General features: G+C 42.6%; 3 protein-coding genes across 14 annotated transcripts; all 3 read right to left on the bottom strand.

The window, feature by feature from the left end:
• Window positions 1-458: 458 nt before the first annotated feature.
• On the bottom strand, window positions 459-37,340 carry STON1 (stonin 1). 5 transcript variants are annotated; one of them, XM_030499198.1, is made up of 4 exons: window positions 37,258-37,340; window positions 14,101-16,088; window positions 5,096-5,298; window positions 459-4,718 (listed from the first exon to the last, which is right to left on the bottom strand). In XM_030499198.1, the coding sequence occupies exons 2-4, from the start codon at window positions 16,037-16,039 to the stop codon at window positions 4,644-4,646; spliced, it is 2,217 nt and encodes a 738-aa protein (XP_030355058.1). In that variant the 5' UTR covers window positions 16,040-16,088; window positions 37,258-37,340; the 3' UTR covers window positions 459-4,643. The 5 variants fall into 5 exon arrangements, with proteins under 5 accessions (XP_030355058.1, XP_030355057.1, XP_030355056.1 ...); XM_030499197.1 differs by lacking the exon at window positions 37,258-37,340 and adding an exon at window positions 28,522-28,585; XM_030499196.1 differs by lacking the exon at window positions 37,258-37,340 and adding an exon at window positions 28,359-28,532.
• Window positions 31,016-66,781, bottom strand: PPP1R21 (protein phosphatase 1 regulatory subunit 21). Of its 6 annotated transcripts, XM_030499192.1 has the most exons (23): window positions 66,626-66,781; window positions 63,647-63,715; window positions 63,052-63,198; window positions 61,215-61,316; window positions 60,349-60,513; window positions 60,190-60,248; window positions 57,408-57,502; window positions 54,997-55,049; window positions 52,706-52,855; window positions 49,560-49,661; window positions 49,396-49,484; window positions 48,377-48,513; window positions 47,266-47,358; window positions 46,001-46,128; window positions 45,481-45,633; window positions 44,623-44,715; window positions 43,257-43,490; window positions 41,741-41,776; window positions 40,419-40,535; window positions 39,393-39,491; window positions 37,258-37,386; window positions 33,435-33,439; window positions 31,016-31,040 (listed from the first exon to the last, which is right to left on the bottom strand). In XM_030499192.1, the coding sequence occupies exons 1-23, from the start codon at window positions 66,683-66,685 to the stop codon at window positions 31,031-31,033; spliced, it is 2,325 nt and encodes a 774-aa protein (XP_030355052.1). In that variant the 5' UTR covers window positions 66,686-66,781; the 3' UTR covers window positions 31,016-31,030. The 6 variants fall into 6 exon arrangements, with proteins under 6 accessions (XP_030355052.1, XP_030355051.1, XP_030355054.1 ...); XM_030499191.1 differs by lacking the exons at window positions 31,016-31,040; window positions 33,435-33,439 and adding an exon at window positions 34,217-35,454; XM_030499190.1 differs by lacking the exons at window positions 31,016-31,040; window positions 33,435-33,439 and adding an exon at window positions 36,589-36,784 and having other exon boundaries at window positions 37,119-37,386.
• Window positions 66,782-75,820: 9,039 nt separating this feature from the next.
• FOXN2 (forkhead box N2) lies at window positions 75,821-108,374 on the bottom strand. Of its 3 annotated transcripts, none has more exons than XM_030499541.1 (6): window positions 108,284-108,374; window positions 96,876-97,426; window positions 90,130-90,254; window positions 85,819-85,883; window positions 81,386-81,454; window positions 75,821-80,604 (listed from the first exon to the last, which is right to left on the bottom strand). In XM_030499541.1, the coding sequence occupies exons 2-6, from the start codon at window positions 97,410-97,412 to the stop codon at window positions 80,087-80,089; spliced, it is 1,314 nt and encodes a 437-aa protein (XP_030355401.1). In that variant the 5' UTR covers window positions 97,413-97,426; window positions 108,284-108,374; the 3' UTR covers window positions 75,821-80,086. The 3 variants fall into 3 exon arrangements, with proteins under 3 accessions (XP_030355401.1, XP_030355404.1, XP_030355403.1); XM_030499544.2 differs by having other exon boundaries at window positions 75,901-80,604; window positions 85,819-85,880; XM_030499543.1 differs by lacking the exon at window positions 108,284-108,374 and adding an exon at window positions 106,245-106,412 and having other exon boundaries at window positions 75,901-80,604.
• Between the last annotated feature and the right edge of the window lie 35,805 nt (window positions 108,375-144,179).

Consider the following 144,179-nt stretch of genomic DNA (forward strand, 5'->3'; position numbering starts at 1 on the left):
AACCCATTCTTCCAATGCTGCCCACAAACCTCTGCCTTATTCCCCTTCTTCCCCACCGATGCTTCACTATTTCCCTAGTAACAGCTCATTTCAAGAACAGACTTTGAAAATTGTGAGTCTTAAAACAGTTGTTGCTGTATTATACTCAAATATCCCAGAAAGATCAGAGGAAGTACACAATACGAAAAAAACCCAGGGTATTCTTTGAGTTACTATTGTTATGCAAGTAAGGCAGGAAAAGGGCCTGCCACTAATGATCATTAATGGAATATAGCGCAGAACGTTGTCCAGCTTTCTGCAACTAGCTTTACTTAAGATGAGGAGTGGTATCTCCCACTCACACGCAGACAAGAACCACTCTTTAATAAATTGCAATACTTTATGACATGAGACAACCAGTTAATTATAGGAAATATAAAACAAGCTTGATAGATTTCTAGTGAGGAGCAAGAAACTGCTAGTTTGAAACATAACTTTATTTGTTTAATCAATATGCAATCTACAGAACGTTATTACAAGATTATCAACATGACCTGTTTATACTTATACTGACAAAAGACCCAAATAAAATTATATTTTCCATTAAGAATAACAGCACTGCTTCAGAGTTATCAAGATTATATCTAAGGACTACTAACTGCAGCAGTTAGTTACTCTAGTCAATAAAAAGAGAAATGAATGTAAAATAGAGGTCTGGGCACCAGTAAGAAGCCCGTCAAGTAAAATAAATGCAACTAAAAGCAACACATGAAAACACATTTTCAGGTGTAAAGTACGTTTGGATAACTAATATGGAATCTGGAGACGAGAAAAGAAAGCAAGGAGCATAAGCATGAGAGCAGCTTGGCATCATGTTCAATGGAGTGCACCATCATCCTCACTCCTCTAGAGCTGCTACACAGGGGCAGCTGGACCGTCGTTACCAGTCACTGCAAAGCTTCAGCTTTGATACCAAGTAACATCTCTTATTTGCTCTCTTCTGGTTGGAATAAACAAGCACTGCAGGTTGCTCACTTACTAGCATCAAGAATCTTCTGTGGGTTTTTTTTTCACATTACCACTACTTCTTTCTTCCTTTTCTTTTGCCTCTCCTTTATTCTGAGGGACTTTGATGCAGATTCCATTTTGTCAGTTAAAAGACTTCCATTGACTTCAATGGGTGTTTGAATCCAAAATTACATCAAGTACCATTTACCTACAGTAGTAACACAATCATACGAGAAAGATGAATGCAAAGATAAAGGCTGTCATATTTAGCAAATAGGACACTTGTAAATAAGGCAAACACACTATAAAAATAGGTGTTCTCATTGATTTCTGTTTAAAATAGAAAATATCCCAAACCCTACTGGTCCTTTGTGAAGCAAACACAGATAATATCTACATACTGCCCTGTAGAAAATGTGAAAGAAGTGTCAGCATCTTAAGTGACCCAAGCAGTTGGAAGCATTTCAGTGACTGCAGGGGGTAGCTGTGGGGTAGCTGTGGGAAGCAGAGATCAGATATGTGTGAAACCTGGTGCCTTGCATGATGCCAATGTACGTCATGGGTTATTTAAAGCTCTGATCCTTCTGCTAGCTGGACACTGAGCATCACAACAGCTTGTAGCAACTGTTCCTCATCTCCATTTCCCTCCCAAAATTAGTTAGGCCACTTATATCCCTGATTTCTAAAGAATCAAAGCCAGTACATTTACTGTCACCTGTTCTAGTGTTCACAGAAAATGTTAGCAAATGAGTCTTAAACATTGAGAATATTTGTCCAGTAGGTTATACTCCAGGGCATCAGACAATGCAGAAAGAAGGGGAAGCTAGGGTATTTCTTCTTTGGCATGTTGCAATAGCATAGGAAGTCAGAACTTGGTGGGGGATGGAGGGAGATGTCAGACAACCCTAACTTTCTTTCATGAAACTGCAGCCTATTTTTAAATATTCTGACAGCAACGCATACAAACATCAGCTTGAGACTGAGCAGAGTAATTACTCAGCCTCGGGCTGCACTAATTGTCAGGTTTAAACTGAAAGCCATATATTAAACAGAGCAACTTTCCTTCAGTGTGGCAGTATTTCTGTGGAATTACTTCCCTGGGATCCTGATCCAATTCCAATTAAATGGTGAGTCTTGCAGGCCTCAAATAGAAATCCTAGAGTCTGCAATAGAGATGAAGCTGTAGCTTGACCTTTTATGTCAAAAAGGCTGAATGATAATTTGCACTATACCAAATATAATACACACTCACTAGCAGGAAAGATGACTCTTAATGTGGCTGTTCATCACTTAGGCCATTCAAAACAATAGCTTGTATCTTAAGGGGTCAATGCTGTCTGGGCTTCCAAACACTAAATGATCTAGTGGAAGGTGTCCCTGCCCATGGCAGGGGGTTGGAACTAGATGAGCTTTAAGGTCCCCTCCAGCCCAAACCATTCTATGGTACAGCAGACACCTGACAGAAGAAAAGTAGCTGTTGATTCTGCAAGATCCATAACACCACCAGGTACTAAATGCCCAGAGAATGAATGCTGCAGATGGTGATTCCAAGGTGAAAACATCCCAGACTAGCCTGCATGTCCCTCTTTTTTAAAAACAGGAAAATAGGGGCCAGCTGGGCAAGACAGGCTTTGGACAACAACCACTGGTAGCAGATTTACTCAATTAATACCAATCAAAACAAGCCAACCTCAGACTAAGGTTAGTGCAGGTGTCAGCAACATGTATTTTGCTTCCTCTACCTTATCAAGCGAAGAGGTTAACAGATATTGTAGCTCTAGTATAACCATGAACTACAGTGATCTGCAGAGTTCTGCTGTGATGTTATGAACAAATGCTTTGCCCTGGCAACCACTGTGCCCCTCAGTTCAGCTGAGAAGTATATAAACCAAAAATTAAACATGAATAAAAGAAACCAAACATGACTTGAATGTGCTAATGGCTTCTCAAGTCAAAACGCAATGGAGGATGTGACAGCTGAGACATACTCGGATCACTATTACACTCCAATGCTTGCTTAGATTTATAATAATATAATCTGCTAATAAAAAGGGATATATAGAGAAGTCAAAATACTGTAATAGTCTATTTGGGGCTTTGCCAGTGCAATACCCATAAAAAACCTGCCCTCAGGTGTACTATAGAATTTATTAGCCATTTCATTCCCAGCTTCCAAATAGGGGGGAAAAGTTTATTGTGATGAACTAGGTTCATATTATGGCCTTCTGTTTCCTCAGACTGGTAATTTTCCTCAGTGCATATCCCACATATTTCTACTTTTGGGGAATCACAGTGATCTGTATTTTTACACAGTGTTCATATGAACAGTTACAAGCTGTATAACATATAAAGGAAGATTTAGTGCATTACTATGTTTTTCTTCTCCACTAATTTCAGTTTGAAGGAAGGATAATTTTAGGAAAAATACAGGAAAAAAAGAGGTATCAGGGGCATTTTTAGAATGTATCAGATTTTTTCCAACCTGGAATTACAGCCTGCAGAAAATGACACAGGGCAGAATGGCCACAGGGCAGAATGGCTGAGGGGAAGCATTAAAATCTTTCCCTCAATGCCAGTAGTTTGTTGAAAACACAGTTAACACATTGATATGGGATTAGTAGCTCAAGCTGCCTGCTGAAGTGTCACAGCAGGGAAAAGACTGTCTTAAAAGTTACTCAAAGCAACAGCTCTGGCAGTTTCCAAACCAGCCTCTGGAACCTGCATCCTAAAGGAGACCCAGAGCAAACAGCAGCAACCAGCCATTGCGTCAGTTTGTAGGAAAACCCTCCCCTGGAGTAAATTCTCAAAGCTTCATCAAATGAATACTCAAAGCTTCATCAAATGAAATGGGCCTGGACTGATGCACGCTTGCTGGGGATCCACCCCTTGTCTCACTTGCTGCAGTAGTGAAAAAGATTTGTTTAATGCCTGAACACAAATTTCAATCACATCTGCCATAAGTTTTTTTGCCCAAGAGATTACTTTGAGTGAAGCCATGAAGTGCTGAGGAGGAAACAATCACAACCACAGAAAAATGAAGAATATTATTGCAGAAGAACTTTTCCCATTTTTACCAATGAAATCACCCAGTTTCCAACTCATTATTTGAGTATTATTTCCAACTCATGTCGAGAGTAATATTACAACTTGTTCTGTTCACATATATTGAGAGGAGCAGAAACTTGGGGGACTTCAATATTCAGACACCACTAAAAAATGTAATTGGTCCTGCTGGACCTTACACAGATGCTGGTCTGCACATAAGCACTCTGGCAGGTTTTACTGCTGAATATTATTTGTCCAAGTGACATGTACTCTTTGAGTAGTGCCATTAGGTTTCAATATAGAGTATGAGATCATTCGCAAGTCATAGGTACCAAACAGGAAAATAATATATTAGAATCAGTCAGTTAAGTGCTCACATCCTGCAACTCCTTAAAGAGAGACCTTACTCATACCAGTATTCCCATGACAGGAAGTCTACTTGAACACAGACCAGTCAAACGAGTACTGATTTGCAGAATCAAACCCAAAAGCAGAAAGAAAAAAATGACCATGTTTATCCTAAACTAGGTCACTGCGCTTGCTCTAACAATAGGACTTCCTATGTAAATTGATGCCTGCTAACATCCTATGTCGGTGCCTCCTGTCCTCTTCTACTGCATGAGGCAGTTGCCAGCCTTATCTGGATCTTCTCCATCAAGCCTAATCCACTTCTTTTCAATTTCAACCTGTAGTTAAAAAACAAAAACAACACCCACATAAAATTAGCAAGTAATTGGGCACTGGAAGTGTGAACTGCAGCAATAGCATGAAGAAAAGCTTTGACACAGAATCAAAACATTTCCAGACCAAACACATTTCAAAACCACTATTCCTAAAAATAGCTCAGCTGAGGAAAAACCACGCTGTTTGCAGTTCTGTTTTTTAACATCATCTTTGATCAGACAATGAATTAGTTTTTAATGATTCTTTTGCTCAAAGTCATTATCAAAAGTACATACAAGGTTTGTTTAAAATGCAAAGCACACTCACTTTGCAAATACTGTATGGGGAAGTGGGGAGGAAGAAGAGGAGGAAAGCACTGAAAACATAGCCCTGAAAATACCTGGCAATTGTAGAAAGCTTTCTGAACCACGTGTTTCTGGGGCTGCAGATCGCTCTCTATGCCCAGTGACTTGACTTCTGTTCCTGAGGCACAGGCATCATGAACAACGAACTGGACAGTAGCAAATGGATACCAGTCAGACGGTATTTCCTGGTCTGATCCCAGTTCCAATTTGTAAGACAGGCTGTGTGGATGATCTGAACCTTGGGAAAGAAAAAAAAAACAAACCATCAGTTAATTATCTTTTCTTTGCTTACAGTGCAAGATTAATCTCCTAGCAAGAGAGCACAGCTCTATCTTTTATTAATGCAGAGCTGTCGTTATGATACAAGATTATTCTGTCTATAATCTTTTGCTACTTGGGCATAAGGTGGCCCCTTCCTCATTGTTTGTCTGCTTCAGCACACTTTTCACAATCATTGCTGTTTTACAAATTAAATGATACAAGATTTACCAGACCCTTCCAGTTTTGGATTGAAAGAATAGAATTATAAACCTTAGGGACTGGTTGCTAAATTAGGGAGGAATCTCAGTTTTCCCTTAAAAATACACGTCTTTCTTACTCTCATAGAAAAATAAAACCTGGAAGGCCCCAGCTTAGCCAGGCTGTGTCCAACAACCACGCTTTCCAGAGCTCTCTGCTATAGGAATTGTACTGGAGTGTTTATTTAAAGAACTACAGCTGTCTTTTGTAACATCGTTTATTACAGTATGTCTGTGGCAGGCAGATAAAGGTGCTGCTCAAAGTGCTGCTCAAACAAGACAGATCCCAAGCCAGGATAAGGGCTACCTGGACTCCTTTTCTAGCTTGGGAAAAGAACATACCCCATTTCTTCCAAAGAAAAGTATTACTAAAGTAACTGCCATATTATAATGCAGAGTCATGGAGGATTGCCCATGTATATTCTAAATTACTTTAATCCAGCCTTAGATCCTGGGGATCACTTGCTGTAGCGTTTCTTCTATGTGGCAATGGTTAAGGGAAAGCATTTCTCCTGGCACACAGGAACACCAGGGGGAAAAACCTGCTTTCCAAAGAAGCTGAGGTCAGTGGGCTAGCTGTGTGCATGAAAGCAGTACACTACAATATAATGAAAAGAATCCTTTGTACTGCAGCTGCCTCTCCGAATTCTTCAGGGCAAAACGTAGTAATTCTGCATTTCTCCTCCTCTCCAGGATTTTAAGCATCAGCATAGACAACTGACTACCATTTGGCTGCAGGCAGGAAAAAAACAAGCAGAGAAAGGATTGGCTGTATTTTGTCAAAGGCAAGCCTGGCAGTGTAGATTTGGTTTTCATCCATTACGCTGAGTGGCATCTCAAAGTTCCATTCTTTATGTGCTGGCTTTCTCCAGTGACAGGAATCAATTTCATATCAGAATGAATACTGGAGTTATCAGACACTGATCTATATCCATCCCATGGGAAAAATCGCTGTGACACTCCACATCCACAGGCTCATGTGGCATTTCGTAAGGCAAAACTAAATTTAGAAAGCTACCTCTCCATTGCTCCTGGAAGTCTTAGGCTGGGTCTGTGCAGGTTGTCCCTGCAACCTGCCTCACAGCCTGCCCAAACCACTTCTGATTTTAGGAAATCACTGACATTTGAGTGGTTTGGTGGGCACAGTTCTGTCACACGTGTCTCCGATTCACCAGGACAAAGTCTAATTCAATGAACCATCCTCCAGATTTCAATCCAAGTCCGACATAAAGTCAATGGGTCCCCAAAAATCAAGGCTTAAAGAGCACAAAATTATTCTTAATCTTAGTCATACTCACTAAAACATTTAACATTTTGGTTTCCTTTTGACTAAGTATATAATTAGTATAATTAATAATTCCCTCTCTCTTCCTTGCTGTTATACTCAACAGCACAGTTAACACTTGACTGCCTGGAAGAAAAGGTGAGGGATGGAGAGAAAGGAATAGGATTTGTCCTTTGGATTATCAGCCCTTAGACTTCAGATGGGGAGGTCTCCAATTCTTTTTCTCCCCCTTCTTTCTTCCATGTTTAATAACAACAATAATCAGTAGCTTGAAAAGCTGTCTGCTGACTGCAAGTGTTCCTGTCTCTGCTCAGTTTGACCCCAAAGGCATACACACAGAAACACAGCAGCATTTACAGCCACCACTTCAGACAAGGGGCATGTCACTGGGCAAGTGCAGTCCTTCACCAGCTGGACTCTGTATGAGGCTGATTTACAAGCATCTCCCAAAGGCTTGCTTCCAGCAGTACATCACATTCAATCCTTATACTAAATGCTGCTTCTTTGCATAACTACTTGTAATATTCATAGAAAACCTGGACTGGAGTTCAGAAAATAACTACACACACCAGCTAGAATCCTGCACCATGAAGAACACTGGCCATAAGTCTCCTAAAGAAACATATATCACAATGAGGCCAAGCAATCACTCCCCACGTGGGACTAGCTGCTTCTCTCTACCAAAGCACGGCTCTAATACATGCTAATAAGGAACTGGTTACAGAAATTGAAGGAAGAGGTACTACAACTTGCATTCATAAATGCAAGGGCAGATCTATAAAAGGTGTAGGTCCTGAGTTTTGAGAATGAGTTCTTCACTATGAGGCTGGTGAGGCACTGGCACAGGTTGCCCAGAGAAGCTGTGGCTGCCCCATCCCTGGCAGTGTTCAAGGCCAGGTTGGACAGGACTTGGAGCAACCTGGTCTAGTGGAAGGTGTCCCTGCCCATGGCAGGGGGTTGGAACTGGATGAGCTTTAAGGGCCTTCCAACCCAAACCAGTCTGGGATTCTATGACTCTATGACTAAATATGTCCAGTACAACTTTAAGGTGAGTGGGGAGAAGTAGATGCCCAGCAATGGCCATCACCAAACCCAGACAGACAGGCTGGAGAGATGGGAAGAACTTCACCCCTCCTTGCTGACTGTGCATCCCACCGGCCGCACCAGTCAAGGCATAATGCTTTACGACCCTCATACACTTGAAAACTGACAACCACCACCCAAAACATGGCCCATGACCAAAAGCAGCAGCACTGTCACCTCCTTTTCATGTAATAGCCTACTGCTCAGTTCAGTTGTGCATGAGGCTCCGAGTCCCCCACGCAGCTAGACAACAAGGCTGGTGTGGAGGTGGAGCAGGAGGTACTGACAGTGATATGTGCTAAATGAGCGCTCCCAGCATGTGCAAGACATTACTCACATCTTTGAGCACACTGCAGGGTCCTTCAACACACTAATGCACAAGTTTGCAAGTCTATAAAGGTCTTAGACAAAGGAGTGCAATGCCAGGGGCACACAGCATGTGCCTGAAGTCTCAGGACAATAAGACAATACACAAAGACGGGTAAAACTATAACATTAGGGACTTTATTATTGAAACAGAGGAGGGAATAAAGAAACAAGTGTTACAACCACTTGCCAACCCCTTGAGAATGAAGCTGGAGCACTAAACGAGTGTGAGAAGGAGATGGCACTTCATCACTCATGAACACAGTGACAGGCAGCTCTGTATACCGCTGTGATGTGATCCTTGTCCACAATCTGCTGCTGGTTGTCTCTTCCTGTGTCCAAGCCCATTTCTCCTGCACTAACACTCTCTTAGTCTACAGTCCCTCTTCCAGACTGCCTGGACATGATGGAACGAGCCTCTGTTGAGGTGGGCCTCTCCATCCTTGAATCTGTCATCATCCCAGCGGCAGCTGTGGTGAAGCTGTGAAGGAGGCCATAAGAAGCACCACGTTCCAGAGCCAAACTGTGAGATCTCATCCCATCTGTGGCACCACAGCCTGCCTGAGCTGTGCTCCTCTTGGCTCCCAGGACCTGCTCCACTCACCCGTGGTGGTGCCAGGATGCAGCATGGCAACACACATACTTGACCTGGTCTTTGTTCTGTTTGCTAGGTTGGGATGGGCGGACTGCACAACATCAGCCACAAGTGAAACATCCTGCAGAAAATAGCAGGGGTTACAACCTTAGGTGGCACATCATTCCTTGGCCAGTAAAGTGGCACACTCTGCCTCTGGAGTGATAGTTGAACAAGGATCTGAGGAGAAAGGGTTTGTCGAAGAGCAGCAATATCTTGTTTGGAGTCCATTCATGGTAGAAGGAAAATGGTGTATATCTAAGGGCTTTTGGAGATAAAATTCAGCATCTTCCTGTTGTGAGACGGAAGCCTATGAAGAAACTAGTAGCAATGGGAATCGTCTGAAAATTGTCTTCTCAGAAAGGGAAACCAGAAATAACCACTGCTTGGAATTTTCTGGTAAATGTTGGATGACAGATGTCCACTTGAGCCCAGGCATAAATGGGCTATTCCTCTCGGTCTGCTGCTAAGGGTTCCTCTGTGAGACATGGCACAGTTGTGATTCAGTACCATACAGCCCTTAAAAAATATCTGGGCTTATATTCCAGCTAACCGACACCCATGAAGTGGTCTCAGTGGTGGGATCTGATGAATTCTGAGGTCCTTCCTTTCCCCTAGGTGGTAACCTGCAAAAGCAGAGACGATAGTTTTGGGGTCTGGGTAAGGCTACTGCCCTAGGTCCTCTGGAGTGGCCTCCACTGGACCTTTTTGCCTACTCCCAGAACACGGGGTTTCCCCCAGCCCATCCATCTCCCGTACCAATGTCAGTGTCAGAAGGAGGTACTCACCACTTCGCTGCAGAGAAGTTCTGCCCACCACTGGGCCATGGAGCATGGAGCAACTTCTTCCCATCAGCTGTCAGCCAACAAAGTGATTAACCAACACATTGGAAGACTGTGAGCGTTGCCTTAGTTTTCACCTGAAGCTGACCAGTCCTTGTCATCTTTGCTCCATGAACTATTGCTTCCCAGGCCTATTACGCTGGAGTTAGAAGAAGAAAGAGAAGCTGCATGTACAAGATCCGTTTGCAAAAGAAATTGTCATGCTGAAAAAGCAAAATGTTGGCCAGAAACAGAGAGAAGGTAGTGGTGTGGGAAGACAAGCGCATTGGAGAAGGCACAGTGTAAGTCTGTACACTGAGCTAAGATGACACATTCAGATGCAATGCCCCATTAGGCATCACGGAGACATGACCACCTGGACTGATGAAATTAAAATCACTCCTAAAAGGCAACCAGATAATTTGGGAAGAGCTGAGCTTTTACTAGCTAACTTAGGAGACAGAAGCCCTGTGGTTTAGGTGTCTTGTGAATTGACAGGCCCAAGTCAATTTACATTGACTGGTTTACATCTGAAAACCTGGCTCATTTTGGAATTCATTTTGGAAAAACATTCCTAAAAATGTTGCAAATTCTTGCTCTCATCCTCTGAAGAATACCAACAAGAAAGCCAAAACAAACAAAAGATCAGTAAAACTATGAAACTAGATTCAAATTGTCATTCAGCATTCATATAGCACTTCACAAACCATTAATAATCTAACTTCAACTGCATCTATTCGCACTATTTATCCCTTGCTTCCCCTTTTTGAGGAGCATTCAAGTAACCTTGATCTGAGAAAGGGTCATAAAGCCAAGCAGTTTAGTCCAAAAAAAACGTGTTGGATATTTTAGTTAAGTAGTAATTCTATTTTTGCCAAAATAGGTCCAGTTCTAAAAGTCTTATTTTGAACATGAGAACATCAACAATGACCAGGAACAGATTTACATGAGCATTGTTAGGAGTAAACAACTCCTGCAGCTATTTATAAATGGGTGCATTTATCCAACCTGCTGGGAGAAATGCATAGGAAATAGGGGAGGAGGAAGGTACCACGACCAAGGAGCAGTTTGCAATGGTGCTGGTACCAGAGGTGGCTGGGCAGGGATGGAGCCCATCTGGCAAAGTCATGGCTTGGTGTTTCCACCTAGGCAGTTAAGAAACTAAGGAAAGCAGCAGCTGAAGGTTGGTGGGACCCACATCACCCCACACACTGGAGTCCATGCTCAGATGCCAAAAGGCAGTAGCAGGGCTGCCCGCAGCCACAAGCTCCCCTGGCTCCATTTCTGTGTTGCTTAATCACTGCTTCCTCAGTGTGGCTCCATGATGCAGAAGAAGAGGAGAAATAACCATCTGAGGAACTGTTGCTTTACACAGTGGCCCAAGGATGGAGGTGTCCTAGCAGGAAACACCACTGAGCACAAATTTACACAGCAAGAGATTAAAACACAGCATTCCCAAGTCTAGTTTCTCCCCAGCTCCCTGGGCAACTCGGGTGCATACAGCTTCTCCAGTGCAAAGACTCTGCTGAAATCGTAACATGATCTACATTTCCTTATACGATGCCCCGATTTCACAAACATAGACTCAATTTGCAAATACTTCATTGGCTCAACCCTTCAAAGTCTATGACTTTTTAATTTTTTATTTAATAATGTTAACACTCTGGCTCCAAATTCTCCTTTTAAATACCTGAATAAGCACAGGCAGCTCTTAAAAACCCAGGTTATCTCACAGCTCACATGAACTTCGCTTGCCCACCACCCTTCCGAAGAAGCACTTGAGTAGAATCAAGTGGATACTAACATATTTTGATGGCTATAAATGGAGTCACAGTATAACTGTAGGCTTTTCCCTTCTTTTTTTAAGCAGCCTTGGACAAAGGCTTTTTGAAAGCAAAAGCCTTGGCATATTTTTCTCCCTGCAGTAAACGCATGATGAAAGTTTACATATTTCTATTAGTTTGAGTGCCTCCAGATTTTTGGCATGCCCTGGGCCAACTCTATTTTTAAACTCTTAACTGCATACAGAAAACTTGATAGAGAGGTTTAAAATGCGACTGGGCAGTATTACTACCAAAATGTTTTTTCAAAGGCATGAACATTTCAAGGATACAAATGATTTTGCAGAGCTCAGCCAGAGGAATTCTTCAAATGTCAAAAGCTTAAGCTACTGCTAGAAAATAACGTAAAGCTGTAAAATGCCACAAAAAGCAGTTCTTACTTTCAAATAATATATAAATCTGAAGTTAATTGTGCACATCAAATCTTAAGGTGAATGAACTGCAGGGAATTAAAGTCTTTGGAAGACTTATAATCTTCTTTAAAATTGCCTGACTAAATTGCTGACTTGATTTTGCAGAAGCAAACCTACATTAAATAGCAAAGAATATTAAAAGCTACCCAGTCAGTCCCATAAGCCTTGGGAAAACACATAGATCACAGCAGCATGGTGCAAATCCTTGAGCCTTGAGTGCAAGACACCCATATCTACAGATTTTGAATACCTGAAGAATCTTCTTCCCCCCACCATTAGTTGTGGCTGGGCTCCTTGCCTTGTGGTAGCCCATTTGCCGATGCCGCATCTCTCCTGCTCTCCTGCTGCCCATTACCTGGCAGCCACCAGCATCCTCTCTGAGCGGAGCATGAGATATCTGGGGAACAAGCTGCATGTAGAAGGGAGGGCTCAGCCAATTTGGGAGGAACTATATGGCATTAGCCACAGGTCCAAGCTGACCACAGATTCTTCCAAAGCAAAAGAGGAGGAAAAATAGAGATGGCATTAACACAACATCATTTCTGAATCTGACCACGGTGGTATTTGTGCTGTTCCTCATCCATGGAAATCTAAAGGCACAAGTGCTCAAGGCTCAAGAGACTTCATTGCCAAAGCACAACATAGTCTGCACACAAAAGGGACCAGCTATGCAACATCATCAGCAGAAATACTAGCTCGCCGGCCAGTAGCCATGCAATAACTCATACTCTCACAACTGCCGCATTAGCATGTTGCTATAGGATGCTTTCAAATGCTGTTTTAACACCAAAATCAATTTATTTAGTTTATATATAGGCTCAGGCTAATCCCCTCTTCATTTGCTTCTGCCTCAGTTTTTCTGTCAATCTGCTACTTCTGTCACTGAAATACCGATCCGAATTCAAACATCAAACTGTAAAAATATAAAATCTCAATTACCTACACAACAGGTCAGATTAAGTGTAAGTTACAGTTAGTTCAAAATCAGGAAACAAAATATCCTTGGGAGGAGTTTTTTGCCTTTAGTATTTTTATTAAAATAGCTTTGAATGTTAACTCTCACCAACACACATCTAGCTGTCAGAACCTGGGAGTGCATATGTCAGCTCACTACTAGCAGCCCTGAAACCAGGATTTAAGAAGGCAGAATCTTTTCTAGACATTTTAAAGAGGTAGTTAGTCCAGGCCAACCCATTTATTAATACTACACACTTACCCTCTTCTTAAAAGTACAGATTTTACCAATATTTTAGGCAAAATGCTTCAATAGATGCCCTTGCCTTACCCAAAGCCTCAAATACGTGTAATGCCTATCTAAGCAGAGGATCAAATTCACTTTACAGCACTAGAAGCAGAATACTGTATTCCTCAAGAATTTGTGTGCTAGAAGAGTACTATATAGGGCTGTTAATCTGGTAACGTGATTAAAAACTGGTATTTTAAAACCATGTAAATATTTTTTTAAACCATGTAAATATTTTTCTTTTCCATAAAGTTTTTTAGTGAGCTGCCACCACCAGAGAGAAAGAGGAACGAAGTGGGAGGCATTTTTTGTCAGTGCGGTTATTGCCATGAACATACAGTCTCAAGATCCAAGCCCGTAAAAGAGGTAATAGACACCTTTTTTGCCTTTGCAAAAACACAGTCAACTTCCTACAGCAAGTCTGGCCACCCTGCCTTCTAGTTATGCATCATACCTACCGTTTCTTAAGTGATGCTAGAAAGCCAAGACCCAACAGTTACAATACCACCTTCTCTATTAACTGTGTGATACTCGGTAGGCAGATCATTTTGCTATTGCATAAATCTTTCCCTCTTTCTTACTACAGACTTGAGGCTGGCTCAGAATGATCAGATCCACTTCCTTGATACTGCAGTTATGATTACTGACAATAATACAACTGCTTCCATCAAATAAGTTAGGAAAAAATAAATAAGGTTATATTTTCTTTGTCCTAAAAAATTACTCTTCTTCTGACAATACCACCACACAGATAACAACCAACCTACACTACGGAGGCTGATGGAAGACAAAGAGGTGCACCCAAACCCATCATTTTATAGCCCCAAATTATTTACTTGAGTTTTTATCTGGAAGCCTGTCTATCTTCCACACAACTGCCCTGTAGGCACTCTCATATTTTGCTGTTCCAACCGAGACTTGTATTACAGGATCAGATTCAACCTCATGTAAAGCACCAAGGCACGCTCTCCTATTCATTTTCGCTTTTAGGGACTTCTGCCTTTGGAGGTTCATGGTCCAAAGTGCTTTGACCCACTGCGTGGGAACAGGAAAGCGTATCATAACGTTTTCACAGTATTTCACAGCAGGTAAACGTGTTGGGAGCAGAGCAGTTGAAGACATGTTTATAAAAGCCTGAAGTTCAATGTATGCCCCCTGCACCACTACTGCAGCCTTCACAGAAAAGGGAAGGTCTTGCCCATTATACTGTGTCCTGAAACGCATCAGTTCCAGCCTACAGGCATCCAGGGGGGCAAACTTAATAATTCGTGATTGCTCAAATTCCTGCACTTTAACACAGTTATGGAAATGGCAATCAAGAATATCAATCCATTTCTTCTCCTTCTCAAAGTAACGCTCGTCCCTCTTCTGGAGCTCCAGGTCATTCAGGGTTAGGAAGCAGTCAGCACTTCCGTTTACAAAACACAAGCAGTAAATGTGCGTGATGACGGCACTTTCTATGAGTTTTCCTTCTGCCTTAGTGACTTTCCCCCAGAAGTTATCCACTATTTCCAGAGTCATTTCTTGTTCTTCGTAATTCCTCTTTTGCCTGGAAATGGTAGGAAGTTTCATAAGCTCTTCCTCCACCGTCACGAGGAAATCAGTGAAGTCGTTATAATCTGTGGTGCCCAGCTTCAACATCTGCTCAACCTCTGGCTCATGGATCACCTCTACTTTGGGATGATACCTCCTCTTCTCTGTGTAAGACACGCACTCGATCTTCACCGTATGGATTTTTCCCGAGACGTTATAGCTCTCTAATTTGGGTTCAGACAGCTTACAGTGTGGCTGCAGCTGGAATTCCTTAAAAGGTTTCTCCAGGCCCTTTTCATAATACATCTGTAGTATACCTCCAGGTAGGACGCTAAGGTAGATAGGGCCCCATTGTCGAGACGACATCATGTTCTTCTTTTCAGGAATCCTCAGCATGAATGGCCACCCATCTGCTTTCCGGCTCCTGAAGAGGCTGCGTGGGATGGAGGGGGAATGCTTGTGCCATGCCTGAGTGCTGGAGATGGGCAGGTTTCCTGCAGCGTCACAGCTATCAGCTTGCAGGTGTTCGAGCCTCTCACAGATGTAGCTGAAGGAGCCCTGGTTAAGGCTTTTCTGGTCATGGCAAATTTCCTTGTCTTTAGGCTGACAGATGCTCCTATCAAGTGCTTTGTCCTTCCTGTGCGTGCTAACATTAGCTGGTGATGTGCTGAGCAAGCATCCTTCCTTCCAAAAAGGACTGGAAAAAGCACAGTCGCTCTGGAAGTACGGGAAGTGCTCCGGTGCCGATGACAACTCCCCTAACTCCTCACAGCTTCCTGGCAGCTTCGGGCTTCCTTCATCTGTTGTACTGGAGACCGAAGACTTCACTGGATGGTCGTTAGGTGAGGCGTTCAAAGGAAGGCTGCTCGGTTTCTGTGAGGTTAGGGATGAGCAAATCCTGGGTGATGGAGGAAGGTTAACGTTTGATGGCCATTCAGGGATGGGATAAAGGATGTGAATCCCAGACTTTGGGATGCATGAACTCCCTGGGTATTCTCTGGTAGGTGTAGTAAGTGGGGAGTTGCTGGGGGGTCCAGGACTTAGGTAGAAGTCAACTACAGGAGACGAGAGTGGTGTGCTGCTTGTAGAAGATGACCTACTTGAAGACTCATGCACACTAGACAGATTGAGTTTAAGGCCATTTGGTTTACAACTACTTTGATTATCCACCGATTTCTGAGGCGACTGGAAGAGTGGCTCGTCATCGAAGGTGACCCAATTTGCTGGATTTGTGGAACACATCTTGTAGGAGAAACTTGAGGCACTTGCACACGTATCACCCGCAAACCATCTACAAAGAAACCAACAGACATGAGCACAAATAAATTCATAGAATTCTCTTGAAAGACAAAACAAACCCAACCCTTATAAAATTCAAGCCTCACAAAGCTCAACACTTACATGCAATTCACAAGTCCAGTGTACTTTGTGTTTTACGTGCATAGTCTGAGATAGCTAAGCTATCGAACGCTCTGATGTTTGAGCATCAGTTGATGAGCAAGGCTTAGTTATTCCAGCAAAACCTACCCAGACTTTCTCTTTCACTCCCACTTAATTTTTTATTCTCTCATGCTTTAGTTATAAGTATCCAGGGTGGATAGAGGAGAGGGAAATGAGTGCTCAAAAATGTCAGTTGTAAGTATTCGCACTGAACAAAGAAAGGGCGCTAAAATATTTGGACTTGTAATCTTGGAGTGCAACCAATACTCTGATTTTACTCTTACCCCTTGACAAGCTGTGCCCACTAATTTTCCACTCCTTGAATATGACATTAAAATAATACAGTTGTGATTTCAGCGTACTTTCTTTGTACTGTTTATATTCCAGACATCACTTTCTTCTCCCTGGTCTTAGTTTCCTTTCAGAGTTTTGAAGCCTTTTTTTAAGATGGAGTCCTTCAGGCAGTGAGAAGACCAGACTTTTTGAATACTGGTGAGCTAAAACCAAGTCCTCGTCCTCCTTCAAGATCAAACCCAAATATTGGTCAGGCTTCCCCTTTTCCTTTTGTAATACCAGCAGAATGATCTCCTTTTCCTCAGGAGGTCAAGCTGATGCCTACATATTGAGGTGCTGGAGCAGGACCAGAGAAGGGCAATGAAGTTGGTGAAGGGCTGGAGCACAAGTCTGATGAAGAACGGCTGAGGGAACTGGGGTGTTTAGTGTGGCTCAGGGGGTCTTATTCTCTAAAACTACCTGAGAGGAGGATGGAGCCAGGAGGTGGCTGGTCTCCCAAGTAACAAAGCAATAGGACAAGAGGAAATGGCCTCAAGCTGAGCCAGGAGAGGTTTAGATTGGATACTAGGAAACATTTATTCACAGAGAGGGTGACCAAGCATTGGAACAGGCTGCCCAGGGCAGTGATGGAATCACCATCCCTGGAAGTGTTCGCAAATCGTGTAGACGAGGCCCCCAGTGACATGGCTTAGTGGTGGCCTTGGCAGTGCTGGGGAACAGTTGGACTTGATGATCTTAAAGGTCTTTTCCAGCCTGGCTGATTCTATGATTCTATAAAATAGAGAAACTGCCTGTAAATCTCCACTGTTCTCCCAGGTTGAAGGGAGATCTAAGCTTTATGGGCTGTTCAGAGCATCTGATGTGTGCAGCCTCTAGGTCAGAGAGAGCAGAAGGTCCTGCAGCAGAACAGGACTGCTTCAGTAACACTTTCTGCTATATAGCTTATGTATAACTTGGAATAAGGACAGAGATTTTCCACACCAGGCATCTGCTTCAGGTGAGGTTTCCTCTCTTTCCCCCCATTAAACAAAACAGCATTTTGTTAAGATGCAGTTTGATACATCTCTGTTGAAGGGCAGACTACAAGCATCCACTGGAGATAAAACGCTGGTGAAACACAAGTCAAGGCCAAGTAACAACACACAAATCTACTCAGCACTGCATTAGCTGGTGGCCTGGAAAAAGTACCGATGTTTAAAGCAATTAATAAACTACACTTCATCAAATAAAGTATCTTTGGTAAAGGGCTTGGCTGGATGTCCTCGGAGCAGGACTGCAAACGGTAATAATTAAACTTGCCTTTGTGGTTTTAAATCATGCTCACTGTGTCCTTGTGCAGGGTATGTTGTCCCCAAAGATTTTCCTCCCTGCTGCTCCTGACTGATGAAGGAGCGAGCAATACATTTCTAATGCCTGAGGAGGAATCGAGTACAATGAAGGACCACAGGGCACATATAAACATCGTTCATTTGATAAAAATCTATTCTTGTTAAGTCAGAACAGATTCATGTTTGCCTGAAGGCACAAGGAAGGCAGAGTTCAGATAGACAAAACCACCTGCACATACGTTACTCTGTTAATTAAGGTTAGGTAATGATGACTTAAAGCTATTCCCCTTTGTGTAGAGCTATTATTAATTGCACAGTGCTACAGCACATAACCACAAAAGCCATGACAAGGGCCTGTAGTGACAGGACAAGGGGGAATGGCTTTAACCTGACAGAGGGGAGATTGAGATTAGACATCAAGAAGAAGTTAATCCCTGTGAGGGTGCTGAGGCGCTGGCACAGGGTGCCCAGAGAAGCTGTGGCTGCCCCATCCCTGGCAGTGTTCAAGGCCAGGTTGGACACAGGGGCTTGGAGCAACCTGCTCGAGTGGAAGGTGGAAGGAAGGAAGTCCCTGCTCGTGGGAGGGGGTTGGAATTGGATGAGCTTAAAGTCCCTTCTGACCCAAACCAGTCTGGGATTCTCTTTATCTATAGCACTTAGAGAACAGTTTGCTTCTAGAGACGCCAAAGTTCACCCCAGTGAAATCTTAAGCTACAAGTCATTATTTTTACCTTTTCCCCATGTGTCTTGGCCAGTTTATAGCCGTTAAGAAAGCACCATAAACTGTGACACAACCTGCTCGCTCTGCAGCCGAGCAAACAAGACCTTGCAATGGAGAAGGACTCTGGTCCTTCATTATTTTTTGAACTCTCGACCTTTTTGTTCAGTAAAACTATTTGCACTATGCTAGTTATGTTACAAGCACTCTCCCCTCCGCTTACACAGAGAGAAAAGGAGCAAACAAGTTACAAATGACTGTCATAGCTCAGACACACAACTACCAGTGTATCCTTCACCCACACAGTCACTGCATCAAAATAATGTGCAGCAATGGAAAGAAAAATCACAACTATTTGGTCTCTGACTTGGTCATCATTTCTTTTTCCCTTTCCACACCCTTCTCTTCCTTTCCCTCTGGTTTCCAACACTGCTCCTTTAGCAGTATATATTGGTTATATCTACATTGGGAAGTATCAAAGTTTTCAGCCCTTGCTTCATCTTAACAAGCTTCATTTGTTAATGATAGCTTATCATAGAATCACAGACTGGTCTGGGTTGGAAGGGACCTTAAAGCTCATCCATGGGCAGGGACACCTTCCACTAGACCAGGTTGCTCCAAGCCCCATCTAATCTGTCCTTGAACACTGCCAGGGATGGGGCAGCCACAGCTTCTCTGGGCGACCTGTGCCAGCGCCTCAGCACCCTCACAGGGAAGAATTTCTGCCTAATGTCTAATCTAAATCTCCCCTCTGTCAGGTTAAAGCCATTCCCCCTTGTCCTGTCCCTACAGGCCCTTGTCAAAAGCCCTCTCCAGGTTTCCTGTAGCCCCTTTAGGTACTGGAGCTGCTCAAAGGTCTCCCCTTAAGGAGCCTTCTCTTCTCCAGGCTGAACCAGCCCAGCTCTCTCAGCCTGTCTCCAGAGCAGAGCTGCTCCAGCCCTTGGAGCATCTTCATGGCCTCCTCTGGTCTCATCAGAGTAGGTCGATGTCCCTTCTGTGTTGTGATGTGATGCTAACTCGGCACATGACTCTCTTCTCTAATACCCAGGACCATAGGGTACGCGGGTAAATAGAGCATTGGGAAGCAGCCTGAAATGTGGCCATTAAAAACTGCTCTGGCATTTGCAAGAGAGAAGCAACTGCTTAGAGAAAAAGGGAAAAAAAACCACACTGAGTGAGGGGAGAGAAAGCCTTTCTCTCTGGAGGGGCTCTGGGGGTGACCAGGCGTACTGCACAAGGGGCAGCTATTCCATGTGACCACAGCCACATGGAAGGGACATCACCAAACACCAGGAGGCTCGAGCAAAAAGGAAAACATAAAATGGGAATGTAAGTAAATACAAACGTTTATGGTGAAGAACACATTCTGCAGCCTCTTTCCCTTTCTTGTTAGAAATGAAGTTTTTCAGCATCCTTCATTATTTCCAGATGTTGATTCCCACCCCCACCCCTCCACGTCTGTTACTATTCACTTGTTTAAATGTGATGCGACAGATTATTGGGTAGGCTTTTTTCCTGTTACGAAACAAAAAGATGTTTGAAATTCACCTGCCAAACATTTAACTTCAGTCCATAAATGTCTATGAAGAAAACCACTTTCACAGACCGAGCTCTCATCTGCAGCCACAACACCCTCAACATCACGGGCTGTAGCTTTCACCTTTTATTACTGTTCCAGGTATGTGTTTTTAAAAAGAAAACTAAAAATACTGATGTTAACAAAATCACACATGCAAGAAATGAGTGTTGAAGTAGACAGTGGTTCCCCTACTAATGGCTCGCTGCTCCCCTAAACTGACTACTAGGAATGGAGGAAAAAAAAAAACAAATGGATCTTGAAAAGCTCTTACATCTGCACACCACAATAAAGTAATCCTTTCTCTCAAGTTCTTTTTTGTCTTAAGAAGTGCTCCAAATTCCTTCTTAAGACTTAGGATGTTCTCCCTCAAAACTGCAATAAACTCGGGCTTCAGGATATATGTGCTTTGCCTCCAACAGGCTCCCATGGGACCCGTGCTAACATAACCTGAACATTTTGGGTAAGATGAAAACGATACAAGATGCCATTGATCTCCACTGCCACATGTTATGCAGCCCATAACATTTAAATTACAAGCACGTGTGGTATCTCGTTCAGATATGTGACAGGAAATACTGTTTTTAGAATACTGAAAGTGCAAACAAAAAGGCTGGCTGGAATAACAGTTCATCCTAAATGCAGTCATTCCAGCGAACCCAAAAGCCACAACTCATCTCAATTCATCCTCCTCTGCCTGAAAACAATCTTCCCATTTATCAGATTAACTCAGTCCCTCAGCATTTAATGAACAGTAGTTGCAGCTTAATTTCTTCATTTTAATACCTCGAGGGTCCAAAGAAGGGAAATCGTATCCTATTATTGAGAGATTTTTATAGGCTGTAGCTATTGCTGAGCCCTTTGTTGCTTCAAAAATCCCAGATCAAATCTGCAGCGAAAATACTGCTCAGCTTCTGTGCCTTGCTGGGGGATACAGTTATCTCTTCCTACAATGAAACAGTAATAACAACTTCCTACTGGCTCCAAGGTGCAGTTCAAGGTATTGATTTTGGTACTTTAAATCCAGATACGGCCAGGTCCTCAGCTAGCTGAGGGTGCTGACTTGTCATGCAGCAATTTCCCCTATCACCCTGATTCCATGGCATTCAATCGCTGACTCCACAGCAGGGAAGCCGCAGCATCTGGAGCAGCACAGAGCACGACTGAATTCCCTGAGCATCTCACTCCCAGGGTCTTCCCTAACATCTGGCACCAGCTAAAACCCTCCAGCAGTTCCCGCTGGATTTAAACACAAAGGTCCTTTTTTTTAAGTATTGGAGGAGCACGGGGTCAGCTAATGGGGAATGGCAGGGAAACAACCTCCCTTCTGCGAAGCATAAAGCAAAGCAAGTAAGTACAACAGACAGTACTCACATTCCAAACCACACAGAAAGGCATAATTTCATAAATACATTCCTTATTGCCCCTCTAGCTCCAGAGGGCACTGTGGCTTCAACACTGTTAAACTATACATTACAGAATCACAGAATGGTTTGGCTTGGAAAGGACCTTGAGACCACCCCATTCCAACCCCCTGCCATGAGAGGGGCACCTTCCACTAGAGCAGGTTGCTCCAAGCTCCATCCAACCTGCCCTTGAACACTGCCAGGGATGGAGCATTTACAACTTCCTTGGGCAACCTCTTCCAGTGCCTCACCACCCTCACAGTAAAGAACTTCTTCCTTATATCTAACCTAAGTCTCCCCTGTTTAAGTTTGAACTCATTACCCCTTGTTCTATCACTACAGTCCCTGATGAAGAGTCCCTCCCCAGAATCTTTGTAGGCCCCCTTCAGATATTGAAGGCTGCTACATCCTCTAAACAAATTGTCTTTGCAACACCTGAGGACGTATCTTACGCGTACCTCTTTCATGGTGGAGTCCTACTGGGCAAATACCAACCTCACAAAATGTTTCAAGCTCAAAAAAAGCAGATTTACCCACACCCAGCATGACAAAACAGTTAAATAACCCCTTCAGAATAAGCTGAGCTCCTCACACGAGCTACTCTCTTTGTGGTCAATGCTTGGTCATTGTATTTCCACCCTACCAGAACAACTATGGACCCATACATCTACTACATACCAGTTTCATTTCCAGGAACAATGTTGTTCATTGAATATATAGAAATTTAACACAAAGCTCTGCATACTGTGCATGCTGTGCTGAAGCCATCCCATAACACCACCATATGAGCTGTTACCTTCTCTTGTACAAATATGTAGACAATTCTCCAAGGATTTTGCCATAAAGTGTAATGGTCTCACAGGAAAGTACAAATTCTCTGCAGTTTAAGCAATAAAGCACATACGGTATATAAAATACCCTAAACGCCTGTAAGCCCTTGTGATACCCAAGTAAAATATGGCAGATTTATCTGTGTTTTACTGCCACATTCTTTGTATCGCTGTTTCATTTATTACTTAACTATGCAAAAAAAACCCCTTGAAGCACACCTTCCACATAAAATATGGCTTGATTTATGTTGATTTGTCTCCAATTTTGCTTTGAGACTACAGATGGTTGCACTTTTATTTAACTCTGCTCTACCTCTCCTAGTTCTCAAAGCTATACATCTGAAATAAACACAAGCAAAAGGCGCAACTGAAAGGAAATCGGAAATTTCTTGGCTTTCGCTTGTATTTGGGATATACACATGGATTAAGTCTCCCACTGCATTACTCATGTCATTACTTCTAGAAAATAAGGAACTGGTGTAATGGTCAAAAATACACACTGACTTCAAAGTGTAATGTGAACTTATATTTACGTTGCTCACCCGCTGGGGCATAGGTACAGCTGGGAGAGGTTCAGAGCTCACAGCTAATCTGTTTAATTTGGAATTCCTTACTCTTGGCCTCGAGAGCTGGAGGAATTAAAGCTTTCAGCTTTTGACAGCAGACATGTCCCCAGAGCAACGGCAGGCGGAACTCATGCAAACACTCCTCACTATTACTCGTTTCTGCCTTGAGTCAAAGGGAAGTTTACAAGTGGTTGATATTTGTGCATGCAAGCAGGGAAAAAGTAACAATTTTAGGGCTGAAACAGCCTAGTGAGGATGGTGTTGCACAGTCTGGGACTCAGAGGACTCCCCACCAAAAGGGGAAGTACTGACAGCAAGGGCACTGATGCTGTCTGTACACAGGAGAGCATCCAGCACTCATGAGGGATGCTATATAGAGGTACTGGATGAAGGAGGCCTGAAGAAACATTGGCTCTTCCACCCCTCGGAGTCACATCTCATGCTTTAAAGGCTGTAAGCAGGTATGAGATTCACACAGGAGGGAAAACCTATGGGAAGCTCTCAAATTTCTTCCAATACCTAAAGGGGCCTACAAGAAATCTGGAGAGGGGCTTTTTACAAGGGCCTGTAGGGACAGGACAAGGAGGAATGGCTTTAAACTGACAGAGGGGAGATTTGGATTAGATATTAGGAAGAAGTTCTTCCCTGTGAGGGTGCTGAGGCGCTGGCACAGGGTGCCCAGAGAAGCTGTGGCTGCCCCATCCCTGGCAGTGTTCAAGGCCAGGTTGGACACAGGGGCTTGGAGCAACCTGCTCTAGTGGAAGGTGTCCCTGCCCGTGTTAGGGGGTTGGAACTGGATGAACTTTAAGGTCTCTTCCAACGCAAACCAGCCTGTGAGTCTATGAAAAATGAAAGAAAAGCAGCAGTGCTGCCAGATGCACATCTCTGCCAACTGTTGTAGCCTGTGGTCGAAGTGGGTCTTCCCCAAAGAAGTAGCTCCTCTTCTTGCTCACAACAGAGAGAGTTTAGATGGTGAGGACCATCCAGTCCATATGAAAGCTTAGCATTGTTATTCAAAACAATTCCCATCTTTGCCCTGAAACAATCACCCAGACCTCAGCTGCTCTGCACTGTAAATAAACTCCTTTCATGTCTAGATCCATTCTAGGAGACCTTCCCTAACACTGAGACGTGAAGTCATTTCAGAGCCGCCTCAAAAACACAACAAAACATTATGCATGACCGGTCTTGTGTGTAACACCATCAGCTTCAACCCATCACCCACACGCTGTAAGCCCTGATGCCCACACCCTCCCTCACCCCCCTCCAGTGGTCACTCCATCACGGGTGAGTCAGACCTGCTTTGTCCTTCAGTATTTTCTCAGCTGGGCATAGAAATCAAGGCAGGAAAGCCTAGAGACAACGCTTTACTGGAAGTGCCCATAGGATTTATGGGGATATGACAAAGGTGCTTTCTACAGCAACTGAGAGATCTTCATAGATCACTGCAATGCACCCAAGATCTGTACCACCATTCCTCCCAAGGCTGGGTTTTGGGGTTTTTTTGCAGAGTTTGTTATCACAAATGTAACCTTCAGCATGGGATAAAATAAACTAAATACAATAAACTAAAAATAAATAAATAACCTAAAATAGAAATCTAATTTATATGTCATTGGGAAGGATGCCTGAACGGATACCTGAACCTATTCTTGGAAGTCACTCATGAGTTTCTCCATCAGCAAGATGGAACATTTTTATTAACGTGAGTGAGAATAGGATTAAACCATAAGAACCACAAAATGGTTATCTCTGTTGTACTGAACACCTTAAACAGAAGAAAACTCTTTCTCCCTAGAAGAAATAATAAAAAGCGTGATCAAATCCATATTAACTACTTGGTATTTTTCTCCTCCTCCATCCTGGATATCACAGTGCCTTCTAAGACACATCACTGGGGTGTAAGAAGTGATCACATCTTCTCAAAACCAAATAGGTACAAAATAGGTGGGTTGAGAAACGTGGGGTTTTGGGGCTTTTTTAAATGTTAAGAGAGTTGCAAGCCTGTGATCCTTAAATGTTTTGTAGCTGGAGATTGGCTTTTGATGGACTGCTCCGTGCTGTTGCACTTAATTTTTTCCTACTCTCTGGTTAGACAAGATACGTAAATCACTTTTAATTCACTTCACTGTGCATACGCACGCTTCTCTCATGTATACAACCTACAGCCCCGCAGGGCCTTCTTTCTTCCTACAAATGAACCCCCCCATTAGAAGGACGGGGAAGAGGCCAAGGCCACTGTGCTGTCAAGCTGCGGGAAGCAGCACGGGTGCCCCCGAGAGGTGCTTCTGCTCCTGCTCCCATTCGGTTCACTCAGCCAGTCCTGCTTTATCCTCTCTGAACACACTCCCCTTCAGCATCTCCATAGTGACTGCACAACTTACACGCCATGGGCAGAGTTTGGAAAGCCAAGGGTCAGTGTCAGAAGAGTCTAATGTAAATTGTGTATTGTCACTAGCTGACACTGTACTGTACAGAAGGATTGGGGGGGATTTAATTTATAACCAAACCAAACCAAACCAAAACAACAAACCTCAGCACAGTGCTCTGGCCTGGAAGAGACAGGAAAATAAATCTATTTTTATTTACAGTACTTCTGCAGGTCACTAAGTTCATGGAATGTTTCTGCATCTACTGAGGCAATTTTTAACTGTGTTTAAGGAAACACATTGTTATTATTAGAAACATACAAACATCTCACAAAAGTGCCCTGGTCACGGCAGCACTATACAGGGCTCTGGCTAGTAGTTGAACATCCCAAACTCTTTCCTCTCCCCTCCTGCTGAGCAGAGGCAGAGATCTCTAACATGCTGCCAAGCAGCAGAAATGCAGGTATGGGTGGCTGTCCCGATTTGTAAAATCCACAGCCTTGGTTTTTTAGGATTAAAAAGCCCTCTGGATGGAAAAAATAAATGAAAAAAACAAAGGCCTGAATTCTTTGGCACACAGATCACGTATCAAAATACTAAACTGGTCATGGTCAGAAATGGATTTCGACCCGGTACTCTGCTAGTGTTTGCAGTATCCAAGAGAAAGCAATGGATGAAATGCCACAAAGGATACATAACACAAAAAGTGCACTTCAAGAAACTCTTGCCACTCTGGAAGTGTTCATCTCAGCGGTGAGTAACAAAAAGTAGGGAAGTACTATATTTAGCACATTCACTGAACAATATAATACTACCTTTATTATTTTATTTTTGGTCCAGAGTCAGTTTTTAGATCCACATTCAAAACTATCTAATGCTTTAGTGCCCAACAAACAAGCGCTAGTACCTTTGCAGAGACTAACCCATGATGTAAGATACACAGAGGTCTTCTGAACATGACAGGTCAGTAATGTCTTCTGACAGACCAACCTCTCTCCTTAACTGCGGGAAAGTCCCCTTCTCCATGCCTTAAGGCCTTATAGCATAATATAGTGCCATAATAGTAGCGCTGGTGAGAAGTGTCACAGTTGAGTCCTTCTTTGCTAATTTGGATAGAAGTATTTGTAATAGCAACTGATGACAGTCACGTCAGAAAGCGTAATTCATAACACAGCCATCCAAAAAAAGCCTCACTGGGTTCCTCTCCAAAAGCTTTTTAAGCAGACGACTTCAGCTCCTATTTATACCAATCAAAACCATAAGGAAATGAGTGGTGGACTAAAGGAAACTTGTTTACCAAAACATGAAGTAAAACACTGTCCATGATAGTGGATCTCTATTCATGTACTTGGGTGTGTTCCATGTTGGAGTTAACAATTGTACACAGATTAACTTAAAAGCTTACATTCATTTCTATTTAGAGATCTGGATCTGGGCAGAAATACCAACAAGCTGGGCCATTAAGCTTATAAATGCCAATAATTTTAAAGTGATAGAAAGCAGCATTCATTATATGAGCAAAAGGAGCTACGGAGAAGGGAAATAATCAAACCTGAGCACAAAACAAGGGCACTGGACCTGCCTTCAGGCAGGTTTTCCCAGTGGTGTGATTTACAAGTCCAACATCAGTAAAGTCTAGTCCCCGGCCATGCTCCCTGTTGTACAAACTACTTCTGTGCCCAGCTACAACTAGTGCAGAGTGCAGTGCTAAGCTCTCATACACATAGCCAAGAAACCAGCAAATCTTTCCTCACAACACTTTCTCACTGTAGGTGTGCTTTCATCACACTAAACCAGGCAACTCCATGTTTTCTCTGCAGCTACCTCTTTTTCTTCTTCTCTTACAGACATAGAAAAGGCTTAGCCTCCAGACATGGAAAAGGGAGTTAACAGCAAAATGAGCAGTTTGTATTTAAAAGCCTCCGGCTCCAAAATGTCAGTTCCCTCCTCCCCAGACAGTCATTACCACTCTCCCAAAAAAAGCCAAGTCCTGTTTGCAGAGGAATCACTGAGGGTTTCTAGTGCAGCCACCTCAGAGAGAAAAAACATTGGGGAAGGTGAGTGGAGACTTCTGCAACTTAACTTTCTCTGGGCTCCCATAAAATGCCTTAGTCAGCATTTTCCCTAGCACATTTCAGATGGGCTTTTATTTGCCACAAGTACCAGAACACCCACATCTTTAAAAAGAAACAAACTGAAAAGTCCCCCTTCAGCAACTAGTTATTTAAAGCCAGAAAGTGAAAACCTCCTATGTTCTTTCTCATCTACACTATGCTTAAAATACCACCCCTAGAGTTTGCTCTAAGGGTGTATATGGTAAGTGCAGTCAAATCACTTCAGCTCCGTGCAGCACATCCTTCTGCATCCGCTCCAGTTGTTTTCCCAAGCCCTGAGCCCCGTTGTAGGAACAACAGAGATTTCTGCAGCAGTGATTTCAAGCACCGTGAGCCTACATCCATAGCGTAATGTCATCAGCTGAACCACTAGAAAATATGAGGAAGGCTCCAGGCACTCATTTCAAGTTCTAAACTAAAAACCTTCTCCATCGCCCCAGTCTCCTCCCTAACAAGGCAAAAGTCATGGGAACTCGATCCTGCAGGATACCCATCACTCAAACCCCACCGACTCCTGCAGTGGTTCAAAGCTCTGGATACCCCAGGGAAAGCCATCCCCTTTTCAGCACTTCTGCTTTAAAAAATAACAGGAAAAGAGAAAAAAAAAATGAAATAAAAAACAGAAGAAAAATGAAACTAAAACAAAAGACAAATGAAGAGGGGGAAAAAAAACCCCAAGGAAAAACAAGGAAAAAAAGTAAAGAAAGAAAAAGGAAAGAAAGGAGAAAGGAAGGAAGAAAAGAAAAAGGAAGAAAAGAAAAAGGAAATGGAGGAAAAAAAAAAGGAAAGAAAAGGGAAAAAAAAAAAAAGAAAAAAGGGGGTGGGAAAGAGAAAAAGGAGGGAGAAAAAGGAAAAAGGGGGGGGGGGGGGGGGAAACAACAACCTCAACCAAACAAACAGAACCCGAGCCAAGTACATACTTTTTCAGTGCTGTTCTCAAACCAAAACAAAGCCGCCCCATCCACCGGCCCGTTTCCAGCCGGGACTGCTGAGCTGCGCCTCAACTACCGGGAAAATTCCACTCCGGACGGAGTCCCCACACCCCCGGGGCCGAGCTGCTCCCTACCTCCGCCCGCTCCTTACCCGCGACTCCCGGCCGCCCGCGGGGACACGGGACCGCCCGCCGACCGCACCGGCCGGGAGCGGAGGGGGGGGGGGCCGCGGATAAACCCCGCCCCGCCACCCCTCCCTCCGCGCCCGGCCAGCCCCTGCGGGAAGCATCGGGTCAGCAATCCCCCAGCGAGAGCTGAAGCCGTTCCCCTTGTCCTGTCCCTACAGGCCCTTGCCAAAAGCTCCTCTCCAGATTTCTTGTCAGCCTTAGAAGCTGCTCTAAGGTCTCCCCGGTGCCTTCCCTTCTCCAGGCTGAACCAGCCCAGCTGTCTCAGCCTGTCTCCAGAGCAGAGCTGCTCCAGTCCTCGGAGCATCTCTGTGGCCTCCTCTGGACTCGCTCCAACAGCTCCACGTCCCTCTTGTGCTGTTACCCCAGAGCTGAACACAGGACTGCAGGGAGGGTCTCACCAGAGCGGGGGGGGGGGGGGGGGGAAGGGAAGAATCACTTCATGTAGGGGCAAGACAAGGGGGAATGGCTTTAAACTGACAGGGGGGGAGATTTAGATGAGACATTAGGAAGAAATTCTTCCCTGTGAGGGTGCTGAGGCACTGGCACAGGGTGCCCAGAGAAGCTGTGGCTGCCCCATCCCTGGCAGTGTTCAAGGCCAGGTTGGACACAGGGGCTTGGAGCAACCTGCTCTAGTGGAAGGTGTCCCTGCCCGTGTTAGGGGGTTGGAACTGGATGAGCTTTAAGGTCCCTTCCAACCCAAACCAGTCTGTGAGTCTATGATAAACAAGTCCTTTTTGAAATTGCAGTTCTATTCTAACTCAGCAGCATATAACCAGTTTCTTCAAAGGACAGGGGCCTCCCTTTCAACAACTGTTTATTCTAATGTATATTATTTATATTACTTTCAAACAGAAAATTACTTTCTAGTGCTGTTGCAAGAACACAGTAATATCCCTGCCAATTTTCCTTAGATGTTGTAATTCTTATAATACAATACAGCACCTCCAGGTCTGGTTTTCACCAACTTCTACTAATGACACACATACAAATCCTGATATATGCAGTAAATACCACTGAGCCTGTTTGAACTGCTTCACAGTCTCCAATTACACCAGCACCGAGTGCTTTGAGGGCATTAATTTAATTTTCATGTAAATGAGAGGTAAGGAAGTTATCCAAGCTATGAAACGCAGAGAGCAGGGAAGCAAATGCCTGATGACAACAGTATTTCATTTGGGTGGCTGCAGCAGCAGAGAAAGTTCTGTGCTAGTAAGTATAGTTAACGTGACTCTGGTTGTGGTTTGGTTATAACTATGTCCGTAGGGCATCACTGGCCTGACCTGCCTTTGCAAAGTTGTGGCAGGGCAGAATTCATCCTTCAACCAGCCAAGAGGAGAGGAAACAAAGATGGACCATGCACTAGTGTCTTTGGTGGCCTGAAGGACAGTGCTCAAAGGACACTTCCTGAGAAGAGATTAAATTCAACTCTTCCTAAGCTGAGTTTCTCCTCCAGAAGAGTTTCTTCTGGAGAAGCCTCACGCCTCTAACAATGACACAGACTCCAGGATCCCTCTCTTGAGTTGTGTACTCTTCCTCAGTTTCTCTCTGGTAGCACTATCCTGGCTGGACAGCCTGGGTAGAGCTCACAGCCATTTAGCTTCAATTAAATAAACTTACCAACTTCACAGAAGAACTCAAGCCAGGGTGATTTTCCAAGTTGTGTAAGAGTAGCCCTTTCCTTCTCTGCAGTGCCAACCTTCCTATCTCCAAAAGGGCAAACACTGTCAAAAAAAGGGTAGAGGATGTCATGGTGTCCTAATGTTCATGTGCTTTAACACAGTGGAGGCTCAATCGTTGGGAAAGAACTTTATGGGTAGAGGACCAGGCAGAAAAATCTATTACTACTGCCCTCAAGAGTAAGAGAACACAAGCTGCAGTCAAAGAGGGGTGAGGAAGGGCAAGCTACTGAAAGAGTAGGAGATTCAGAGGTGAAGTACCAGTGCTTCATGGCCTAATTACTAACAAGATAATACAGTCTTATTATCTTAATAGAAAGTCCTTCTTATCCATTAACTGGGCTTCTGTAGAGTGGTGACAAGTCACTACACAAAGTCTGCTTCTAAAAGGACAGAACACAAGGACAGAACGCAAGGACAGAATGGGTAGGATGAAGAGCAAAAGGGAGAATGGCCTTAAACTAACAGGCCCCAGGCCTGCATTTCAAAGGCTCCTTCATGAGCGAAGACCTCAACAGTTTATAAAGCTTTGGAATTACAGGGTGAATTAGAATTGAAACCAGTACAGATTAAGCATGATTTCCCCTGTTATCTCTTGAATTTCACATATAAAAAGTTTAAAGCTGAAATTTAAACTCAAAAGGGCTGTTAGAATGGTAACTTGCCATGCAAATGAAACCCAACCAGAATCAACCACTTCTTGTTTTACAGCTCAGCCGCCTAACCTCAGTATTACAGTATTTGCACTCAAAACTTCTGTAAGAAGCCAAGTGATTCTAAATTAGCATTGACATGTCTAAAGCTGCCTACACACACAGCAGAGGCAAACAATGAGATCTGCCCCAGGCAAGTTTCCGTGCAGTGGATTCCATAGCCCCAGTCAGACCTTGGTTTATAAAGGTCCTCAAAAGCTCCTCTCTGTCCCCATCTGTGACTGAGCTAGCAGCTCTGCAGACACAATTAAAGTAAGTTTCTAACACTCTGATGAAAATAAATATTCAGGAATGAGGGCAAACATGGCCTCTTCTAAACAAACATGGTTTTAATTCACCACTGAGTAATACTGCAAGTTGTAACAGAGGCAGGAAATGCAGACTAAGACAAAGCAAGCATTCTTAATAGAGCGGCATCTAGCCTTTGTGGGAGGAAGTAATCAGACCTCTGGTACCAATTACAATTTTTTACTGCACTAAGCTTTATTTTTATTATGACCCTGCTGTTGCTAAGATAGTGCTCTCAAATTACCTTGCATACATACTATATTAAAGAACAGGTTTGCCCGGCTTACAGGGCCAGATGGTTCTCCAAAGTTTAATATATCATTGGATTTATATTATTAAAAAACCAAGAGAGAGTTCACATTGCTCAACCAAGCCAGTAAATAACCTCTCCAGTCTCATGAAGGTGATATGTGGATAGAAAGTTTATTTCCTTTCCTGTTTGCAACTGATGCCTTGGATGTCTGAGCAAATCTGTTCTTTGGAGCTGTAGTGAGCACTGCTGAATGGTGATGGGCCCCTGCTGTGCACAAAGTCAGCATCAAGGAAACACATTAGGCCAAAGAGCTTTCCCTACCAAAACTTCAACTCATCTGTCAGCAAGGGAAGTTGGAGCAGAAAGAGCATCAGGATTACAAGTATAAATCAGAAATGAAGCTGGCTTGATAGAAAGGGAAAATACCTTGTATAAGTAGCCAATGTATTTCAGTAAAGATGGGAAAGCAAAGTGTTCCAGTCTTGATACTGATGCTGCATGGAATGCAACTAGATCCCATTTAGTGTGAAGCTCCTGACGCTACTATCACTGAAACGTTGAGCTGTTTAAGAATGAATCTGAAGGAATTAGCAAGAGATGTTACAAACACTATCATTTTAAAAATTAGCACTAGGGATCATCAGTACTTAAATCACAGATGTATACTTACATATGTAACGACTTAAAATAATCACATCATTATTTAAACAGCAATGAGATGACACTCTTATGCAGCTTATGACGATGTCAACCTAAGACTCCTGTTTTAGAAGTTAATCTTTCAGGCAGGGAAACCCCTGACCTGTAAGAGCTTAAGGCCTTTTAAAATAGCCAATTTATTTGGTGCTTCTTGGGTACTTTCAAAACTCATGAAGAAGCAGCTCTCAAGAGGGCAATCTAGAAGTTAAATGCATTCTTGATTATAGCAAATACTGATTTTGAACACACAGAACAGTTACTAGGGGTGTATTTTCAGATATCTAGGATAGCTAAACATTTTGAAATCTCTGAAGGTGTCAGTATAGGTTTAAAACAGTTCTGAAAGAATTTTTGAAAATCCAGTTATTAAAACCATTAATAGGAAATAGTGCTGTTCTCCTGAATTGGTTACTTATTAATAAGAGGTTATTCATGAGGTGCCCAACATTATAGAGAAATGAATTAGCACTCTAAAAGTGCTTTCAAAACCTGTGTTGCAATCAGCTGTCCATTAAAAAAATCACCTAGCATTGGGATTTTTCTCTAACCTTGGTTTTACACTGTATTGTTCTAAAAATTTTCCTGCCTTACAACAGTTTGTCATTGGGTCCCTGATTAATCAGGTAGGAAGTAAAAGTTTTGAACAGTAATTCCAGTGTTAGTACAACTTCTTTGCTCAAATTTTGTGCATTCCATAATAATATGCACAGACCATTTAATGTAAACAAAGTAGTTTAAATGCCTCTTTCTGGAAAACTTTGTCTCAAAGATGAATTCTTCACTGCAATGTTGAAGACAGCCTTCAGCTTTTCAATAACATAGCATTGTTCTGTAACAATTTACATATTTAAGAGCATTTAAGATATTCAGAAACTGATTCAGGACCACCTGGTGAGCTGATGAGCACAAGTTCGGCATTTCCACTTGTTCCAGTTTCTAATGCCATGAAGTTACATGTAATATACTATGTCCCTCCACAGCATTAATACAATAGTAACCAAAATACTGGTTTATTTATTTTTTCCAAGATTCTATTTTTGTATGTTGATAGTTTGTAATAGTCTGGAACTTCCTTGAAAACATTTCCTTGAAAAACTGAAGGCAGCTCAAGTGATCAAAATTGACTCTTCCTGAGCATGTTTACTGCTGACTGGCAAAGGGGACACCCCAATACATTTCCAAATAGATACTGCAAGAAGAAAATGCTGATAAACTGATGTACATTGCAATTGTACCTAAATGCCTACACATTCTATGTTAATTCATGTTTTGATATTGGGGGTATACTCTGTTGTAAACACACTTGGAGGTAAGCTACATTTATCCTTTTTATGCACATTTTTAAACTCTTAGTCTTCAAAGCGTATTTTTACTTAAGCCTGACAAAAATGGCATAAGCAAAACCTTTTTCTCAATGCAGCCACCTACGAGAAGTAGCATCAGTAACAAGTTCAGCAATTTGATTCAGAGAATTAAAGTAACAACCAAATTAATACCTTCATTGCATGATGAAAGTCCTCAGAAAAGGCAGTTTCAAAAGAATTGGAAGAAAGCAATTTTCTTCCAACCCTAAATGAAACAGTTGAAGCTGTATCTGCTTCATGGCTAGAAAGTAATGGCTAGAAAGTAAACACTTTCCAACCCTCAGTAGCACCACCATGTAGTTTTTAATTCAACATGATGCTAGTAAGAAACCATGCAGGCTCTCCCCATGTCCTCCCCAGTTTCAGGACCACATCCATTCTGTCATTAAAAGGAAAAACTGTATCAGAACAGCTCCACAGTTGAATCAATGTAAGCTAGATGCTTGTTTGCCTTTGAGCAGACAAGAAGGTGAAAAATGCTAACTTACGCATGGTGTACTTTGCACAGTGCAGCATCAGACACAGAAACGCAGCCTGGCTCAAAGACAAGTACTACTAGGAGTAACTAGACTGGTTAAGCTTACCTCACTGGCACTGGACATCTCACCACACTATCACACTGTGCAACCTGGGTATAACCAGAATTAAGAAAGCAGTGCAGCTGGTTTCATGTAGTTGATTTTATTATTACGTACTAATAATACATATTGACACAACTGATATCAGAGTAAACCCTTATGGGACAAATAAGTGCCGTAATGCAAATTATGGAAGAGAAGATCAGTGTAAAGTGTGGAGCAGCACAGCATCTGATTAAAAAAAATAATAATAATATTAAAAAAAAAAAAAAAATCAGTGCTGTGAAAACTTGTGGTATTAGAATTCACATAAAAAAATGAAATAATAATCTTAGAAGAGGCCTAAAGTTCACAAACTTCTCAAAACACAGGAAAAGCCATGTGCATCCCCCCAGTGAATCCATCAGGACTTAACTCCATGAAGGCTTTTTGCAAATTCAATGTTTAAGTCTTCTACATATTTCATATTCTTCTTTACTGTAAGAGAGAGCACAGTAAGCTGATCTATTCTACACACACATTGTTTCACTCTTTTGGGGCAAATTACAATCACAATTTCCTCTAGCTTTAAACAGCTGTTTCAACCAATATATATACATACACATGTAAACAAAATGCCTAAGTAAGGGCCTAAAGCAATTTCATAGAAGTATCCCAATTCAGCTATTTGTGCTCTTTACTTCAAAATCCAAAGTGCCAAATACAAGCAGCAAAAGTTTCCACTATTGGAGTCTAAAATGAAATAGTGATCCCATTTATTTGTGTGAGTTGATAGAAATAATTTAAAGCCACAATTCCAATTAATTCAAAAGGGCTGAGAACAGGAATAATACATTTACAGTAACTGCACAGCTTGCATGGCCAAAAGAGTCTCCAAACTAATTTTTAAACTGTTATTAACAAGGAATGTACACGTTGACAATTTAACAAAACTCAAATAGACAACTACTGCACTGATCCAAATTTGTTAATGCATAATCATAGTTGAAAATATACAAAATCTGAAGTTATTACATGAAATTAAAACCTGGTTTTAAAAAGTGCACAGTGAAAACTGAAGGTAATTACTATATAAATTATCCACAGAGTGTGTATTTCCTGGTTTAGAGCCAACATTAAGTTCTGTTTGATTTGTTACAAGTTCTAAATATTTTAAAGCCATTTACAGCACCAAATCAGTTTTTACTAGACCCAATACGACGCTCTGCTTCCTGGAACAAACAGGAATGGGACAATGAGCATTCACTATCTGCATCCTGTGCAGCAGCTTCCGAAGACAGTTGATTAGCTGAAAGCTATCGATTTTTGTTCTTTTTAGAATTTCCCTGCAACAAGAAACAAGTGAACAGAACATAATTCAGATAAGAAAATCTAGATGGATAATATAAACCCTGATGTCTGATAACTTATGTCTACAGCAAAGCAGCACAGCCAAACTCAAAATAAACAGTCCATAGGCTTTTAATTATGGAAGCTTGTAACTGCTTGCTTATCTTTACAGGCATAACAGAGGAAAGTACCAGATACTTCAAATAAGCACAACAGTACCTTACTTCAATTGAAATCTGTTGAAAAAAAGACATTTGAGTTACATCCCAAGACACTGAATTGCATTAACATCACTAATATTGCAAGGGCAGCGAAGGTAAGTTAAATCTTAATTCACCCTGAAGCGCTATGTCAAATATAAACCTTATAGGATAATTGCCTCAAATTAAAATCAATTCCCCACCCTATCCTTTTGTTCCAAAACAAATTTAACTTTAACTTGGCCTATACAGACTATTCCTATTTTAGGAAAGAATTTGCTCTACAACTAACCAAATCACATTTGACTTGCAACAATTCCACAAAGCAAGTGTGTAGCTTAAAATAAACTTTTGTGCAATAGTTACTTGCTGGCAATTCTCTGCCTTCCTATTTCCTGAAGATAACATTTGTTTTTAAACTAACCAGTAACCCTCTCCAAGTGATAACGGCTTGAAGTGCATCGTTTTGACTTCAACTGAATCAGCTTCTACATTTAGTAGCATTTGAAAATCTGAATCTACTGTTGTGAGATTCTGAACTCCCTCTTTACAGAGTACTACTTCAAGTCTTAAAAGTATGACAAGTGAAAAAGTCCAGAAAACATCTTATAAAAATATGAAGTGCTATGGTCAGTATGCAGCCAAGAGCTTCCCTCTAAAAACACAAGAGCTTGTACAACAAAAAGTAGTTCTAAAGATTACGATGCCAAGTCAAGCCACTCAAGATATCTGAAGAAAAACAGTTTTATAAATGGAGGGAAGAGTTTACCCTAAAAAAATTAAAATCCCATCAGGGGACCTTTAATCAAAACATGGATTTTTAAATTATTTTTTTAACCCTTCAGTGAAACCTGCTTCCATACATTCCACAATTAAGGAGTATAATGCTAGTTTATTAGTTTCACAGCCAGATGAGTGAAGGACAGAGGTCTTCACAACATCTGCCTAGCCATCTTCCTAGAACTGTCAGAATAAAGATATACCATGGATTAATCAATGACTGCTCAAACAAGCAGCCTTCTGTGTTTTTCATCATTAACAATGAGATAAGTCAAAAACTTGTTTCTGATAAATGGGTAGACTCCCTGCTTGGAAAAGAACTTCAGTGTGCATTTTAAGTTCACAGAAGAATGTAAGTGGCACTTTTCATTCCTACACGTGACAGACAAGCTAGAATATGGAAATAAAACAGAAAAAGAATAGCTGCCAAAACAAGAGTATGCTGCACCCAAGGAGGGCAGAAAGGACACTTCCAACAATAAGTTAATCATAAGCATCTGGTATCACTAGCTGGATTTGTAAATAGTTCCATTTTCACCACATCAACAAAAAAACGGTGTGATATTCCATCAGAGGGTACACTTTGAAAGCCTACTTTGAAGCAGTGACGTGAAGTGTTTGTTCTTTTCCACATACATGTTTTGCAAGAATATTTTCTTCACTGAAATATGCAGGCCCCGGTCTGGAGTTTTCTTTCCAATTGGCTGAGAATAAGAACTACAACTTGTGACCTGGTTTGTTAAAGGGTAGTGCTGCAGGAATGCCAAATGCCACCCACAGAACTCCAAACTGCAGCCAAATTGCCACCTGGCAACCTACCTTACTAGTCATCTTTAGTGTATCAATCTCTTCCCTTTGTTTAGTTAAGGTTTCATTCATACTGCAGAGATGGTCACTCATCATACTTAACTGATCTTCATAGCTTCTCTTTGTTGTCATCAATTCATCCTAAGGGGAAAAAAATAACCAGAAGCCTTTGCTCAATATTAGTGACAACTGGCAAAGCAGTTGACTTCTATCTCCACTTAGTAAGCTACACTTTTATGCTGAATTTGTGCAATTAAACTAAACCATTGGAAAAAAAATACTTTATTAAAGAAAATCAATAGCTACTTTTCTTTTATCTGAAGTCTCATGCGTGGTCTGTGCGCTTTATTTTTGCTCTACTTCCTTTGTAATTTTCACACCCCTCCCTACTTTTTATGGCTTACATAAAAGACTAACAGCTAAGTTTTCCAACACTGCTTCCAGCCAACAAACAAGTAGAGTTTCTAGGGTTAGAGCACAGCCTGTACATGAACATACATGGCATACAAAGCTGATGGAATCAGCAAGCCACATGCAGTTGCGAAGCTATGACCTCTCTGGGATTAGAGACACATGGTGGGATAGTGCGCATCTATGAGTGACTAGAACTCAGCAATGAAGGGATACAGCCACTTTAGGAAGGACAGGATAAAAAGGAAGAAATCATGCTTTACATGAAGGAGTGTTTTAAAGACAATTAAGATCTTATAGATAGGGATCAGAGAAGAAAACAAGGTTGATATGGCAGGTATCTGCTACAAGCAGATAAAAATCTCTGAACCCCAAGATCATGATCCTCATGAGGAATTGCAACTATTCTGACATCTCCTGGAAGGGCAACAAGGTGTAACACAAGCAATTCAGGGGTTCTGTTGAGTGCAGTAAAGAACTTCCTGATAGCGGTGATCAATCGGCTTAGGAGATGCTCTCTGGGGACCTGCTACTCACAAATAAGGAAAAGCTAGTCAGGGATGTGAAAACCAATGGTAGCCTTGGCTGCAGCAGCCGTGAGTTATTAGAATTTAAGATCCTGAGGGAAGCAAGCAAGATGAAAAGTAGAATTACAGCAACCCTAGATTTAAGAAGAGCAGATTTTGGCTTTTTCAAGGTCTGCTTGGCAATATCCCAGGTAAAACTGCCCTGGGAGTTAAAGGGGCCCAGGAAAGCTGAATTATCAAGGACAGAGCAAAGAACAGTACAATGCTTAGGATGCAGAGCAATCATGGCAGAAGGTCAGGATTGCTTGATCTGAACTCTCTCTGCTCTGACCATAGGAGGGGCTCAGATTACCTTCAAACTTACACAATTCTATGATTCAGTATTATGCAGACTACTAAACAGACAAACAGTGCACCTGCAATCTTTTCTTAGGATGGTAATATGTAATTAGAGATGAACATTTCATGCTGCAGAGTTGGATATTGACTGTGGAATTTGTTAAAGAAAAAAATCAAAATAACACTTTGTGTTTATTAACAATTCTTTAGATCATTATATTCACTGCCTGTATGGAGCATTTTAGGTACTCACCATAAAGCAATAAAGATATGAACTGAACATAAAGAAAACACAAAGGCATTTATGAACTGTATATTTATATATACACTTTACTACTGGCCCCTTTCTCACCTGTGTGGAGGGGCAGGAAAAAGGGACAGGACATTTACAGGATGTCTGGCTTAAGAGTTTATTATCTATTGTTAACACTGGCTTCTCAAAGATTACCCTAAAGTTACATTTGCTTAATATTAAGCTATCCATGCCAAAAAAACACCCTGGTATTTTTAAGACCTTCAGTCCCAGATGCTAGAAAGAGATAAGAGTTCATTGTATCATCTGAAATCAGCCGTACAACCACACCTTTTGACATTAAAAAAGCTATTTTCATAAAAAGCCTTGACATGAAACATGCTAAAACACAGGCTTGGCTGCTGTAACTTTTCCTTGCAAGCATGTTCCAACTTCAACTTTATACCTGGGATTTGAAGTGTATTAAGTTTCTTCTCTACATACCATTAGAGTTTTTACATCATTTAAGGACCTAATAAAGGCATGATCATGCTTGATGGTTCCAATTTTTCTCCTCCAACTTCCCCTTACACACATTTACAAAATGCCTCTATTACATTACACAACGTTTTACTTACCTGTAATCTACTGATGTTTTGACTAGCTAGCTTCAACTCTTCCGTGAGTGATTCCTTGGATTTCTCTGCTAAAGACAGTCTTTTGGCAAGTGCTCGACACTGTCAATCAGAACAGGATAGGGAGGGAAGAAGGGAGGAAAGTTAGTTCCAGAGTATTGCTTTATGCCATCTTTAACTGATTGCCTTGGATGTTTCCATCTTTCTGTAATCCTTAGATTTCAAGAAATTTAGCCAGAGCTGGTGCACGTTTTTTAAATGCACAGGTAACGTAATAATTAACATTACACTTTTGTTTCATTTTACAGGATTACCATCTTGCCAATCCTCTATCTTATTCATCACATAATTACTAGGAAATATGTCCTAAGTAAAAAGCAACACAAACAACTTGCTTCATACACTGCAAGAGTATCAGAGAAAGATGGTTCCTCCACACTATGTCATCTACCTTTAAAAAAAAAAAAAATACTTAGTGTAATTTGCTCTGTCAACCTGGAGGCTTTGGTATATTCCATATCAGTTAATTACACGAAGTGAAATGGCCACTACTTTCAAGAAAAATTACCTCATGGTTTGAAACGAAAACAAGAAACCATAGATATGACAAATCATTTTGTTAATTCTTGAAGTTAACTAGAACTTACGTCTAAGAACCAATTTCTCAGAGAACTGCTTTCATCACTTCATGATACACTCAAATTTTTGAATGACATCAGCATCACTTTAAGATTAAGTCAAAACTAGCTTGGTAACTAAAGCCAGCTGCTTCATCTTCTACAAAAAAACCTATACGTGACACACATTATACTTCTTAATACAGCCAAGACAAGGCTACCAAAGGATTTACTTAAATATGTCTTTCTACAGTATCCATTTTTATGCATACTACACAAGAGTCAAAAAACATATGCCAGGAATAGATTTTTATGGAAGATTATGTTCCATATATTTAAACTCATTATCATAACACTTGCCTGTGGAAAGTTCAGAAAGGATTTACTGTTTTCAGTATAGACATATGCTCACCTCAGCATGAAAGTGTACCGATTTGCTGTCAGCAAGCTGCAGATGAGATGTAAGTTCTGCTATCCTTGCCATATAGTGGTTTTTTATCAGATCTTCACGAGACTCAACATCTGGAGTCTGGCAAACCAAAATTTAAGCAGACAGATATTTATGGTTCTCAGACTGAATGCTTACATCACAACATTGCCCTCTATACTAACTTTTCTTCCCTCCTGAGGCCTGGCTGCTCTACCCAAAAACATTACATTCTTCAAACACAACAGAAGTTATAGCAGGTCACTCTGCAACTTGTCACTCTGATGGTGACTCTTTATGTCAAAGGACAAAGAGCTGGCAAAGAGGTAAGAAGTTAGCTTGATTCAACATATCAAGTCTCTGACAAAGATGAAAATCCAATGCAGAAGTGAACTGCTTTCACCCACATAAAAGCTTCCCACAGAAGTGGTTCTTCCCACAGAAGAATTCCTTCACAGAACTGAATTTCAGAAGCTCACAACAGTCAGAACTATTTCTCATGTTGCATGTTCCAGAAGTTTCTTTAGATATTTGAACTTTAAAAAAAAACAAAAAAACTACACCAAGACAACTTACCATTTCACTGTAAGTTACAGAGTGGCCCACTAAAAGCAGCTTTCACATAACTTGTCATTACCTTCAAGTTCAGATAATAACCGACACAGTAGCTTTTAAGCACTTGTGTCAATTATTATCTGCCCCCTGCCCTTTTAATCACACCTTCAGAAAAAAAGGAGGAATAAACTAAAATACACATCAGTTCCCTGAATTATTAGCAGAAAGTACTGAATCTTACTCTGCTAAGTTCCTAATGGGGAAAGCATTACACTATCGCAGTGCTAAATAAAGAGTAAACATTTAGTCTGACAGCTGGTTCCAAGTGTCTTTTGGTGTGACCTCTAGCCTGGGATAGCCTGTACTTAAGTGTTAAACAGCAGGCACTACAGCCAGTGACTTATTTGCAGCTTAAGCTCTTCCCCAAGGGTTAGGAATTGAGGTTTGGAATGCAGTTAGGGTTACTGAAGTACAAACAGAGCAATGCTTTCCTCAAGTTGCAGGTAAGACCTGGATCATAGCTCACACTGCTCAAAACTGCTTACATGAATAAGAGATAACAGTTCACTAAACAGAAGAAGAAAATGAATACATGGATTTCAGAAACCTGAACATACAGTATACAGACTACATGGGTGATTCATGCCATTATACATCATCATTCTTGGTAATTATACCTTTGAAATAAGTTTAACAGAATCAGAATTGAAGTATTTACCAGATGTACACTGATAATGTTTAAAACAGATTACCTTTTCATTATCAGTAGTTAGAGTCAACATTCCAATCTAGAACAAGGAAGAAAATATACTTAAGTGAGAACTGCAAAAATAGATACCATAGCTCCAAGTCATTTCAGCTTCAGTCATAGAAGGACTTTAAATTAAAAGCGCCCTCACAATTAAAACCAAAACCAGATTTAAGTACTTCTACCTGTAACAAACATGGGTGACAATATACATGAATGCCTTGAACAGAATTAAAACTGACACCAACTCTCCAAATATATCCTTCTCCTTCCGATGCACACAGGGAAAAAACAAAAACAACAAGATACTGCTAGCTTTGTATGATTATGCAATTGCTTGATTACATTAAACTAATTCAAAGGCATGGTAGTATATCGAACCATTACTCTGCATATTTAAGAAAAAGGAAAGCCAACTTGGATTTCTTTAGCACCTTCTGAATTCCCTTCTTTCCACTAGCAAATTACATGGCCAGTTCACTGTGAAGCACTGACAGAACTCCAGCATATGGGGGTATGCCAATAACTAGTTTCATGAAAGAATATCTTCATAGAGAAACCAGAGGGGTTTTTCTGATCTCGACAGGACTAGATATGCAAAATATTTACACAATGTGTTGACCTATGAGTTGCATTAAGCATTGTAGCTAGAAAAAGCCATTCTCTTCAAATTCCTAACAGATCAAATAGAGGATCAAAAACTTAAGGTGCCAGTTTACTTCAAGATCAGGGATTTCAAAACAATCCACTGGTCATTTTTATCCTGGAGCAGGAAAGTGGGGGGGAAGGAGTGGGGAGAGAATTTTGTTGAGTGCTGAGTAGCTTGGTTATTTCTTACAGATGACATCCCTGTTAATACCACTTCAGAAGTGGTAATTCAGAGGAAAGGCCAACCCCTTTTAAATTCTAGTAATAAACAGGAAAAAGCCATTTACCAACATAAAAAAGCAAGGACAGAATGCATGCCATATTCAAAAGCAGTTCTTGAACCCGAGTTGCATGCAGCTATGAAGGTTACGTAAAAATTAATGCTCCAGAGAACACTGAAAGCTTGAATAGCTTCAAGTTAAAATTAAGCTATAGTAAGATGACCTGTAATAAGTCTTAACCATTTAAAAATACTAATGACCTACTTCTGTTTGCTTAAAACATACCTGGACATTAACAAGTATTGGAAACTCAGAACAGACCCAAGACATATGCTACTTGCAAGGCTTCCTAATTAAAGAATAAGAAAAACCTAGAAGTTAAGCACCCATTATTTCCCCCTCAGTCACACAAGTACCAAACTACAAAAATATCTCCATGATACTAAAGAGAGTGAACAAAGTCTCAAAACCCCAAGAAGTTCCAAACTCTGCAGAAAGCATTAGCAAGCAGCTTTGCAAATACAGGGAGCCCAAGTATGAATGCGTTTCAATGCAGTCAAAAAAGCTTTCATTATTAGTGTTCCTCTGATCAAACAGTACTACTATTAAAGAAAGAGGATTTTTCTCTATTGAAGGAAAAGGGGCACTTACCAGACTAGTACTCCTAATGGGTTCCCTCAGACTCTTTTCTGTGGTTTCCTTCTTTTGTTCAGCTACATTTGGCAAAACAGAATGCTCTTGTATAGTTTCAGTTAAATGTCCACTAAGAGAGTCCTTCAGTTTTTGGTTTTCTTTCTCCAGCTTTATTTTAGCTAGCTGGGCCTCTAACATCCAGTGTTCTTTTTCTTGTTCAAGTCTTGCAATTTTCTCCAAACTCTGCTGGACCTTTAGGAGGGAAAGTTTACAGGCCAGGTTATTGAACACCGGGGGAAAAAAAAAAAAAACCACACAGGAAATGTTAGAGACTGTATTATTTTAAACCATTACATAAGTGAGTTAATGAATAATGCAGCAGGTAACTACTGATTTGAGCTGCACACTTAACTGTGGTCATCGCTCATAAATGACCATGTTATTTAACTAGTCTGAAACATGCATCACAAAGTTACAGCTCGTAGAACTGGCAACATAGTTAGGTGAAAAATCAAAGCAGAGAAGAATTTGATGAAAACTTGGAAAATGTGTGCCCGGCACCAGCATTGTCTTGTTCTGCGCTAGTAAGGGAAACAATCTCTACCCTCCCAGCTGCCTCACCTTACACTTGTCCTTATAAGAAGAACCCACTTGTCCAGATAAAAAAAATCAACTATGCAACAATACACATTGCATCCCTCCACACATTTCTGTTGAAATTCATCTCACCCCTATTAATACACTTTGAATATTGGTCACTACAAAAAAAAGCCCACACCAATAAAGGTTTTTTCTTCATAGAAGTTCAACGATGGTGACTCAAGCACGGTCTAAGCATTCAAGCTAATAAAGAAGTTTTAGCGTTTATCAGTTAGTCTCATTCATATGAGATGAACAAAAATTACATCTATATGCACACTGCAAGAGTGATAAACTATAATCTATTAATAGACTGAAAAGGAAAATCTTTGGTCTTTACCGGTGCTAATAAAACCTGCGTAGTCCAAAAAAGCACTCAAAACAGTACATAACACTAGAAATTAATACTTCAGTATGCCTTATTCTTTATTTTGCATTTATTTGAATTACTAAAGATTGCCTGACCTCTTGTATTTATAAATGAAGACATTAATGGCATAATTCTGTCTTTCATAAGTACATGTACATTCTGCAGGTACAGAACAAGTCCTGGATAACCCAGCCTGACAAGGATAAATTTTACTTTCAAAATTCTACATGACATCTACAGCCTAACTTTAAGCTTAAGTATATGCATATATATGTACAACCAACCACATGCATAAATATTTGGAGACTATTTGATACTACTTTACCTTTATAAAATACGCTATCATACACATTAGTAAAATTTATACCAGAATACCTGTTGTGCAAGACCTTCTCTACTTTCTGTGGAACTCAGAAGAACTCTGCGATTGGCTAAAGCCTCTTCGTAAGGCACTGAAGCTGCACAAGGCTGCAGAAGGATAAAAGAAACCTCAAAATATATTTCTTAGTAGATAGGAATATGTATTCTACGTTTATTTTCTTATTGCCCTCCTTACTTTAATAAAGGGAAGAAAAACATCTTCCAAGTGTTTACCAGCCAGTAGAAAAAATACAGTTTGAGTTCACAAAAAAATACCACCCCAAAATGCACACCTGATTAAAGTGATCAAAAAACTTCAGGTGTTCATTAATGATCAAATGCATCTAAAGGTCTATTTTACTTAAGGTCTAGATACTGCAGCAAAGTGATTTAACAACAACTGTTAAGCACACCATCACTTAATTGTTAATTTTGATGGAGACAACAGGGAGACATGGGACTGTCCAGCCCTTTCGGTCAGCACATTTTCTCCAGCATACCTCCTTTTCAGCTGCCTTTTTTTTTTCCTGCTGCTCTCCACTGCCTTCCAATGAATGCAAGTATAAGAATATGATGTCATTCACTCTATATTCCTGGTGAATATGGGAGGAAATTTAACTAAGCAGTTACCCTCTTCTCCTTGGAGTCTTGGCACAGAAATAATTACTGGAAATGGGTAATGGCAGAATTGGCACATACCCTCAGAGAACTATGTTCTCTAAATTTTTCAATAGCATTATTGCACAGCCAAAGATTCTCAAAGAATCTCACCCATTCCAAATACTGAAAATCCTTAGTTTGTATTCTCTTTAGCAAAAACCAATTACCAACAGAATTGTTTCCTCTCTGTGCAAGCATGCCAGCTGAACAAACCTTCTTTAAAGACTTCATGTAAGCAACCGCCTTTTTCTTGTACTGCAGCATACACTCAGCTGAAAGAGGGCTGATGAACTCTGTTCCTCCTTTAGGGCCATAGCTCAGTGACACAGTGAAGTGATCCAAGTTGTTGCTGAAGAACGAGGCAATCTAGACACATCAGGAAAAGTCGCTTTTTGAATTAAGCTGACCAGAACAATTCATCAGAGCAATTACTCTTTCAGGAGAAAGACAAGTATTGAGTGAAACAGGACTTCACAACAAGAATTTCAGGCAGGCTACAGACTTCCACATAACTTAGACCTTACTAATGCAAAGCATCCTCTCCACAGTAGCTACTTTTATCACCCATTCAGTTGTTTTTAACTTGTAGCCTGAAAATACCTCAGAACACACCTGATAAATTATTAGTATCAGAGACATGCATAGATTTTCCAAATCATTCACCTAAGGTGTTTTTTTTTTTCCTAAACCTGCACAAGTTAAGACATTACATTGAAACAAAAATAGCCATTACCTTGCCTGCTCCATTTGTTAAAGCAGCAACAGAGGATAAAATACAGTCATTTGTAGTTATGAGTTTCTGTGTGGCAGTTGGAACATCTTGTTCTAAAGCAGCTTTCTGACTGTAGTGCTTGGAAATATCTAGAAAAAGAGATGATATCTTAAATATACTAATTAATTTCAACTTTATTTTACAAAAAAGTACTGTTGCTACAGAATGCAGAAATCCCAGGTCACCACCACCAAAAATTACAATGTGAGGCAAGCTCAAGCAGCTGGAAATTAGTTTGGGTTGGGAAGGAAGGAAAGAAGGGACAAATCACGCATTCTGGAGTATGGAAGCGTGAGATGTTAAGTGCAACATTTCTGTTGCTAACTGATGAATTCTAATGAGTTTTCCTCAGTGCTTTTACAAAGGAAATAAAGAAAATCGAAGTAAAGTATAAGCTGGGTTGATTTTACATTATAATAACTATGTTAAAAGGTACAAGGTATTTATCAATCAACTTATCTATGCTACAAAACTCTGAGTTTAGTGTCTCATTTTGTTAGAGGGACAATAATATAATCTTTTTTTAAAACAGGGACTCTTCAAAATGGAGCTATGCTATTGCTGTTAAAAACAAAAAAAGTCTCAATTTTGCTTAAAATTATAAAAGCTTAATGTTTAAACAGCTTACTAGTAATAAAACAATTCACCTATAGGGATTATTTTCTCCCTAGGAAGTGCTATATGGTACAGAAATTCTAGCGCATAACACTTGTTTTCTGTAGAACTCCTTGATAAAAGGAAGATAAGCCATTTTTAAGGAGGAAGTTAAGTTTCAAAAAGAACCCAGCCTTCTTTGTAAGCTTTAGTTATATATTCATGCCAAAAATAGTAATCAACCTATAAACAGTAAGGAAAAATTCCACTTTGAAGGCAGGTACTATGTCAACAGTATGCAAGCAGGGGAAAATATGTACATGTATGCTATTTCCACTAGATCAATGAAGTTCAGAAAGTAAAATGATACTGCTCAGGAAGATCTAGAGCATCACAATTAAGCATTCTAGCAACTTAGAAGAGCAAAGCTAACAGAACAGGAGTGAAAAACATACATGCGTGTCCAAAACAAGTCGTGACTAGGTTTGGTTTCTTATCTTAGTTTGTAAAGGCACAACAAACCAGTTTTATCACATATTATATATTCAACATTGTTACAGAGAGAATACATGTGTGCTATGTTAAACAGAAAGAGGTAGAGCTGAATCATAACAGCACTCCGGTACTCTCACCTTTTAAAATGTCATGAAATCCATGAAGACTTGCAGCAATGTTTGTAAACACCAAGTTGTAATTTGTCCTAAGAAGTCCTTCTGGTTTTGTACCTAACAGTACAGCGTAGGAAGGAAAAACAACACTAAGATTTGACCATGAATGAAGAGTTAGCTTTGAAAATAATCCAATTTCCAAATACTAGAAACATTTGCATGGAGTATGAAAATCGTAACAGATTCATTTACTTCAATCTCAAAAGTAGATATACCAGATTTTGCCAGAGTAGGCAGGTAAAAGACTTCCAAGTTTCCTCAGTTTCATTCAGATTTTACAAATATCAGCTGTTTTGGACTCAAGAAACAATTAAACATGCAGAAAGATTTACATGTTCACTGCTGTAGGAAGGACCATCTGGGTCCTTCTAAAGAGTGAAGACTGAAATTACCTGAAGCTAGACAGTAACTGTTTCCTTATTCTTTACAGTACACATTTGGAGATAGTTTCCCCACATACACACACACAAAGGTTTTACCCAATTTTATTTAGTCATTACCATGAGAGTTGTATTTTAATAAACCTTATGAACAGGAGGAGCTGGAAGTGTAATTAGTAATAAAGTATAGTTTACTACTAACTACATGATTAAAAGATGATAAAAGACACAGTCAATCATACCATAATCCACAGTCATTTCTTCTCCTTTACAGTTAATTATGACTATCTAAAATGTGGTACATGTGACTGCTTGCTAATTTCCAGGCTTGCACCATGCTCATGTCTAGCCAGAAGGAAGAGTGTAGAGCATTAAAGAAAAACCCTGCAGTACACTCAGTCTCCAAGCCTGGATAAAAGAGTGTCCACGATGACAAAACGTATTGCTGAACTCACTTGCCCCATAGTTTAGAGTGTACCTAAAGAGTAGCATTAGCCTTTTTTGCCTCTATCCTAGAAGTGGATTTTTGTGTGTGTGGTTAAAAAAAAGCCAACCCAAAAAACCAAACAAAAAACACACACCAAAAAAAACCCAAACACCCAAACAAAACCCAGAAAACCTCAATACTACTCCAAAAGGAAAAGCTAGAACCTTCCAGCCTCAATGTAACCAACTGAGCCAAAACTGGCACTTACTTGGTAACACAAGAAGACTAACGTATGTATGTAGCTTCTCAAAGACTGCAGTCAACCTTTTCATGTCTCTCTGCAGCTCCATATTTCTGGCTCTTAAAGCAGCTGTGCAAAGAGAAGACTCACACTCTTCTTCCAAACTAGGAATATATGAATTTATTTATTTTTTTAAGAAGTGAGAAATTATCTTAAAAAAAAAAAAATAATAATCAAGTTCACGAGTTTTGGAGTAGATTTCTAGTGTTGTCTACATCCCTGGTCCTAAGCAACAATAGACTAGGAATTTATTTTATAAAGGTAAACATATCAGAGTAACTTAACAATACATGAAAATTACTCTGTGTGTATACTATCCCCCTATCTTAGGGCCTTCAACCGTAAACCGTGAATGGTTTACACTCATGACAAGGAACTGATTGCATCAGTTCAAAGACTTTTTCCTCTATTACATGTAATTTACCTTTTGCTTCCTAAGGAGGAGGAGAACAGGTACAAAGGAGGCATAAAACAAGCTTTTTCTCCTTCCTTAATCCTAAACCTCTTTTTAAGTAGCCCTTTGCACTGGTAATTCACCTCCCTTTGACCCACTCCGGAACAAAGATTTTCACAGCCGAAGAGATATGCATCTGGCCAAATTTTACCACACTGCTATATTTACTGTATGATAAATGATCTTCAGACAAGCTGAAGAAATGAGCAGTTTTAGTGTATCATCCCTGAATAGTATCAATGCTACTGAATAGCATTAAGAAACATTAAAATCTGTGCAGCTTTCATTAAAGTCTCATCTGTGAGAGGGGGAAAATAGGCTTTAAAATATATGTTTTCAGCTTTAACGCCCAGCTGAACAAACATGCATAACCTAAAGGCTCAAAACCCAGCAGAAAATAAAAAATTAAAGATTCTGCCTTTTAAGCCAACGTGCTTTAAGAGTTGACTTGATATTTGAGTTGTAGATGTTGACAATGCTGCATGTCTGACACTTAGTGCCCCTTTAATTTAATCTATCAAATTAAAAGTACCTTTTCAATTGATAAGGAAGAATCTTTCTTAAAAAGCCTAAGTAGGAAGCTAAGTGTTCTGAGAAGACCTTCAACTTCACAGCTGTTTCCTGAAAGGAAGAACAATACGTAAGTATTTTTGCTCTGTAAAAATCTTTTTCAATAGTAAACCCAAGAAATCTTACCAGGACTGTCACGGTATCTTCTGTGATGCTCTCAAACAAGTGAAGCATTCCTTCCTCCAGAGGGCGAACATAGGAAGCATTTTCATGAAGATACTGTGAGAACTGAGTACAGAGAGATTTTAAAATGGTGCTTGCTGAAGGCTCTTGCAAACTGTTTCAAGTTAACGAGTCAGCAGTCAGCTTTAGCAAAGCTCCTGTCATCTTAAGTGATCCCCACGATGTCAATAATAAGATATAACAGTCAAGTGATGTACAGAAACCTCTTCTACAGGACACACAAACACAAACCTTGAGAGACAGTGAGAAATAGGGAAGACTGCAACGGAAGTCCAGGCAAAACCCCATCTAGGGCTTTGCCACACCACCCTCTCATTTTAACTGCCATGCAGAGCACACCAAACCCTTGCTTTTTAAGTTTAAACATTCTTGCATTCCTTGCTTAACTCCATGAAATTAATGCTAAATCCATGCACCATTAAGTCACCAGAATAAACTATCCTACCTTCCTCCCAGCTGTTATTTGTCTTTCAGCCCTTGCCCTGTGCATCGGCACAAACATTTGATTTGCACAGCTATGCTGTGGAAAGTATTGAAGAAGTAAACACAGTTAAAACTGAGAGCAAGAGATACATTTTAATCTTTATCTGCATCCAGTCTTCAACATGAGTCAAAATGTAGTTATGCCAATGCAAAGGACAGAGCAGTAACTAATCAAAGGGAAAATCTTTACTTTCAAGAACTGTGACAGATTTGGGCAATTAGGAAATTTCAGCCTCATAGAACTGCCTGAATTTGCTAAAAACTGCTAAAGTAAATTCTGTGGCTAATTTCACCTTTAAAAAAAGTATACCTGAGAACAACAGCATTTACTCTTACACACAAAACATAACAGTACCATCAGCTTTCAATTCTGATACCACAGCATTACAAAGAGCTTGTTCCACAGATCAGTGTAAGTAGTCAAAAGTGATCTTGGTTTTCATTTTACCCCACAGAAAGATACCTTCACCTTTGATTATTTAAACCACAGTAGTACTAAAGATCCCAGGCAAACAGGGTATGAGAAAATTTAATTCCTTCTATTATTACAGTGTAGTAACACAGTGTTAACAAGAAAGAGATGCCAAGCTCTCATTCAGGCATGCACAAATCTGGATGGAATTAGGGAAAATTCCTAAATCTAAGGAGGAAGAAATAACACATGCAGAGTGCTCCTGACTTCTGTTGCAAGAGAGAGGACTGGAGTTATCTGGCACAATGCTGAAGACCCAGCAGAACCCAGCAATCCAATACTTAAAGAGAAAAGGAATACTTGAACCTGGAAGGGAATTGTCCACATCTACTTTGAGTGTTTGGTGGGGAAAATAGCTTGAAAGCACCAGACAAGACCTGGAGTTGGGGAAAAATAAATCAGTGCAAGTCTGCTAAGCCACTACCTGACATTTGTCTCATTTTCTCTACCACGTAAAGGGAGGGGTTTTGAACCACTCAGTGGAAAACCTAAGATCACACTGAGATCACTTGCCAAGCAAATAGATAAATGAATCGAAAGTACAGGAGCAACAGTAGCTTCAGTGAGCCATAAAAGATACTTCAATGCTGGGAAGTCACAGCAAAAGGCCCAAGAGCACTGAGGCAATTAGGCCATGAGGCAGGCTACAAGATACATAATTATGCACACAAAGCAAGCCTGAACTACTGAATCAGAGTCAATTATCAGAAAAGGAGAATCAAATTACAGTTCTGATTGAGTTGCATGTTTCAGCTGTATGAAATCAGTTCTTTGCTGAAAAGCAACAAAGAAATGTTAAGTAGTACATTAAGAAAAAGAAAAATTGTGTAAGAAGTGATGTCTAAGAAACCTGATTGGATTCCCTTAGTGTAAACTGCAGTAGTGTCTGTAGAATCCAGTCACCACACTGGGCCACATAAACAAGACACAGATCCTGCCCCAAAGAATTTGGAAGATGACAAAGCTGCATAGTTTTCACAAGAAAGATTTGCCAGTTTGAGTATGTTTGGTGATAGAAGCAAGAAAATGTTGTTCTCAAACTAAGATCTCTGCTGAATCTCTGTGAAAGCGTACTCGATTCAAACAGTTTAAACAACCGAAAAGATAAATAGAGTGCGATTTCTCTAGTGGATAAACACCTTTGCAAGCATATTTTTCATCTGCAATGAGATTACTGGAGGTATTCCTAAGAATAGGAAAGTTTAATGATGGTTAACTTCGTCAGTCCATGCATGGCAGCCATTTGATGAATTCAAGTCACATCTGTCTCTATCTTAAGTCTGAGCGCTACAAACAACTGTATTGAAATTATAATCTGAACCAGAAAATACTGTCATCCAGCAACTTACATGCACATAGGTCTATGTTCACTATGAAGTCAACTCTAATGTTAAAGCAATTTTATTCCAAAGCATAGATCTTAGATCTATACATCCCCACACAAATCCTTGTGCATGAAGTTCTTTTCCATGCTTCATGGCATAGAAATACAACAGATTCAGCTTAACAGCTCTGAATGATACTCTCGGAAAAGTCTTCTCATGGAGTTGTATGGGAAGAGACAGGTCAGGTTTCTCCTAATAATTTCAACATAGAGACTCGAAGCTTCAGAATGCTTACAGGAAAGGTCTTCAAACAAATAACCCCAAATCAGATTATGAAGTTGGTTTTCCCAAGGGAACAGAGTCCAAGTTCTCTCCTTCATAAGCCTACCTCACATCCAATTTACTTCACTTTACACAAGACCTCCTGTGCCAACATCTGCCATGCCCCAGCACATTAACTAAGACAAGCATCTATTTAGCAGTGTAATATTTCTGTATTTTTAAATAAATCACCTGAACTTTTGACAAATGCACTTTAATTTAGCACTTAAAAAGCAAAGCCTTGATTTGACTATCTTACTGCTCTTGTAGCACAGGCACAGGGGAAAAGGATTCTCTGCAGCTACACGTTTGCCCACATTCAGAGAATTCACTCAATAGAAAAGATTTCTCATGCAGGAGAAGCTGACCCTCAGGAACACACTCACAGGACTCCAGTAGAGGTAGCAGAAGGTTGCATGACTAAGATCGTTCATACATGAAAGTCCACATAATTGAATAAACTTGCAGCTGAAATCTGTAAGCTTTACCTTCTGATTTAATGGTGATACAGTGTCTGTTGCAGAATCAATGGGAAAGATCTGGACCTTCTGCTCAGTGTATGTATGGAAGTTCAGAAGAGCTGTTACAAGTTCTTGAACAAAAGCTAGTGCCTGGCCAGCAAGGTCTCGCAATTTCAGCTGTAAAGACAGTTATAAGATGATTATACTTGACACGTACCTATTAAAATATGAGTAAAAAGAAAAATCCAGCAATGATTTCTTTCCTATTACTAGTTCAGCCTAAAATACATAGTTGCAATTATCTTTAACTTAACTTTTAAAGCTTATGAATAAACTACAATGCGACACACAGAAGGGCATGTTTTTCTGTAACAGCAAAGTATGTTATTTCATACAACAGGTGATGCTTTCCTGCTGCTGCATTTCTCAAACTACAAGCCACAAGAACACTTAGAGGTTAGTACAACTACAGAAACCATCCTCGAAATTAAGATTTCTAAAGACGAGTAGACTAATTGCTGACAACGGCTCAGTGCTTTCAGTGCAGTGATAGTGAGAAATTTGTAACACTTGGTTGTTAGGAAACCTAACTTTTAATTAGCAAAAACCAATGAGGTTTTCACTCAGAATAAAAGGTGTCTGCTTCTAACTAGTAACACTTAGTTCTTATTCTGTCCTGGACAGAAATGAGCTGCTGCTCATGAATAAGGCTGTTCTGTGGCTTTAGTGCAGTAGGAAAGTATCCAAGAAATGAATCCAAAATAGAACAGTCTGAAAAAGCAAAGTCAAAGAAGAAAACCACGCTCTTGTGATTTATAGAGGAGAGAATAAGGTTAAAGTGACATTTCAGCCAAGAATGACTTATCCTTCAGAGATGTATTCCTAATACTTTAATGAAGTGTTAAATCAAATGAATCTTGATTATGGATCAGGAATGTTGGTGAGTAATTAATGCAGCCATTATACTCAGTTTGTGTATGTTAATTCACTATGCAAGGAAGGAAAACAGACAACATTACTGATTTGCTGTCCTTCACACTGCAACCTGTGCTAATGCCTAGCATTTTGCCTCTACTTGCAAAGTCAGTCAAAAAAATCTGTCCTGGAGCATTTTCAAGACTATAGACCTTGAAGCATGGCTTCCATAGTGCTAGCAGAAAATAGGAAAAGGAGAAACTCCCCATGCAGTTATTCAGATTTTCCTTAGACCTCAGCAACATGTTGATTTAAGGCTACTTCCATCATAAAACTGGATCGCAGGTCACCTGTTCCCACAGCAGATATACTAGGAACAAGGTCTCTTTGTAGGCACTTCCGAAGAAAGGAGAAAGCAGCTATCTGAAGTCTTTCCACAGTGGTATCTCAATGCACTAACTTGAAGGTTCAAGGCATATCATACAAGCAAAGAGAAAAGAAAAACAGTTCTGCAGAGCCCATCCTCAATGGTAGCAAAACAGGTTTATTCTGACTGCATCGAGGCATCTGATTCACTACTGTAAAAAAAGCTTTAATATATTTAGCTATTCACAGAAAACTAATCCTCATTTTTTAATACTGAGCAAACCATATTCCCAAGGAAATCTAAGTTACAGTAACGAACAGAAACTGTCTTTGTTTAAAATAACATTTACATTAATAAGGGTGATCCGGCTGCAAGCAAGAGGTGCTCTGGCAAGAAATATGCTATAAAAATATAAATGAACCATTAAGAGGTCTCAAAGATACGTGATTTATTCCTTAAAAGGATTATGACTAGTGACAAGTAATACTAACTAACATGGTATTACAGCATACACACCAATGTACAGGTTATAAATGCAAACATTCTTTGGGGCTCAAGTGATGTGACTAAAGAAGCTCAGTTTGTGGAAAACAAACTCCCTTCTTTTCCACAAAAAGCTCTAAACTAATGTAGTTTTAACCAACTTTAAAAATTAAATGTTTGAGTCCTAACTTACTGCAGGCTGGCATAGTAAAAGAATTCTTCATATAACTTTACTAAGAAACAAATATTAAACCTTTTTGCCATATCTTTTAGGAAGGCATGCCCAAGTTAATACCTACAGTGATCATCAGCCAGAAGCCAATGGATTAGCTCTAGTGAAGCAAGGTAAGCAGAAAACTTGACTCCGACACAAAAGCAGTATAAATTACCTTCTGAAAAGCGGAGGCTCTGTGGACAGAAATTCCCTTGGAATATCATGACAGTAGTAAGATAGCCTATCTTTGGCCATTTTAAATCGCTAAAATGATTGGGTTTATTCAGCATCTGTATAGAAAGCTGCATCATCACATACGAAGCCACAAAAAGTGCTTACCTGGTATCTTCTGTTGTGTAATGGTACATTCAGAGCATTGTATCGTCTAGATCCTACAGAACAAAAATATGCACTTATTACATCATGTTTTTTTAAGAGACAATTATTGGTAAATAGTGTCTGGTTTTTGGTTGGTTTTTTTTTTAATGAAGTTTCATTGCAGTAATACTACAGTTCATGTAAGTAATATGAACTAAAAAGATACAAACAACTGGCTTCAATAAATTAGGCCTAAACATCCTTAATTAAGAGCTGTTACTGTGACTAGGTGGAGAGACAGCACTTCCACACTTGTCTCCAATTGCAAGCCTTATTTAACCATCTGAACATCCTGAATTTGAGAGGTGAGAGCAGAATCTTCTTGCCCAAAAGAACAGTATTCATCACGAACAAGAGTGAAAAGCTAGCTTCTAAAAACCTTTCAAGAATTCCAGATGATCTTCAAATTTCAATCACACCCCAGGGACCGTCACACAAGATGTATATAATTTTTCATGGTTTGCACATTTAAAAAAACCTCCTGTAAATAGTTGATGTGTTGATAATTAAGATGTACTCTCCACGTTTTGGCATTCTGTTCCAGTTAGAGCAACTAGAATTATTCAATTACAGGGGGCCACAATTTTTAAAGAGGTAGAGGGATATTTGTACCTAGAAAACACCTTAGAAAGTCATATAGATTTAAAAGTGATCACATCCATCCTCAATTAAATGGAATAATAACCACTTCAGTTTAAAGTTTGCATGCAAAGGAAATCTCATTCCTTTTGTATCATTCACATTTGGCAACTAACACGATGGAAGTACTTGTACAGAGAACACATGAACTTTGTCCAAATTTACCAAATCCTACTCCTAACTAAAATGCTTTAGAACATTTTTCTTGTAATCTTTCTACTCTCAAGATCATGCTTAGCATTCAGCAAGTCATTTGATTGTTACTGAAACTGAAGCCAGCTGCTAGTTATACTTAAAACCAACTACAGAGCCTACAGTAAGTTGAAATCCATAGAAGAAAAACATTTTCTGACTTTCTCTCATTCTTCCATCACTAAAGATCTGTCCACTATTTGCAATGTTTTCTACACAAGCAAAAACATTATGCTATTGAGCAGATAAATTGTTTGCATCAAAGTTCTTACTACAATGATAAACACCTGTAAAAAAAACCCAAAACAGCTAAACGAGCCAGAGAAATAGAAATAGGCAGCAAATGCCATGCAAAGTGATCTTTATGAGAGGAAAAAAGTGAAAAGGGCGTCAACTCAAGGCACCAACACCTAAGGATAACATACTATATGAGGGTCAACATTTCCTAAAGAGATAATTTGGTGTTTCTAAGCCAAGACTCACTCAATTGCCAACCCCGTGGAGAACTTGGAAGCCTCACTCCTGCAGCACCTGCCAGATCAGCTTTTAGAGAACCTAAGGCTATTCAAAACATTGTCAGCAAGTTTTAAACTGGATGGAAAATGAAAAAGCTACCAATAAAACCTACTAGAAATTCAACAGCCTGTTTTCACTTCTCTGCTGCTTCTCCATTACTTTCAGCTTTTTCACTATTCCAGGTCTTCCTACTCTCACTGCTAGAAGAGTACAGACTGCTGCCTGCCCAAATACCACCTCAGGTTCAAGCTATTTACAAAAGCACCCACTACACAGCACTGATCTAGCACACACTAATAAATTCTTGTACCAAAGCCATGCAAAGGCTGAGCCCTTCTAACTCCATGGTATCCTCTGTGCTTCAATTTATCTAGTAGCAGTTGGAAAGGAAGCAGAAAAGAACTTACACCTGTGCTTCGGGTGTAAGTCCCCAAATTCAAAGGGTGTTTTTAATTTCGAAAAGATGAACGAGTCCCATGGATAGGAACTAGTGTGGGTGCTCTCTGATCAGAGATGAGACGTGTTGACAGACTTCCCACTAGTACTAAGTATAGACCATTATTGGTGCAATGTCTCATTAAGTCAACATCTCTGCAGCCATTAGTTTATCCCCATCTTAATTTACTCTAACTCCTGAATATACTTTGCCAAAAATAATACTCTTTGAGATGAGTAACTAAATAAATCTTTGTGGAGAAACCAGTAAATTGACAGTGTTCATTCCTCTTTTACAATATTCTGTCAACACTAACCAAGACAAGTAGCAAATTACACAAAAGCCTTCAGAAGTTTTGATTTTTATTAGATATATATAAATATATATATATTTCATATAAAATATAAAAACTTTTTTTAAGATTACTAAACAAGATTAGGTATTATGAATACTCATTACAATTACCTCCAAGTGTCTGTTCAGATATCCAACACTTCCCACTGCTAATACATTTTAATTCATAAGGAGTACTTCCCTCCAGATGGACACCCAAAATTAAACAAGAAACTGAGACCAAAGCAATACGTACTTGTGTCATTAAAAGGGACTTTTTCATTGATTATGCATAGAGATTCTTCCAGTCTACTGCCCAAAGCTGCTTGAAGATTCTTTAACTGTTGCTGGCTAAATAACAAAAAGACAAACGAAAAACCACACACACACACACATTGTAAACCTTTAAAATTTAATCTGTATCACCAACGCCACAGCTCACCGTAAGCATCCCTTGAATGTACAGGTATCTGTCTCTTTCTAGAAGTTAGATAGAAATAAGACAGTAGGAATAATTTTTCTTCCTTTATGTCATATTTAATGTATTTTACTCCCTAACAAATGCTGTAAAAGATGCAATAAATTGTTGTGAATCACAAGGTCTATTCCTGAGAAGCACAACTTACTTCAGAGTTAACCTTTACATTATATTCCAATTCTGCTGTTATTGTATGAGCTACATGAAGGTATTATTTTCAACTGGAATTTGAATGGGAATGCAAAAGGACCTTTAAATTAGTTACTATATATGCAACCTGGTATTCCAATATGCAAGTTGTCGATAATTCATTTAACTATGTCACATCACTATTAGAAATACGTCACAAGCTTTTCAAAGCCCTGTATTTAAATACTACTATGACATGGCCCACTACCACAAGACTTAGTAAATATGTTTCTGATGCATTCTCAAGTGATTTTTCTCTAGATCTACTTCACTTGCATTTGATTGTGTATGCAGATGCAAACCTAAGATTACTAATATCATTAGTATAGATTCTTGAGATGAACAGTAACATATCCCAGCATTATATGCATATGTCAACAAACATTACTGTATATTGATCCAGATCAAATTCCACACCTTAACCAACTTAGGCCCCCAAATTCTTCACTGTTTTGCTTCCCGTTTGACATCTAGAACTCCTGCACATATAGTGGAGGGTGGGGGGAAGGTGTCAAAGTGACAGTTTTTCCTTTTTTACAAAAATATTTGATACATGGAAATTTATCAGGACTAACAAGGAAAAAGAATCCAAAATAAACAAGCAAGATATGAAGAAACAGGCCAATAAGTAGCTCGTGCACATTAGCAAACATTTTTCTTGAACAGCAGCTCCAAATTTAAATAGATACTGTACAGCATGAACCACAGTAGCATTGGACATGATAGAAAAGTTCAAACTGCAGAGGTACGAATGTTTCTTTTTGTACTATAAAGGAATGACAAACAAGTAGTTTGGTATGTTTTGGTTTACATTCTGTCCTTTAATTTTCAAGGCATGCAGGCTGCCAAGTCTCATATCCCCTGCTATCTTGAATAAAGCATGGGTGTCAGAGGCAAATGGATCCCTCACCCTAAAGGAGCAGGAAAAACAGAAGAGCACTACTCTCAAAGACATCTTCCGTCACGTGAAATCAGATACTGATTTCAGTGTTTAAAATAAAGAAGTGTCAGGACTGATTATTTTTAAAAAGCTTCCCTTCTTAAATCGTACAGACCATTTCTTACAATGACATTAATTACCCAGCCATCATAGAACACAACAGACAAGCTCTGAACGCAATAGCAGCAAATTAAGACTACACTGTGTTTCAAACACCACAGAAAAGCAAACAGCACCAAAACACAGCTTTCACCCTCTTTTGCAAGTCATTCTTAGTGACCTGTACTAAAGGAGATTTATTGGAATTCAAGTATCTTCACATCTATCAAAATAATTAAAACACATACTTCGAGGTTACCATCTGAAAGAAGGAACTCTTCATCTCATCATTCACTATGGGTTTTTATCCATTACATTAAAGATCTATACTGCACATATATCTTTAAAAAATGTACTTTAATAATGAACTTCAGGGAATTGCACCATAATTTGATTTGCTCGGTCCTCAACTTCTTCCCATTTTCTACAACTTGTCTTCAAGACAGTGAAGGTATTCAAAAGCAATACAATCCTTCAAGAAAAGCTTTCAAATATTAAATCATAGAATCAACTAGGTTGGAAGAGACCTTTAAGATCAAGTCCCACCATTCCCCCAGCACTACCAAGGCCACCACTAAACCATGTCACTAAGGGACTCGTCTACACAGTTTGGGAACACTTCCAGGGATGGTGATTCCACCACTGCCTTGGGCAGCCTGTTCCAATACCCAACTACCCTGCCAGGGAAGACATTTTTTCCTAATATTCAGTACCAATCTCCCCTGGCATAGCTTGAGACTGTTACCTCTTGTCCTATCACTTATCGCTTGGGAGAAAAGACCAGCTACCTCCTCCCTCCCTCCTCCTTTCAGGTAAAGGAGTTATTTCTGTGTGTTTCCCCTCCTGCCAAATATTCTAGCTGAGCATGTTATACCTGAAGCAAAAGCAATTGTTCCAAGAAGCTTCTGAGGTGAAAGAAGATTTTTGAAACACTTTTCAGTCGGTTGACTCAACATACTTTACCCAAGCTTTGCTTTTAGAAGCAGCTGCATCTTTGTTTCATACAACTTCAGTAGTTTCTCTACTTTTTATAGCGTTCTATTAGAAATAAAGTCTTCAAGCTTTCATCAACTTCACTGCTACTTAAAATAGCTTGGCAACAAAGCTGATCTTACTGAAAGCTGAATCTGTGGAATCGATTGTCTAGTTACATACTCAGCAGAACGAAACCTGACCTGCACAGTCTTGGTGTTAATGTGCTGTTGCCCAGTATTTTGAGTTAAAGTCCTTATTATTTTTTATGGCAGTATTCTCTAAAAATAATCCAGTTAATATTTTAGAGCAGTTATTTCTTTAAATCAATTTTTTATTATATTAAATAAAAACACTTACCATTCTTCGGTTCGAAGCCTGCAGTCCTTAGCTTCTCTTTCTAGTGTCTGAGACTTGATCTTTATGCAAGAAGATAATCTTACAATGTAAGTACTGACGCAGCAAGACATTTCATTTCAAAACTTTTAAAACTTGCAAGTAAGAGGAAAAACTCCTTACTTCTAATTTGGTTTTATCGTTCTGCAGCTTTTCTATAGCATCTGTGTATTTCCTTGTCAAACTGTCCACCACAGTTTGGTGCTGGGCAGCATCAGTTTCCAAAACCTCAAGTCTAGTTCTGAGCTCCGCTTCTAAACGTTTATGCTGTTCATCTGCTTCAAAGAACTAAAAGAAGAAAACTAGAGTTCTTATGAAAGTTTCATTTTACTACAGAATCTAGTCTTAGGAGTTACACCAAATTAATTAGCCAGTCCAGGTTAATAGCAAGTACTAGTTCTCAGACAAATAGTAATTTTATGACATTTACAGAGAAAAGATTCAAGAACAAAGTACTTTGTGGTTATCAAAGTTTTGTAGTACCAAGCATTCCTTAAATATATTGCTGATTAATAATAGAAATAGAAAAATTAAACTTGAGCCATAAGGTTTCCCTCAAGTTTTCTAAAACCAAAGTGAAATGCATTAATTTTGGTACAGAATTCCTAACTCAATTATGGCAGCTAGCAGAAAATATTTCAAGCCTTAAGGCAATTCTGAAACAGTTAGTGAACTAAAAGGTTTCCACCCAGTACAAACTATATGGCTATTTTCAGTAGAGTAACTAAGTGTCACCAAAAGTCAAAAATCTAAATGAGAAAACACGCATTACATGAGTTATTCCACATACTGTCTGAAGACTCTGAAGTCAAAATACTTTCTCATTTGCACAGTGAACATCTTTGTAAAGAAGCTATCCACTCTAATCCACTGTTTTGCACACAACTAAGCTTCTAAACCCACTAGTTATCAGTCGGCATTTTATTTTCTCTATTTGTGTGTGAAGAGTTTTCTGAACTAAAAAGAAACGCTAAAAAAGTTTCACTTACAAGTATATGCAGTCGTTCATTCTCTTCTATCTTCTTCTGAAGATCTTCATTGAAGACACTTTTCTGCTCTTGACTCAACTGAGATGAAGATTCTGCACTTTTCTAAATAAGAAAATGCATTCATTAACTCCAAGTCTCTGGGGGTATCCCAAAGCCCAGCACCAAGTAGATGAAAACACTTCTTATCGCTAATTCCCAATAGAAGCACGTGTGTATATATATCTTGCATACATTGACTAATATATAAGAAGGTACACATACTGCACACAGGATGAGCCTAAAAGCAGCACATTTTCCTGCACAGTTTTATTACTGTACAGTGGTAGAATACTAACTTGATAAGGACTCAGGAAAACCTCTACTCAGGCATCACATCTACACACAGGTGAAATTGCTTGTATAGGCAGGTGCCCATTTGACATAATTTGACTCTTCTGTGATTCCATGCAGTCAGCAATACTAAACCCTACACACGCAGGCTTATTTGGTTTGATAGCTGCATGTAAGGCACACCTGCCCACACCAAGTGTCCAAATGTAAGCTGGAGAGACCAGGAACAATCACTGAAAGCACATTACCCCACAGCAGGCTCTAGCACAAGGTGGCACTGGCAAACACAGGGTCTTCACTGTCCACCATCTACCCTGATAATACAGACATCTCTCTGCTAACTGTTTCCTCATTTTTCACCCATTTTATCCAAAAGACTCAAAGACCACCAGTGAATCCCATACTGCTTCTCTCGACCACACTGCTGAACAAAGGTAGTACGATCACCAAACGAAAGGAAGACTGTTTACATTTAAACTTAATAAAGAACTTCAAGTGCTTGGATCACCATGAAAGTCAGTCAGTGGCAATGGTTTGCAAAGCTACTTAAGCCAGGCTGAGGTCCTTCAAAATTTGGAAGCCTGTGTAGCAAAGCAACAACTTAGTATGAAATAAAAGAAGGGTCAAACTGCATTTTGAAGAACAATCTACTATGCTGCATGAACAATATAACTCAGGGGTACTATGCTTGTCAAGGTACCAGATAGCAAAAAAAAAAAAAAAAGCACAAGAGTTTAGGGAAAAAGGAAGATGATTGCATTACTAATCAGTTGAATAACTTCTTTAATGACAGTCTTGACTGCTACAGCATTTTGGGAGCTAACCAAAGAAAAAGGTGACAGTAATTAAGAGGGGTTTCTTCATAAGAGGAAGGTAGCAAAGAATGCTTGGGAATTCTTTAAGTCCAGACACACCACTCCTGGAATTCTGATGTTACTTACAGAAGATATGGGTGAGCTTAGACAGAACATGGAATAACCAGGTTTAATCAGCAAGCATTTTGACAGAGAAAGATTGCAGTCCTGAAGTTATTCTGTCATTTTGAAATAACATAGGGAATACTAGCCAAAAATTTAGATTTCAAAGTATTTGACAAGATTCACCTAAGCTACAATCATCCTCTGAAGAGTTAACCATTGACATCAAAATCGCAAAGCAAGGAGATGGGGATAGGAGATGAGGGGTGATTAGTTTTCCTCATAGCAATAGATTAATCAGAGCTCCAAACTGTTTGAACATTTAAATATCTGGAAAGGGAGACAGCAATTCAGTACCAGTTAGCTGACACACTAGAAAGAAGAGTACAGAACTACTTAGCATACATTATGTGTATCAATATCTGTTTTGTGGGTATTTTCACTAACATCAGTGAATAACATACGTTCTGACAAAAACCTTCAGCTCAACCCTTGACATAAAGCAATCTCTGCTAGAAATCAGGGTAAGACACTGACAGGTGAGGAGCAGACATCTGCTAAGCAAGGGGGTTTTTGCCGGTAGCACATACCTTGTTCTTCTTGCCCCTAGCTTCACTCAATGCAAGTTCATCTTGAAGTAACTCCACCCGCTTGGCAAGTTGCTGATTTCGAAAGGTTAAGCTGTCCATTTCTTGTTGCAACTTTCTCAGTGATTGATCCTTCATCTTCAGTTGCTCCTGAACGACCAAAAAGTTCTAAAATTAAACTTTTACACTTACTTTCATGCATGCTTTTAATAAGTATTGCATTAAAAAAAAAAAAACACATTAAAAATTTGCTTTCTTTGCTGTTTGAACACTGAAGAAGCAAAAAGTATTGCTTCTAAACTAAAAAACAGATTTCACTTTCTTGAGCTGCCCACAGATCACACTCAAGTAGGTAGTTCATTCTGTAAGTTAATTATCAAGAAGCAACCTTCCGCTTTTACACAGTCAGCACCTTCAGAGAACAATGAAGTTGTTCTCTGAAGAACAGAATAGTTGCAGAACAGAAATTCTTTTACCAAATCAAGTTCCTTCCTTATTCTTTTGATCACAGTACTTTGAGTAAAATGTATTCCCATTTACCCTTCCAATTTAACTATCCTGATACAGCTTACTACATCTGAGCGGATTTCAAGATTACCTTCAGAGAAGCAGAGTTTGCTTGCTCATCTACAACCCCTTTTTTCAGTACTTGGTTCTGAGCTCGAAGCTGCAAAATAAAAGATGCCAGTAACTATACAAGACAAAGGAATAAATAAAAGCCATTCATTAGGATGTGCATGAAGCATCATATTCTCTCTCCAGAGAGCACAGGATGTGCATGCTTTCTAAAATATTCTGTTCAGGTAGATAGAAGTAGAAACAGGTTGAAAAAAGTATCCAGTTCATATTCGGAATTGCTAAGAAACTGGAAGTTACTTTACCATTTGAGTATTTTGGTCAATTAGAATATAATTCTTCATAAGTATCTTGGAAGAATAGTTATTTAAATATAGTTAAAGTTTGAGGAACAGTGAACACATATGGAAAAGTTACGACTTCTTCCCTGACCAACCAAGTTCTTGCTCATATTCAGTGTTATTTTTGTCTCCCCTTTTCTCCCCAAAGCTGTTCATGACTGGTTCTGGAATATAAGCAGGGGTCACAAAGTCAAAATACGTATCGGTTCAAGATGAGCTTAATTATACTCTAATGCAAAAATACTTAATACCAGCAGATGATCCAGAGAAAACAGCCTGACAAACACTTCAGGAAAATGCACAAAAAGCATGGAAGAAAAAGCCCTCCAAGTTGTACTTATGTAGTTCAGAAATCTGAGCTAAAAATCACTGTGGTGAAAAGTGATACTCAAGAAATCTATTTCCCAGTCACTTCACAGAGTACCTCTACCCTGCAGCAACAAGGATACTGACAGTTCCCTTCTTCTTCTTCCCATTCCCTGATAATTGCTTGAATCCTGGTTTCTTCAATGGCAGTTTGTATTCGACATGTTTGAGTCCAGCTGTTGCAGATAGAAATTAAAAGGGTTTGTACTGTGTTTGGGAATACCTCTGGCAGATGCATAAAAGGCAAGATTCCATGTAAAACAGCAATGGCTAATCTTTTCAGTCTGATGACTGTATAAACTTGAAAGGTCAAAAGTCAGTTGACATTGCTAAGCACAAGCTTCTGCCCTGCAGTATTCCCACTGTGCTGCTCAGGCATCGCGAAGGCAAGAGAAGAAGCTTGCAAGAGCACCACAGAAATACTTCCAAGCACAGGAAGAAAAAGCAGTGCAGTACTTTTTCTACACTTTTTTTCTACCACAGCTTCAAATGCAGGAACATATCAGGTACAGTGAATGAACTAGCTCAGTTGTACTGCATTAAGATACCCAAGCTGAAGAGTGATCCACCAAAGGCTGTCACAAGTTAAAAGAGCCTTTTTGACTCCTACTTCCATCAGGCTTGCACAAGAGAGCCAGAAGCTGGAACTTGAGGGGAAGAAGACTGTGAAAGCACACATCCTTCTTCTGGACTGCTCTGTGAACTGAGAGGGAAGGCAATCCTTTGGCAGGTACTTCCCTTCACACTCCTTGAGTCTACCAAGCTCTTGGCTACCTCTTTCTTTAGCTTCCACAACACAATTAAGTGAACAAGCAAACAGCTTCCAAGGGCTACTCTCCGTTTCCACTTGCAGTAAACAGCCACCACGATAAATAGCCAACTGAACAACTGACCATTTGCACAAAAAGGAGAGTTATCTGCAAAGGGGATCGCACGATGCCCTGGAGTTACTGCACAGGAAGTGGGATGAGACTGAGAAATGGCTCCCACAAAGAACCAGTGAAACATCACAGGCTGAAAGGTGCAAGATGAAGTTCAACAAAAGCTTCTGGGCACCATGATACTAAATGAAAGAGGATCCAGTAGCTGGAACTTTTAGAAGCTATCATTAAAAGTCTACATTTCAAAGTTTCATTTGGGAATCAAGCAGCAAAGTCTTTCAATTACCTTATCCCGAGCTATTTTTAATCTCCAAGGTACAGCAGAGCCACTGTAGAAAGCAACAAGAAATATGAACTCTGTGACCAACAAAGCCCCAAAGTGAATTCAGGGGGCTTTTTTAATTATTTTGTGGAAGAATTAAAAAAATAAACATTGTACAGAGTTGGTTGGTTTGTGGTTTTTTAGCAGTTCCAAGGAGAACAGTATTTAAAGACACATCGTTCTGTAACCTAGGGAAAGGTGTCAAATACAGTCAAGCGACTTGTGCCAAACCTCTGATACTGGGCTACACAAAAAGTGATGGCTTGCTTTCCTAAGGTCATTCAAAACCAATGGTCTCCTCTTCCTTTTAGTGGAGGAACAAGAATGAAGAGTTCTATATTAAGCAAGACTCCACCCTTCAAGAAATCATCTCTAGCACCTTGAAAAGGAAAGGCATTCTCTGCTATGGGCCAGCACTCTTTGCAAATACCCTGCTAAACAGCACCAGAAACAAGAAGCAAAGTTACCTAAGACAGCTGCAGAAGAATGGGAACAGACATAAGGGAAGTGTGGAATCAAGTGTCCTCGCTTCCAAGACACTGCAACACCATCGTAAGTAAGTACTACCACCACTGAACTCCCACATCCACCATCAAAGCAAACTCAGAGCCTACGGGTAAGACACAAGACCAAGACCCCAAGAATGTTCACACCCAAAAAGATAACTAAGCCTCGTGCTCGACTGGGAAGTGGAAAAGCAAGGGAAAGCATTGTCCCGGTGTAGCTGAACCCATTCTTTGTTCCACTGGATGCTCTACAGACAAGGCCACTTGGCTGGTCACACCGGCTTGCCCAGCCGGCACTCGGCGATACCGCCGTATTCCCCCGGCACCTGCGAACTCGCACCTCTAATGCCTTCCCCTCATCCTCAAGGAGCGGCCACCTTCGGGCCCCGAACACGGTGCCACAAACACCAGCGTTTCAGCCGCCGCTGAAGGGCAGGGACGGGCAGCGTCGCGGGCCGAGCGCTGTCCCCTCAGAGAGGCGGCCGTTAGGCGCGTAACGGCCGGCAGCTCGCGCGCGGGGAGCGGCTGGAGGGGAGCGGCACCGCCGCTTGCGGAGCACTGGGGACGGGCTCTGGCGCCTGATACCTTGGAGTACTCCTGAGCCAGCTTCTGGTACTTCCCCTGTAGCTCCGCGGCCGCCGCCATCTCCCCGCCGCCGGCTCGGCTCGGCTCACCCCGGTGCTACCGCAGCCGCACACCCGCGGAGGGAAGACGCACTTCCGGGTTCAGGTGGCGGGAGCGCGATGACGTCACCACATGCCGGGGAGGGGGCGGAGCTTCAGCCGCCGGCGCCACCATCTTGACGCAACTTCCAAGATGGCGGCGCGGAGGAGGGCGGAGCCACGTGACACCGGCGAGGCGGTCACCGCTGCCTCTGTTGCCATAGTAACAGCCGCCGGGCCCTGCGCGCCCCCGAGGCTACGGGACCCCACCCCGCCCGAAAAGCATCGGCCGCGCCCGCGCGCGGCGCCCTCCCCGGAGCGGGGGATAAAGAGGAGGGGCCGCCGGCTCGTGTCGGCGGATCGCGATGGGGGCAGCGTTCCGGGGCCATCCCCTCCCCGGGCAGGGTGCCGGGGCCGGTACCGGTACCGCGGCCGTGTCGCTAGGGGGAGCGCCGGGGCTGCGGCAGCGGGTTGGCCAGCCACTCCGGTTCGCAGAGGGTTCCCTGGCCCCGCCGGTGTTCCGGGGTGGTGTTTCGGAGCCTGCTCCCCAGCGCCCGGCAGAGCCTGAGCTGCCGGGGGAGCGGGGCAGGCGTGCGGGCTGTTCCGTGCCCGCGGGGAAGGAGGCCGGCAGCACGGGGCCGTGGTGCTGCAGAGCTTGGAGGGTCCTCTGCTGCCTCCAGCCTATCGGTCCCTTTGTTTCAGAGCCGCCTTTCAGCTTCTCCATTCAGCCATCCTCCTTCAGACATTGCTTAGGCTGTGCTAATTGTCTCCTGGTTTATTATTCTTTATCCTCAGATTTGCTAAATATTTAAGTGTATGTATACCACCACCCCTCTTTAAACAGAATCTGGAGACACTGTAATAGGTGTGTTTGGTCCTACCAGATATCCAGCCAATGTAGGATTTTGTTTCTGAAAATGACTGGAAAAGGAAAAGAATAATAAGGCAGAAATGTGATGATACCCACCAGTATTTGCTGAGCATCTGGTGATTTGCAGGTTAAGGGCTTCCTGGTCTAGGATAGAGATGTAATAGCAAATTATTTTGCACAGTTTCCATGGTATCAGTTTTTTCCACTTGATTGCAGCATGGTGTCTTCATAGCCTTTCCACGGTAGCGGGTAGTGCTAGAGACACTAAATCATCATTTTCTTACCTCTTTTTCTCTTTGTTTCCCTTAAGTAGGACTAGATAGTAGGTGCCTGTAATGGAAGCTAATCCTTTTCGTTAGTCTTGAGGCTTTGATGGTGTGTGCTATTCCTTATCACAGTAGTGGAGTTGGCAAGCACTAAATATAATACAGTGGCTCAATTAGTAAATATATTTGTATCTCCACAATAAGTCTTAATGTTGGAGGACATGTCACTGATCCATGTTGCCAAGAACAGAGACTGCACACTTTTAGGAAGTCTAAAAGGGGGTAAAAAGCAAACCACGCATTGTAACTATTCATCCAAATAATCTTCCTACTGTTTTGTATGACCACAAGAGCTTAAATAGCAATACTGGAATAAGAAATAAGGAAGATCTAGTTTTCAACACTAGAGCCATGATAGACTACTCCTTCCACTCCATTTTGTATTCCCTACAGAAGTTCTTAACGAAGTAAATGGAGTTTGCAATTGCCATTCATCATAGCAGGGCACACCTTGTACTATGTCCTCACATGCCAGTGCAGTGAATTTTATACTGGAAAACTTAAAAAAAAAAACCTTTACAATTTATTTGAAACCTGTATTTTTAGGTTTGCATTTTCTAGGATATGTCTTTCACGGAGTGTTAAGATTGAAATGCTTTGAACATACTTTGCAAAATACAGTAGTCCTGGTTTGTGCTGTGTTCAAAGGTGCTTTTGTGATAAAATTTTCTCCTTGTGTTTGGTGCAGCGAATGCTGGCAGAGAGGTTTCACAGCTGAAAGCTGGGAAAGGGAGCTGAGGGAATTACAGAGCCTAGTTGTAGCAGAATGAATTGCTTTCCCACTGACAACAACAGTGTTTCTGACTGGGCAGCTAGCATTCAGGGTGGAGGAACACAGAATTTATTTGCCTGTGTCCATCCAGAATAGCAAGATCCAAATGTATATTATATAGGGCATTTATCATAGGAAGAAAAGCCAGTTTCTTAAAACACAAGCAAAGTGAATGAAAAGATGGTGCTTTTGCTGCTCAAAGGCTGTGAGGCTGAGAGCTGACTGGGATTTTTAGCTTCAAAGGAACAGCTCTACTTCAGTGTACTTGAAGCATCAGGGCAGCCTCTTATATTTTAAAGTGGCCCCGTCTAGTTTCTCATGGATCCTGCGGGCCCTATAACATTAGGAACATACAGTGTTGTAATTTGTCACCTTTCCGTGGTGGTGTTTGGTGAACAGCTTGAGTCAATGTTCCCCAAACCTACAGGTAACAAAAAGTTCTGTGGCTTGGTTTTGTTTGCCTTTTTTATTTCCTCGTAGGAAATCCTCAGATTCATCCTTTTGATTTGTCATTGCAGCTGCAGTGCTACTCCCCTACTTTCAGCTGTGGAAAAAAAAAAAAAGCCTTTATTGTGCCATTTCCTCACAAGCACTCAATACTCATCTCTCCCTCGAGAGCAAGGTTGTCCAGCCACTGCACCGGAGAGGCGCACAATGCGTGTTGCTGCAGCGTGGTGTCGCATGCTTCCTCGTCAGTGGCTCGGCATGTAATTGCAAAGGACTGATCCTCTCATCAGAAGTTCAGAGCGAGAGAGATGAAGTGAGCAGAATGCCAACCAGTGTGAGGTGGTTGCCACACGATCCCCCAAAATACTACCTTCTGCAAATGCACCCACACAAATGCAAGAGCACATTATGGCAGCAGAACTTAATGTAAGCTAAAGCATGACATCTTGAGCAAAGAAATCCCTTCCAAGGGTCAGAGCATTTTTGCTTGTCTTGTTGCCTTTCGTAGGGGAGAATGGAGAACAAAGCATATACAGTGGAACTGAGGCTGTCCTTTTCTTAGGTCTGTGCTCAGCAGCTGGTATAACGGGTGTTGAAGTTTTGATGCTTTCTTGAGAAAAATAATTTATTTAAGAATTACAGTGATTGTTTTGATATGTTCTATTTCCAAGCTCATTTATCCTCCCTTCCCTGCTTAAACAGCGCCTTCCTTTCTATCCCATTAGTAAGAACTTGTACTCACATACCCTGTGAATAGGTGCAGGTAGAGAAATAAAGAATAAGAGAATATCTCTTGAGTTATTCAGGATGTTTTCTGTGCTTAGGGAAAATAAACTTCATTGTCATCACTTACATGCTTACAAGTATTCACAACAAAAGGGTTTCTAAGACCTGGAAAAAAAATCATAAATGATTGGAAGGGAGCCATCTTCAGTCATCAGACTATTGCAAGCAATGCATAAACCACATCCTCGGAAGCTGCAAACACCCTAAACTGCTGTTTGGTTTCTGTTATCTTAGCAACAGCAAGTATGAACAGCAGGATATGTGCTCACTGTACACGCTCATTATTTCTCATGGTGACTCTGTAACAAACAGTTTGTCGTACGTAACCTTTCACCTCTTTCAAAATCTGATTCTTATGATAAAAAAAAAGCGAAGTACTCAAAAAAACCCCACAAAACAAAACAACAACAAAAGAAGGTATATGCCCATACAACTATGCACTTCACAGAACAGTTTCTTTTAATTATTTGTGGTCCTCATTATCATAATTTCACTGTTTCCATAGCATTTAAAAATAGAAATGAAAAGAAGTCTCTGTCTCCCACATCCCTTCCCAGCCCATAGGATAAATAGCTTGAGTCATCTATAGGGTGTGTGCGTGGCCAGGGGAGTGGTGCCTTTGTGTAAAAAGAAATTGCTGAGAAGAAGATGAAAAAAACCTAAGTAGGCAGCTGCCTGTGACAATTCAGAGTTGGCTTTGCAGCTCACGTTCCACTTGGGTACAACACTTACCAGCCCTTGGTGCAACGGCAGCAACTTCTGTATCTTCACAGCAAATCCTTACTGGTACTCACTTCATAAGCCAGCAGAACTTAGAAACAGCTGAAAACGTTTGTTATTTCCATTTTGTTGAATGTGGAATTCCCCCTCTTCTAGGAAAATTAAAACTCCTCCCTAGCTCTGCCATCTTCTTTTGAAGGTCTACATATATTCTGCAGCCTCGTTTCCTGCTTTTCTTTTCGTGCTTGCAAGGGTCATTGCTGAGAAGCATAGGCCCAGCTAAGACTGCCTGCATTCAGGTTCTACAGTCTTTTACGTTTGCTGGAAAAAGAAAAATACAAGCAATGTACATTAAATCCAAGAGACAAATTGTCCAATTTCATAGAGAATGATAATAGACTGAATTGAGAAGGAGTGTTACAAAGATCACGCAGTGAGAAGTGGATGCTTTTTCACATACACCAGTTGTGAACAAAGCCTTTGAAGGAAGTCCCAACTCACCCATGCGAGGAGCTGTTACCTGCAGCAAACATGGCATGGGTTTGTCTTCATTTTCTCAAATCTCCAGAGAAAGACACATGAGCAGAGAAAGAAGAGAGATCTGCAAGATTTTCCAGCAGTTTAGGAAACATTTTAGTCAGAACTATTCCTGTTGATGAGCTTTTTTATTTTTAAAAATATTATGACACCTCCAGAAATAATTTGAGCTTTTGGAATGAACTAAAGCCAGGTCTTTGGTGTGTAAAGACTGTCGTGGAAAAAGAAACCGGATGGAGGAGATATGGGGCAGCGTTCCTCACCGACAGAGCGCAGGGACAAGGCACAACACACCATGCGGAAAGTGATTTACAGTTATTTGTACATCACAAGCCCTTGAACTTGAAGCAGTGGAATGGAGGATGCCTCAGGAGGATGGAAAGGCAGCAGAGGAGTATTACCATCAAACTGACTGCTGGAAAAAGTGCCTTGGTGGAGACAGGTTTGTCTTTGCTGATTAGTAAGAACTGGAAAGGAGAAACAGCATGAGGAGCAATGCGGTGTCCATTTTGAATCCTAACACTGGGAGGAGGAAGAATGTTAGGCAGGATTACGAGGCTGAGGTGAACTATATTAGCATTTTAAAAATATGAATAATCTAATCTTTTTCTTTTTACTATATTTTAGGGGAAGGGGTGTTGTGCAGTTCTCAGTCGGTTTGGTTGGTTTTGGTTTTTTTCTGGTTATGATCCTGACCAGTAAAAGCAGCATTATTTCAGCTGCGTGAAATACCACACACCTTTAAGGAGCTAGCAGTGAACTTGAGTGCACTTACAAGGATGTGTGTAGTAAATAATCAAGGAATTATTTTTAAAATGTGGGAGTATACTTTCAGGCCTCTGAACTTTAGAAAGAAAGAAAATGAAGGAAACTATTTACAATTAAGAAAACCTCAAACAAACAAACAAAACCAAACAAAACTCCAAAACCAACAAAAACTCTGTAAAACTTCATTATGATCAGTGAATATTCTGTGTAATGATTTAAAAGACTTAAAATTTTCCAGTATTAAAACCCCCTTACATTTCAAAATGACAGCAGGCTTTTTGGATGGTTTTAGATAAGACGACTTGCTTCTTAACCTTGATGAAATTCAGCTAGAAGAGGACACATAATAAAAATTGAAGCTTAATTGCGATTGCCAGCTGCCCATCCATAAGCATTCATTCATTTGAAAACCAGCATTCTTTAGAAAGAAAGTAGGTGCAAGCCAGTTGTGTGAGCCAGCAAAGAAAGGAAGATTCACCAAATGACAATACACTGTTTTCCACCTCTAATTGCATCCCACATTTCAGTGTGTAGATCATGACTGAAGTGAAATCTGGTATCAAGATCTACCTGGAGTGCTTACCCTTCTCCTCGTTGTGAGCTGCTATCTATGATAAATAAGTCAGCAACTCTACCAGGACCAGGGTATTTGTGAAGTTGGACACCAACAAGTAGGGATTAACCACCACATCGGAAATAATGAGCCTTGACAGATCTAGGGTTAAATACTTTAAAATTAGATCCTGCTGAAAGCTGAATCGTGTCGCTTAGCAACGGCTGCATGGGATGCTGCTGTCGCTCAGCGGATGCTTCTCTGGGGAGTTAACATTATGCTCACAGAAAATGGGTTATGATTGGGTCAAGGTGACATCATGCAGCACGGCAGCATTGGTTTTTTAAGGTAGCATAGAACATGATCACACTCAAGTTAATACCCGGAATTGTGTAGCCACTTGGAGATTTAAGGAGACATCTTTTCTTTCGAAATGGCTCAGCTCTGCCTATACCTCACCTGCCCGACAGAAGGGCCCACAGGCTGCACAAAACAGGTCATTTTGCCCAGCATACCATCATCAGAACTCAACAGATGGATTTTTAATCTTCTCAAATCACTCAGAGCCAAAAGAAAAACCAAAATGCCTGTAATTTGTGGAGGTCTGACTGTGCATTCAGAGCATGGAAACCTCCACCAGCAGCTTAGAAAACATGCTTGTGAGAGAGAATAAAATGTACCCTTACTGAAAATAACTGGAAATGTAGTTTGCTGAGTTAATTTTAGCATTTAAAACAACTGGGAAAACCAAGATACCAAGTTAATTAAATAAAAAAAAGCCTTTGAGGCAAAAAATCTATTTTTAAAAGTGATGCTGTGTAAAGGTTGATATAGGCACATACAGAGATTTTTCTGAACATCTGCCCAACAGCAAAGCACATAAGCACATCAGTGGTTCTGAGGTTGGTCTGATAGGGACCAACCTGCATTTCTAGACATGAAAATACCCAAGTGCTTAACTGCTACCAGTGTCTTTGGAATGGATACAGAAATTATGTATTCAGTCCAATCTTCTATGCTGCCCATTAGGACTTGGAAAGTCAAAATACTATGGAAATGGAGATTATGGCAACCAGCATAAAAATAATGCTCAGTACATGTACCTGGTTTTAAGAAACTGGATGTCCTTCTCTGAACAGTGAAAGAGCACAGATAAGTAAGTGGTTGAGGGTAGTCATTCTGATGACTCAAATGAAGTTTGACAATGACAAATGTAGCATCTCCTACCAAGACATGAGGCAAAGACACCTTTGATCTGTCCCCACTGTCTTAAACAAACAAAAAAAGCAAACCACCCTGTAGATTAATGCAAAATGAGCTGAGTGGCAACATGCATTGACAAAATTCATGTCATGGTTGACAAACCTTGTCCTTCTTCCTTTATTTGGATGGGCTGTGCCAAAAAGGAGTTCCTGGTGAGCAGGAAGGTCACCAGCAGAGATCACAATCAGGATCAGGACAGGTCTCATTAAATCGAGTTCCAGGTCATGAACTACCAACATTTTCTGCCGACTGGGGCCTCACCATTTGGCAGTGATGGAGGAGAACAAAGACATGGACATATTAGTTGATAACAAGATTAGTCAGGTCTGTGTGACCGGGTAAAGGCTATGGACATAGCAGGCAAATAGTGCTGCTAGTCAGGGAAATACTAAGACCAGGTTACAAAAAGCACCAGCACTCTAGAAGACTGTCTATAGCTCTTCTCATGCCTGTGCCAGCAGGCTGAATTCAAACAAGAATTGATGTACAGAGGCATGAACATCATGTCTTCCAAAAAGAAATCAAATAATCTTGGTTTGTTTAATAAGTCAAGAGCCTAAGAAGGGAAACGATTGCTTTTGTACTGATGCAATAGGAAATTAAACACTGATGTTTAACTAAGAGCTGTTTAAACTAACAGTGGCAGAGGGTAGTTAATAATCTTAGGTTAGCTATAAACAGTTTGTAACTGTAAGAGCAGGTACCTTTCAGCAGAGCCTTCTGGAAGAAAAGGGAGAACAAGAAATCCAGCTGATCTGAAGACTGAAGATTTGAGCAGAGGTGATATGGCTTTGACATGTCATGTGCAAGGACAAACCTCATGGGTAAAAACAGGGAAGAGAGTTTCTATGTCCAAGTATGCTGGGAAAGTTGACAATAACACTGCTGGACTAGTATTCATACATGATTACCTCTAAGCACACCAGATGTTCACAGCTACATGTATTTACTCAGACTACTCAAACTAAGAACACTTACCGGTATCTGGAAGCTCAAGATCTGTGAAAGTATAACCATGTTCTGTGTGAAATTTAGACAGCCATTTTCTCCAAATTATCTATTAAGTATTTCCTCCACAAATGTCCTTAAAATACAGCTGCTGTAAGTGGGTAATTACTTCAGTTAATGCTTTATTTTGAGAGTTGTGGCTCCATACAGAGGGTAATTTCCAGCAAAGTTGTAACAGAGGAAAACACTCTTGGGAAATTTAGCAATGAACTTCAGGCTCTCTTAGCATAATATAGTGAATAACAATTAGAAAGACATCATTAACATATGATACATAGCTGTGATTTTGTCCAAACTAATTAGAGCAGTTGTTCTTTTATCAGTATATTAAGATGAACACTAAATCAAAGGTATTAATAGTGCATATATATTCTGTGATTTGTGATTTAAATTGCTTTTTATATGGTGATGAAGGACAGTCTTTGTTAAAAATCTACCGGATCACTTCAAGTATTGCAGAAGGAACAGTTTGCATTTCCAACAGATCCTACAGAGGAAACTTAACTCAGTGATACTACTAGGTTAAAAAATAAAAATAGACGAGGTGTACCCATGTCTGCTTCTAAGAGAGAGAAGCATCATGTCCCATCTTGTTTCCCTCCTCTGGTACTTCTGCCTCTTGGGCAGTGGAAGGTCTTCTATAAAAATGGATGGTTTATGTTTGTTTCCTTAATGAAAGTAAAAGGAATAAAGGGAAGATACCATGCATCTCTCCATAAGCTGCCCCACCCTGGAAGTGTTCAAGGCCAGGTTGGATGGGGCTTTTGAGCTCTGCTGCCCTTCTATTAATTCCTTGAGTTCCAGGTTAAAAGGTGAAATCTTGGCTTTAATAAGATACTCTTCAAATGTTACAGGCCAGCTATGGATGAACCTGACCATAAGCAAATCCTGCTGTGGCCTGGGAGCGTATTTAACAGATGACTTCCACATGCATGCAACTGTCTTAACTAACCTGCAATGAATTGCACATTTAGGTTTTTATAGTAGTCCAGTCTCATGGATGAGGTTTATATGGGAAGCTGGGGGCCTCAGAACCAGGGTCCGTAGATAAAGAGAGCACACAGCGCTTTTTGTTTGCAATGCTGTTTATTTTAGAAAAGCCCCTTTGATCATCAGAATGAAAAATGTGGGCAGAAAAAGTCACAAATGTTATAAAACAAAGTTTATTCTGCAATATTTTGTCATAATGAATTGCATCTCTTTGGTAAAAATAAAATTTATAAACATTTTAATTAACAGAGATTAGCATACAAAAAACTAAACTTCTGTAAATTGTCTTTAAAACGGGTAAAGGACTAAATTGGAGGAAAAAAGGTTAGAATTGGTCACGTACTGGCAAATTTATTCTAAACAAACCCAAGGACATTGCTTATGCTACATTAGAAACAAGCTAACGGGAACAGTTTAAAAACAACTCTGGTTCTTTTGATCAGAAAGCATTCTTACAATTCACTCTTAAATAAATAATAGTTACAATGACTTGGCAATTATAAAATGTTTTGTATCACTATATGGCAGTAACATAATACTTATAATTATGCACTTCTTAGTCTGAAGAAATGTACATTTATAAAACAAGACTTGATAATGGCACTGGCAGTTAGGTGTGAAGAATGTGCTTTAAGATATAATGGCAGGTGCAACATTTAAAATATTCTACCTTTTCTTTTCAATAAATATTTTGACTACACCATTATTAACGTGGATGAGTGTACTTTGCTTTAACCAGAGCTTGTACTTACTTTTCAGGCTGATGAAAAGTTGCAAACCATAGAACTTCCATTTTACAGTTGGATTTCAGAACGCTTGATGCGACTTTTGCAAAAGCAGTAATTTAGTATGGGAATCTGAAAGCGAGATACAGGTTTATACTGTATTCACATCAGATTCATCCTCAACAGAGCAGCCTCCCTCGTACATGAGTCTCATACACTTCTTCACTGCATTTAAAGAATTAAACATGGTTCATTAATACTTTGCTTGCCAAAATACATCAGAGTCAACCATTGGCATGAACATTTTACATATGTCACTAAAAAGAAAAACCCAAACCCAACAATCAAAATAACTTTTAATTATACTCCATTTATACTATATACACCAGGGTCTCTAACTGAGGTGGCAAACAAACCCAAACCCAATGCTAGGTATGGAAGCGAAAGGAAGGGCAGCTGTTCTCCCACTACCAAGGGGGATGCTCCACAACCAAGCTGGTGGCCTTTGCCTGCCAAAATGTGCAGGCAGAGGTGTAGGACATGGTCAGGGGCACTTTTCGGCTGCCTTCTCCTTCAGGAGGAGAAAGGGAAGATGGCAAAGCGTGAAGAGCACAGCGCTGTTGCACCACTGTGCCCCAGGGAAAGGCTGCAATCGCTTCCCCCCTTCCACAATTCCAGTTCTCCCAGGCTGAAAGCTGTAAGGACGGATGCAGCTTTCACTGCTAACTTCAGATTAGTATGGTTTTATTGCTCGCTGCATATGGTAATTAAATGCATTGTTAGCATCCCAACCCTATCCCTTCAGAAATGCTGAAGCACTGAAGTCATTATCACCAACGTCAGGGTTAACACCGGCACAGCCACACTCCTAGTAAGTATTAACCTTCTCAAGTTTCATCTGAGGCAAAAAAGTAATTCAGAACAAAACCACAGAGCCGACCATGACCACTTCCAGAATACTTGGACCTTGATCCAGCTTTCACTGGAAGCTACACAAAAGCTGAGACCACCTTTAGTGGGAGCCAGGCAGCACCCCACTTCAATAGCGTGCTACTGAAATCATGGCACCGAGCAAAATCCCAGACTGCTAACAGTATTTCTGTGTAGCTGGATCCTTATTTTCACATTGACACAAACTTTGCCCTTTGCAGTTTTCCGTCCAGGTACAAAAGCAATCCATGAACAAAAAGCAGTTCCACCAAGCATTCACATCTCCACATCCCAAAATCCTAAGAACCACTGCATTGGGACTTAGTTTACCTTTAAATAGTGAGTTTTCCTCCTACTATCCATCAGTAACACATCCAATATCAGATCTAATTGGCTAATGCGCCACTTGTGATATCCAGAAGACATACACATCTGCACACATGTTGCCCTGTCACAGCTGTAGGCTAACGGGTGTTCACACAAAGAGGAATGCAGCAGAGTATTTTTCTTCCCTTTCAAGAGATCATTCTTAAAACTGAAGTATTTGGGTGGAAAAAACTCCAAAGCAACACTTTTTTTTCCTAGTGTTTGTGCTTTCAAAAGAAAAAATAACATTGGCTTTAAATTCCAAAACACAAAGAACCTCAAATATTTCAGGCTTGATCCAACAGCCACTGAGTCAGTAGGAGCACCACTGTTGTCTTCAAGAGGCCCTGAAAGGCCCTCAGAGCAACAGACCTTCAGCAGCATGGCTGTGTTCATGTTTAAAGTAGGCAGTTTATGGCAGTATTCATGAAGAGACTGACAAATAAGGAAAAAACCCCCAAAACTAACACACAAAATAACCACACCGGTCTAAGAAAGGCCTCCAAATAGCCAGAAAAATACCCTGTTATAGGGAAAGGTTAGCTGTTGGCTGAATCCAGCACTGTTTTCAACAACCAAAACAGTGGAACACTGGTTTCCTAGGTGGCTCTGCTCCTAATTTTCAATCAATTTACCCAACACCTGCTCAAGCAATAGCTTCACATGTTAGCAAGAACATTGATGGCACATCATGCAATCTTTCAGGAACAGGAAAGATGACCTCCGATAGTTGTATACAATTCTGCAACGTACTTAAGGCATCCTTATACGTACAGTACTGTTAAAACCCACTCCAACAGAACTGCTTACCCATTTTTGAACAGAAAATTGAAAGAAAAAAAAAAGTCATCATCTACAGGAAGATGTAAGCAATCACCACTGATCTTAAAAGAAAACTAAAAATGTAAAAAAGAGGAAAAAAGTCCACCATACCACTAAAATATTTTTGGCTGAAGGATGTCTGGGAACTCTAAAGAGATTCTCTTATTGCAAAAAATGAATTGTGAAGGAATTTCTTCCCAAAACAGAGAGGTCCTCCTGAGCGACAATGCACATCCAAAGGATGAAACCTTGCCCATTAGATGCCCCATACGTGGCAGGAGGCTGATGGGGTTCGCACAGCACAAGGCACAGTGATCTGGGAAACAAAAGGTATGGACAGCCCCTGTGACAGAAAAAACAAGAATGGGGGGGAAGGGCAAAACCCCCAAAAGTAATTCATGGGTCACTGATCCAAAAGGAAGCTGTTCTATTTTGTCTCGGATTAGGGGTAAAACGTTCACTTTTCAGCAGCTGTTCACCACTAAGCCACCTAAAGCCTGCACCTCGTCCGCATTGTCACCACCATCAACTGTTGGGTTCTTCTCCCCTCCACCCCACGAATCCCTATAGGGGAGCAGAAGGGTAGGTGTTGCAGGACTACGCAGCTACTACATGGTTACCAACAGTGATGGTGACACAAGGACAAACTTGGCAAGTGGCAGCTTTCACTGTTGGCTATATCCAAGGTGCGTGTATGCGTGCATGCATCTGCATGAGGACATATGCAACCCCCTCAAAAAGACAATTTGTCTTAAGATGGAGACAACAAACAAACCCCAACCTATTTTCCTTCAGGAATCTGACCTGCACACAGCAGATTTGGGGGAAGGAGGACAAAGAAGAAAACTGTGGGTGGTACCCACCTCAGCTACCCCTTACTCACGCTCTTCCAGGGGGTACTCTGCCTCTTGCTGAGAGCAGCTCCTGGAGTGCTCCAGGTTTTCAGCCACTGTGTCAGATGGGCTGAAAATTGCAGCTGCTTGGATTTGCTTCACCAGCATTCCAATCAGGACCTGTCTCAGAAGAGCGAAGAGAGGATGGGTGGGAGGAGGCAACCAAAGCCAGGACCTCTTTTTTCTAACCCCTTTGCTTTTTTCTCCTCCTTTTTAATCCTTTACAGGAAAGTCAGAGCCCTTAGACAGGGCAAAACTCCCCTCTGTGGATGAGGCCAGCAGAGCTGTAAATATGATCCACAATGTGCATCTGAACAAACATATCTCTGGGGAAAAGAAAATAAAACCAACTAAAAGTGATCATTAAGAAGTATGCTTTCAGGTTTTCACAAGTCATGCACCTCTTCTACTTTGAGAAGATTAAATAACTTTTTTTTTTCTTTTTAGGCAGTGATTTAAAAATAAATGGCTAAATTATAGTTAGCGCCAAAAATAAAAAAGCAATGAGTCCTCTTATGGCTTTGATCTCCCTTGTGAAGGGTAAAAGTAGAAGAGTATTGCCACAATTAAAAAAAATATATGTATATATTCAACACTGACAAACATACTATTTCTTCCTTTGCTTGTGACAGTGGGTCTTTGCAGTACTTATTAAGGAACTCAAGCACGTTTGGATGCCAGCAAGGTGGAGCAGAGACCCTGCTGCTTCTTTCAACTCCTCATCAATTTCTTGACATAACTCCTTGAGTGCTTTGTTGCTAGGCTGACTTTCTTCAGAGGTATCTACACAAGGTTGGGATGCATAGCCACTGTCTCCAAGAGGATCATCTTCATAGTCAACGTCTGTATCCACTTCGCTGTGAAATCCTTCGCTGCCATCGCTTCCATCACGGCTGGTCTCGGAGATAAATTCATACACCTCGTCAAGGGAGGACAAGGAAGACACGCTGGACCTAGATGCGCAGCGCTGGGAGCCCATGCTGCTGGCACTGTAGTTGTGATCCTCTTTCGGATCGATATTGGTGGCTGCAGAATCATTTTCCTGCAAATTTATGGAACTGGGAGGATTGAACGCGCTGCCATAACTCCTCTTCTTAGGTGTCTTCAGGGGCTGAGGTTTCTCACCTATCAAAACCAAGATTTGTCAGTAAGCAAATACTCCACTGAGATCACCTGCAAATTCATAGAATAGTTTGTGTTGGAAGGGACATTAAGATCACCCAGTTCCAACCCCCTGCCACGGGCAGAGACGCCTTCCACTAGAGCAAGTTGCGCCAGGCCCCATCCAACCTGGCCTTGAACACTGCCAGGGATGGGGCAGCCACAGCTTCTCTGGGCACCCTGTGCCAGCGCCTCAGCACCCTCACAGGGAAGAATTTCTTCCTTACATCTAACCTAAATCTCCCCTGTTTAAGTTTGAACCCATTGCCCCTTGTCCTGTCACTACAGTCCCTGATGAAGAGTCCCCCTCCAGCACCCTTGTAGTCTCCCTTCAGATATTGGAAGGCTGCTATGAGGTCACTCTGGCTGGCTGACTGCAAAGTAAGCCGAACATGAGCATTTAAGAGTCATAATTTCTTGTGCCCATTTACTGTCATCCATGAAGGACAACAGTCTTCAGCTAATCACAACTAAGAGCTGGAGAAAGAGAAGTTAACTAACAAACTCTGCTTCCCATCTGGCACAAAGAGGGCAGGGGAAGAACTTTGCCAAAAAAAACCCCAAAATTAAATGTGGAAAAAAAAGAAGAAAGGTGGTTCTGTAAAACTCTAATACTAGCAGAAAGAATAATCAAGCCAGAATTGCTTCTCAAATGCTCTTACTATTTGGAAACTAGACCATACTTGTTTCCTGCAACATTTAGCTTCTGGGTAGAAAAGAACAAAGTAAAATGGCTTATGCTTACAGTCCAACATCCCTTGTTGAATGGAAGTATTTAACAGCATCATTGCAGTAGCAGCATCAATATCAGATTCTGGGAAGGAGAAGCAGCAAAACATTAGATCTTGGGTAAGCCTGACAAAATGAGGTCCCTAGAACATATAAAGAATATATAACTATATATATTGACCCACAATAAAGAGCAGGATGGGGAGAATGTATGAATTCAGACAGAGCATGACACTCATACAGTGCAATACCATTATAGAACAGCCTCGCATCTTAACTGTGATACTCAAATGCTGAATTCTCACACTGCACTTACCAAAGCTGAAGCCAAGAATCATTAATTAGACATTCATATGATGATGCTGTTGCTATACTTACCAACAAGTGGCTTTTTGTTGGTACCAGTCGAGAGAGAAAGATTACGCATATGGCACGGAAAAGCATCTCAGCAGCTTCTTACCCTGGTTATGTGAATATGCAAGGCTGAGAACAAACGTGCCTGTTAATGCAGCACTAATTCAGCACACCTCTCTCCTGCAGCAGTAATTTGCACACTAACAAGTCAGATGGAAGAAATCAAGAAGACAAGGAGGGAAAGGGGCACTGAACTACTTGATCTAGAAAGCATAGGGATCTAAATAATAAATAGGCACTTCCAAAGGTTTAGGTGAACTGCAGCACTTTTAGCTATGGTAACAAGCGTTGCTGTAGAATGCCATCCTTTGCCACCCAGATTGCTTAGATCTCTAAAAGGGCACCTTAAGGATAATATGACAGAGTGACATTTCTAATTAGAATCAGGTGAAAAGGAAAAGAAGCAAGCGTACCTTTCTCACTCATTTCAGGACACGCTCATGCACTTTAGAAAAAGAGGAAATCCAAGGTCTTCCTTCCTGACATCCAGCTATGGATCACAGAATCACAGAATGGTTTGGGTTGGAAGTGACCTTAAAGCTCACCCAGTTCCAACCCCCTGCCACGGGCAGGGATATCTTCCACTAGAGCAGGTTGCTCCAAGCCCTGTCCAACCTGGCCTTGAACACTGCCAGGGATGGGACAGCCACAGCTTCTCTGGGCAACCTGTACCAGCGCCTCACCACCCTCACAGGGAAGAATTTCTTCCTAATGTCTTATCTAAATCTCCCCTCTGTCAGTTTAAAGCCATTTCCCCTTGTCCTGTCCCTATAGGCCCTTGTCAAAAGCCCCTCTCCAGATTTCTTGTTTGCCCCTTTAGGCACTGGGAGCTGCTCTGAGGTTGCCCCGGAGCCTTCTCTTCTCCAGGCTGAACAAGCCCAGCTCTCTCAGCCTGTCTCCAGAGCAGAGCTGCTCCAGCCCTCGGAGCATCTCTGTGGGCTCCTCTGGACTTGCTCAAGCAGGTCCATGTCCCTCCAGGAGAAATATATATGGTACACTAACCAGGAAAAAGAGGAGCAATGAGACAGTGAGCTCTCACAAGAGCCTTGGTGTCTTAAAGCAAAACACTATGTTTGCTAGGTGTACATGAAGACATATTTCTCCCTTGTTTATCTCATTTTAAAACCAGCATACTTTAAGGTCTGTTCCATTGCACTCGCAAGGCTGGAGTTTTTTCCTGTTTTTTCAATACTGTTTCTAGCATTAGAGCCCCTGAATTTCCAAGTTGGTATATAAGCACCACCTTGTTAAAATGACAAGCAATTAGAGGCATTAATGCAACACAGATTTACTACCTGCAAAGAGCATTTCTGCATCTTAGTACCCCCAAAGAATGAGGACACTTCTGCAGTGACTCCTTAGCAGTACTCTACTGTTAATGTGCTTTGGCTTCATTTGTGACTGTTCTCCTCAACAGACCAGTATTTCCCATATTTATGTCTCCCCAGCAGAATGGCTGAGGAACCACATTATTACAGGAATTCTTTCGTTTGCACAGCAGCAGCCCTATGTGACCCCAGGAACATTAATGGCTTGCCTCCAATGCCAGGGAGATGCTGAACAGGTTCACCAAGATGAAGAAATGAAATGAGAGCAGATATATGTCATTATTTTGGCACCTGCAGCATAGCAAATTGGAATAGTTAGCATCAGACTGGCAATCTCCAAACCTGTCAGAGGACACACCAGCAAAATCATTAAGAGGAGGGGGATTTCTTGTATTCTCTAAGGAGTCATCATCCCATTGTGCTCAGCGCTTGTCAGGCCACACCTGCAATACTGTGTTGAGTTTTGGTTCCTGCTATACCATATAAAAAGATGTGGACAGACTGGAGACGGTCCAGAGAAGGGCCACAAGGATGACGAGAGGACTGGAAAGCCATGTGAGGACAGGTTGAGAGAGCTGGGTTTGTTCAGCTTGGAGAAGGCTCAGGGGAGACTTTATCACCATGTGCCAGCATTTAAAGGGTGGCTACAAAGAAGATGGAGACTCCCTTTTTACAAGGAGTCACATGGAAAAGACGAGGGGTGATGGGCACAAGTTACTCCTGGGGAGATTCCAGTTGGATGCAAGAGGAAAATTTTTCAGAGTGAGAACAATCAGCCATTGGAATAATCTCCCCAAGGAAGTGGTGGATTCCCTGACATTGGACACTTCTCAGATTTGGCTGGACAAGGCGCTGGGACATCTGGTCTAGGTCATGCTTTGCCTAGAAAGGTTGGACCAGATGTTCCTTAAAGTCCCTTCCAACCTGGAATTGTATGATTCTGTGATTCTAATCCCTGTGAATCCCAGACTTAGCAGCTCTACAGAAGCCAGCCGGCCAAGGATGCTTCCTTGCCACCCGGGTACCACCACAAAACCTCTGTCTGGATGCGTGGTTATCATCATCTGCGGACCAGGCAGCTGTTTGGTCTCTAAAAATACTTGGCTTTGCTGCCTAACCAATGTTTTTGGTTTGAGGCCAAAAACTAAAAACAACCTTGCTAGCCTACTGTGCTAGCAAAAGCAGAGTGCTGGATGTCTGCTATGCTGCTCAAGTCCTTCTTCGTGAGGGGCCTTTCATTAACCCTTTGAAAGAGCTTTAACAACACTCCTCTATGACAAATTAACTTATGCTCACTTTTTCCTGGAATCAGCCCTTTAAAAACTGAGCATAATTCACAGCACTTTAAAAAAAAAAAACAAAACCAAACCATTATTATTATTTTTGACAAGGACAAGCTTTCAATGTATTAAGCTTTAGTAGTGAGGTGCAAGACCTGGGCTAAACAGGCTTCTTCAAAGGAAATGCTGTGGTTCCCAGCATGCTGACTAGCTCCCTCCTGGTACCAAAGCTCACTGAAATGTTTTAAAACAAAGAAAACTCTTTTAAAAGTACATATGGGAAAATGAAGTAACCATCTTCTATTCAAGAGCTGTTGCTACTTCGATTTGCATTTCACTGTCAATGAAAAACAGACTTCCATTTTAAATTCACTTTTTTTTTCTTAAAATCTGAATCTGGCTGGCTGTTTTTCCTCATGGAAAGCAAAAGTAGAAATCCCTAGGCCAGAACTATGGCCAGGTTCTTCACTCTAATACTCATTAAAACCTGTCAGAGTTCTTACTATGGCTAGAAGAGATCACTCATCCATAGTAATACACGGAGCAGGATTCTGTCAGATCCAATCTTTCTCCACCAATTTTTGGTGACTACAGTTAAACTAACATTTATACTACATAAAAGCTTTTGGATGTGGACATGACTTGGTTTCTCCTGCACCTACTTAATTTCTAGTAGAGGAAACACAGAGGGATATAAACTTGGTTGAGGGGCTGTACTGCAGCCTACAGTATCAAGACCCCTATGTGGAGTATATATATTAAACCCATCCTATCACTCTCTCCCAAGAGTTAAAATGAACATTTTACAATTTTTAAGGTGATACCTTCAACTAAACAAACAACATGAGGCTATTCTATCATCTGCGTTAATATCCAAGTCTTAGGTCTTCCTGCTTAACTACACTGGCAACAACACCAGCTTGTGCCCGTCTTTTTGGCAAGGAAGTGAAAAGCACACAGCTGTGAAATACTTATCTGAAGTACACTCATCATTCCCATCATGCTCTCCCACCCACCTGTATCAAACAAACAATTTTAAGGGACTTTTCTGTGGCCACATTCCACCAGTTTCATACATTAAAATTTGCTGCTTTTTGTTCTTGGTAAGCAATAGAACTAGTGTAGAGATGTGTAGCTTCCAGATCTGTGTTCTACTGAAATATTCATTCCTTAAGTAGGTCATATTTGGGAGCGATGAGTCTGCTAAATACCTTGCTGGCAGAACAAGAGAGCCCCTATTACATGTTGAAATTCATCTTAGGGATTTAAACTTAACACACAAGTGGCTAATATAAGCAGCATGCATTCTACTACATCATAATCTAGCAGATCCTTCAGATCAGGTCCATACACAACAGGAGCTGGGCTTCAGTACACACTTGTGACTAAAGCCAGGGGAGCGGAGCAAATGAAAATGAAATGTTTACCTTTGAGAGATCGGCCATGATTCTGCTGAAGGACTGAAGTTAGGTAGTGAGGGGACACAGACCTACTGAAGAGAAATGCAACAGGTCAAAGCCAAGCCCTGATTAGCCAAATGATTTCTACAAAGTATAGTAGACGCAATAATATGATCACAGAGAGATAAATACAAAATCAACCCAATCACCACAGTTTGGTGGGCAAGCAATTTCTATTGCCCTTAGTAGATGGCCTGACACATTGGTTGATGGTTTATGTAGCACTATAAGCCATTAGCAGCATTTGGAAAACATCTCCAACTACATACACTAAGCAGAAGTCTGGTGAGCAAGAGATACTAACTTCTACAGAGTTTATGTACCTGCCTAAAGGCTGGATTTTAAACAAAGATATGTGGTTTTTACTAAGTAAAACCTCCATGCGAACAAGACATTAGCTTATACAGGGATGCTTAGAGCCCAGGAGCAACAGAATAGGTAAGGATCAGTTATGTCCATCCACTCTTCGAAATGGTAGTGGGAAATTAACAGAAACAAAATGTAGTGTCATGCAAAAAGCTAGGGAAGAACAAAAGAAACCCCTTCGAACCAAGATATCTGCTGATTTTAAAGTTATCTGAAGCTGGGCTGCTTTGGTGATGCTGTCTGCTTTGTTGTGTTATCAGAGCAGCTTTGCACCTGGCAAAGTACCACTTAATACCTTACAGAATAAAGGGCAAGTTAAAGCTTTCACATGTTTTTCTGCTGCACACCCAGTCCTAATTACTCAATTCATTATAAATACAATAGCAAACAGTTAGAAACAAATACAACAGAAATAGTACACAACTGGTAATACTGTGTGAACCATAGCAGTGTGCATCTTTTTTATAGCATTGCTGGAAGAATTCAAAAGGTGATGGGCAGAATTTTCAAGCCCAACCTGTAACAGCAACCTCATGGGATTAATGGGGTGATTTCTATCACTAAGGTGTGTTCACCTTTCATATTTATCATATTTAGGCAGCTCTATTTTCCAAAATAAGGCACAGCCACAAATCTCCCCCAAAAAAATCACAAAGCTGCTAAATGCTTAACATTTTTTCAGCTTCTCTAGATCATTAATTAAAACCCAAATAGTGACTTCAGTTTTTTAAAATACAATTCTTTAACTAAAATCTTCATTCTTTAAGTTGAATTTTGTATAAAATATTTTTCACTGGTTGCTGGCTGCTGCTGCGTGGCTGCACACATCTTAACAACCCTGAGATCAGCTACTCCACACAGCTATGAATGAGGGATGCCCTTTTAAATATTTCTCTGCTCCAACTTGCCATCATGTTATCCAAACTCAGCTGGCCATTGGTAACAGCTCCAAAGGTTGGTATAGTGCAGGAGGAAAAGAAATGAAGCAAGGTGGCTTGGAATGCATCATCTGAGCTATGGAAAGAGCTCTGGCAGCACTGCAGTCTGCCTGGCACTGGTAACCAAAGCTACTGAAAAGGAGAGTAGCATTTAAGTATCTCCCAGTATGGCAATCAAAGGGAAAAAGATCCAGCACAGCTGAATGCGAATATGTGCAAAACTTGAGTTTTCTTGAAGGAGTGCAAAAGGAACAGATCCAAAAATGGGGGAAAAAAATTAATAATAATTAAAAAATAAAAGCCACAAGGAAAGCAATGGGCACACCCCACCATGGCTGGCTCTGTAGCCTGCAGGCAAGTTGTACAAAGAGATGCTAAACATCTTCATCCTTTTTTCTGAGCTCAGATCCTCTAAGAATCATATCCAACCAGAGCTTTCTTAGAGCAAATTAATGCTTAGTATTAAGGCAAGCTATGCATATGCATAAGGTATTTGGAAGATGAGGACCCTGCCCGTCCCCAGAGCCAAGGGATATAATACATGTAGTACTAGAAACAGAACGCAGGGGCCTTGCATTGACTTGTTGAACAAGCTGTGGAGAAATAAAATGCATCAGTGAAGCCAATCACCTATGATAATACACATTTCAGTGTAACTAGACACAGATTCCAGTTTCGGAAAGCTTCTGCTCAAAGTAACACCTTCCATTTTATTTTAAGATCCTGCTGATAGGTATAAGTCTCCACAAACACACTGTAAAATAATTACAAACACTAGCCCTCCCTCAACAACAGTCACAGTCGAATTCTAGCATCAGCCTGTAGATGAATTTGGACAGTCCTTCCAGCCTCTCTCTAGCTGCAACTCTGAGCTTCCTCTTTCTCTCCACACGCAAGGCAACCCCTTGTGGGCCCCTCCCCAAAATTAGTCCAGAATTTAAATCTAATCCAAGGATTTTTGAATGTGGAAGGGAAAAAGATAAACCTGTTTTCCTGAAAGTCATACAAATGGTTTTGTTATTGTTATTATTAGAGGAAAATAAACCAGCTTTCATTAGGGAGAAGTTTAGTATCTTAAAATGCTGGGTTTATTTTGTTGTCCTTACAAATAAAAGCACTGCGAAACCCTTCGTGTATTGAAGTCAGTGGGAATTTTGCCATGTGGCTTCATTAGGACCAGGATTTCCTTGTAATTGTGATAGCTGGCAAGTCTGACTAGTCCTTCAGTGAAGGAAAAAAAGGGTACCGGAAACAACAGCTTCAAAGTCCTGATCTTGCAAGTACTTCAGCATTTGGGTAACATCTCTCCTTCCCTAATCCTAATTTCAGTATGTTGTATTTCTACAAGCTAGGTAAATCATAACTTCAATGCTTGTATCATTGGACTAATCTTGGAGATGCTAAAAGCTTAACTGGTTGAGGCTCTGAATGACCTGCCCTGCCTGAGGCTGAGTCTGTCCTGATCCTCTGCTCCTCCGTCTGGACAGACAGCATTCCAGAGGTCCCTTCCCATTTGTATTCTTTAAATTTTAGAGGTCGACCATGTTAACATTATCATGGTGTTAACAAAGCTTTCAAGGACCAAAACCTTCACTCAAGTTGTACCAAAACCCAGAAGTTCATGCCCTTACATAGAAACATCGAAGCCTGTAAAAGCATTATCATCTGGAGTTCAATTACAGTAGTTTCAATAATCTTTGTTCCCATAAAACAAAGCCTAACAACACCACCAGCCATCTCATACTTTCCAATTTGAGTATTTCTTAATACTTAAGCTCTTTGGGGTTATTTTAGTAATGCTTCCATTCCTGCTGAAAACAGGATTCTTCTGCTTGGCTCTTTCAAACCCAACATGACCCTTTACGGCTCAAGACGGCTGGAAGGTCGGAGACCACTGTTTCATCTTGTAGGTTACAAGCCCAACTAGAAAAGCCCATGCCACACAAATCTTCAGCTACTGGCAGACAGATAAGGGCTGCACTGGAGTGCCAGCTCCCAGGGTCAGTGACCCGCTGGACCCTTATAAATGTCTGCTCAATGTTATCAGTTTTACATCCTGCTCCAGTAATCCCAGGTCCTCCTGTTTGTTAAGGAAACTCCTCGCCGTAAGGTTAAGGCATAGGGCAATGTTCAGAGACCCTAATTATCTCTTATCTCACCCAAATTCTTTGCTGAACTAGATAAACCAGCCACATGCCTACCTAAGAACTGAGCTCACCATCAGCAATGTGTTCCTCTCTGCTTTCTGTCCTCTCCTCCTCCTCCACTCTGTCCCACCCCTATAGGCTGACCCTCCTGCAGTTCCTCTTCCTCTACTGAGAATGCATGATGTTCACTTCAAATTCTCCAAAATTTATTGCCTAATCTTAAAATGTATCGGGTGAGGAAGTCTCGCATGCTCCACCTCAGAGTATGTTTATGGTAAAGGCTGTTCTTCCCATCCCTGCTGCAAAATGCTTTTAACAGCCTCCCAAAAAAAACCACCCCTTTCTCAGACTGCCTCTGTAAGCACTTCACATTGTAGAAAAGTTGTTTTCAACAACAGTATATAATATATACATTTTATATCTAGACAAGTGACTTAAAGGAGAAGACACACACTTCCTTCCAAGCTAGCAGCATCAGGCACCCTAGATCAGTCCTAGTGAACTATGTTTGAAGGAGGATTTTGCTCCAGTTCCTGGGACAGCCTGCCCTACAAAGATATAGGGATCACCAGTATATCATCTAGCACAGCCCTGACCACCTTCTTTTAAACTCTCCCACAGTTACGAAGGTGACTTGGACACGAACCCTGGATCTGCTATCTGGGAAGCCTGAGCTCATTACATCTCCCCACCTTGTCTAGCCAGTCTCAAGCCCCACTCAAATTCTTCTCTCGGGTGGCAGCCGGTAACAACACATCAACATTCCCATGGGCATTTCCTCTGTATCGTAAACTGCACACCCTACTCGGATGAGAAAATTCACCTACCTCGGTGGTGACGCCGGCGGAGTATAAAATGCAAGTGCTGAGGGAAAAGGCTGCTTTTTCAGTGCTTGCACAAGATTAGGTTTATATTCAGGGTCAACGCACCATAATGAACCTTTTCCATTCACCTGCAAGAAAGAAGTACTGCAAATTAGAAGAGCCAGGGGCCAGGCTGTTACAGTAATTTCTAATGTAACATTCCCAAGATGCAGCACAGTGCAATGATGTTGGTGTCCAGCACTATACAGAAGATGTGCATCATCCTCAGGCAGCTCCATTGCCTGCATGGGAAGGGGATGCTCCCTAAGTGAGCGTGTGGTCCCAAGACCCTTGTTATATGGTATGGAAGCTTGGGATAGCATCCCCCAAGCTCCATTCCCTTTCATGTTTGTCCACTGAAAGCTGTAAACCTTATTTTAACACTTGGTAAATACAGCTGTGAGTTTAAGGATCTGGCCAGACATCGGTGAATAGATCAGCAGTCTTTCCATTAAGAAGTTTCTAAGGAACCAAAGCACCTTTCCCTTCACTTAGATATGTCCACATACTCATTTAACTTTACAACATCCTATTAAAGCATGTTGCCAAATGCCTGGCTAAAATCCCAATTAATGTATTTTGATGCACCTAACAATGCAAGCACCACTGTGCTAGTTATTCTTGCTATTAAATTTGATATGCCAATAGTTAAGCACCATTTTATGGATGGTCAATGACTTAAGACTAAAAAGGACCCACAAAGCACATAAATCTGTGGTCCTATTAAGTCATGGGTCCTATTAAGTCCTCTTTTCCTGAAAAGAGGAAATACTGTGTAATACATAGTGAAAAATCAAACCAGGGAAAGCTCCAGCTGAGAGACAATTTTAGTTGAAGCTATTGCCTTTCATAAAGATCTCTGAGCTGCAGCATCTCTCGGTTGTTTATTTTTTTAACCTGAATCTTTCTTAATACTCATCTTTTCATGCTAAAACTGAACACAGCCTGTAAGATACCTATCAAGAAGCTTACCTTTAATTAAACAGCCATGATGGCTGGCAGGATGATTTAGCCAGCTGAGTACGAACGGGGTATCCTCCCAAACAGCTCCATCCATCATCTCAATGACAGACTAACATCCTTTATCCCTTTCCCACACCTCTCCCAGACCCTTTCCCCAGCATTCCAACCCTGTATGTTGGAGGTTGCTTTTTTCTCCCTTTGGTAGCTTTGAGGCTACCACCGGTTTTATCTGCTAGTTCAGGCAAGCACTTCCACTTGACACCTAATGCTGGTCAGCTGAGCCTGCAGCCAGAATGGAGTTAGCTTCCCTCTTTCATCTTCCCAGCCAGGTACTCCCACCAGTTCGCTGCCCTGACAACAGAACACAAGGATTTTGGTTGGGTGTTGCAACAGCAAGCTGAAGCCAGACAGACATTCAGTCCAGTGCAAGAGGCAATAAACAGGGTGACGTCTTCTTTGGGTAGTCAGACTGGGTTAAGTGTACTTCTTTGGGTAGTTAGATTGGGTTAAGTGTAATGTGAAATCACACTTCCCCCCACCATTACTTGTACTAAAAGCAGACATTGAGCAGAAGAGGTGGTGATGCCCGTGGGGCTGCTCATGTGCACCATCTCACTTACATCTGCAGCTTAGCAAAGATGCACAGTGGCAGTCTAGCACAGGTCTGGTTAGTGTCACACTTTAGGGGAAAGCCATGCACAACTGGAGCTGGAAATCCTGTACAACACAGGTACATCCTGCTTGAAAAGAAACCAGAGGTCTAACCACAGCAACAAAAAAGACTGTGCCATTTCTCCTACCAAAGACCAAGTCTATGATGGCCTAAAATGCTAAACTGCCTGTGGTGGTTACCATTTCACATCAACAGTGGGGCAACTGTTGATGTGCCAGCTGAAATGTAGGTGTAAGTTATTTAACATCTGGAAATGTCCCTCCAGAGTCAGCACAGAGCAGCCACCAGAGTGTTTTGACTCTCCACCACAAAGTGAGCAGGGCAGTTATATTGTTCTGAGACGATATTTTGTCTATCATCTTTTCTGCATCTTTCTGGTTTTGATTTGACTTGCAGGATTTTATCTGGGCAAATAAAGGAAGGAAAATAATGCCTACATTTTGAAGCAGTTGGGCTATTTTGTAAAGACAGCCTTCAGCATTTCAGGGCTTGATTATAGCAACATGGGTTGGAAACAAGACGCCCCCCATGGTGCAGCCTTGTTTTTTATCTCTAGCACTACGCTACTATGGTCCCTTCCCTGTAGCAGGGAAGTACAGCCAGTGAGTATGACCAGTTCAGCAAGGAAAAGCCAAGGAACAACCGAACTGGAGCAACCCAGCCAGCACCAGTGGCTTGGGCTCACTGCAGCCACAGACACCCATCCTCCATGAGCTTCAGCCCTGGGCAGCAGTTGTGGTTCCATCAGGATTGGGCTGTTCTCACCAGCTGCTTCCACTTGAGCTGGGTACTGGAAAATAGCCTGTGCATGCATGGAGGTGTGTTATATATTCACCAAGAGGTTTATCAGATCATAGATATCTTTCTTCTATCTCTACAGGCTTATAGATGGGACCTGCTCCTTGCCTGAATATTTAAACAGCCACACAGTTTATCTAGCACCATCTCTTGTCAAAAAAAAAGACACAGCTACCAGAAAAAGAAAGGGAGATCTGTTGAAGATACTCAAGCCCTGTCTCCTCCAACCTCTGGAGGATAACAGTGGTAGGGGCACATCCATACGAGCAGCAGCATGCCAAACTGGTGCTTGGTGCGGATGCTGCTCCTGCCTCCTCACACCTTTTCTCCCCAGTGGTATTGAGTAATAAAAAATTCCCCAAACCCACAACTGTAAAAACAAGTCTAGCAAAGAGCAAGGAGGCTCTTCAGGGCTTCCTAATCCAAAACACTTTTCATTTCAGGTCCTCCTGTGCTGTATATCAGACACTGCTCCCTCAAAGAGAACAATGTCTCTTGACGTTGTAGACCTCTCTCCCCCCAGTCCCAAGGCTGCATGACACTGCTTAAAATGCATTAACTCTATCTTCCGAGGATTGCTCAGAATCACAACCGCATCCAATTGAGCCCGCAATCACAGCTCCACATCTGCAGGGGCACCGAGGCCCTGGCAGGTATACTGGAAGGCAAGCAGGTGTCCCAGGCACTGGCTCCAGCATCATCCCCTTGCTGTTCATCAGCTCCAGCTCCCACTCACCATTACCACAGAACCACTGGAAATCTTCTGTTGGGATGACTGCAGGCATGAGCTCAACTGCAGCTCTAGTAAGAAAGGGTATTTCAGCTCTGTCAACTAGGGTAAACCTTGACAGACCACTTAGGTACAGCAGCATCACAATATGTGCTTACAGAAAAAGCAGTGTATATTTTAGCAGAGATGTGACGTACATACATCCTGTTTCCATGGCATGAGAAGTTCCTCCTCTCGACTGCAGTGCTGGCTCATAAGGCATCTCAAGGCAGTTACTTTCCCTTCAGTGCCCTTCCACTCATCAAAAGAAAACCATAACATAGAGTATTTTTCAGTGACCCAGGCAAGGACAGCCATCCCCCAATCCCTGCTGAATTCTATCCTAGACTCCTGAATGCCCGCAGCCTGCTGTGACAGGCAGGGTAAAGGGATTTACCTGGCTGATATGAATATACATGCAAACAGAATGACCATCCACAGCTACATTTTGCAATATGATGTAGATCAGCTTGGTGGAAACAGCTCTGCAGAGTGAGAAAATCAATGCTGAGGGGTCACCCAGACATGCCTTGGATGTTTTAATTGGATCTGCTCCAGCAGGGTCTTGCAGACAATGTTCAGGAGCAATCAGGGCACAGAAAGCACACTCCTACAGCATCTCTTCCAGGTTAGCACCAGCTGAAACAAATCCAGTTCATGTGTCCTGAAACTGCCCTACAGTGCCAGCTCACATGGGGTCAGTGAGGAAACATCAAGAGATTCACTGAGAAGTGCACTACCAGTCCAACCCAAAATATCAGCGCTAGGGCAAACATGAGGACAGACTCTTCCTACTTTTGTTGCCAGACCCGCAAAAGATCATAGAATCATAGAATAGCTTGGGTTGGAAAGGACCTTCAAAGCTCATCTAGTTCCAACCCCCTGCAATAAGCAGGGACACCTTCCACTGGACTAGGTTGCCCAGAACCACATCCTGCCTGGCCTTGAATGTCTCCAGGGATGGCGCATCCAGCACCTCTCTGGGTAAAATGATTTTGTAGCCAACAGCCAGCAACAACACCCATGGAGGCATCATAAAGCATCCTCGTCCTGCCCTGGGATGTGGGGCACAGACCCTCCCCTCCTGTTAGACACACTCTTCCAATACGAGAGCCCAGATTCATTTGAAAGGCTTTAAAACCCTTCTCACCCAAAATAAACCATGCTCCTCTGATGCAACGTGCCATGAGCCTCTCTGCTTCTCCAGGCACTTAGGATAGAAGCAAGCTGAGTAGCACTCCCTTCGAGACACAATTAAGATGCCATTAACAAAGAAATAAATGGAAGAAAATATAAAATTATCCTGCCCTCTCAGCAAAGCACCCGGAGGCATGGCTGTAACCATGGCTAGGACATGTTACAGGCAACACCATCAGCAAAATAAGCTTGGAAACTACTGCTGCTTGTTCCAAAGTGACACCTGAGGAGGGTCTGCAGCATTCCCATCATCTCTTGTGGAGCCTGCACATGCTGCTGTGCCCCAAGGACTTGTTTTGCAGGAAGAATTAGAGCAGTATTCTCATCTGGTCCTTTCCAAAGGAGGGCAGAGGATAAAGACTTAACCACTGTTTGCTGGAAAAGGGGAAGCTTCAGTAAACTTTCAGGAAAGGCTTTTTGGGGTGGGTTTTTTTTGGTAAATGCAGTTTCTGTTCTTAAGAATTAGAAAGCAGTGTCTGGAGCCCTGGGAAAATGCTGACAGAGCACATCAGCATCACCTTACTGGTAGTGATGGTAGCTATTCTGCATTGTGCTTTTCCTACTAGAGATGTCATATCTAGCAGCAAGCCATCCTCTGAGCCCAGCAATACTGGTGAGGTTGCGAGGGTGAGCAGAGGACCACACAGTCTCAAGCTCCTCCAACCACATGCCAAGACATGAGGTTTTGATGGTAACTCCTAAACCTTGAGTGTTTCCAGGCTGGGAAGAGCTGAGCTTTAAATGGCAGATTCACAGACAGCAGGAACTCGTACACCAATTTAGGAGATTTTCCTTCCCTCCTTTCTTCTGAAACTCTTGTCTCCCTTCCTGGATGGAGCCACACAGACCCTTAAGGGCACTTTTGCCACCTGTGTTGGCTGCTCAGATCCACGTCCTTCACACAATGCACAGCCTGCAGTTACTCCATTACAGCACCTGCAGCCAAATTAAAAGCCAATCCCAACACTCGGCAGGACTTGGCTATGGGAGAGTTACTGAACTTGCCATACAGCAGCAAAATGCCTTTTTTCCCCAAGCAAAGCTGCTGCTTGGGAAAACAACACCCTGACAGTTTAATGTAGGAGCAGGGATACTCAGAGTCATAGAACCACAGAATGGTTTGGGTTGGAAGGGACCTTAAAGCTCACCCAGTTCCAATCCCCTGCCATGGGCAGGGACACCTTCCACTAGACCACATTGCTCCAAGCCCCATCTAACCTGGCCTTAAACACTGTCAGGGGTAGGGCATCTAGTCCCACCAGTACAAGGCAATCCTTCCCAATGCCCACGCAGCTCCAGGACCTCTAACTACAGCGAGAGGCTGTCAAGCACGCCAGGCACTGCACGCATTACTGATAACAAGCCTGTTACCACTCAGGCTGACCTCCAAGCAGACGCGTCTGGATTTGCTTGTTGACTTTTGGTATGTGGTTTGTTGGTTTATTTAGTCAGAACCAGCTCTTTGAGAAATGGGATGGGAAATGAGAGAGAGAAAAGGAAGTCACTAGTAAAACTGTAACGGTCGGAAGAAGAAAGAACTTGTACAGGGAAGAGTATCCTTGACTTTAAGGAGAGAAGCTTGTGTCTGCACCACGCAGAGACACACCCTGTTATGTTACGACAGAGGTTAAAGCAATACAGTACATTAAATGCAGGAATTAAGACTGTTATTGTGCTAAGTGTAAAAGAAGATCACAAGTGAGAGAGTTTAATATTCAAGGCAGCTGTTAGATTGAGGAACACTCAGCCATGTTCATACAGTGTGCCTGCAAACAAGGGTGCCTTACAGAAGGCCACATGTGCACTCAAATGGGCATCACCATGTCACCCACAATCTCTTCTGCTTGCCAGTGCAATTGTAGCCATGGCCATGCTGGAAAAGCATTGAAGAAGGAGTACACGCTGATATTTAAGCATTGGAAAATAGAGAGAGCACCAGTTTAAGAAGCTTCAGCAAAAAGACATGCTAAGATGTCTGAAGTTTAAGGCAGGGTATTGCAGGCTAACAAAATTATAAGTAAGTGAAAACAGGGTCCTTTGCAATAGCATGTTAGCCAGCTTTAAAAAGTATGGACCACCACTAGCTTTACACAGGCCAGCACTAAATACAAAATCCAAGCGACTTCTGTCATCCTGTGATTTGTCAGAAGTGGCATTTCCAAACCATCTCCAGCTGCAAAATAAAGTGTTACAGGACATGGAAGGGAAAAAACCAAACCAAAACAATAGAAAACAAAAGTCCTTGAGAACAGTCTTCTCCATTCCCCTTGAATTCCAAACCTTTTCCACCTCCCTCCCGCCAGGTCTCACCTTGCCATGGCCTCTCTCCACCTTTCGGAAACACTTGTTCAAGGAGAGGTTGTGTCGGACCGAGTTCTTCCAGCCAGTGGGTGCCGTGGCGAAGTAGGGGAAGCGCTCCAGGATCCAGCTGTAGATCTCTTTGACTGGCAAGCTCTTGTTGGGGGAATGCTCGATGGCCATGTAAATGAGAAGGCTGAAAGAGTATGGGGGTTTGGAAGTGGAGGATTTCTTTTCAGGGTTCTGGTAGCAGGATGGTGAGAAGGATGGCACGCTGTCACCCTCAATGTCATATAAAGGACTAACGATCGGAAGACCCTCGCTCCCGAGGCTGAAGTTTGTTAGAAGGTTAGTACTTTCATGCAGCCAGTTCAAGTTTGTGAGCTCGTCGTCTGCTGAATCTCTGTCCACCACGGTGGCCTTTGGCCTGCCGGCATCACCTGCGTCTGGCAAGCTTCCCATGCCATGACACTGCCGTAGTCCTGCAGCTCTTTCTGCTCCGGGCGTTTCAGCTTTCTTATCCGGAGTCATTCCAGTGACTGGACCCATTTAGCTTTATTGGTCTGCAACAACAGAGATGGCCAGAAATCAATGCAAACCTTCAAAAACACGTTCAGTGGGAGCCCACCAAACCCAAATGCAGGGTTATATCATGGATTCCCAGACTGATTTGGATTGGAAGTGACCTTAAAGCTCATCCAGTTCCAACCTCCTGCCATGGGCAGGGACACCTTCCACTAGACCAGGTTGCTCAAAGTCCTGTCCAACCTGGCCTTGAACACTGCCAGGGATGGGGCAGCCACAGCTTCTGTGGGCAACCTGTGCCAGCGCCTCACCATCCTCACAAGGAATAATTTCTTCCTTACATCTAACCTAAATCTCCGCTATTTAAGTTTAAAGCCATTTCCCCTTGTCCTGTCCCTCCAGGCCCTTGCAAAAAGTCCCTCTCCAGCAAAAAGTCCCTTTACATCCCCACACTGTGCAAGAATACTACAGTCACTAATGAGAGCCAGGGTCCAACACAAGCAATGGTAAGCATTTGGAAACTGCTTTATCTATCTTGAAACGCCAATCTGGACACAGAAATAATAGATATTTTGATGTCAGCATCTGAAATCTGAAAAAGACCTTAACAGGTAGGATTTGATCCATTCAGCTCTCAAATTAACTCTGCAGTTATACTCATTATATTGTAAATTGACCCTACGTTGAAGTGTTTGCCTTTGGTGCCCAATAAGTGAAAAACAAGTTGCAAAACTTAAATCAGCATAAAGTGAATTTGTAGTCTCAGCGTGAATGAAGTCTTTACAACCCCGCACAAGTCAGTCACTCTCAAGTATTGCCTCCCCTTTCTACCAGGGAAAGATCTGGCCAGCCTATCAGTTCATCAAGTGGCTCCTATGGAGCTACCCAGGTCCAAAAGACCTTCTTTTTGCCTTGATGCAAGGGTTTGCTGCTCTGACCCGGGCTCTCGTGCAAAGTAGAGGGTGGTGGGACCAGCACTCAACAAGAAGGAACCATCCGCTGGGGTGGCAGCTCTGACCTGTCACAGAAATAATGGCTGAGCACTGCTGTGGATTTTTCCCTAGATGGTAAAAACCAACCAAAACAAAACCCAAAAAACCCACCCAACTCTAAAATTATTATCTATGAAGAAAGTCACCCAGAACGCACAGTCTAACAAGCCACCCGTGCTTTAGAGACATTACACTAACAAAAGACATCTTCTTGCTTGTAGAGTTTTAAAAGCAGTCATCTAGCAAACTATGTGATGGCAACAGCTGTTTATTTCCTGCTGATGTGACCATGTTAGAGCTTCACTGCACCTACAGCTTTGGCCAACACAGCTGTGCCAGAAGCACAGACCAACAAAACCACTCAACAGATGTGTGTGCACATATATACACACATATTACAAAGGCTATACCAGCCTGCTATAAACATAAGACACTCCAACTATCGATGTAGTTTACCAGTAAAGCTGAGATTCCTATTAACTGTAAAAAAACCTCCAAAAACCCCCAAACAATTACATGCAGTTACACTGCCAAACCTGCCTGGAGATGAATTTGCCCAGCCTCCTTGTTTGGGAAGAGGGGAATGATGCGTGTGATGAAGGCGTGACATGGTGACATAGGAAGGCAAAAGGATACATCCCTTTTATGCTCCCCAAGAAGAACCAGAGCCTGGCCAGCCCCTGCCTGGTGCCAGGCAAGTGCTGGAGGCAAAATTTGTGCCTCCTCCGAAAATGCACTGGGTTTCCCATCAGCAATTTCTTCTCCTCTCTTCATCTGCTCATATGCTTTTGCACCAGCTATTGCAAAGCTGTTTTGACAGTAAAACCCGCACCTGTGCTTACCAGTAGTAGTGCTAGAAACCATCCCCAAATTGTCTATTTAAGGGAGGGATGGGTGTGATTAACAACCAACCCAGTCATTAAAAATAAACAAAAATAAAAAAAAATAAATTAAAGCAAAACCAACTGCTCAAACAGCCGGTCAAAAATAGCTTTGCTCTCCCTACAATTTATTTCTCCCCCAAGCCGTCAGAGCAGATTTATATTGGCAATCAGTGATGGCTGGCTTTAAACACAGCAATATATCCATAGGCTTATGTCACTTTTTTAATCCTTTCTTAAATTAAAAAAAAAAAAAAAAAAACACAAAAAACCCAAACAAACCCAAAGAAATAAAATTCCTAAAGGGAGACAAACCCCAATTCTGCTGCAAGGTGAGTTGTACCATTTTCCTTGTAACAATTAACTTTACCTCCTTGTTCAGAGCCTCTTTAGCCAGCTACATACTAGCTCACACCTCTCAGCCACAGAATCCTAGAATGGTTTGTATTGGAAGAGACCTTAAAGCTTATCCAGTTCCAACCCCCTGCCACGGGCAGGGACACCTTCCTCTAGAGCAGGTTGCTCCAAGCCCCTGTGTCCAACCTGGCCTTGAACACTGCCAGGGATGGGGCAGCCACAGCTTCTCTGGGCACCCTGTGCCAGCGCCTCAGTACCCTCACAGGGAAGAACTTCTTCCTAATGTCTAACCTAAATCTCCCCTCTGTCAGGTTAAAGCCATTCCCCTTGCCCTGTCCCTGCAGGCCCTTGTAAAAAGCCGCTCTCCAGATTTCTTGTAGCCCCTTTAGGCACTGGAAGACTGTTATATGGTCTCCCTGTATTTTAGCATTTGGCTCATGTTGTATGAAATACCCCTTTGCAAAACTTCAGCCAACCCCATCCCTGGAAGAGAACTATGCTTGACCTTTCTTCACTCTCCAATGGCATCAGATGAAAGGTGCTGTTTGGCATCTGCACAACATCAGTGCCCCAGGTTAGGGCAACCTTCTCCACAACTAAACATACCTATTTATTTCTGTAGGACCAGCCAAGCAACGAAGTCACCTCTGCTAGTACTGCTAACAATGCAGTGATTTCCTTCCAGATTTAAAAAGTAAGAAATAAAATAAAGCAATATATTACTGTACACTGTCCCAGTCTGAGGAGTAGAATAGGTTTTTAATTCAGGAGAAGAGATTTTCAGCCATATCACAATTCTGTTAGTGAGAGCAGCTCTACAACCACCCTCTCCTGCACCAAGCTCAGGGCATGCAACCTTAAGTTACAGGGCTGGGTTATCTGTGAACTCCACACACAATTTTGGTACTAACACAAACAGGCTCTGTGAGAATATTTAAAAAGACAGGTATGTGCTTTTGCACACAAGCAACTATACCAGTAGCAAACTCTTCTATTGGTTTTCATATTCCCTTGTGTCTATGGAAGCGTATCAACACCAGGGCTTGTCCTGACTTAAATACATCATTGTAAGTATTGTGCTATTAAAACAGCCCAAGAATTGCACAAACAAATGACTGTCACTGCTGACCTACACAAGTTTGGGATAAACTTCCAAGCCAGCAGGCACACAGCACGGGACCAGGTACAAGTTTTTGCATGTTAAAAGGGAAGAACAGCAAAGTATATCTTTGCATGACTACTGAAACCCCATCGATAAAAACCACCACATCTGCTTCACCAAGAGCATTAAAGCATGACACCAGGCCATTTTTCCCACCATTAATTTAACCTTCCCCCCCTCATTCATCTCCTTTGTCTCGGGCTGCCCTGCTCCATCCCCTGCTCACCCCTCAGCAGCGGCTGGAGGTCAGCTGAACCCCCCCCTTTCCCAGCCCTGTGAAAGGCCTATATTTGATTACAACACTATATGATGTCACGTATCCAAGACAACTAACGGCATTACAGTCTCCCGAGGACAAAACCACCTCTCGGCCATAGACTTTGGTGAGCCAGGAGCTGTTGTCTGCAGAGGAAAAAGCGGACGGCTGCACTCCCCCAGTGACAAAAGGCACCCAGAGATGCTCCCATTAGGGTAGCACGCACGGCAGGCAGGGCCCTTCCTGCTCCTCTTAGCTTGCAAAGGGGGGGAATTGAAAATAACTGGTTTAAACCCCATTTAAAAAGCAGTTATTGGCTTCTCAAAGCCAACCTGACATAAAAAACCCCAACCAAAGGACCGGACAAGCCATAAGCTCACAGGTTTCTTTTTAACCTTAGCATGGCGTGTTCAAAGAAGAAAGATTTTCCAGGTATTTGCCAAAATACTTCCAAGCCTCTCTCATTTTAATACCCCTTTAACGTCAATTTTCTGCCTCACCCTGCGATATAATTAAAGGCAGGGGAGAAAAAACAAATGACAAAACAAAAATGGGAACTAAAAGCAATGTAAAGGTCCAATATTAGGAAAAGAAATTCTGAAAAATTGGAAAAGGGAAGGGATTAAACCCTTATCGTAGCCCAGGGAAGGGTGAGGAGTGAAAGATTTCATCTGAGATCTAACTTGTATGAAGAAAAGTTTTCATTTTTTCATTAAGTACACACAAACACACACAAGTGGGTTTGTGATCAAAATAAATATCTCAAATAATAAAAATGATATGCAAACTCAGACATGCCCAGACCCCATTGCAGACCTTGTGCATGGCCCAGAGCCTCTGAGGCTTGGCCATCATGAAGCCTTTCCAAAGGCTGCAGTCACTGTTGGACCAGGTTTCCTGTGTCTCAGATTTAAACCATACACATGAAAACAGTCTAACAGAGAAATTGGGAAGTGAAGAAAAAGAACAAAACAAAACAAAACAGCAATGAAATCTAAACTATTAAGAAAAACCCCTAAAAACCCCCTATGGTGTCACAGAAAGTGGGGGCGTAAGAAGTGCTTTTAAAAAAAATGCTTTACTGCCAATAGCAGCTTTTCAAAAGATGCCTCCAGGTCATGTTCCTGAAACTCAGTACACTGCTTGCTAAATGGACTAACATGCAAAAAAATGTAAGCCATTGATAACGTTCACAAGTGAGCCATTTGAGCACATGCCTTGCAATATAATTCTGATGCTAATTCCCTTTCCAGGGTAACCCTTCCACGTGCTTCTCCACCATCCTCTTGAAATAGAAATGAGTATAAGCTACATTCCAGCTGGTGTCAGTACCAATTTACCAACAGTAGAAAACATAATGCTATCTGCTCCAGCCAGCTTTTCTGCCTTCTTCAGTCTTAAAGAACCAGAACTCTCGATTTTGAGCTGAAAACCAACAATTTGAAGCTTTGCCCCAAGTGACCCTTCTGCAAGATTTAATTTGGGAGCTGTAGCACAAACCCACCCACATCACCAGTACAACTGTGTGATCATGAATCTGTCACTGGTTGCTATTTCCCAGCTCCTGCTCCCAAAGCACCAGTCTTTCTCCACATCCCTACACAGCAAAGCGATGCTCCTCACCATGCTGACCTCCTTGGCCAACTCGCTCTTAATTTTACTCCACAACTATTGAACTTGGTTTTCTGTTTTAAAACTACTTTATATGAGAATCAGCCCTCTCCTCACCATGGCTGTGGTACAAAGTTATCTTTTCTTCCATACAGTGACCCCACACTGGAACACCTAGACCAGGCAGATTTCTTGTGTAGAAAATGGCCCAGTTTAATCATATAGGGTCTGTCTGTTGAGGTACACCCTCAGGGGGAAGGCTGCAGAAGATACAAGTGTCTCTAAACCCAGAAGAAAGACACCCACGCTAGCAAAACTAGACCCTCAAAGTAAAAGATACCATCTGACACTTCTCATATGGCATAGTCACAAGCCCAAAAGCATACTAGCTCATACTTTTGACTACTCAACATCCCTAAACCAAACCAAACCGGCTGATAGGAACAGATTGCCCTGATCTTTAAGGTCCCTTCTAACTCAAACCATTCTATGATTCTATAACCAGTCTGGTGATGGTCCTCACAGACCAGAGGATAAGGAATGAGTGATTGCTGCTGCTGCTTAGAAGCAAGCTTCTCAGCTCCCACTCACTCAGTTCTACTTTGTGCAAGTTTTCCAGTCACTGAGCTCTCTCCACATCCAGTAATTAGCTTTTAGGTGACCGTATACTTGCCCCAAACCTAAGCACAACACTATCCAGTGAGAGTGTTAAAAAGGAATTAAGCAGGGGACCCCACATGAACCAGGAAACTAAAACTAGCTACATACTGCAAGACAGGAATATACTGAAAATAATCCAAGAGAAGAAATGAGGCCTGAGTGTGGTACCAAGATAAGCTGCTCCAGCAGCCCAGATGGGCTTTAAGAAAACAGCCAGATGCACATAGAATCTTAGAATCAACTAGGGTTGGAAAAGACCTTTAAGATCATCAAGTCCAACCATTCCCCAGCACTGCAAAGGCCACCACTAAACCTTCTGCAGCAGCAGTAGCAAATGTAACAGAGATCCTAACATAACCTAACCTTTGAGGAAAAAGTAGGGAGCTCTAAGTCTTGTTTGACCCTAACAGGAAAAAAACTTGAACACACTAGGAAAAAGAAAAAGGAAAAATCCACATCATTGACTTTTGGTCATCTTCTTATCTGCCCCAGTTCCAGGCTTCTCTTAAAATGGTCCTGGTACATGAGCAACCATTTGGGAGCAGGGGTATTCCTACCCCAGACACAACAGCTAGGCTTCCCAGTTGCCAGCCATGCAGACCTGCAGGCACTCAGCATAGAAGGAGCACCCAGCAGCGCTTCCCAAAACCAAGTGTGACCCAAGCCTCGTGTTTCCACAGCCATAGTGTTTCAGAAGGAGGACACAGAGTACCTGGGGACATACAGACGCTGGCTGGCATCAGACAGCATTTCTTCCGTAGGATGGAATTTATTCCTGAAGCACGCATGGGTGAGCTGCCTGCCACTTGCTGACTTCAATTCTATTTTGCAAGTACCCCAGAGCATTGCTGTGTGCATTTACCCATGATAAGGGTGGGATGGAGAGTTCATCATCACACAGCATGCACCAAGTCAGACAGCTCATGTAATATGACAGGGAATGAATCCTATCCTGTATCAGCAATAGTGTGGCCAGCAGGACTATGGAAGTGATTGTTCCCGTGCACTGGGCACTGGTGAGGCTGCACCTCGAGTCCTGTGTTCAGTTCCGGGCCCCTCACTACAACAGAAACATTGAGGTGCTGGAGCAGGTCCAGAGAAGGGCAACAAAGCTGGTGCAGGGCCTGGAGCGCTAGTGTGATGAGGAACAGCTGAGGGACCTGGGGGGGTTTAGTCTGGAGAAGAGAAGGCTCAACTGCCTGAAAGAAGGATGAAGCCAGGAGGTGTCTGGTCTCTGCTCCCAAGGAACAAGGGATGGGACAAGAGGAAACAGCCTCAAGCTGTGCCAAGGGAGGTTTAGACTAGGTATTAGGAACAATTTCTTCACTGAAAGGGTGAAGGCACTGAAACAGGCTGCCCAGTGGTGGAATCACCGTCCCTGGAAGTGTTGACAAACCATGTAGATGAGGCCCTCAGTGACATGGTTTAGTGGTGGCCTTGGCAGTGCTGGGGAATGGTTGGACTTCATGATCTTGAAGGTCTTTTCCAACTGCACTGATTCTGTGATTCTATGAATAAACACATATCACACATAGAAGTCCAGCCAGAAAAAAAAGTGAAGCAGCATCTCAGGGTCTTCTTGTTTTATTTGGAGGCATCTTCTCTGAGAGCCAAGGAAGCGGCTGGACCTGGGAGGAGACACACCACATGCACCCAGCTTGACTCTCTTGGCTGCTGTGCTGGGATGCAGATGGGGTTTGCAGCCTGCAAGTGTGCACTTGTACAGAGACCCAGCCGCGTGTGCTGACATGAGTCACGCCGACGGCCGCGTCCCAGTGCAGGAAGTTGCCCAACACCCTTTCAGATGTGGAGCAGTGAGGCACATGCACTAGGGATGAGGCACTCGCTGCCTCCACCTACGTACCTCAGAAGGGTTACAATCAGTGTGCTGGCATCCTACATTCGAGCTTATACACAACCCACCTCAGGAACAGGATGGGGAGGAACAGCAACGGCCATAAAGAGACAGATGGAAGAAAAAGGGCAGAATTTACTCCTGTGCTAAAACACAGTGAGCATCCGTCCATACCACTGACAGCCTTTACTCATGGGGACTAAAGGCTGCTTTTCACAGAATCGTAGAATGGTTTGGGTTGGAAGGGACTTTATTTAAGTTCATCCAGTTCCAACCTCCTGCCACGGGCAGGGACATCTTCCACTAGAGCAGGTTGCTCCCAGCCCCATCCAACCTGGCCTTTTTCATTGATTCACAGCCAGGAAAGGAAAGCTGTACTTCACACAGCTCGTTTTGCACTGTGGCAATCCCAATGTTCAGCTTGTACTCGTAAGATTGGGAAAAAGCCTTCTGAGTTTCTGGGGTACTTCCTCTCGTTAGTACCAGCTTCTTTGAATCCAAACAACCAGTAGCCAAGGAGTGACAACAGGGGAGGAGGGCGGAATTACAGGCCCAGCTGAAACCAGCATAAAAACCTCTGCTGTTCTTATGGGAACCGCTGTTTCCGCACAAGAACTGCATCACTTTCTCACCAGTATAAACTGAATCTTCTTAGAATCACAGAATCATAGAATCATAAAGTAGTTTGGGTTGGAAGGGACCTTCAAAGCTCATCTAATTCCAACCTTCTGCAATGAGCAGGGACATCTTCAACTAGATCAGGTTGCCCAGAACCACATCCAGCCTGGCCTTCAGTGTCTCCAGGGATGGCACATTCAGCACCTCTCTGGTGGTAGATGTGCCATCTTCAGGTACTAAACTATCCCATTCACTGAAAGAGCTGGCCTTTGCTCTAGGTGTCAGGTTTTCAAGCCTACTGCACTGAGTGGGCAGAGCCTGTGGTTAATAAAGATGGTAAAAACCAGCCTGACGTGCTCCTAAGCCTCTGCCTGCTTTCCCGGGCACTACACTTGCTCGCCAGGCAGTTCTTTTTCTTTTTTAGCAGGACCATCACACATCTCTGTATCTGTTCCATTACTTACTGGACTGGCACATCCTGACACTGAGATAGCTGCTGGCAACACTGGTGCCTTCCACCCCAAGCTCCGCAGACGATATGGGAAGGATCCTCAAGGAGAAAACCTGTGGTGTGTGGAGCTGTTGAGGCAGCACATTCCTTGGTTGGTGTCCCTTTTGGATAAAAAAGATATAATCTTACTTCTGGGCTGAGCAACCCCTGTGGAACTCCTTCAGCACAGTCTCGGCAGCAGCACCTAGAGAGGGCCACTCAGTCCTCTGGCCCAGATGTTGCCAACAAAGACATCAACCACGTATTACGTGGCCAGGCTCAGAAATAACGTACCCTGGCACTCAGTTAAGTTCATTAGCTCAAGCTCTGTGTGGTGTTAATTGCTCCTATAGAGCTTGCAGTTCAGAGCTGATGTGCCCAACTACCTTCTGCAGAGCTTGGGGAATGTAAGCTGGCACCTGCCAAGAAAAAAAAAAGACAACAAGGACACCAAACTAACTTTGAACTAGTTCAAGTTTTCTGACATAACACCAGCTTGATTCTTCTTGTATAGATGTAGCATCACACTAGGCTTCTAGAATGAAAAAAAGACCCCAATCCAAGAAACACAGCAGAAGTTAAATGATTCAAGTGTCAATATGTTGCAACCCGACAGTTACCAAAGTCCATCTAAATGCAAGTCCACCAATAATATGATTTGGAGGGCGTGTATGTGTATTTTTTTACAAGGGCCTGTAGGGACAGGACAAGGGGGAATGGCTTTAACCTGACAGGAGGAGGTTTAGATGAGACATTAGGAAGAAATTCTTCCCTGTGAGGGTGCTGAGGCACTGGCACAGGGTGCCCAGAGAAGCTGTGGCTGCCCCATCCCTAGCAGTGTTCAAGGTCAGGTTGGACACAGGGGCTTGGAGCAACCTGCTCTAGTGGAAGGTGTCCCTGCCTGTGGCAGGGGGTTGGAACTGGATGAGCTTTAAGGTCCCTTCCAACACAAGCCATTCTAGGATTCTATGAGATAGATATATATATATATGTGTAGTATATTATAGCTAAAATTATCTTTACTTCACAGGTTAGCTGCAAACCCAACCAAGTTACCTTCACAGCACTCAAGTCCAACATAATTCCTCACTTCTAACTTTACATTCTCATATGATGCCCATCCCTCAGCAGGCACCAAGGCAAGTTTATCAGGCCCCACTCAAGATTACTCCTTATTTTCTGGTTTTCCTCTTTGTCCTCTTTACTCTTTGTCTGGGTCCTGTCAGAACCCGAATCTTTCTGGACAAAAGCCGGTTCCCGCTCCCACACATACCGGGAGGATCGGTGTGCGGGAGCTGAGCCGATGCTCCACTGCCCAGCTCCTCTGAACCCCCCCCGCCCAGTAACACGGGAAGGCTCCCAAGGGCCACGTGCAGATCCCAGCCCCTCATGAGCGGCTCCCAGTGTTTCATCCCAAAACGTGGGATCCTCATCAGGCATCTCCCGCTCGCCTTCACCAACCACAGCCCCTCTGCACGCCCCTGGGGGCTCCCCACCGCTCTGGGAACAACGTGGCGCCCCGGAACAGAGACACCCGCAGGGGGTGTGCTGAGTTGAACGAGCCGCTTGAGGGTTTTCCCGCGGTGACCCGGTGGCGCGGAAGAAGCGCGCGGCAGCCGCGTCATCCCGGGTCACCCGCGGAAAACCCGCGGGCGGAAGCTCCGCGGAGCCGCGCCGGGGGGAGGAGCTGCGGGGAAAGGAGGTGGGGGGGGTGTCCCCATGCACCACGCACCCCCCCCCCTCCCCGCATCATCACTGAGACCGGTTGAAGGGGTCGCAGCATCCCCCCCGTCCCTACCCCAAGCACCAGCGGAGCCGCCGCGCCGCCCCCCGCGCTTTCCCGTTCCCCCGCGAAACCCGTCCGGAGCCCTAAAGACAAAAAAAACCCAACCCCCAAACCGCTGAAAACCACAAAAACTAAAGAAAGAAAAGGGGGGGAAGCAACAAAAACAGGAGTGGGGATGATGGGCGGGGGGGAAAGGGGCGAGAGGGGGAGCGCCCGGCTGCACTCACCGCGGTCATGAAGCCGTGCGGCGCGGACACAATATGGCAGCGGGGGGATGTGTCAGGAGCAGCTGCTCCCTGCGCAGCGGCGGCGGCTCCGCCCGCCCCGCTCCCCACGGCAACCGGGAACACCGCCCCGCCTCCCCATGGCAACCGGGAACACCGCCCCGCCTCCCCATGGCAACCCGGGAACACCGCCCCGCCTCCCCATGGCAACCGGGAACACCGCCCCGCCTCCCCATGGCAACCCGGGAACATCGCCCCGCCTCCCCATGGCAACCCGGGAACACCGGTTGCCATGCTCGGGCCCCGCATCCCGCCCCGAGCATCCTCGCCGGGTGGGAAAAGTTCTCATTTCCCCTCAGAACATCCCCCCCCCAACCCCTAAATTTAAACCTAAACCCTGCTTTTAGTTTCACTTCCCTTTCCGCTCCCCTCACATGTCCACAATCACCCATGCGCTGGTGTGTTCTGCCTATTTTTCGCCCCTTTCCATCCATTTTTTTTATTTCCCCCATGACACTAAACCTTTTTTTTTCCTGTTTTGTTTTCCCCCTCCTTCCCCCCCTCTCCCCAATCTTTTTTCCCTCCTCTTTTTTCTTTTTTTTTTTTTTTCTATTTTTCTATTGGTCATAGAATCCCAGACTGGTTTGTGTTGGAAGGGACCTTAAAGCTCCTCCAGTTCCAACCCCCTGCCACGGACAGGGACACCTTCCACTAGAGCAGGTTGCTCCAAGCCCCATCCAGCCTGGCCTTGAACACTGCCAGGGATGGGGCAGCCACAGCTTCTCTGGGCAACCTGTGCCAGCGCCTCAGCACCCTCACAGGGAAGAATTTCTTCCTGATGTCTAATCTAAATCTCCCCTCTTTCTGTTTAAAGCCATTCCCCCTTGTCCTCTTAACAAAGATAAAGCCACTGCCATGTTTGCTCTGCCTGTAGCACATTGTCCTCCACTCGTGCCCTCAGCTTTAAGATTCTCAGGGCGAGAACTTTGCTGTTTGCTTAGCAGGGTTTCACACTCCTGCTCACTTACAGTTTTACAGCGTAATAAAGAGGACCTCGGGAAGTGACTCACAGGGAGAATTCTTATTTCATGTTTATTTGCCCTTCCAAGGTTTCCTTGCCTTCAGAAGGATGCTCAGCTTTCGCCTGCCTCATGATGCATTGCAGTGATTTTAAGAGAGGATGGGAACAGGTTTCAAGGAAATCCCCTCACTCCACATTACCAGAAATCAGTTGGTGGGATTTTTAATTTGAAATAATTTCAGAGAACAACCTCTTGGGTTTTTAGGTGTGAGGAGGAATCAGGCCCAGGGTTACAGCAGGCAGAATATTCACTCACAGGCAGAGGATCAAATCCAGCAGCAGAAAGGCTCGGCCCAGCACATACAGGTTCCTTCTGCTGTGCCATGAAGTGTCGGCTTTGGAAACAGAGTCCAACTGCATGGTTTTGACCAGAAAAAATTGCTCTCAGCAACTTTCACTTTGCTCCTACCTAATTTCCGCTCACTGAATGCATAACAATCCATTCAACCCTTCCTTTTTCTTCTTACAGCTGCAGAAGTTAGCCAGGGCTCTCCTACCCTCTCGGCGAGCAACAGAAGTGCACTTGTATTAATTATGTATTACTAAAACCATCTAAATGCTGAAAGCACTCTCCATTCCTAAATCATTAAAACCAGACCTTGCACTGCACTGCTGGTACCAGCAACCCTTTGCCCATGAGAGGCTCTTTGGCCTGAATTCCCATCCCTCTGCTGCCCAGAAAGCGTGCAACGCAGCTTGCCTGGCTACCTACCACACCTCAGCTGCTCCAGAGGGAGGGAGGAACAGCGTGTTGTTTACCTGTTGGAATCAGGGTGTGTTGCTTTGCCTTTTGCCTGGCTCAGCAGTGACCTGAAAGAGAGACGAGGGTTGAATCCGGATCCCTTCGGCCTCAATCAATTACACGAAAGGCTCGGTGTGTGCCGCTGAGGGTGGTATCTATTCTCACCCCTGGATGGCATCTCCACCTCGGCCTTTAAAGCAGAGCTGGTTGCAGATTTTTTTTCATTTATCCCTTAAAAATGCAATCTGAGTTCAGTAGGAATGTACATCCTCACACCTTGTATATTTTAGTGGGGAAAAAAAACCTCAAAATCCAAAACAAACAAGAAGGACAAAAACTAAACTAAAAGGACAAAAGCTGAAAGCGCCCTGAAGTCTCCACCCTCTCATGCAAACAAAACAAACCCATCTTCGCCTTTGAATGGGCATTTTATTTAAACCAGGGTGTAGTACAACTCTTCAAATGATATAAAATGTTTCTACACCTCCTGATAAACGTTATCACCTTTATGTTCCCCTGTCTTCTCTACTCCTCAGCATGCCCATGTTAGGTTTTTTGGCTTTGAACCATACTACGTTGTTAAAAATCCAGCAACTTCGTATCAACAAAAGCAGTAACCAAGATCTGAGGTGTTCTGGAGCACTTTCTACATCACCTCCAACAACAACCAGTCATCTTCACTCTGCAGACTGTGAAGTCACCAATGGCTGCAGCAGTGCATCTGGGGACATCATGGGTCATCATGAGGGAACTCACAGCTCTCTTCATTCTTGCCTGCTCTGCCTATCCTTGCCTGTACTAACTCCTGATTAGTGACCTCAGCCAGCACTCGGATGCCTTCACTTAGTGCCCAGGCAGCTGCTGGATGACTGAGGAGCCTGTCTGGCGTTCATGAGTTTGATCCCTGCTTCCTTACCATGATCCCATTTGTCTGCTAAATCCTGCATGCAGTTTGTGAGAGCAAGAGGGAGCAAGTGGTAGAGGGCTGAGAGCAACAGCATCAGATGGAGCCAAGGCCACTGGAGTCTTCCTGCTGCACGTTTGCTTACCTCTGAGAAGCTGGAGAGCCATGGCCTGGAGGATGCTTTCTGCAAAACCCCTGAAAGCTGCTGGCTCCCAGGTTTGAAGGCATCATCCCATTCTTTCCTGCAATTTACCCTGTCCCACAAGGGATGCCACGCACTGCCTTGGTCTCCCTTTCGCTCCACCTCAGCTTTCTACTGCTTGTAGGACAAGCACCAGAGCTACTAAAGGAAACCAGCAGCAAAGCAGAACTCACCCAATAAATGTGACAAGGACACAGTGCTATTTCCCAACACAGACCTCTAAAATGGGCAGGACAGATGTTAGTCATGGCATCTGCAGAGCTCCCCAGGATGTCCACGCAGCACCTCCTGCAGTCCCCCAAGGCAGGAGGTGAGGGGAAGCAGGGCTGGAGAGGTGCTGAGGAGCTGGCAGGAGGTACCGCCTCCTGCTTAGAGCCAAGGCAGACACCAGAGGCTGTCCCACAGCTCTGGGGCTGTCCTTGAAGGTACTGCCCACTCGAGGGCATGTCACGTCTGCTTTGCCCTCATCACTGCAGCCCTCCTTCCCAGGTCCTGCGTGGTCTCTGCCAGAGGCTGGCTGTCCTCTGCCCTCCAGGGCACAGTCACAGCTCTGTGTGACTTGTGTTCACCACAATGGGCACAATGCACGCTCTGGGCAGAAAATATGCCCTTCCACCTCTCCCATGTCATGGTCAGTATCTTTAGACCTTTGCTCTTATTTCGATCTGAGGGGTTGATGGTAGATGGCATTTATATGTGCATACTGGGATAAAGTTTTCCCTGGGCACAGGGGATGGTCATCCAAACCTGTTATGTGGAGGACAAACCCACTGGGAAGTTGCAAGCTGCCTCTTCTGAGAGGAGAGATCACAGTGGGGCTCTCCAAGGGCTGTATCAGCTCTACCTGACCTATACCACCCAGCACTATGAAAGCCCCTCCTCACCCAAGCTGTAATCTGAAGTGCAATACATGATCAGTGTAACCTAAGAGCATGGAGAGTTGGGAAGGGCAGGCAGGGAGCCGCTAGTGCAACTGCCAGAGTAGCATGAACATGTGATATATGACGGTCAGTGAGCCCCAGTCATGGTGTTGGGATTTCTGCCACATGTGAGTGGTCAGCCAGGCTCCATTGTGCCTCAGCACTTTGCATCGTGAAACCACAGACCCTTTGATCCCGGTGACCTATAACCAATATGTTGCCCTGAGGAAAGCCAGTGTAAGAAGAGTTCGTCAGGTTAATTCAGCCAGGAATGGTGGTATCTCCTCCAGAGGAGCAAAACAGGGTGCTGGTCACAGGCTCTGGCTAAGCTTTGTTTCTGCCCAGGGATGCCGCTGGTTGGACACCTGCTTCTTTTAGGCCTTCTTGTTGCAAGCTGCATCTCTGATTTGCATTGGCAGTTTGTTTGAAGTAATAACTTCAAAGCAAGTTCCTATTTCTCCAGGTCGGTGTGTCTGCCTACTCAGCTCCCACACTGTAACTTTCTGCTTGTGGTTTCTGCCTGGGAATGCCTCTTGCTTTGCTATCTCCTACCACTACTCCAGTCTAGCATTTGATCTCTTCCCTCACCATAGGCAAAGCCACAAGAGGTACATGATGTACGTGAGGTATAGCATGATGTGTAGCGTTTCTTCCCTTCTCCCACCATCCTGCCACCTGCCACATTTGTTCTCTCTCCTCTCTCGCTTCCTCCTAAATGGGACTCGATGCTGAAGTTCTTCTTGTAGCTATATACAGACAGGTCCAAAGTCTGTCATTTTAGGTGCTGAATATGCTCTCCGCTTTTTGCTTTCTCCCTTAACAGCTCCTCCTAAGATTAAGGAACTGTTAACATTTCCTGAAGACCTAATCTTCTCCAATGAATATCTGTGAAGTATAGATCCAGAGCACAGACAAGCAGGTAACTATCAATCAAGGAAGTCTGAGGGGCAATATTATCTATCAAAATTAGTAATTGCTTTCTCAACCATAAAACCACTGATTGGAAAAATGTTCAGTGCTGGTTGCAGTATTCCTCCTGCACATGTTGCATGTCCAAGGACTGAAATACATGTGTTGAGTCATCATTGAAACATTAAGGATCTACAATACTGGATATCCAAAACTGTCAATATTGAATATCCAAAACTCTTTGCAGAGCTAAGAAGTTATTTTTATTAGAAAAAGTTTGAGATCATTGCTACTCTAGTAATTACTTTGGGTGGAAATGTCAATCATACTTCCATCTAGTCATTTGGCACAGCTTATGCTAGCTCATCAAATGATGCAAACCCAAACCTGTGTGAGATGGTTCTGCCAAAACAGAATAGCGAACATCTTGCCAGGTTAAATATGCCAATTGAGGGTGACTTTTTTTCCAGACTTCTAAATGATACAGCTGGAAAACAATCACAAAAAGACCAGGCTAATGCAGCCTGGTTTAAAAGTATCTGCTCCAGAATGGAAAAATCAGCCATGGACTAAAGCAAACATGGTCTTAGAAATGCATCTGGGTTATATATTTAGCACTGTTGTCTGTTTACTCTTAAGCAGGAAGAAGTTTGTCTGTAGACTTGCTATCCTCAACAATGGATGAGGAATGAACCCCGCATTTTTACTATTGGGAAGAATCTTGCATCGTTAAGAGACAACTTACTTCCCTTCATGTGTAATACAAGTACCTTTCAGAAAATAGTAGCAATTTCCTAAATAAGACCAAGTCAGTTGTTTCTGTTGTGCACAAAAAGATTCATGCCTTTTAGTAAACAGCCCACAATGTAATCTGCCAGGCTGAATTACCCAGAGATACTTTGTTTTGAAACGAGTGCAGAAATCCTGCAGGTTTAATTGCCAATAAATCAGCATGACCTCCACTCCCTGACACCTTTCTTTTTACAATGATCTTTTCAAGCAGAAAATGAACAGACTGATTTTTACAGTGTGTGCCTACTGTCTTTGGAGAGATAAGAGCAATGACACACACGCAGGTTCCTCCATTAAAAGCTATCCTACATAATGAAGGAGTTAATCAATGGTGTGTTCTATTTGCTTTCTGGTTATTTTCACCTTGTGTTGCGGTACTCTTTTTTTGTTACGATTAGGAGAGTACTTGCTTGTTTAACAATTGGCTTTCAACTTGTTGAGTCCCTGCATTCTACAGTACTCCAAATAAATTTACTTGTGGTTTATTTTGATACTGATGCTTACAGTTTTAAGGCAAATGGTTCAAGTCCTGATCTGAGGTTAAATATCCAGCTACAGTCTTGGCAGTTTAAAGAGAATTTGAGTATTTTCAAAAGAAACTATTTTGATTTCAACGCAAAATGCTCATTATGGTGCTTCTTAGTAACAAAGGGTTTATGGTTTTACATTATTATTCAAAAGAAAAGGTATGATTTAAAGCCCAGTGAGGCTAGCCCCTCATCTTACTGCACATTATAAACTTTACTTCTGATATCGGTTTTACTTAATCTATCTTTAATCCAAATCTTCAAGCATTTGCGAGTGCTTAGCTTCAAAACACTGGCTGAGGCAGCTGGTTATTATAATCTCCTCTAATAGATAGGTGGGTTGATACAGGGAGGGACTCAGAGGGAAACAGAAGCTCATCATTGCACAGCGGTGGGCTGAGGTTCAGCATCTCTGAAATAATCCCCAAAGAGATTTGCTTCCATGCTGCCATCATGTTTTTGGCTGAATTGGGAACAGCACAGAAGAGCTGTGGCTCTGCTGTTGGGTGGTTTTGGACCCACCTTACACAGACCACTGAGCCTGGGGTGATGCTGTCCTAATGTTCAGCCCATCAGCAAGAAGAATGCTCAAGTTTGTTGCTGGGAGGACAGCTATAGATGCTCTGAACATCCCCTTTTACACAGGACATTTACAAAACAAAGAGTGTCCAGCACAAAGCAAAGGGTGACAGTGATCAGCCTATGAACTCCTTTAGTCTACCTGAGTACTGCAAGGGCAAGTGAACAGAGGAGGCCCAGATCTAAGGGAAGATGACCATATGCAGCAGATCTCAATATACAGCTTTTGGTGTTGGAATCCAAGTTGGTTTTCAGACAAGAGACAGAGGCAATAGGAATGGCAGTGATGGGGGTTCTGACGGCAGTAAGAGCATAGCTCAGGCATGCGTGCATTGCTCCCTGGCTCTCCTGTCTCTCCTCCTTCATTGCCTGTACCCCATAATTTAAGAGATTCCAGACAGGACAGAAAGATTGCACATAGAACTGGCACTTCATTCTTATGAAGTTCAAAAAGCGTTTGTAAAAATATATAAAGAAATAAGACAAGAAGTGGGATTATGGATGGGGCAAGCAGGAGTGCATATTTCTTAACAGAAATGTCTTATATCTATTATACGTGAGGCTCTTTGTGCAATGCTTTCATGTCAAGAGATTGTCACAGAGTTGTGCCATCACTGGTATCAAAGCGTTGACCCAGGCAGCCCAAGTTATCAGTTCCAGTAACTTCATGGTATGATACAAGCCCCTACGGAAAGCAATGTTGAGTTCCTGCTCTTTTCTATCTAGGGCACACATGGTTTATGGCTCCAGCTGCATTGATAATCATGGTTTTGCAGCCTGGTTCTGCAGGTAAGTTACCCTTTGTCTGAATCTCCCTCCATTTCTGAATGAAGTTGCTGGATAATCAACTCATTCAAGAGAAACTCAAGATATGTGGTCCTTGTATGAGACAAATAGTAATGGCTGGCTTGATTCCTGCAAACCAATTCTCAATGAACTTTTCAAGCAAGCTAAGACAAGTCACACTCAAATGGATGATATTCCAGCTCCAAGCTGGAAAACTCACAGCCTGGTCCAGTCAAGGATTTCAAACAGGCTCCCTGGCTGGATATATTGGAAAGAAAATGGCCGAAGACCTTGTGTCCGGTTGATGCACTGTCTCCAACAGCCAAACCCACACATTCACTTAACTTTCTTTTTCGGCTAATGAACACTGAAATCCATATCACCATGTGTCTGGGGGCTGGCATGGCTCCTGCTGGCTGTTTCTGAGTGGCTGATGTGTAGAAATGAAATGAAGGTATACCGAGTAGATAAAAGTACCAACCTGTGACTTTGCCATCGCTCGGTACAAAGGGCATAGGACAAAAGGGTGATTGAAATGGTCGTCTTTATTCCGTAGACAAAAACCACCTTTTCATTGCCTGGGCAGGATGTGCTGGGCTGAAGGATCACGGCTGGGTTGAACCTTACGGCTACAGAATAAAATTTGTTCTCTTCAGTGCACTACTGGGTATGATCTCATGAGTAAGAGCAGATGGATGAGGCCTTGGAAAATATGCCGGACTCAGATGTCCTGTTGATTATGGTCTTATTTGGAGAGCAGAAAGCCAATTCAACACCAGCTGGTGCATCTCTCTGTGGCATTCAGGAAGGTGCCTTCCAGTTGATTAAGGGCAGTAGAATGATCATGCAGCATTTTGTTTAGTTGATATATATATTCATGTACTCATTGCAGCCAGCAAACCATATGCCACCAATGGTCCTGGGTGAGTACAGGAAGCCTTTTCTCTCAGAGCCAGTCCTTTTAAGCACATTCACAATACCGCTGCTCATGGATTAACAAGGTTTTAATCCACTTCATTACCAAAGCACCAACAGCCGTATTGCCAACATTAAACCTGTTGATCATAGATCTGCTGGGTGTCCGAGACAGTGAATGGGCTGGAAGGAAAGGACAGAAAGCAATCCCATGAAGGGTCACCTGTGTCTGTGCATATATGTCTAGAAAATATCCTGTTGCCCACCTAAGGCTGCTTTTAGCCAGAAACCAAAGAATAAGAGCAAAATAATGTTACCGAATTTGCACACTTATTTCAACTTGAAACTCTGATAACAAAAGAGAGACTTCAAAGTCTGAACCACAGCAAAGCAACATTTTGAAAGAGAAGTTATTTGGACCCCTGAATGTCAAAGCCATGCTTCGCTTTGGCTCCAGCTGTGACACACATGCTGCTGCTGTGCATCTCATTCCTCACCCTCTCTCCTGTTGGTCCATCCTCCTCCATCTGCCCCTGCTGCTCCTGCAGCTCCAGCCTCTTGCCCTCTATCCGTCTTCCCTCCTGCAGCTGCTTCTTCAGCCTTTATTCCCCGTTCAGCCTCACAGGGATAATTTCAGACAGTTTCACATAGTCCTCCTCCCTCTCCTTCCCCAGGTTGTTATTGTTGGCTCTCTTTTGGGGCAGACAAAATGTTGGAGAGCAGTCAAAAATAGTTCTTAAACCCCTTGCTTTGTTCACTGAGCACAGTCTGTGTTGAACATGCAATGGAGAGCAGCCCAGAGAAACTGTGGCTGCCCCATCCCTGGCAGTGTTCAAGGCCAGGCTAGATGGGGCTTGGAGCAACCTGCTCTAGTGGAAGGTGACCCTGCCCATGGCAGAGGGTTGGAACTGGATGAGCTTTAAGGTTCCTTCCAACCCAAACCAGTCTGTGATTCTGTGAGAGAATCAGCAGAAAAAACTGTGTGATATTCAGTTATGAGCCTGGCATTGCCCTAAGATGGCTGATTTGGCTGGAGCTGCTTTGTGTCAGGATAAGAACATAGGGCTCATAAAAGTACCAAGAATTAGAGATGTACACTTCCAGGGGTGGGGCAGCCACAGCTTCTCTGGGCACCCTCTGCCAGCACCTCAGCACCCTCACAGGGAAGAATTTCTTCCTAAGGTCTAATCTAAATCTCCCCTCTGTCAGGTTAAAGCCATTCTCCCTTGTCCTGTCACTACATGCCCTTGTAAAAAGCCCCTCTCCAACTTTCCTGTAGGCCCCCTTTAGGTATTAGAAGGCTGCTTGAAAGTCTCTGTACTGTAAGTAAAGCACTCTGAATGATCCGGACTAAGCTTTTGCTCTTCAACAAGATGAAGCTAGGATGAATTGCCCAAGGGATGAAGGTGGGTGGCCATGCCTGGAAGCAGCCTGGAGATGGGAGAGGTGGCCTCACATTGTGGGTCCACAACCAGATGGGGACACTCGACCAGCAAGTGAGGAGCAGCCCAGGATGGGAGTGGGTGCACGGAGGTCACAGAAGCAAGTCAATGGGTGCACGCAGGGCCCTGGCAGCCAACAGCAAAGGCCAGATATGCTGCTTAGGGGGTTTTGGCTCATTTTCCAGTTCCGGGAGGAAGGAGGCTGTGGCAGGAAAGTAGGAATTAACCTTCTGGCTTGCTCTCAAAGTCCAGTCTGTTCAGCAATTCTGATGCAGACTAGTATTGGATGCTTCCCAGGGTGTAGAAAAATCTGCATTTCTCATCCCAACACCAAGAGTTAAACACTGGCTTCCAGGAGGCCATTCAAGAGCTTTTTCAACTTTATTCTCATTTGGTTTAGCAACAACAATAGTAACACTGGATATTCTTGATCTTAACCGCTCCCTTTTGAAAATGAGTGGCAGTAGGAAAGTGGAACTGGAAATGATTCATGTGGCTAAAATCTGCAGAACAGAGGTGAACTGTTGGCTGAGCCAACACGGGCTTGTACAGATAACTTAGAGTTCTGTGGGTAGGAAAAACTCCTCATCTGAGAAAGAGAAAGACCCCCCCAAAAGGCATTGCCAAACCTACTTTAACTTCCTGATCACATAGTTGTGTTTACAGCACCCGCATTAGTTATTGGCCGTGTGCTTGACAAGCAGTTACCAGGAGGAATACTAATCCAAGGTGGCAGCAAATTTCAGCAAGAGAAGCAATACATTTTTCACTTAATATCATCTGCAGCCTTACCTAGACACTGCGATCTGCTTATACGGAGATCCGTCCAGTAAATAATTTACTTGTCTATACATTTGTTTCAAATATATAAAAGAAATACTTCAGTTTAATTTTCTACTAAATCTGAATGGTGTTTTCATAAGCTGATCAATAGCATCACACCTTTATACACTTGCTTGCTTTCTGATTTCTGTATCAGCTTTAGATGAGGTGGGAAGGGAATGCTTCAATCCCGCAGCCACACAAAGAAATGTATGGATACTGCTCGGTGAGAATAAAGCCAATTAGGTCTTTAGCAAGGCTCTACTGTGCTGCCAGGAACATATTTATTACCATACTGAATATTTCCGACTCTCAAGTCAGCTGTAGCTGTATTCGTTGTTTTTTACAGCTTCCCACAAGGGATGCTATGGCAGTCAGGGCTGGAAGCTGCTGGGAGCCAGCAACTGCTTGAGGACGGGTCCAGTTTGGGGAAGCAGGAGATAAATTTGCCAGTCAAACAGCCAGTGTTATGGATCAAAGCCCTGTCCACCCTGCATCGCTCCCTCCAACTGAGATCATCATGGAATAGATTGATTGATAAGGCCACAGAAAAATCAATCCACAATATGCCATAAAAAACTATTGGCATGTGTGAGGACACGTGTGATGTGGTATTTCACATGCAGTGGTGCACGACAGCAGATTCCCCTGCCTTGTGTCATCACTGTATTGGCATTGGCTGTAACCTACTTGCAAGAGTGTGCTTTCAAAGCTTGAATATTGGTGCTGCGCAATGACATGAAGGGTTTAAGGACAGTGAGCTCAAACTGGATGCAATCACAGCTGATGGCTTTGTTTAAGAAGTGAGGTGGAAGCTGAAAGAACAGCCCTGAGTTTTTAACCACTGGAGTTTTCCTTTTGCTTGTTTTTACAATCAGACTTTTGGGATTCTCAGGAAGTCCCTAAAGCTCTGTTGTTACTGATTATTACCCTCTATAATAAAAAAGCAAAGTGCCTGCTAAGAAGAGGGTGGATGAGATGTGAGGGATTATGCCTATCCAGGCTTTTCCTGGCCAATGTCATGAGTTGTCTGCAGAAGCCAGCATTGCGGTGCTTGGCTTTGGGACACATTTCCTCTCAGTGCCACAAACACACATCCCTGACATATGCAAGGAGATGGGTCAGCACCTTGCACTCTGCCACACTGAGCCACCCAGATGCCCAGGAAGAAACCCAACAGCCAGCAAGGTGGTTACAACTATCATTCCTCTCTTTGGCTCTTGAGCTCCCATCCGTTGGGCAGCCAAGGCCCCAGCTCTTCTCTCAGTCCAAGCACCTCCACCATCCCATTCTGAAAACACAGAAATGGTGTTTCTGGGAGCAAACCACAGCACTCAGGCTGGGTATGGGCAAGCCAGGTCTCAATTTCTGACCTGGGAAGAAAGGGAAATTCTTCCTGCTGGTGTAACTAGTTCAGCTCCACCGAGCTCATTAGAAGGATCTGTGCATCAGCCGCTCATCTGTCTCCCAGCTTCCTCTGCTCACTCCTTCCATGGATGATAAATGGATATATACCATGGATGAAGATGAACAAAATGAAGAGTCCAGAAACATCACTCCCAAAGACTGTTTTGATGCAAGAACAGGCAGGGCAGAGTTCCTTGTGTGTGAAAAATCAGGTGTAACATCAACACTATTGATGTGCATCAGGCCTGCTTCCAACCAAGGAGGAGGAGAGCATCACTGTGCCAGCATAGCCTCAGTGGTACAAGCACCAGTGCAAGGGGGATGTGAAGCAATAGGCTGGCTCACAGTGAAAAATAAGGCTGACCTTGCAGTGAGTTAGCTGTGCCTCCTGTCTTCAGGGATAGTGCACACACATATCCAAGATGCTGAATTTGATGGCAAATGGAAACTCCATGGTTGGACTCAGCAAAAACACAGTTTAGTCATTGGTGTGAATTAGCTTCATTTTGTTTATCTGGAAAACATCAGGCTGATGCAAGCACCAGGATTCTGCCACCTAGAGCTACTTTCTGGTTACCATGGCGGGAACACACTCTGTTATGATTCCTCTGAATTTTCCTGCTTTCTTTTCCCATGTCTTGTACAATATCATGCTGGCTGTCAGTGCTTTATGAGTTACAACAAAAAGGGTAAGCTTTTCCCGTGAGAATTAAACCAAACCAAACCAAGGTAGAAGATTGTTTAGGAGCTTTATGAAGTACAAGGGAGGCCAGCAGGACTCCTGTGGGAGACAGAACCAAAATCAGACTCCACCATCCATTGTCTCAAAGATTGGTATGAGAAGCTGAGATGGAATTCCACTAATCCATTGTCTCAGAGATGGGTGGGAGGAGTTGAGATAAGACTCCAATGTCCATTGCCTGAAAGATGGGTGGGATGAGCTGAGATAAGACTCTTCCCTCCATTATCTTGAGGATTGGTGTGTCCATTATCCCTAGAATTGCTGCAGACAAGTGCAGTTGAAGAGCTGGCTGCAAACCAGAAAAACTGGTTAAGAACAGAGGTACTGCCCCCAACTCTTTATAAAAGGGGGAAGCAGACATCACCAAAAACACACCTTCAAGGGGACAACTCCAGAAGGACACGTCCATGAAGACACCCACCTCCAATGACTGTTACAGACTCTCGGAGACACTCTGCTCCTGTACCAACTACAGACCCTGGAGGACTCTCATCACCTCTGAGGACACAACGGACCCCTGGGACACTGCTGGACCCATGGTGGTGACTATCTCTTTCTCTGCACCCTGAGTTCTTGCTTCATTTCCATTCTTTTTCTGGTCTGTCCTATCGCTATCCTCTTTTTCATAATAACTTCCTTTCTATAATAATTGTCTTTTTGTAATAAACCAACTGATTGATTATAGTACTTGACCTCATTTGCATCTTAATTTCACTCTTGGGATCATGAAAGAAACGGTTCTGACACTAGGGTTTTCTTCAGTCGGACCCTGTCAACTCCTGAAACACCTCTGTAGCAGTATTTCATTAAGTTGTATAACTAAAACAAGGCTTAGTCGCATTTAAAGTAATGGCACAGACTTCAGGCAGCCAAATTTTCTTCCCAGTTGCATGACCTGGCAGCTCCAGGCTGCTCAGGTGAAGACCTCCACCCATGGACAAAGCCACATTTTGAAACCAGTCTTTGGTGGAGCATGTGCACTGGACAAGTGTGCTTGGAAAGGCTTCCCCCTGTTGTGAAGTTTGTTAGGATGGATTTAACACAGCAAAGAGCTTGATGGGAATCTCAGCCTAACTAAAGGCTGAGAGCAAATCATGGTCTTTGATCTAGAGTGGGTCCCATGTAGACTTGAACATGCAACTGCTGTGAAACACAGGGGCTAGAAAAGCTCAGAGGCGGAGGGCAAGGGTGCCTTTCTTGGTGGCAAATGATGTTGGGTTAAAGTACTGGTGAAAATGCAGACCAAGAGCTTGTCTTGTTAGTAGGCAGAGCTTCAGGCTGAAAGACTAAAACCTGTCCCAGTGATCACACCAATGGCAAACAGATACCCCATGGTGTAACATGCCACTTGGTGCTCTCGTCACAAGCACTTTGCCCATTCAAATCCACCCTGGTCTCAGAGTGATTGAGCAGATGCAGTGCCAGTCTCCTACAATGAGCTACAAGGACAAGCAAAATCCTCTCCCACTGGTGGAACAAGGCTGGTAAAATAGCCCCCAACACATGCACGACTCACAGCAGCAGTGCAGACTTTTTACTGTATTAATTACATTGACTGGGGGATTTCAGCTTTCCAGGAGGAAGATCAGTTTTATCAGTATAGGCTCTCTCTCTACCTCAGTCTTTGCTGACAAAATCCTACCAACACAAACGTACATACAATAGCCTTTAGTCACTCCTGGGTCCCTGTCTTCGGATGTGGATGCAAATGTACTGTTTGTATTAACTGAAGAAACCTGATTCTCTTCTTCCCAGCAGTACTAAACAGCTCCTCACACATCCTCTTATTCATATTAATTCCTCCCCTCCAAGCTTTAAATATGTTTTCCCAGCTGCTAAGCTAAACCTTCCTCACATTTATGACAATACAGGTTTAAAATCTGTATCAATCAACAGGAGCAAATTCAGATACTCATCTGGAAAGCAGAATTTTAGCCATGACCACAGAAGCAAGTGAACTTGTTTGTCACTGCTATGGTTATTAGCAACACTACAGTTGCTTAAAAAATACAAGATTCTTTTAAGGGCATTCTTTTGGCATTCACCAATATGTGTGTTAATGTAGATAACACATTTTCAACAACTACAACCATGTATTCTCAGTAATGACTGTAACAGTGAAACTGTTTTTCATGTTTTTACTGACGTGATAATTGGTTTGAACATTGCAGAGTATGGGACATGAGCAATTGCTGCTGTTAGATTCTAAAAAAAGCTCTTCTTTCCGTTTCTATAACACAAGGGAGAGTCATAATTAATGTCATTTGTAAAGATGTTATTACATTAGTTGTGCCACACAAATCAAACAAGGCAAACAACTGGTTGAAAGTGTTCTTGATATCCATCACACATTTCACGCAATGAAAGCGATACTTCCATAGCTGCCAGTTAAAAACCCCTTTATCACCTTCTGTAGCAGCACTCAGTGATAAAGCCAGAGGAAGGAGCCGGATTTGATTCTCTGTGAGAATGGTGAGCAAGAAGAATGATGACAAAATTGTGTTTTTAAAAACAAACAGCCACTTGGAGGCTGACATTGGGATTTACAACAATCCTGATGGTAAGGTGAAGACTTGAAACAAAAGAGCCAACTTCACCCATGGCTCTACCTCCAGAGGTGCAACAAAGCCACTGAGCTACTTCACGGAAGGCATGAAGCCTGCTGCCTTTCCTTTTCAAGAGTCACACCTTGCACTCTTTGAGCTAGATGGCTCTTTCCTTGCACTTTGAGCAGATAAGACAAGACCTTCAGCTGGTGCAAACAAGGCAGCGCTGCCAATTCCACCCATTCAGCTTGGGTATCTTGTGTCCAGCTCACCCAGGCTCAGCGTGTGCTTCCAGGTACCACCCTTATTCCTGTTTTGGTTCCAAGGTTGGTTTGATACAGGATTTTTCCTTCCCATAGGAATTTGCTCCACTTCATACTGAAGCCAGAGCTCACAACCTTCTCTGGCAGTTGGTGGTTGCAGATGGTAGTGCAGATCCCAGCCAGCAAAGGGTGGCAGTCCTTCAGCACAGATGGCACTGACAGGCCGGCTTGCTGCTGGTTTCTTACTTTATTTTCTCCAAACCCCTCAAATGACAAGGTTAGGACTGATCAAAACCCACCTCTGTTGTACTGGTGGGGTGGAAAACAGAGTCACTTCAGCTCGAGGGCAGTGGAGATGAAATGCACAGTAACCAAGGGGAAGAAAACAGTTTAAGGTTTAGTAATCAGTAAGGCACCAAATCCACCAGAACGAGAGAAACAAAATGCTTCAGTTGTTGAAAAAAAATGGTGGTAGGGGTTGCTTCAGGGGTCTTTTTTTTCACCAGTAGAGAGGTAAGGCACAGACATGGAATTGGGATGCAGATGGACAATTCCTGCACTTTACCCATCCGCACAACAGTAAAACCACTGTTGTGTTTTCTCTACTAAATGAGACAAAATTTGTAAGAAGAGATTACATCTTTTATTAAAGCAACTGCCCATGCAGGAAGAAAATCATCCATCACTTTGGGTGCACAAGCCCTTTTCCCAGTCATGAGGAGGACTTTAGAGTAAGACACTCACTGCATTTGCCAATAGGGCAGTTGCGCTCAGCCTGAGCTTTCTGCACAAGGGACTTGCCTGTCTGCCCTTTACTGCCACCCCAGCTCACAAAACCAGCACTCCAGTGTCTGCTTTTTAATAACACATCACTCTCAAAGGCAATCTGACTACACGTTATCATTTACTGCTGCAAAAGGAAAGGGAACCCCAAGGTTTTAGGGATTCAGGAAAAGACAGCTTTGCTGTGGCTTCTCAACTAACCGCCGTCAAAGAAGAAACAGAATGTGCTACTAATATACCCGAACTCAAATGCCAGACCTGGGAATTTGCAGTGCAGATACCCTGGTTAGGTATCTTGGAACATAGCAAGTGGCCAACTTCATGACCGCAAACGGTATGTGTTGGGAAAGGACCCCAGAGGCATTATCGATGCTCTGTTTCACTCACACAGGGAAATATTAATAAGTCTCTAAAATGTCTAAAAATGCACTGTGCCTTTTACTGAGATATTAAACCTGAACTTTAAATAGTTATGATGTTCTGCTTGTTCAAATATTTCAGAAACTGAGCACCTCCTGCTCTTGATACTGCACATAAACTAGTCACAACAACCCGACTAAAATCACATCACTGACGGAAACCCTTTATCTGTTTCTTTGAACTTGTAAAGCTGCAGGAATGTTTTATCTGTGCAAGACGAGTGTGGCTGGAGAGGCAGAGGATGCAGCCTCTGTGATCTTTCCTTGGCCACTATTTATCTGTGTGATGGTGGATGTTGATATATTGGTCAAAGATAACCCCAGCTGAGTGATTTTCATGGAAAATATTTGAACTCCTGAATAATGTACTTGCCTCTGTGGCATCTATATTCAAACAAGGTAATTTGTGCACTGAGTCAATCCTGCACTTTAAGTCTAGTACCCAGCACTGACAGAGTTTCATAGCAGAGGGTTTAGTGGCACGTACTCAAAGCCCCAAAACAGGCAAGGAGGGAATGTCCTGTCCAAAAGAAGCTTTCTTCTAAACTTTGACTAATGGCAGTTGCCTCACGTTTAGTTTACAGCTCATCTGATGTCATTGGGGATATTCTCATTGTTCCCATAAGCGATCTAACATCTGCTCAGCTCCTACGTGCACAAAGTCTTTCACAGTGAGTGCTGCAGCCCTTGGTGCAGAAATATCTCCTTCACTGCCTTCAGGGGATGCCTGGTGGTGGAGGTGGGAAAATAAACAGAGACAGAGAGTGCTTTCAGTCCAAATAGCGTCCTGGGCGGGGCACACGTGTGTGCAACAGGTACGGTGTGCCACAGCCTACCAAAAAGTGCATGTGGGTCTCAGCATCTCCCATCTGCACAGAGCCACAGCAAGAGCAAGCACCGTGGGGTCACACTGAGGGACATGAAGGAGCAAAGGAACTTGACCTGCCTTTTACATCTGCGATGCAAATGTTCTTTGCTTGACATGTAATGGAAAGCGGAGCCTGTTTCTCTCACTGTTGCTGTGACCAGCATGAGCAAACACCATTAGAGCAAAATATTAGGAGGGCGGTAGGGGATAATCACCTCTTGCATGTGAAAGCAAACTGTACTAGTCCATGCTGCCTACAAGAACAGGGCTGCCAAGACATCTAGGAAAGCATTATCTACCCCAAGCAATAAACAGCATTTTGTTTCACTTTATTTTTAGCTTGGTTCCTCCTCTTCCTCCCCATATACGAGCCCTTCAGCTCAAGGCAAAGGTCCAAGAACAATAGCGTTTCGAGCCAAGGACTAAGCTCACAATCAGAAAACCAGAGCCTAGATATGACAGGCCGCTCTATTTGCTAACACAGAGCACATCACACCAAACCAAAATAACCTACTTCAGTATTTTTGCTTCATACAGCAAGGAAAGCAAGTCTCCCTCCACTCTGCTCTGATGTGCTGCCACCAGGAATACCCTGAGAAGCTGGATAAAATTCATATAAAACACTGAAACCCTTGTGTGCATGTTCTTGCTATAAATTTGAACCTCAAATGGGAATGTGATTAGAATTTAAACACTTAAAGCTGTGGCCTTAACAGTAGGCACTTTTGTATATTCATGCTGCTGCCACTGTCCTCAGTCTCCCATGGTCTTGAATGATACGTTGTTCGTAGACAATTAGCTTCTTGTCTGCAGAAGAGCAGTTTGGCCCTACCCCTTCCATTGTCTTTTATGTCCAGCAAGGAAAACGAGGGGGAGAGGGAAAAGGAGACAGATTTCAATCAAAAGCACTACACTGGCAAGGGATTAATAGCAGCCTGCCTTGTGATCAGATGAAACCTAACAATCAGCCTGAAGGCCTTATATTTGATTAGCAAAAATGATCTGAAATGGCTTTAAACTAGAAGAGGACAGACTTAGATTAGACATTAGGAAGAAGCTCTTCCCTGTGAGGGTGCTGAGGCCCTGGCACAGGGTGCCCAGAGAGGCTGTGGCTGCCCCATCCCTGGCAGTGTTCAAGGCCAGGTTGGACGGGCCTTGGAGCAACCTGCTCTAGTGGAAGGTGTCCCTGCCTGTGGCAGGGGGTTGGAACTGGATGAACTTTAAGGTCCCGTCCAACCCAAACCATTCTAGGATTCTATGATATATATATGTGTAGTATATTATAGCTAAAATTACCTTGATTTCACAGGTTAGCTGCAAACCCAACCAAGTTACCTTCACAGCACTCAAGTCCAACATAATTCCTCACTTTTAACTTTACATTCTCATATGATGCCCATCCCTCAGCAGGCACCAAGGCGAGTTTATCAGGCCCCACTCAAGGTCTTATCTTAAGGTCCCTTCCAGCCTAAACCATCCTATGACCTTCCATAACACACTGTGCACTTTGGTGCTTATGTGGCTGAATTATCCAGCAAAAAAATGAAATGTTCAAAGCACAGTGTTCACAGGGGGTCTTTCGGATGTGCTCAGCAAGATGCCATGCGTGTGGATTGGCATGCAGCTCTCCATAGCACTTTTGCTATGGAGAGCTGATTACATAGCAGAGCTGCTCCAGCCCTCGGAGCACCTCCGTGGCCTCCTCTGGACTCACTCCAACAGCTCCACATCCCTCTTGCATTGTTGCCCCCAGATCTGGATGCAGGGCTGCAGGGGGGTGGTTCTCACCACAGCACAGTGGAGGGGGAGCATCACCTCCCTTAACCTGATGGAAATGCACCAATAGTATTTGTTCAGCTCAGGACACCCCAAAGCAACGCTGACGATTCCTTCAGTGGAAGCAGGGTCACGTTTTCCACCCCATATCAGGTGTGTGATGCCCTTAGTGGCAGCTCACTTTTTGCACAAGGGGCAATGGCGATATCCCAGTGCCACGCTCCAGCCCATGAAGAACCTGACGGGATTTTGTTAATATGACATCGCAGATGTTTCACCAGGCTCCTGTTCACCATCTGCTCCAAGTGACACCACCAGTTTTCCTTTGGAAAGGTCAAACCCGGCATCAGCAGGAAGACGAATGCCACATTCACATGCTTAGCTACAGCTGCGCTGTGCTTGGTTACGCCGGGATATGCACACAGCAGCCACAACAGCCTGGCTCCTCTTTATGGTAATCAACCATCTGCCAGAAGGCAGCCCAGCAGCGAGAGCAAGAGAGCTGAGCCAAGGCAGCCTTGTGAAACAGTGAGAAATGAAGGTACGAGCTCTTGCCCACTCTTGTCCGACGGGATGGGGGCACAGCCTCATGCCATGCTCCCAGCGTTAGCCTCGTCTCTTTGAAGGTGTGTCATCTGTGGGCTCATACAAATGTATCTGTCATGGTGATCATTCCGAACGGGAAACAGAGATGCAGTTTTCTAAGTGTGCATTAATCACACTCTACGTTAGGGGAGACAGTGAACACCTTGTGTTATATGTAATCAAGTACTGCAAAACAAGACACATTCACACTGTCAGACCATAACACAGCATTTATTCTGACAGTAACTTGCCTTCTCACATGAGATGTTTTACCTATATCTATCTAAATACACCCATTTCATTGTATAACAGTGTATACTGGCAGCATGACCTATTATTTAGGCTACATCCCACCCTCATCTCTAACCATTCACTTCACTGGTTAATAAGCATCCACAAAACAGTTCTGCTCAGACAGCAATTTTTTACATTTGCCTCTTTTTTAGAAGCAGGAGGGCTTTTTTTTTTTAAAGTTCATACAAAAGTTTTAAAACTTTAAAAGTTTTATGCAAAAGGCTGCAGAAACATTGCTACATATATATCTGGAATGAGTATGCTCTAAGCAACAGGTTCTACTCACTGCAGGATATGCAATATGGTTAAGTTGTGATACCACGATTTATTATACTTTTATATAGTTCCTATATTTAAACCAAAAGGAACAGAAGTATAAAAGCAGCCTGGAGTGAATAGTTAGGCATGATATCCAGACTCAGTACAAGGGAATTTGGGCTAACAGAGATCCTGGGGATGGGGCATGGAGCAAGTATCGAGCAGTGCCCGGGGTAGCAGTCACTGGCTGCTCCTGCAAGAGCCACCATCATCTAGCCTTTGCTGTCCCACTAGCTACAATGACCTTCAGCTGCCCAACGGCCTCAGCATTCCCAGTGTTACAGCTGAGAAGGTAACTGCTCAATACATTTCACATTGCCTTTCACTTACAGCTTCTAGGAGGATTTTCAAGGATCTTTGCAGTTCAGCTGAGAAGCGAACAGGGAATAATGCCTGGAGGAAGCTCAGTCACCTCGGTGTATTTACTAATGTGTCACTGCGAACACACCTCCTTTAGAGCACACAGCTCCTTTCCAAACCAAACCAGCCAGCAACTCTCAACACTACGTATGTTCTTCTGCTCTCCAAAAGCATTTTGCTCATCAATAAATTCTGAGCTAATTCGTATATCTTAAAGGAGGCATACATGTGGGCTTCTGAAGAAATGAGAGCGGAGATGACTGGAAGAAGCCTAAAGAAAATAAAGATGCCAGTGTGAGGATCCTCACAAGGGGAAGAAAATGAAAGCTTCCCAAACTTAAGAAGATACAACACTTAGCGTATACCTATGTCTTTAGTGGGGACCTTGGATGGAAGACAGCATAGAATTACATCAGTGTTATTCTCCTGACATTGACTGTTGTACAGTGCTCAGTTGTGCTCAAGTTATTTCTCATGGGCTGAGGCTGCTGTGGAGCTTCTTCATGCAAAGAGAAGGCTGCAAGATCCCAAGCCCAAGGAAACATACTCGGATGTTTCTGTGTTTGAGGGTGCCAATATAGCCTGCCACTGTCATGTTTTGTGAGACCCTGATTATTTTTGAGGTATTGCAATAGCGTAGCTTTATATTTTCATTTTATATTTCAATACTTAAAGAACAAAGACATCAAATCCATGTACACAGGGTCTTTTTTTTTTGCATATAACTCCCTTCAACGTAAAGCAGAGGATTAAGGCTGCTATAAGCTAAGAGTTACCAATGCACATCTACCAAAATAAACTTCAAGAAACAAACCAAGGCGAACAGAAAACAATGCCCAATAATGTTCTTGTGTGTACATTTTCCCAGCTGTGGACCTGGTTGGGGATTTACTACCACACTTTGGGAGATGGACCACACAGCTCAAATGAGGCAGTAATGGAGCATTAACAGAATTAGTGCACTGAAAGTGCTTTGTAGACTGGAGTTAGACATTTTCATCTGGGATGATGGGATCACTTTCCTACAGTAATTACTGGAACAGCTGACATTAACTCCGTAAGTGACCTGCTTGTTGCCACCACTGTGAATCAAAATTAGATTAGCAGCCCTCCTACAGGTGTTGTGTGCAGTTAAAAGCACAATAAAATGCTTTGCTGATTCAAAATGAACCGAACTGCATCAAAAGGATTACATAGCATTTGGATCAGCTGCATGCAGTGAGGATTTGGGAGAGATCATATAGCCCCGGGGAAGTGTCGATACAACAAACAGTTCTTGCTAACTATAGAAATATTTATTCCTAATTCCTCACGAAATTTACAGCCAGCCCGGGCCGCACATATGTGCTGTGTTCAACAGCAAAGGAGGAAAATAAATAAGGAAAGGTTGGCTTGAATAAATCAAAAGAATTCCAGAAACCTCCAATGCAGGGGGGTGGTCACTGTAAAAATGCACTTTGGGGGAACAGCAGAACTGGAATCGCTCACTGTTTTATTATGTGTCTTGTGGTATTTGGTAGTTTGAAGTGATGACCTAAAAATACAAATTTCTATTCTAAGAGAAGTTTTCAGCCCTGACAGTTGCAGAACAAACTTGAGATTGTGACCCAAATGTATCCAAAGGACTTCTTAAAAACCCAGACAAAATTGAGAGCTGTAATCTCTTAAAAAACAGTCTCATGATTTCTGAGCTATTCTCAAGATGCTGGGGTGGGGTGTGGGGGGGGGAGGGCTAGAAAAATGTATAACACTTCATCTTTTTCAATTCTGTTGTCAGTCGTAAGAGCCAAAGAACAGACAAAACGTAATTAATCAGAATCTCAGACTGGTTTGGGTTGGAAGGGACCTTAAAGCTCATCCAGTTCCAACCCTCTGCCACGGGCAGCGACACCTTCCACTAGGGCAGGTTGCTCCAAGCCCCTGTGTCCAACCTGGCCTTGAACACTGCCAGGGATGGGGCAGCCACAGCTTCTCTGGGCACCCTGTGGCAGTGTCTCACCACCCTCACAGGGAAGAATTTCTTCCTAGTGTCTCATCTAAATCCCCTCTCTGTCAGTTTAAAGCCATTCCAGATCATTTTTGCTAATCAAGTCTCAGCCTGTCTCCATAGCAAAGCTGCTCCAGCCCTCTGAGTATCTCCATGGCCTCCTCTGGACTTGCTACAACACCTCCATATCCCTCTTGTGTTGGGGGCCCCAGGGCTGAAGAAGTCAAGTAACATCTTCTAGAGCTGCATCCTTTAACTTTGTTCATGACTCCATCATGATCGAGTTAGCTGAAGGAAAAATGAACCCAGGAAAACAACACACAGTTTTTAAGGCAGGTCAGTGCTCCAGGCCAGCTGAGGGCATGAGCACAGGAACAGCTCAGGAGAGGAAGACTTTGTACCATCCCCAAGCAGGGAACAACAGTGTGGGCTGTGAGCACTGGGAAGAGCAGCAACACCTTAAGCCTGATCATATAATTAGAAGAATATGTATCGACCATAATAGATTTTCTATAAATTCAAAGTGTCTCTACAGATGCCACAGGGCTTTGAGCACACAGATCTCAAAATGTGCTTCTGTGAATTCAGTTTTCTCAGATGACTTCTGGATAACTTAGGAGATGTAAAAAATGCATTGCCATAGAGAAGAAAAGAATTTGCTGCCATTTTCTTATATCAGGAAACACTGAACAGTAAGCCAGTTGTAGACTGAACCAAGCCATTTTAAATTGTGCCCAGCATAAAGCTGTTCAAAACGCATATGTAAATTAACGTGGTTATCAGAGACAAAGACCTTCAGACACACACGCCTTGTACCTTGCTACAAGATGTAGCAAACTGCAATTTGTAAACATTCATTTGACCCCATCTCGTTTTATAAAGTCAGATTGCTGTCAGAAGACAAACTGTGACTCTTCCTTTTAGCCCAAAACTGACTTAGAACTGCTAAAATATAATTCTTGCACCTGCTGTGTCTTCTGCTTTTCACCCAATGTGTGTATGAAGCATCCACATGTACATGGCGGGGTGCAAGTATAAGCACTGTCACTGATGCAGAGACAGCCACACTGTGCCTACGTGCCACTGCTCTGGATGGCCCAAAGTGCCTCCTGAAACAGTGGAGCTTGCAGTAACTGCTAGCAGATCCCCAAATTAAGCAAAACCACCCACCTGCAACACACCAAAAGACCATCAGCATTACCCCAGGCTTCAATGGTTTCTGGTGGAAATGCTCAGAGCAGGGAATGGCCACAGCCTGCACATGGTGGTGTAATACCAGAGTTCAGGGAAGATGAGCACAACAACAGCCAACAGTGGCTCAAAAACGGCATGGAAAACACTTACTAATCAGTGTTAACCACTAGGAGCCCATCTATGTGTTTTTCTAAAGCACATGATGTGTTGAACTGGTGGAGTACATCTATGAGGGTATATTCTAAGAGAGAGGTTGTTTTGTCTTGAGCTTCTGCATAGCAATGTAGCAGTACCGCAGTGAAGAGTGTGCTTGGGTTACCAAGGCTGTCCCTCCTTCCCCAGACCAGACCTGTAAATGACATTGTATAAAGGAACCACCATCACTACTGTTACCAATCTACCTTTAAAATTAAAGTAGTACAGCAAACACCATAAGTCTGTAAGAAAAAGTCCTGGTAAAGACTTTGCTGCTGACCTGCAACCAGTGCATCCTTTTAATCACTCAAAATTCTGTTTAAGCTTCATGCTTAACAATAAATAGATGGGCAACTGTTAGCCAAACCTGCCTGCCAGATAACAGGTAATATCCTGACCTGCTTTATCACAACATCTGAAGCACAGCCAGGATTGTTCATAGCAATAGGTACAATATACAGAGATATAGTCTCACCCCATAGCAGTAAGATATGGGTAAGTGCATACTGACAGAATATGTGCTTTGTTTGTGTGCATTAAGAGTTAACTCTGCTCACAACAATAAAAAGGCAAATAGCATTCAGCTGCATGGCTGTCAGCCACTGCGCAGATTTTGTCACAGAAGCAATGATTTATTCTGCCACTGATTCACATCAGGGAAGGAGACCTTTAGGTCTCATCTTTCAGTACGTGTTTTATTGCAAGAGAGGACAAGCAGGACACACTAGGGAGTGCTGATGTTAAACTACTAGCTATCAGTGCCCACGTTTGCTCGAGTGGAGATTCTGGGGCCCCTTGTAGGTTGATGACCAGTTGACAGCACTATCGGCGGTCTGGAAATGCCAACGAAGCTGGGTCCCTTCAAGTTCTTTTTTTTTTTTTTTTTTTTTTTTTTTTAAGAAATACATGCAAAACTTTCACCCTTAAGCCTTTTGTCAGCGAGCAATGCAAGGAAGAAACCGAACTAGTTTCTAGGTAACAGTGCTACTGAAATCAATCCCAGTGCTGGGCTTGACCCATTTGCGAGACGAGCAGCGCTGAATAGAGCTGAGAAGCTGCTGGCGCACAGTGCAGTGCTCTTCTTCAAACTCCCTCTTCTGCACTCAGGTCCTGCTGCTGCTTCACCACAGGCAGGGTCTGCCTTAGGAAGCTCAAGGGATGGGGTTGGTTATTCACCAGAGGCCAAGTGATAGGCTTGGTATTAGTTATAGTTATTCCAGCTATGCCTTTCTGTCTCCAGGAATTCTGCCTCCAGGAAAATACATTGCAAAGTATCATGGGTCTGAAATTCTTAAACTCCGTGGTGGCTTGTAATCCTCAAGGAGATGATCATCATCTGGTAATGGTTCTTTCCATATTTACAGTGTCAGAAATGGTGCACTTCCCTAGCATACTTTCTGCAAAGTAAGCTATGGCTCTAATTGCCACACATACGAAATGTGACTGTAAATAAGCAAGAGTCATAGAATCCCAGACTGGTTTGGGTTCGAAGGAACCTTAAAGCTCATCCAGTTCCAACCCCCTGCCACTGGCAGGGACACCTTTCACTAGAGCAGGTTGCTCCGAGCCTCGGCCAACCTGGCCTTGAGCACTGCCAGGGATGGGGCAGCCACAGCTTCTCTGGGCACCCTGTGCCAGCGCCTCAGCACCCTCACAGGGAAGAATTTCTTCCTAATGTCTAATCTCAATCTCCCCTCTGTCAGTTAAAGCCATTCCCCCTTGTTCTGTCACTACAGGCCCTTGCCAAAAACCCCTCTCCAGATTTCTTGTTGGACCTCTTTAGGATGAAGGCTAAGAAACTCTAGAGGAGACTATAAACTGTCCTAGTAAAAGATTCTCCACCACACATAAAGAACAAGACATCAATGTCTGGGAAAGCAGATTTGGGGTTTCTTCTAACCACTGAAGAAAAGTTGTCCACTTTTTTCTCATGGAGCAAGAGCAGACACTTGTTGAAATGGTGGCTGCGCTATCAGTTACTCATCAGCAACATCTTCCTCTAACACAAGACACACAGAATCAGGGCAACGTTAAGACCATTTGTTCTAAGTGCTGAACTGATCAACTTCAACCATACTGCTTATATCTGAAAAATAGCTGCTGAACCACCCAATATTGTATCTCAGGAAACAAAAGTCATCACAAGCACTAATACTTTAAAATAAGTATGATTATCATTCATATCCTGACACCAGTGTAAAATATTGGTGCATTCAGATAAAAATCACTGCTTGCAAGGAGTTAAAACACCACAGTTTGGTAATTTTGAGCTCTGCTGTTACTGCATATGAAAAATTGGCTGGAAACTGGTTTTCCTTCTGCATTATTTTGACAACACAACCACTCAGAGATAATTTTAAGTTCTGTTACTAGCATAGAGTGTTGCAGGTTACCTGTCTCCAAAGCTCCTAATGAACAATTCACTGCTGTGTTTAGACTTACAGTTTTGTGGGGTTTTAAATGTAATTTCCTTTAAGAAAACTACACAAGTTGTAGTTTTCTTAAACTACCTAAGCTGATATCACTGTACACAGCTGTATTGAAGGAAATGAGGAAAGGACAAAATATAGCAGCTGTAAATCTCATTCTGCAATCTTAAAGTATAATATGGTTTCATTTTAATTTAAAATAGTAATACATAAAATGGGAACTGAAGGAAAGAATCATCATCATGAAAATGAATTAGAATAACCCAGGAAAACAAAAAAAAGCTTTTATCTGCAAAATGCTTTTTAGAATGAGCGTCTCTGATATGTCAAATCCTCATGTTAAGTGTCATTCAACTGAATGCATTGATTTTTTGCTTTGCCTTTCATGATTTCCATCTACTATTTACTGAAACAGACAGAGAAGATTGCAAACTGATCTATAAAGACTCTCAGCCCAATGCCTCCCTCTTTCAGAGACAAACATGGATAAGAGCTTGCAGGAGAGTAGGAAAAACTTCCCAGACATCCAAGATGCGTGAAGTGGGACATATCTTCATTGAACGAAAGAACATTTTTGGTGAGGGCAGGAAGGTAATGGCAGATTTCAGAGGCTGTGACCCTTTACACACATAGGTTGGATTGTTGGGTTTGATTTTTTTTTCCAGCACATGCAGAAGGAAATACCTGCTCTGAAACACAACTGTTCCTGTTAAAAAGCCCTCTCTGCTACTGTTTTTTCCACCCTACCACAACAAGGCTCCAGCAGAAGCCACATAGACACTTGCTGGCACATCCTCTTTCTCAGCAGCTGCCCAGAACCTGCTTTAGAATTAACCAAATCTCCTCTCACATTTTTGAGTAGGGAAAATAATCCAAAGAAGACACAGAAATAGCTTACCACCTTTCTTCAGCTCCAACCCTTAAAACCCATAGATCTCCACACACACCAAGCCATATCAGAGGGTCAATCAGCTGCTATAAATCTGCTCAGCTGCACTGGCAGAGAGAGATGTTAAGCCAAGGTGCAGCAGCTGATGCTCTGTCAGGGAAGGGTGGATGATGGTAGTAGGGGAGAGGAAGCGGCATTTATTTGTCTTCTGAGAGATCTGGGGTTTGGTTTTATGCATGATGTCACATTGGATCGTTAATACTTGTGTCAGAAGCAAAACAGGAGAGGGAAGAGTAAAAGTAAGGTATATATTAATTCATAGTTTCCGAAATGCCCACTGCAAGGCCATGGTTGAAAGTCTAGAAATTAGCTTCACATTGGGTCTTGCAACTTTCAGAAACTCTCAAAGATATCTCAGTGCAATATTCCTGCAGTACTCACATGTGTTAATTTTTCCATTACTCAGAGTAGGCAACTGGAATAATTGGCAATAAATCCACCTTAGGTAAAAATCTTCTGTATAAAATTTTGTATTGTGCCTTGAAATTACAAGAAGTCTAGGAATTTCAGCTTTGTGGACTTCAAGCTGCTGATACTTCTTGATCCATGAGCCAAGAGCTCTCAACTGCCTGCAGATCTTGACCAATAGAGACAGAAAAAAGGCATTTTAGAACAGTCCATCCTCTTCACCAAGATCCAATCTACTGGTGCGGAATAAAAGGAAAGAAACGTTAACACTGCTATGGAGTTGGTGGTCACAGGAGCATTACAGAAACTGAAGAAGATAGGCTTCAAGATTGCAAGAGTTCCCAATGTGTGCATCCATCTTCCTCACAGCTCAAAAGCCTTTGGATGAGGGGCACAGGCATGCTTTTGAATTGCTAAATCCATATAATCACTTAGGCTATTTTCCTGCTGTGAAAGGATGGGTAGGAGTGTCTAGACACTAAGAGGCCAAGCCTATTGATGCTGGCGGGATCTATCCCCATGGAGCCGTCAGCTCTACAGAGCTCTGCAGCTGCATGCTTCAGCTCTCCAGCTGTGCTGTGCACTAGCAGACTGCCAATGCTCCTGCCCAAAACAAAGCAGAGCTATTATATGATGATGAAAATTAAGTTTTTGGGGAATCACCTCTTCAGGTCCCCAGCATAATCCAGTGGATCTTCTCCGAAAGCATATTTGGGAATTTATTGGTGAAAACCAAAAAGATTAAGTCCCAGTTTGCATGTACGTGTAGGTACATACAAGCCAGGGGAGATTCTGCTTCTGAGCATCGTAGAGGGAAAAAACAATGTGCATCCCAAGCATCATTTCTCTGAGGAGTGCTAGGGCTGGAGTACCTCTCTTTCCTCTGTCCCAGTCTGAATTAATGTAGTGGGGGTAGTGCCAGGAGTAGGCATGTTTGGCATTCTCATGGCTGAGCCTTACTAAGGAAGACTGCAGAACCCGAAGGGACTGACAAGGAGCATGAAAAGTGGAATACACAGTGATGGCCTTCTCACAGGGATGCTGGGTACGGAGGATGAGGGATTCCAGACCAGGGCTCCTGCAGGGCAAATTTCTGCTCCTTCTGTGTTCCCTCACCTTCCTCTGCAGAAGTGAAATAAATGGTCAGCAATAAAGACAGTAACCAAACCTGCTACCTCACCTGAGGGCAAAGGGAATCTTTGCCAACTACTGCTCTTGTGGAAGAGTAAAGCAGTGCCATTCAGGGATGAGTCTACACCTGTGGGACCATTCAAAGGCAAACACTGAGGTAAACCTCCAAGAGTGGCTTTGAGAGACTATGAGAAAGTTGCTTGCATTTTCCAGAGCTTAAGAAGAGAGTCATGACACTGAAGGCACAGTTCCTCACTGCTGTCTGTAGCACAAGGGAATAATGTCAAGTTTCTTAGGAGCTGTTTGCTCTTAAGACAAAAGTCTTAAGCAACTTTTAATGATTTCTTTATGACATATATATGATAAAAACAACACGCAGCTGTAACTTTTAGCCAGAGTTCATAGCTGGTACAGCTTCTGTAAGGAGAAGGAAACTGGGTGTTGCAGCTGTCTTAACCGAGGGCAATCATGGATCTGTTGAGTTGCTGTTAAGTCTGGATGAGCAGAGCTTGTTTATTATCATTGTATTATTCAGCTGTTACTGAAGACACCTCCAATGCAATGAGAATTGCTGGAAAGTCTGTAAACATCCTTAAATTCAAAATAGTATGCCACTGGCTGTTAGAAACTTTTCTGACACATTGGAAGTCTATTTCAACAGCATTTTGATAGCTAAGCAGGTGCCAGCCTACAGTGATGTCTCACATTATTGAAAGAAATGGATGAAATTAGGAATGAAAAGGAGGAGGGTTTAGCTTAGCCAAGCAATAGTGAGAAATGTTAATTTGGCTTCCTTGGATGATTCTGATCAAGTAATGTTTCTTTAGTTAACTCAAACTAAAGTGCAACACCAAAGAAAATTTACATTTGGTTTACAGCTGAGAGAAAAGTGAAACCATTCAAGAAGAATGCAAAAAGTCAGCAGAGAAAAGATACAGGAAAAGCAACCAAACTCCTGCACTTGAGCAATACTTAAAGATAACAGAATATTTATAAGTAGAATTCAATTAGTGTCTCGCATATTTCAGGCCCCAAGAGCAAGCATTTGCTATTTTTCAAGGGCCTTATACTTAGAGACTCGGAAAGTCCTCCAGTACAGATCTCCAGCTCCAGCTGCTAGAGTTTATTGACTTCAAGTGAGTATAGAGACAAAGGTTTGAATGAAGTACGGCTGGTTTCTGTTAAAGGCTGCTATTATGAGCTATACAGTGTTTATTCAGTTCTACCATTACCACTGTTGAATCTCTCCCTGCAGGGAAAGGAGATCTTTTCCACCATGAATATACAATTAATTAAGAAGCCTAAATTCCAATTACCTTTGACAAATGCCCACTTTCACCCAAATTCTTGCATTGTGACCTGCATAAACCCTTTTGACACATCAGCCGAGTAATGACAAGTCCCTATTGTAACTCCCCACATGTAGGCATGGTGCATCAGTTTAACATAAAGGTGCTGGATTGCAGGTGACAAGCTTCAGCAGCTTTTGGCCAGATGTCCTGCAGTTTAAATGACAAAACATGACTCACATTTGAGGAATCACTGTTTTAAAGATTTCTTCCTGTAATCTTCACTGACGGAGTGGAGGAGCCTATGCAATACTTGTCTGCCACCAACTGAAGTGGGTGCTACTGCCTAGAGCAATACCAGGGCTGCGCCAGCTCTTGCTGGCAATAAGCTGTGATAAATCAGTATTACAAAGAAAACAAAGATTAGCTATTTCAACCTATTCCTACCATTTTACATACAGTAAGATATTAATTGCTTTGTAGAGGGTAATGCCCCTGAAGGACACCACGATTAAGTGGCAAATTAATTTGCTGCTTACATTCACTAGCTCTTCCAGCTGGCTTAATTCTCATCAGCCACCATAATTTATTAACAGTGAGGTGAGAAAAGACATGAATCAGCTTAATGTGCTATAAGTAGGGCATTGTCATGGCAACAAGATGCGGACTGTTTTCTACTATTTATGTATGGTTTGTTTTGTACTCAACCTTGAGATACCACTTGAAACAACTAGAATTAGAAACATCTTTTTTTTTCAACTTTTTTTTTCACTTCAGTGTATTTTTAAGAAATGATCAAAATAAGTATGTGAAAGGCTCTGAAGCATCTCTCCAAGAAAATAGCTAGCTCTGTGCTCTTCAGTGAGTCCTCCTAGAAACAGAAGCCTTAACTCTGATCTCCCAGTCATTTTCTCACATTGTCACACAACCGATCCCATGGATTAACTCCCAGTTTATACCAGTCTGAGATCAAACCCAGATCCTCCCTGTTCCGTGCTCTACATATGCTATTAACTGGAGAGGGGAGGGAGGGGGGAATTAAACAGTATTAACGAAAAAAGCTTTTATTTTATTTTATTTGAATTTTATTTTATTATTTTATTTATTTTATTTTTAAATGCAATACATTGTACTCAACACAGGACATGGAAAAACAATTAAGGTTGTTGCATTTTTACAGACTCATAATGGGGAAGTATAAAGTTAAAAATAAAAAACTAATTGTAAAGCGTTTTTATTGCCTTCCCAGGTAAGACTAAACCCCATGAACCTTTTGCATCAGAAAATAATGGTTTTCATAAGACGAGCTCTTCATTCAAAGTCCATTTTATTTACTACCCTGCTGCATAAAGGGAATGGTTGGAATGCTGATATAGCCCTTTGAAAAACAATTACCAATACCAATGTTGAGATTCCTTATTTTTCCTTCCCACCACCTCGGGGATCTGATATCAAATAGTTAATGAAAATCAAAATCTCTCTGTGTCAGAACAACACATGGCAAAATTACATCCCTTTCATTAAAAAATTTGTAAGCTTAAAACATTGTCTTGTTCTGACTAAAGACAAAAAAATTGGAAGCATTCGAAGAATTACTTCCCTTTTCTCTATCCAATACCCATTAATATTTTTTAGTATGTCTGGGTTTATATTACCCTAGGTATCTGTTTGCATAATATGTAGGGCAACAGGAAACTGGGCTTTACCATAACATAAAATAAAATTGCTCTTAGTTAGCAACCTGAGAAAAAATAACAATATAGTTTTGAACTCAAAACTTCTGTCAAGCTACAATCGCAAATGTTCCATTGAGCACTACTAAATGATACCTGCTGAGGTCAACTGTAGAAGTTAATTAAGAAATGAAAGATCTGGACAGCCTTACCTAAAGGTTCAATGGATTCGTTCAGTCAGTGTTGCTAATGGCCCCAAATACACAAGGGTTGATAGCTGTTAATTAAAAATGCTTACAGAGGCCAAGCTGGGGGAATGCCAGTCGGGTTTTCAACAATTCTTTACTCCGTGTCAAGTTCAGCGAGAAGTGGGTCTGAGCTGCAAAGTTTGGCTGGAGGCCTGGGCCTAATATGACACATAACAAGCAGGTATGCCAAAACATTTGGTGGGCAGCACGAAGAGAGGCCTGTGCTGTGTACAGCATGCTGGCAGCATGCTCGAACTGGAGGTGCTGTATGACTGATCGCATTACTCAGGGGCCCTGCTACATATCAGCTCCCTGGCGCAAGTGGTACTGTTAGAAATACAAGAGACATAGAATCATAGAATCCCAGACTGGTTTGGGTTGGAAGGGACCTTAAAGCTCATTCAGTTCCAACCCCCTGCCATGGGCAGGGACACCTTCCACTAGAGCAGGTTGCTCCAAGCCTCTGTGTCCAACCTGACCTTGAACACTGCCAGGGATGGGGCAGCCACAGCTTCTCTGGGCACCCTGTGTCAGCGCCTCACCGTCCTCACAGGGAAGAACTTCTTTCTAATTCTAATCTAAACCTCCCTTCTTTCAGTTTAAAGCCATTCCCCCTTGTCCTGTCACTACAGGCCCTTGTCAGAAAGTATTATTTACTTGTTGTTTGACCTGAAACTGTTTTTTTCACCTCCCTGTGATTCCTATTACTTGTTACTGATGCAAGAGTCTACCAGGGAAACAAGACTTTGGAAAATGCTTCATTATTTGCCTCAGCTTTGTGTTATTTAAAACAGAATTTCCACCTGAATGAGAAGTATCACTGGTATCGCACATCTCTGCGCAGTCCTCACAAAATGATACCAAAAGAGAGAAAAAAACAGGATGAAGCTTATGGTTCCCAAGATGAGAAGAGGGAGGAGGAAGTATCTGTGCTTAGTTTGTCTCTGTTATTGGCAATCTGACATTTAAGTCAACCCCTGGGAAACATGAGTCTGGATAGCCATTTGCAGAAACAGTTAAGAGAAACCACATATCCCAATCCCATAGAAAGCAAATAGGAGGCAGGGCCTTCTTCTGAATGTGCTGGACCAGCCCGTGCCTCAGGGGAAGGGATTCATCAAGAGGTCTGGAGGCAGAAGATAAATACCCTTTATTCAACCCAAGAATATTTTAAACTTCTCACCTTCCCACAACACCTAAATTCCAGTGAGGAAATACTGCTTTTGTTGGCAAAGGACCTCTTGGTTATTTCAGAAGGTTACGTTGAAATTAGGTGATTAACCCTGCTGTGTGAAGCCGGGGGAGATCCATGCCCACTTTGGAAAGTTTGGGCTTCAAATGGAGGCTCTGAAGACCATGGTGAGAAGCCAGCTCTTCATCAGCTGGAAGGAATGTCTCTCATTTTGCTTTCAGCTAATGGCACTGGATGTAGGACCAGACAACAGAAAAAGAATTAAAATATAGAGGATGAAGAATACGTCTCACGTATGGCATTCAAGCCATGTCCTTTAAAACACAAGAAATCAGTAAAAGCAGGCACTATTTTGCATAACACATTGCAAAATTCTGCAAGAGGTTTCGTGTGCAGAGGACAATGTGATATATCCCATTGAAGCATCCTGCAGTTGCCATGTTGGAAACAAGTGTTGCTCATAAGGTCAGCTCTCGGTCTAAGACCTGTGGTATGAGAAACATGATCTAAGAGTTTATTTTTATACAGGGAAGCATATATCTCCAACTTGGGGTTGAGCTTCCCAACATCCACTGAAATATCTGTTCACAATGAGGTAAATTAACTGATTAAAATAAGGCAACACATATGGCTGATCTTCATGGGAAGGATGAATAATTTTGTTAAGTTCATAAGAAAATGAAGATTGACTTAGGCAATATTATTGGAGTTCCCTAAAATACACATAAAACTTTACATGCTTTATGTGTGAGGACTAGCAAGACCTGAGGTTGCTTGTGATGCTGGCACCACTCTGATTTGCACTTTGTGCCCATTTCTTTGGGGATCAACAAAGATCTGGAAAAGACCACGTTCACTAGAGTTGCTTTCTTAGCTTACCTCTTAATGCTTTCTGAGATAACTATCAGGGAGAGAAGAGCAGAAAAGACTTTTTCTCACCAAATACAATGTCCTGAGCCTTGAAAAGTGCCTCAGTTGTCCCGCACACCCAAGCCCAGCCCCTGGCCAAATGAGGAAATAAAACCAGGGCTGCAGGAGGAAAGGCAGTGGTTCTCCAGAGAGCGTCCAGCTGCTGGTGAGACTTACCCAGCAGAACCCCATCCCCATCCTTTCCTCTCCAGAGCCTGACTGAAGAACCGACTAGGTCTCTGTCCCCCATGTTCTTGCTCAGGGCATCGACGGGAGCCTCCATACAGAGAAAAATCACAGGAGAGGTACCAGTTCACTGATCTGGGAGAAGTGGCACCTGGCAAAGTTCCAGTATTTAAAGGGTGGCTATAAAGAAGATGGAGACTCCCTTTTTACAAGGAGTCACACGTTAAAGGTGAGGGGTGATGGGCACAAGTTACTCCTGGGAAGATTCTGACCGGACAGAAGTGGAAGACTTTTCACAATGAGAAGAATTGGCTATTGGAATAATCTTCCCAGAGAAGTAGTGGACTGCCCAACCTTAGACACTTTTAAGACTTGGCTGGACAGGGCACTGGGACATTTGGTCTAGATCATGCTTTGCCTACAAAGGTTGGACCAGATGATCTTGGAGTCACTTCCACTGGGTATTCTGTGATTCTATGATTCCATGATTCTATCTCGTGGCTATTTTGTGTGCACTAGCTCCAAGGGAAATCCTCGGTTTGGATGGTGGTCGGTGTCCCAGGAGAAGCAGGACAGCTGGAAGGCTGGCAGCAGGCTGAGTGGACAGTGGTGGGGTCATGGCCCTGGGCCTCAGCCCCCTGAGCTGGCAGGACACTCTCCGGGCCATAATTTGAGCATTAAAGTTTGCCATCTAGCGGTAGGCCTCGGGTTTTGAGGCTTTTGGACCCAAACCCTCACAGTTTTTAGGTGATCCATTTATGATTTCTGAAGCATATATTCATTTTCTTTTGTTAGCGTGGGCTAAGCCTTCCTGCCATTATGTCTGCAAAAGGGACAAAAGGAGAACTTTTAACCTCGGTACGTTGCCCACTGCGGACATGTTGGTGATTACAGCTCTGAGCTGGTTCCCTTGGTCATCGCATGGTGCAATGGAGATGGTTCTGTGTAGTATTAAATCCTGAATGGTTTAAAAAACCCCACAAAACCCACGAGAAAAACCTTCAAAAATTTCTCTGTGATTAAAAAATGAGGCAGTCATTAAAAAATAAAATGTAGTCACTTCCTTCCACATTCCTCTCTTGCCCGGGACAGTGGCAATTCTCAGCGGATTGCCTCCTTCTTTCTTA

This window comes from Strigops habroptila, chromosome 10, assembly GCF_004027225.2.
Source record: "Strigops habroptila isolate Jane chromosome 10, bStrHab1.2.pri, whole genome shotgun sequence".
NCBI classification, from domain to species: Eukaryota; Metazoa; Chordata; class Aves; order Psittaciformes; family Psittacidae; genus Strigops; species Strigops habroptila.

What these genes read in the sequence shown, in the direction of transcription:
- FOXN2 (XM_030499541.1), bottom strand. Translation starts at nt 97,412, where the DNA reads ATGGGTCCAGTCACTGGAATGACTCCGGATAAGAAAGCTGAAACGCCC. An exon ending in TGGAGAGAGGCCATGGCAAG is followed by an intron (nt 90,255 to 96,875) that starts GTGAGACCTGGC and finishes TCTTTCTTGCAG; the next exon opens with GTGAATGGAAAAGGTTCATT. An exon ending in TCATGGCCGATCTCTCAAAG is followed by an intron (nt 81,455 to 85,818) that starts GTAAACATTTCA and finishes TCTCCTTCCCAG; the next exon opens with AATCTGATATTGATGCTGCT.
- PPP1R21 (XM_030499189.1), bottom strand. Translation starts at nt 66,685, where the DNA reads ATGGCGGCGGCCGCGGAGCTACAGGGGAAGTACCAGAAGCTGGCTCAG. An exon ending in TACACAACAGAAGATACCAG is followed by an intron (nt 52,856 to 54,996) that starts GTAAGCACTTTT and finishes CTGTCTTTACAG; the next exon opens with CTGAAATTGCGAGACCTTGC. An exon ending in TAACTACTGATAATGAAAAG is followed by an intron (nt 40,536 to 41,740) that starts GTAATCTGTTTT and finishes TTGGTTTGCCAG; the next exon opens with ACTCCAGATGTTGAGTCTCG.
- STON1 (XM_030499196.1), bottom strand. Translation starts at nt 28,399, where the DNA reads ATGGGGCGGCTTTGTTTTGGTTTGAGAACAGCACTGAAAAA. An exon ending in GCTTCCAGATAAAAACTCAA is followed by an intron (nt 5,299 to 14,100) that starts GTAAATAATTTG and finishes TTCTTTCCCAAG; the next exon opens with GTTCAGATCATCCACACAGC. An exon ending in AAGCTTTCTACAATTGCCAG is followed by an intron (nt 4,719 to 5,095) that starts GTATTTTCAGGG and finishes TTTTAACTACAG; the next exon opens with GTTGAAATTGAAAAGAAGTG.